At 42.1% G+C, this 143314-nt stretch overlaps 5 protein-coding genes and 1 non-coding gene across 13 annotated transcripts; 3 read left to right on the forward strand and 3 right to left on the reverse strand.

Annotated features, from left to right (window-relative positions):
- Positions 1–16650: 16650 nt before the first annotated feature.
- LRRC31 (leucine rich repeat containing 31) lies at positions 16651–43197 on the forward strand. The gene is made up of 9 exons (XM_036347560.1): positions 16651–16905; positions 25134–25268; positions 27773–27940; positions 30459–30626; positions 30872–31039; positions 31814–31981; positions 34958–35125; positions 39844–40011; positions 42446–43197. The coding sequence occupies exons 1-9, from the start codon at positions 16716–16718 to the stop codon at positions 42775–42777; spliced, it is 1665 nt and encodes a 554-aa protein (XP_036203453.1). The 5' UTR covers positions 16651–16715; the 3' UTR covers positions 42778–43197.
- Positions 43198–43912: 715 nt separating this feature from the next.
- On the reverse strand, positions 43913–88479 carry LRRIQ4 (leucine rich repeats and IQ motif containing 4). 3 transcript variants are annotated; one of them, XM_036350683.1, is made up of 6 exons: positions 87468–88014; positions 53602–54652; positions 50932–51105; positions 49543–49681; positions 47840–48036; positions 43913–44073 (listed from the first exon to the last, which is right to left on the reverse strand). In XM_036350683.1, the coding sequence occupies exons 2-6, from the start codon at positions 54565–54567 to the stop codon at positions 43921–43923; spliced, it is 1629 nt and encodes a 542-aa protein (XP_036206576.1). In that variant the 5' UTR covers positions 54568–54652; positions 87468–88014; the 3' UTR covers positions 43913–43920. The 3 variants fall into 3 exon arrangements, 1 of the variants encoding a protein (XP_036206576.1); XR_004974152.1 differs by lacking the exons at positions 43913–44073; positions 47840–48036; positions 49543–49681; positions 50932–51105; positions 53602–54652 and adding exons at positions 81808–81937; positions 88427–88479 and having other exon boundaries at positions 87468–87544; XR_004974153.1 differs by lacking the exons at positions 43913–44073; positions 47840–48036; positions 49543–49681; positions 50932–51105; positions 53602–54652 and adding an exon at positions 61319–62266.
- On the forward strand, positions 61213–82054 carry LRRC34 (leucine rich repeat containing 34). Its single transcript, XM_036350682.1, has 10 exons — positions 61213–61325; positions 62475–62593; positions 63447–63511; positions 64500–64583; positions 68536–68664; positions 71941–72036; positions 76574–76728; positions 78885–79040; positions 79837–79963; positions 81740–82054. The coding sequence occupies exons 1-10, from the start codon at positions 61252–61254 to the stop codon at positions 81941–81943; spliced, it is 1209 nt and encodes a 402-aa protein (XP_036206575.1). The 5' UTR covers positions 61213–61251; the 3' UTR covers positions 81944–82054.
- A 108-nt stretch (positions 88480–88587) lies between the features above and the next one.
- Positions 88588–109071, reverse strand: MYNN (myoneurin). 6 transcript variants are annotated; one of them, XR_004974078.1, is made up of 10 exons: positions 108446–109070; positions 107030–107330; positions 100860–101653; positions 99958–100117; positions 97991–98169; positions 96800–96883; positions 95704–95790; positions 93108–93433; positions 91433–91508; positions 88588–88606 (listed from the first exon to the last, which is right to left on the reverse strand). XR_004974078.1 is itself a non-coding variant. In XM_036350053.1 (8 exons), exons 2-8 carry the CDS (start codon positions 107293–107295, stop codon positions 93171–93173), a joined length of 1833 nt encoding a protein of 610 aa, XP_036205946.1. In that variant the 5' UTR covers positions 107296–107319; positions 108446–109071; the 3' UTR covers positions 91830–93170. The 6 variants fall into 6 exon arrangements, 4 of the variants coding, with proteins under 4 accessions (XP_036205946.1, XP_036205945.1, XP_036205944.1 ...); XR_004974077.1 differs by lacking the exon at positions 88588–88606 and having other exon boundaries at positions 90215–91508; XM_036350053.1 differs by lacking the exons at positions 88588–88606; positions 91433–91508 and having other exon boundaries at positions 91830–93433; positions 107030–107319; positions 108446–109071.
- Positions 109072–110428: 1357 nt separating this feature from the next.
- Positions 110429–110501, reverse strand: TRNAV-AAC. The gene has a single exon. It is a non-coding gene; the product is annotated as a tRNA-Val (tRNA).
- Positions 110502–112389: 1888 nt separating this feature from the next.
- Positions 112390–114365, forward strand: ACTRT3 (actin related protein T3). The gene is made up of 2 exons (XM_036348296.1): positions 112390–112586; positions 113344–114365. Exons 1-2 carry the CDS (start codon positions 112390–112392, stop codon positions 114260–114262), a joined length of 1116 nt encoding a protein of 371 aa, XP_036204189.1. The 3' UTR covers positions 114263–114365.
- Positions 114366–143314: the final 28949 nt, after the last annotated feature.

The following is a 143314-nucleotide window of genomic DNA, read 5'->3' on the forward strand; positions in this document are numbered from 1 at the left end:
AACGGCTGGTGCCAGCCCCAATTGCTTTGCACCATCAGCAGGTGCGAGTGGGGCTGGCGCCATCAGTGTGTGGGAGTGGCAGCGGCGGGAGCGGGAATGCCAGCAGACAGGGGACCAGGGGCCACAGCAGGAGGGGCCGAGTAGGGGCATGGAGGATGGGTCGAGACCCGCCCCTGTGCCCACCACAGCTTCGCGGCCCACAGTTCCTTTCAAGGTGCACGAATTCATGCACTGGGCCCCTAGTATGTACATAAAGGAGGAAATCAGAGTGATGCTCCTATAAGCCAAAGTATGGTACAGATTGTCAGCAAACACCCACAAGCTAGGAGAGAGCCAAGGAACTGACCCTTCCTTACAGCCCTCAGAAGAAACCAACCCTGCTGACACCTTGTTCTCCACTGCCAGCCTCCGGAACTGTGGATGAATTTCTGTTGTTTAAACCATTTGGTTTGTGATACTTCGTTATGGCAAAGCCCTCAGAGCACCAGGTATTGGAACATTTTAATGATAATATTCGGGATTGAAGGGATGGTAGCTCCCATGATTGCAATGAGGTTATGCCCCATAAATTGTATTCTCTGTCCAGGCCATGTGCTGGTGAATGCTAGAAAGAATGTCCTTTCCCCTAAAGTGCAAGTGTTAACCCTATAAAACACTATATGCACAAACATTCATTCAACAAACACTTACAGGCAACTACTCTATGCCAGCAACCTTTAAGGTTTAAAACATATGACAAGTGAAGTTGGGTTAAACAGTCATCTTTTAAAAATATTTTAGTGAACAGATCTACTGAAACTCATCCCCAGCATTGCTGTCAGACCAGTCCTCCAGAAGTAGGGTTGGGTGGAGAGGGGGACTTAGCACATCTGAGCATAAAGCAAGATTTCATTTGTTTCAACAACACTTTATGGTTCCTAAAATTTAATCGAAAGCACTCACCCCTACAAGATTTCTCTTTCTAGAGTGGAAGTCCTATATGGCCTCTCTTTTTTGGGGCGTTTGCTTAGAGGTGAGATTGGAACAGAAATTCATCGGTTCATTCAACCTAATTTTGTTGGATTCCACTAGAGCATTTGAAATTCTTGTTTTTGAGAAACGTTTTCTCTAACGTGTGCTTTAGGAATACAAAGGAGGATTGTGGTTGGACATTAGCCTTTTTAAAAAAAACAAAACCAAAAAACCTTTTTATTATAGATAATTTCAAACATATGCTAAAGGAGACAGACTAGAACAGTGAACCTGAATGTACTGATTATGTAGCTATTATAATTACAAACTCAAGCCTACTCTTGTTTCATTTTTTCCTTCTTTGTCTCCTTCCCCACACTGGAATACATAAAGCCAATGCCAGCTTGATACCATCTCATCCACAGATATTTCAGTATGTACCTTTAAAATAAAAAGAGCTTTTGAAGAATTACCATGAAACTATGACCACACCACCGAAAACATTGACCATTCTAAATGTCATCTATTGTCTGGTTAGTGTCCAAGTTTTCCTGATTGTCTCATAGTTTGTTTTTCTTAAATTTGCTTGAATAAGAATCCAAAAAACATTCACACGTTACATTTGGTTTATGTGCCTCAAGTTTCTGTAAAGCAAGCATGTCAAACTCAAAAGCTAACACAGGCCAAATAAACAAGGCATGCAGCCCATGGGCCGCGAGTTTGACATGCTTGCTATAAAGCTATAGCAATAACCCTTCTCTTTCTTGTTCCTTGAAATATATTTGTTTAAGAAAACAGGTTATCTTTCCCAACACATAACCCACAGTCTGGTTTTGCTTATTGCATTCCCCTGGTGCCTCCGTATTTCCTAAATATTAGATTTAGTTGCTCAATCTGACTCAGGTTTAATATTTTGGCAGGACCCCTTAGGTATTTTTTAAATCCTCACCTGATGATATATTTTTGTGCTTTGTGTTTTTTAGTTTTTTTATTTTAGAAAGAGAGAGAGAAAAACATTAATGCACTCACACTTGTAGCCTGGGTATGTGCCCTGACCAGAAATCAAACTGGCCACCTTTTGGTATATGGGAACGCGCTCCAACGGAGTCATGCTGGCCAGGGCTTGCCAGGGTCCTTTTATATAAAGATGGTGTTGGATTTTCCACCAAGAGACTTACTATGTTCATTTCTCTCTCTTCCTCTGATATTAGTTATTGATGGTCACAGCCTAGATACTATTTCACTTGAGATTTGCCAAATAATGATATTCAAATTCCATTATTCCTTAAGCGTGAGGGTACAGCTCACATCGGAAAGGCAGGTCCAATGCATGACTCATTTAAGAATAATTGGCTTGCTGACATCCTCCAACCGTGGCCAAGGAGTTGATTTTTAAAAGATTGTTATGAAGTCATGACATTTTAATTTATTTCACATGTTTTGATCCATGGCTTGTATTAATGCTCCAATTGTCCCATTGTCCAATTGTCCAAAATGGCCATTTTGGAGCTGTTGCAAGTTGGTTCTTGAGTCTTGGATATAAACTCTGAAACTGCCTTTGGGCAAAGGTCATAGAGACCCTTTCCAGAACTTTTACTCATAGAACAGTGGTGTCCAAACCTTTTAGTTGTGAATGCCCATAGAGAATATCTTTAAGCATGACTCCCCTCCTTAGGCTCATTTATAAATTATACACATGAACAATTATTTAATAGACTACCCTATATAATAAAAGCCTAATATGCAAATTATCCCCTCAGGCAGTCGTTCGACAGGGAGATCGACCTAGAGACCAGGAGTTCAACTGCTCGCTATGATGTGCGCTGACCACCAGGGGGTGGCAAGGAAAATGGCGGGTGTTGGCGACGAGGCGCCGGCAGTGGGCAGCAGTGGAGGTGCTGCTGGCCCTGATGGGCCCTGACAAGAGTGGAGAAGATGAGCGGGCAATGCCAGGGCAAGGCAGGTGCGAACGAGGGCCGATTGCCCAGCCGATCGCACTGCAGTGGCTGCTGGGGGTGGAGAGGTGCCCCAATCGATAGGCCCACAGGCAGGATGGTGGAGCAGGTGAGGGGGCGGCGCCAGGCCATGGCGGGGTGCCAGGCGGGGTTGCAGGGCTGCAAGTCTAGGGACAGGAGCTGGGCCTGTGATCCTGGGGGCCTGAGCTGGGGCTCGATCCCTGCAGGCCATCCCGAGGGACCCCATCCATGCATGAATTTGTGCACCGGGCCTATAGTGTACATAATAAAACACCTCCAAATAGAAACTTTAAATGATCAGATCAACCTGAATGTTTTAAAAATGATAGCCACCTAGGAAGTCACTGGATATAGCTCCCTTAGCCAGCACAACAGGGAGGGGCGGGAATTGCAGCCATAGCAGCAACTCCACCTTCGCTGGCCAGAGCCAGGCATCTTTAAAGAGACCAGGCTGCTGGCCTCCAGCTCTGGGGCCTGGAGAGCTCAGCCCTGTTTCCTGCCAAGAGTTTGTCCACGAGCTCAGCCGAGATTCCTCAAATGTCCTGGCGCCCCACCAGTCTTTTTCCACGTCCAACAATCTGGCCAGCGGGCCCGAGTCGGGTCAATGTGCAAGAGAGGAGACATGCAGGCTGGTTTCATAGATGTGGAAACAGAATCACATAGCTGTCTTCTCTTGAGAAGGAAAACTCTGAAGTTAGTAAAGTGGGACTTCCTTTAAAAAAGCAATCGACTTTAATGAAAAAGAATTGATCAAGCAAGTTACTGTAAAATTACTTCGTCATTGCCTCTCTATGATGCTAAACGAAGGTAAAGGATAAACATACCATTAGTGGCTCGGCTGCTCCACCGAGGACTTCAGTAACCTGGTTGAGACAAACTCTCCAGGGAAGAGTAGGCTCAGCTGCCTTTTCATGATATTCAGTTGAAAACGTGAGGGCTCTCTTACTGCCACATCGTTTAGCTATCCACCTAAATTGCAAACCTTTGTGTTTCTCAATAACTCTGAAACATCTTTTGAAAACTATGAAACATCAGACAGAAAGGCTGGTGTTGGAAGTAACGGTGCTCTATGCAAGAAACCTGTTGTTAATTCTTCAGTGTATCTGAACACAAAATCAACTCTGCCGTTCCCAACAAAAAGCCAAGCCTTTGTTCTCCAAAACAATAAAAAAAAAAAGTCAGAAGGGCATCTGGCTTTGAAATGGTGGCCCCAATTCCCTGCCCCTCTTTTGTAAAAAGTTTCAAAGAAAATTTGAAAAAATGAAATTTCTCTCTTGACAATTTCTAAATTTAAACATGAAACTTTGCTCATCGTGTGCAGTTGTAACAAAGAAAGTTAAGAGCTGCAAGGACCCGAGAGAGTGAGATCATCTTTAAAGGGAAATAGAAACTTCCAAATAGCTTATCATCTGAAATTATACTCTGAGGTGGCCATTCCCGGGAGTCCAAGGATGGCTGGCCCTACAGAACGCAGGACGCCTGGGACCAGGGCACCGTTGTGTTGCTAACAGTCTGTGTGAGTGAGTTGTGTTTCCTATTGATCAGAGGGACCCAGGCAGAGCCACTTGGTGACTTGTGGGGGAAAGCCTCCTCCAATGAGGGGACTTTTCTGATTTATTTTTTCTAGGTGAGCCTTTAAGCCCCGTGTTAATAATGCCACCCATAATTACTGAAAAATAAAGTTTCACCCATTGTAGGATCTATTTTAAAGATGTATCGCCCACGTTCAATTCTCAAAACTGAAACAAAAGGCCAGCGCTGAAACTGGAAGAGCCCCTGTTTTATCACAATGACCTTCACCTGCAAGGAGGGCTGTCTGGCTCTTCCATTATGTGGCATTAACCTCCCACCCTTACAGCTTCGCTGATAAAACACCTTGGGAGGCTAACTAATGTTCCTGCAAATGCTCAGCATCACCAACCTATCCAAAAAAGGGGCACAAATAGATCATTACATCATCATGGAGCGTCTTCCCATTCCCTTTCATTTCCCAGCTGGATTAGGTTGTTAGAGGCCTGGTGGGGCCTTGAAAAGGTGACAGAGCTCTGGCCATTATGTTAACAAGTAAAAACTTTCAAATGATAAAACTCTTGCTGAGAATCCAGCAAATGATTTCTATTTCCTATGATGTCTACTTCAATTTTTTTCAAATTCAAATTTTTTTCAAGAAAGGGTTTTTGGGCCCTGGCCAGTGTGGCTTAGCTGGTTGAGTGTTGTCCCAGGCATCAAAAGGTTACCAGTTCAGTTTCCGTTCAGGGCACATGCCCAGGTTTAGGGCTCTCTCTCTCTCTCTCTCTCTCTCTCTCTCTCTCTCTCTCTCTCTCAAAAATCAATTTAAAAAGGTTTTTGGTTCTTCTTTTTATGCTGATCAGCTTGTGCCTGGTGTTTCCCCAGGGCCCAGTGGTCAGCAAACTCATTAGTCAACAGAGCCAAATATCAACAGTACAATGATTGAAATTTCTTTTGAGAGCCAAATTTTTTAAACTTAAACTATATAGGTAGGTACATTGTTATTAACTTAATTAGGGTACTCCTAAGGCTTAGGAAGAGCCACACTCAAGGGGCCAAAGAGCCGCATGTGGCTCGAGAGCCGCAGTTTGCCAACCACGGCCTTAGGCTGACCCAGTCCCACATATTTTCATCACAAAAGACAGCTTGCTACAGAAAGTGGGCTCAGGGCCAGGATTTCAGTCTTTTGGGAACAGGCTTATCAGTTAATAAACAGATTGTTGTTAAGCATTTATTAATGTCCAGTACTCTGCTAAGCACTGCAGGGAACTCCAAGAGTTTTAAGTATGAAGGGGGTATTTCATTCAAGGAGTTTATAATCTGGTAGAGAAAGATGACTTACATAAAAAATGAGGCAACAACCAAATATCAGTTGTTGGATAACGTGGATCTGGAATTGAATATCTGGGAAGGAAGCACTTTGGAAGAAAGTTGGACTAAGGAGTTGGACTCATGGGTTGCATTTTTATTACTTATATTTTATTTGCTATTTTTAGTAAATAATATATTCCCAAGGTTCAACATTCTAAAGATTTTCTTTTCTCCCCTTTCCTTCAACTCCAACTTCCCTCCACAATGGCCATCAATGTTACTGTGCTTTGGTGTATTTTTTCAAAGATCTTTTATAGACATTTAAATACTTGTGAATAGATATTTCCTCCCCCTTTGGTAGCTGTTCTGTGCCTTGACACATGGAGCTGGAGTATTGTAGAGCTCTTAACAGCTGAGGCTCTGGAGCCTGTGTTCCAGTCTTGACTCTGTCATTTATTACAGGTATGACCATGGACACACATCACTGAGGCTGGTTCCTGACCCCTGAAATGGAGGAAAATATGAGTACCTGCCTCTAAGGTTGGTAGAAGGATTAAATCAGCTAATCTCTATTAAATGCTTAGGACAGTGCTTGGCCTGTAGAAAGCACTGTAATATATAGACATTACTATTTTCACTTAATATATCTTAGAGACTTTCCTTATCAGCACAAATAGAGGGCTCATTTAGTTATTTAAAATGCTTAATACTTCACTGAAGGACCATATATGCGCTTGGTCTCGAATGATGAATAATATTCAGAAAATTAGGAAAACAGTGATATTATACGGCTGTCAGGAGGTAGAGAAAAAGTAACAGGTTATCACTACATACTTTTCATTGGCTAAAAGTTAAATGACGGACCATACTGAGTGTTAGCAATGATGTGGAACAATTGGGACTCTCTCACACACGGCTGGTAGGAACGTGAAATGGTGTGATCATGTTGGAGAACAGGTTGGAAGTTTGACAATTTCTTATGAAGTTAAACACACATGTGATTGAATTGAAATAAAAACATGTATTCACCCCGACTTGTACACAAATATAGACAGGTTTATTTGCAACTAGAGGCCCAAAATTTGTGCATGGGGGGAGGGAGGGGCGGGGAGGGGGGTCCCTCAGCCCAACCTACACCTTCTCCAATCAGGGAGCCCTCAGGGGATGTCCTACTGACAGCTTAGGCCCACTCTCCATGGTTCTCTGCTGTCTGTGGGGCCTGCTTGGCCACTCCCAGGTCGCTGTGGTGACGGCAAGCAGGCCTTGCTCTCAGCAGCCGCCCCCGGAACTGGAGGACTCCAGAAGGGCTGAGAGGACTGGGCGCCACCATCTTTGTGTCGGAGTGATGGTTAATTTGCATATTACTAATTTATTAGATAGGATAGTCAAAACCTGAAAACAATCCAGTGTCCATCAACAAGTGAATAAATAAACAAGTTTTGGTAAATCTATACAATAGACTTCTACTCAGCAATAAACTAAAAACAAATGCAAATTAAATAAATTTCAAAATAATTTTGCAAGAGTACATACTTTTATATAAAACTCTAGAAAATGCAAACTATTACAAACAGAAAGCAGATTAATGGAAGTGGAGGGCATGAGGAAACCTTTGGGGGAATGATAAATATATCTGTTATGTTTTGATGGTTTCACAAGTATATATCTTTTGATGGTTTTGAAACTCATCAAACAATGCATTCTAAATACGTGCAGTTTTTTATAATAAAATATACCTTAATAAAATTGGAGAAGAAAAAGAAAATAATTATATATATTCAAAACTAAGCTAATAGAAAACTGAAATTTTTGAATGTCCAAATACAGCTAATTTGAGTATGCTTGCAAACATAACATAATACCAAAATGATCTGAAAGTCGTTTGCATTTAGTTGTTATTTTGAGTATTTCCTTCCTTGCTCCCATATTGAAACTACATATGTTTACAGGAGAGGAAAATATCTTTCTTTCTACCCTTCTATATTCTCAGTTGGGATCCCTGTAACAAAGACATATTAATAAAAGAAAAATGCACAGAAGTTTGTTAACCTGTAGATCTCATCCAAGCATGGGAGAGGCTCAGGGAAAGAGAAAGAGTAACTAGAAAAGGTGGTTTAGAACTCCTGCGTATATAGAGCATTTTCAGCAAAGAACAATCTACCTGTAGAGAAGTGGCAGGTGAAGGAAGGCAGTTTTAGGTTTCCAGGGCAGCAAACTATGGGAAGGTAAATATGCAGGAGGGAACTAATAAAGTGAGGTTTGTTTGCAGATTCCTCTGGTGCCATCTCTTGGCTGATAAGAGCCTAGAATCATCTCCAGTAAAGGAGAATTTATGTCCTGCTTTTTTGCAGAAAAAGCAAAGTGTAAAGGGAGATTTTCCTGTGTTTATTGTGTCTTAATTGCCTTCAGCTCAAAATAATTTTATCTCAAAGAGGCATATTTTGGAGTGACATATTCTATTTTCTTCCACCTTCATTTTTCAGTTGGAGAATTTTTTCCTTTTAGTTGCTTTGTTAAGCCACTTAACATTTACTTATTGAATTACACTTTTTCCCCCTTAAGTAGGAGATAAAAGGGAGTTTGATTGATGTGTGTGTGTGTGTGTGTGTGTGTGTGTGTGTGTGCTTTGAAGGGAGGCGTGTGGAGAGGCTAGTAGTGGTAGGGATGTCTCCATTCAAAGTAATGGCTGTTCCCCCTCACACCAGCAATTCTCAAATTCTTTTGGTCTCAGGATCCATGTTGCTCTAAAAATGTATTGAGTGCCTCAAAAAACTTGTATATCAACATTTAATATATTAGAAATTAAAATCCAGAATTCAAAAACATATTTATCAATTAGTTTTTAAAGGAACGAACTCATTGCATGTTAATATAAACAACACATTTTTAGGAAGAATATATTTTTTAAAAATTTTAATGAGAAGAATAGCATTGTTTTCCATTTTTGCCAATCTCTGAAATGCCTTAAAACAGTTGGATTATCCTACCTGCTTCTTCATTAATCTGTTGTGACACCAGATGTCACGTAGCCTCTGGAGAACTCCACTGTACAGTCATGAGGATGTGAGAATGAGTAAAATGAATAAAATCTTAGTATTGCTATGAAATTGTTTTCACGTCAAGGACCTCGGGGAAAGGGGTTTTGTTGGCCCAAAGTCTCTTCTCTGGGGGAGACCTTGAGCCACCTGAGCAAGATCCCGATGGCAAAATCCCTCCTTTCTCGCAGTCCGGAGTTCTTTCAGATTGTCTGTTTCCATTCAACCCTGTGTGGTTTGGTCCTGTCAGTGTAGTGCAGAAGCAGGCGGTTCATATCCTGAGGGCTTTCCTGGGACTAGAGGGACAGAATTTTGGATCTAAAGAAGTCAGCCCATTGCGGTCAAGGACTTGTTTTGCTATTGAGCACATTGATGGTTGTTCCCATGGTGTGTGATTAAAATAACTTTCGCAGGAAAGAAATTGCACATTAATAATTATATGTGTCCCTGGAAAAATCTCATGAAATTGATTACATGTTTGGAATTGTGTAGTAAAGAATCTAACCTTTACCACCAAAAGAGTTCTGGCCGTTGTCCTCGGCTTCCTGAAAGGAGGGCTTCCGTTTGCCTGGGGTCTTGGGCCAGTCAGATAGTGACATTGTGACATAGGCTCTGGGTTTTTAGTTACATGGTATCAGTTGATCTCCTGAGGGCTGGAACCTGAGATGACCTCTTAGATGAGGCCCCAATAAAGCTCTGGACCCCAAGGCGTGGGTAAACTTCCTTAGTTGGTGACACTCAATGCGTATTGTCACACTTCAGTGCCAAAACAGTGACAGTGTATGACTCCAGTAGGGATGTCAGATGGGACATGAAGATGGCTAACGTGGAGAATGGAATTCTGATTTTAATCCAAATGCTAGATTTCCTAGAACAGGGGTGGGCAACCTTTTTGTGAGTGCGTGGCAAAACCAGCAAAATCTCTGACTCAAAATTCTTCTGCGTGCCAACCCTAATTTTTTGAGAACATGTTACGCCTACTTGATAGCTCTTAATATGTACGTATGTGAAGAACCTTGAAGAAATAATGGAATTCATTCGAGCGACAAAAACACAGTATATGATGATGAAAAATACATTTATTTTTTAATGCATACATGTTATGTAAAATTATTTATTTATCTAAGATGCACCTACACTGAATTTATCTGAAAAATAAAGAAGTCGATATTAAGAAAAAAATTGTAAATGGAAGATTATAAGAGAGGGTTTCGTGTGCCAGCAAAAGTTACTGGCGTGCCATGTTTGGCACGCGTGCCAGGTGTTGCCCACCCCTGTCCTAGCAGATGCAAAATTTCTGGAATCCCAGGTACAATTGTGACCTCGGCGGAGACTTGGAAGTCAGACTGAGGTGACTGGACCCAGGGCATGCATGCTCTGCTTTCCACAGCTCTCCCACCACGTTGACAGTATACTTTCCAAATCTATCAATGCTCTCTCTCCTCCATCACTGTTGCTGATCTTGTTCCTCTCTCCTCCTCCTCTGTCAGGCTCTCCCTAGAAATGTGCAGGCCTGGAAGGGAGATCCATACTCCCCTCCCCGACACCCACCACCATCCATGCCCAGCTCACCCTCCACATTCTTCAAAGACCCTGGCTACATGACCCCTTATGTTGAGCTTTCTTGAAATTATTTGATTGCCTGACCACCAATATTGTATGGAAACATACATGGTAATATTTGGTAGGTTTACGTCTTGTTTCCTCAGCTAGAAGGTTATTTTCTTGAGGACAAGAGTCCTGAGTTGTATTTCTTTGCACTTCTCAATACCTGGTAAAGGAATGATAGGTAACCAATGTTGAGTGAGTGTGTGGTTGATGATTGATGCAGGCCCCGCTCTGCAGAGCTCCAAGAGCAGCTAATTTCAAGGCAAATAAATGAGAGCAACAGCAAACCCACAGTTCATGTGTAATAAAGGGACTCAACCTGCTTGTCCTCATTAAGGCACTGAATAGATGATGAGCCAGCTTGAGTAAGCAAATTCTGCTATTGACCTCAAGTTCCTTTTCACAGGGACATTTCTGGTAAAGCCCTGAGCTTAGGACTGCCAAGATAAGAATGCACATTAGCCAGTAGAGAACATCACAATAAAAATGAAAAGGGAAAAATACGCCTCAGAGCAAAGAATACAATGCATTGCTTTTGCAAGTAAAACTAACATCACTGGTTATGGAATCATCAATGCGTCCCCTTAACCCAACATTAATGTTTAGGCCAGCTTCTTGTGGTAGAGGGCTGCAGCAGATCAGTGTTTGAAGTTCTCTTCCCCTTCCTGGATCTCCCTTTGAGTGTAGGTGGCTTCATGACTTGCTTTGGTCAACAAAATGTTAGTGGAAATGATGCATGTTACTCCCAAGCAGAAGCATTTAAGAACCGGTGGCCAGTTCTCCAAACTATCTTGCCTTGCAGAAACAATCATGGAAACAGGTATTCAGATAGAGATGCAACAAATTTGGAGCAGGAAGATGGAGTGTATGCACTCAAACTATACTTACTGGCCATCAACCATGCCTCATTAAGTTCCTCTATACAGTGGTTCTCAACCTTCTGGCCCTTTGTGTGAGTGTTTGTGTGAACTAATATAAGTTCAAAGTAAACATCATTACATAAAAGGGTACGGTCTTTTTTTTTTTTTAGTTTTATTCATTTCAAGCGGGCCGGATCCGGCCCGCGGGCCGTAGTTTGCCCACGGCTGGTCTAGATGGACCTTTGATTCTCAGGATTTTTGTGTGAGATTTGATGTTCTGCGAATGTTAAGCATGGGGGGGGGGGGGGGAGCGGTGGCGCGGTGACATTCAGGGTAGGAAAACGTTGAGAGCATCTAACTCATTTGCTGACTTTTTGAGCTCAAATGGATATGTTCCTCATGTTACAACTTCTCGATAAGGAGAAAGTTCACTGCAGGAACCAACTGAGGCCCAGCATACGAAAACAGGATTGAGGATCCCATGGCAGGTTTGTCATTATGTCCTCCCTGGTAACTCACTGCATGATAAGGGATGCATGGCTGTATGAAGAGGCGGGGACTAAGTGGTAGGGGTTGTGGGGAAGCCAGGAGGGCATTGCCTGCCCCTACGATCCTGCACTGAACACTGGTCTCTGTCCTCTTCCTGTTACCTTGGGATCCCAGACAGACCTTCACGCATATATAGAATTTGGCATGATTTTGGGAGCTCTGTGGGTATATATGCAGGACTTCATTTAGTTGAGGGACTCTCAACAGTTATTATCTGTCGGTCTTTTCTCTTAGGACACACTCTAGTCGTGTCCTCCCACAAACCTTTATTGGGTGGTGGAAGCGGGTGGCTAAGCTTAGTGGCCATTGTGTTCTGAGAGGAATCAAAAGGGGAATGAGAAAGGGTCTCATGGTTTAATACGTAGACTTTACCTAACCTCCCTTCCCAATAAGGTACTCAAAACATGACCAGATCCTCTATATTTCAACCTGCCCTGAAAAGAAACTTTCTGTCTTTTGCCAGGATGGGGAAAAGGCAGTCTCCTCTGGCTGCCCTGGCTTGAGAAACGGAATTTAATAGTTTAACTTCTTACAAGTTTTTAACTAATTGTCCTGTTTTCAGCTCCACCCATACTCACCTTCTCCTTCAGAGTTGCCTGGTATAATCATTGGTTCAATTACTGAGCCTTTTAGGGTTCTGAAGTTTGAAAAATTTGTTCCCCCAACCTTTGCAGGCATTTTAGCGTAGAGTCCGTTTAACTCACCCTCATGCTGTAGATTGCAAAATTATGCTGGCACCTATCTAGTTGTTTTTATCCTTACAAATTAACAAAGTGATTTTTAATCCCTTAATCATTGTTTAAATAGATTCAAAGGGAGTGGGCATATTCAGCTGTGTTGTCCCTTTAATGGAAGTTCTGTTATCCTTTCAATAAATTCCCTTTTCTGCTTAACTTAACTGAGAATAATAGTATTAATAGAAATAGGAATAGATCTACAATATGCATTTCAAGACAACCATTCTGGATAGGGCTGAACCAAGCCCATCAGACATATAACTTGAGATACTGAATGCCCAGGGACTCAGACAATAGTGCGGTGAAGGTTGGGGGGAAGGTAGAGGGGGTCAGTGGGGGAAATGGGGCATCTGTAATACTTTCAACAATAAAGATACATTTTTTAAAAAGACACTGAATGACTTAGAACAAAGTGACTGGATTAAGTCGTTTTTATTGCCTAGGAGTTTTATACTTATTAAAACCTACTTAGACATAATTAAGCATGGATTTTTAAAAAATCACACTTGTGTATACATAAAAAGGAAAATAAAAGCAGAAACTGATTAAGGTATTCCTAAAACTTCTTTTCATTTAGAGCCCTGGTCCTCTGAATCACTTTATATACTTTTACATATGTATTTTTATGTGGTGGTTTTTTAAAAAAGGCATAAAAAAATGTACCGCCTTAACCACTTTTAAATGCACAGTTCTTAACCATCTTTAAGTGTACATTCACATTATTTTGCAACAAATCTCCAGAACGTTTTCATCTAGTGAAACCGAAACTGTGTACCCATGAAATAACTCCTTGTTTACCCTGTCTCCTCCCTCCCCCACCCTCCGGCCCCTCTACCCTCCGCCCCCCCCCCCCCCCCCCCCAGCCCCTGGCAACCACCATTCTACTTTCTGTTTCTATGAATTTGACTACTTTAGAAACCTCCTAGAAATGGTACCGTACAGTATTTGTCCTTTTGTGACTGGCTTATTTCACTTAGTATAATGTCCTCAAGGTTCATTCGTGTAGTCACTGTAGTGTGTGCAGGACTTTCTTCCTTTTCAATGACGTTTTGCGGGGAAAGCAAAGTACATTTCCCTTTCCCAAGCAACACTGAAAATATGACTCACTCTGAAAGAGGATCAAAAATTTTAAAAAATATATATATTTCTTTATTGATTTCAGAGAGGAAGGAAGAGGGAGTGAGAGATAGAAGCATCAATGATGAGAGAGAATCATTGATCTGCTGCCTCCTGCACTCCCCACACTGGGGATCGAGCCCGCAACCCAGGCATGTGCCCTTGGCCAGAATTGAACCTGGAACCCTTCAGTCCACAGGCTGATGCTCTATCCACTGAGCCAAATTGGCAAGGGCAGGATCAAAAATTTTAAGTGTATCTTAAGCCCAAACCTAAGGATGGAAAAGAAAGGAAAGGTATTCTCACTTTTGCAAAAATAAACAAACAAAAACCACTTAAGTGCAAGAAATATTTTATTGTCCTTGGCGTTCCATGACAAATAACCTTACCTACTGATAATACTGTAAATATTGAAAGCAATTGCTCAACTAACACTGTGAAGTTGAGTTGAAATGCCAGCCATTTGTTTTCCCAGAGGGCTCTCGAGTAAATGCTTCTGATCCTGGGGGAAGAGAAACCCCCAGTACTCAGCCGCTGTGGCCTGGTGGTTATGTTGGGTTTACCTTCACAGAGGGGAAGAGAAGAGGTTCGTGTGTGAACTGATCTTAAAGCTTGAATTAGTATGGGAAGCCTGAGTACTTGTTGAAGTTTGTAGACAAAGAGCAATCTCCTAAACATATTTTGGAAACAATTTTTTTCCCCTAAGTGTGAGCATAGTGCCCTCCTATACTGAATACTAAGAAATTTGCTGCCCTAACCGGTTTGGCTCAGTGGATAGAGCGTGGGCCTGTGGACTCAAGGGTCCCAGGTTCGATTCCAGTCAAGGGCATGTACCTTGGTTGTGGGCACATACCCAGTGGGGAGTGTGCAGGAGGCAGCTGATCGATGTTTCTCTCTCATCGATGTTTCTAACTCTCGATCCCTCTCCCTTCCTCTCTGTAAAAAATCAATAATATATATATTTTTTAAAAAGAAATTTGCTGATGCTGTTACCCCTGTGCTCACACATCTGCCTTCCTCATCCTTGCTCCTTTTCCTACTCCCTCTTAGCCTCTCTTGCGTTTCTCTCCTTTCTGCCTCCCCAGTTTGCCCACCGTTCTTTGGTTTCCTCTTCTGATCCCTGGAGTCCTGTGCAGTTTCTCGCCTTCCCTGGTTGCCCGGCCCTTCCCATTCTGCCCCGCAGTGGACTCTGGGCCTCCCAGCCGGGTGGGGTTTCACTTGGGTAAATTACCACATCCTGGAGCACCGTCCAGCAGTGTTTCCTTAAGACACAGGAGTTAGAGTCAGTGCCTTCAGGGGGTGAGGGTGGGCGGGGTGAAACCATTTCCTGGGATGGCTCTCCAGAGAATGGCGTGTATGCCTCCACAAGGTGAAATTGAGTGAAGATGACTCTGGAGGTAAGTCTTGGGTTGGGGCAAAAGGAGAAGGGCCTGTAGGGTGATGGTGAAATTTCAGTGGGGCAGCTGGGGCGCAGGTTGTGACTGGATTCATGAGCTGAAGGTCTTCCTTCCTTCCTTCCTTCCTTCCTTCCTTCCTTCCTTCCTTCCTTCCTTCCTTCCTCCCTCCCTCCCGTTCTCTCTCTCTCTCTCTCTCTCTCTCTCTCTCTCTCTCTCTCTCCATCCCCCTACCCCCACCCCCCGGCTCTGGTCAGCTGTGGGGCAACTTTCCAACCTATTGCTGTGTCCTCCTGGGTAAACCTGGGCTGAGTGGACCCTGATCTAATTTGGAAAGAAAATGTAAAAAGAAATGGATGCCCATCTGTGACTTCTAAAGGAGTACTCCAGGTGTATGGAACATCCATCCCCCAGATGTGAAGGTGGGTTCTGCAAGGTCTTTTTTAGGAGTCCCTGTGTAAAACGTTTCTTGAACCATTCTGAAACATAATCTTACAGAAATACCTCCTGTGTAGTAAGAAAGTCATGAACATTTGATGAATATAAGACTATTAGGCCCTGGTCCAAGAACAGGATCGAAATTCTAATAACTGAATTTGAAATTCCATTTACAGGCTTATCCCTTTAGTTTAAGTCTTTAACCTTTAAAATGCAAGCAAATCCCAGGAAATAGCAGAGTGACCCTCATGAATCTTCAGCCTGGCATTACACCAGACCCTCTGCTTACCTCCAGCCCCCTTACATATCCTGCTCCCTAAAAACCAGGATTCACTCCTGGAGCCAACCACTAGACCCTGCACGCCTATAAGCAGTGAGCCTGTTTTGTTGTTGTTGTTTCTGCCTGGGACACTTTGCCTTCTCTTTTCTTTTTAGCTAATTCCTAGTTCTTAAAACCCAGGCAATGTCACTCACCGCTCCAAGTCTGTCCTCCAAAGCAGGCTTCGTCCAACTGTGGGGTCTCTGACTCTTTGGGTCTCTGGTCGCTGATGGCCCTTCTCCCAGTGTCCTCATTGGCACACAGGTCTATCTTCCCACCAGGTTAAGACGTGAGCTGCGTCTTGTTCTTTGTTGAATCTCTTGAATCTCAAATAATATCTGGCCCATAGTAGGTCCTGTTTAGGGAATGGGTGAATTCTTTACAGCCGAGGTGTTTTTAATGGGTGGTGGTACAGGGCTGGAGTAGAGAAAGTAAAAATGCCACGTGAAAGAGAAGCGGTGTGCAGAGAGAGGAGGCCGGGTGACAGTTTTGTGATGGTCCAGGCAGCTTAATGGCATGCGACATCGTCTTTCACTGACTTTCTCAGAAGGTAATGCTAATTGACTGCTGAACTTTAAAATCTATTGACACATTTGATGCCCTTGCCAAAGTGGTGTTTAATGGCCCGTATTTCTCACAATAAAACAGGGCAACATTAAAAACTCAAATTTGCTTTGGGTTGACATCTGCTATCATCTGTTGGCTCCCGGATCCTGGGTTACATCATTCTTATTTTTATGTTAAACATTACCAGTAATAAAAACAGAAGGAAAGGGAGAAAGAAGTCAAAGCCCGTATAGGGAAGTTCTGATTCCACCCAGACTTGACAGTCCTATTTTCTTCTCAGAAATCCTAGAAAACAGAAAACAACAAGAAGATGTCTTGTTGAGAAAGACCTCCTTCAACTTGACCATGAGTCAAACGAGGAAGAAAAGTTCCTCAGAAGGAGAAACCAAACCCCAGACTTCATTTGTCAACAAATTTCTCAGCGGCTCAACACTCAGGTCCTCCGAAGCGGAAAGCAGAAATGAGAGCAATGACCTTAAAACAGCTGATTCCCAGCCCAGCGATGAGACACAGAAGGCTGCCACCTTAGACACCGGTAAGGTGTTCTGACTGCTGTCAGTTCTTTGTTTCTTAGATTAATGCATTCCCCTGGAGATCATTGGGTTAAACTAAACCTAATATGAGTCTCTGTCTAAACATTTATTACTAGAGGCCCAGTGCATGAAACTCATGCATGGGTAGGGTCCCTAGGCCTGGCCAGCGATCAGGGCCAATCAGGGCCTTCTGGCTGCTGGCTGGGGCCTCCCTTTGTTCCACACCGCCCCCTGGTGGTCAGCGCACAACATAGTAAGCGATCGGTCTTCCAGTTGAACACCCGTGGTGACAATTTGCATATTAGGCATATATATATATATATATATATATATATATATGTTACTTAAATACTTTGTTAATTTTACTTTTAAATTATCAAAAGTATTATAATACTACAGAAAGGTGTAGAGAAAATACCTAATTTCCTTTCATTTTCACACAAATGATCATTTTTTCAAGATTATTTTCAGTCTTTTGTTCGTGTGCATGCACTTATGGTCAGTCAGAAACCATTCATTGAGTTCCTACTATGTGCCTGCCACTGTATTTTGTAACTGCTCAAAATACAGCCATGAAAAGCAGGGCCTTATGTAAACAAGGAACCAAATGCAGATACAATTTCAGTGCTGATAAGTGATGTGAAGAAAAGCAAAGCAGGCTAAGTAGAGAATGATGGGATGGAAGTGCTCGTTTAGACAGGATTGGCGGAGTCTCTCACTTGGTGGCACTGGAGCAGAGATCTAAATAAAGTCAGCTACGTAGAATGAATGAGTAAAACCAGCCACATAGATAAATGTGCAAATAGCTTTCCAGGCAAAGGGAACTGTAAATGCAAAGGCCCAAGGTGGGACTGAGCCCCCAGTGTTTGAGAGGGAGCCAGGAAGTCCGGGATGCTGCCTCAGGGTGAGAGGTGGGGAGAGGGAGAGGAATAGAGACAAGTCAGTGAGGCAGCTGGGGGCTAGAACAGGTATCTCTTGCAGTTATAATAGCCTACAAATCCCTCTTGAGTTGAATGAAGCAGTGATCCTACTTCTGAAACATATTATTATACTGCTAATTCCTACATTGCTTCATGATGTTCCTATACATAATTTTAACAGCTACATAATATTCTATTACATTCATATGCCATAATTACTTAATAAATTCCTTTTTTTTTTTACCCTTCAGTGATTATCTTTGGCTTTCCCTCTCCCATATTCCCTGCTTCATGAAATTTCAGCTTTTTTAAAAAGTATAAATTTCAAGAACCAAAATTGCTGGGGTCCAGCCCCAGCGGGTCCAGGGGTCCCCAAAGGTGTGGACGGAGTCGGCGAAGGAGGAATGACACGGAGACAGTGTTCAGTTGATCAGCAGCCTAGCCAGGATCTCCAGCCAGGATCTCCAGCCAAGTTCTGGTCTGGATCTCCAGCGAAGTTCTGGTTAGGATCTCCAGCCAGGTTCTGTGTCCATGTTCTCTTGCTAGATTCTCCAGGTTCTCCAGCCAGGTTCTGTAGCCATGTTCTCTTGCTAGGTTCTCCAGCCAGGTTCTAGTCAGGTTCTCTTGCCAATTTCTGTAGTCAGGTTCAGTCCAGGATCTTTTGCCATGTTCTCTCGCTAGGTTCTGTCTCTAGGTTCTGAGGCCAGTTTCTGTCCAGGATCTTTTGCCATGTTCTCTCCAGCGAAGTTCTTCTATCTCTAGAGAACGTTCTGTGTAGGTTCTGTGCCTCCTGGTTCTGTCTTCTTCTTAGTTCTGTGTTGTAAGCTCTGTATTCTAAGTTCTGTGTCTTGCTGTCTTGTTGCATCTGTATTTATACCAGTTGATTCAATCCTATCAATTTCTATTACAAAGGTTAGGGCGTTTCTTATCTTCATTCCAGGGAGTAAAGATTATGTAGCTTAAGCACGATTGTTCGTAGTTAAAGTGATTAATTACCTGCCTGGCACTTAGTTAAGAGGTTTTATTCCCTCCCTAACTTCAGGGGAAAATCCCTACCTGGGGAAACAACCTTTCTCAGAGAGGAGACCTTGGTTAAAACACATAGTGCCAAGGTGAGCAAACATATTAAGAACAGTATGCCATATATGCCAGGTCCTTTGAAACAGCAAGGATGGACCGGCTCCCGGCAAATTCCCCCTTTTTTATTTTTTAAAAGCAGGCATTAAAAAGAAAAACCCCAAATGCTCTCTTGTATCCATTTTTAAGAGTAGGATTGGCACTTTCCGCTATTACCTGAGTCCTGATCTATCATCCCAGGGAGAGCTTGCCAATCCTGCACTTTCCCAGGGTGGAAAGGCTGCAGTGGGGTTAAGGATAAGGCTCCTTGGGCCTACCTCCTCCCATGCCATTACATTTACCTTTCCTTCCTCAGAAAAGCATGGACATACTTCTTGTATAAAACGTTCTGTCTGACTGGGAGCAACCCCAATTCCTCTGCTAGCAAGCATATATGTTAAAAGATCAATACAGAGTCTTTTTTCTTTGGACTCAGCATGGCACATCTTCTCAATCTAAGTTCTGTACTATCCACCTTCTTACCCTACTTATCCTCTATAGGGGGGTCTGTAGCACCCTGGTGGAGTCCTATCCGTCCCGAGTGTGGGGGTTCTCAATTGAGGGGGCTTACCTAGGGGAATCCTGTTCCAGGGGTTCCCAAAGGTGTGGATGGAGTCGGCGAAGACTATCCACCCTCTTCCTACGGTGGAGTCTGATCCGTCCCGAGTGCGGGGCGCTTACCTAGGGGTCCCTGTTCGGGCGCCAGATGCCGGGGTCCAACCCCAGCAGGGCCAGGGGTCCCCAAAGGTGTAGACGGAGGCAGCGAAGAAGGAAGGACACGGAGACAGTGTTCAGTTGATCAGCAGCCCAGCCAGGATCTCCAGCCAGGATCTCCAGCCAAGTTTTGGTCTGGATCTCCAGCGAAGTTCTGCTGTTTATTGTCTTGTTACATCCGTATTTATCCCAGTTGATTTTAATCCTGTCAATTTCTATTACAAAGGTTAGGGCGTTTCTTATCTCCATTCCAGGGAGTAAAGATTATGTAGCTTAAGCATGATTGTTTGTAGTGATTAACTACCCGCCTGGCACTTAGTTAAGGAGTTTCATCCCCTCCCTGACTTCAGGGAAAAATTCCTACCTGGGGAAACAACCTTTCTAGGAGAGGTATCCCCTCCCTGACTTCAGGGAAAAATCCCTACCTGGGGAAACAACCTTTCTCAGAGAGGAGACCTTGGTTAAAACACATAGTGCCAAGGTGAGCAAACATATTAAGAACAGTATGCCATATATGCCAGGTCCTTTGAAACAGCAAGGATGGACCGGCTCCCGGCACAAAATTATATATTTGAGGGTTATGAAAATAAATATTGCCAACTCTCTCTCCAAAGTCGGAATCATATTATTTGTCAATATGATGGCATATACATACCACCAATTTATTATCCATTAGGTTAAATGAATTTTTAAAACATTTTAAAGTTTATATGCAAACATATACAAAAGTAGAGAGAACAGTATGAGTCCCCATGATCACCTCTCTAACAATTACCAGCCAATCTTGTTTCATTTATTCCTATCCTCACTTCCATCAAATTATTAGTATGAAATACCTAAAATAATACCATCTTACCTATACGTAGGTTAAATATATTTTAAATATATTTTGGTAAGTAGGAAGTGAAAGTCTACTTCTAAAGGAAGACAATCTCTACCAGAAAATTGTTGGCATTTGTTTTAAATTATTGTTCGGAGCTTCAGGAACATGGTTAATGAGTACCTGAAACCACCATCAAATCAACAGTGCAAGACCAGGCAGCTGGTCAACACCGGCTGCTCAAGCCATTCATGGCTTCTCTACTTCCATTATCTCAAAATTCAGTGGCTCCTGGAGTCACGTTAATTCTGCCTCCCAAATGGCTCTTGGATTGGATCCTCCTCTCCACGGCTATTCTGGTTCTCATCTCTTGCCCGGACCACTGTGGCAGCGTCGTAACTGGTTTCTCTGTCTCTAGTCTTGCTCTCTTGCTAACCTGTCCTCCATACTGCCACAGGATGCCCTCTTAAACCACAGATATGATGGTGTTTCTCAGCTGCTTACAACCCTTTACTCACTGGATCCCTCTCACTTTGAAGAGAAAGTCAATCCTCCCAAGAAAGGTCTTCAAGGTATTGGCGATCAGTTGGCTATCTCTTCATGACTCTGCCTTCCCCCAGCCTCACATTCCTTCTCTACTCCTGACATTCTGATTTACCTGCAGTTTCCTAAACTGGCCCTATTCCCCCAAGTTGGATGCCTAGAAAGACCTTCCCTTGCATCACCATCTTCCCTCTGCACCCCACCCCTTTTTAACCTCTTCCTCACTTCCACCCACCTGGCTGGCTCACATTGGTCCTTTAAGGTGCCAATCATGCATCACTTTCTCTTTGAAGCTTGCCAAGACCCACCCACCAGACAGAGCTTCTTACTGTCACCCTCTGCACGCCTCCACCATTGCACGTCTCCTCTGTGTTGTGACCGTGGCTTTCTTGCGTGTCTCCTCCATTAGACAGGTAGCTCCTTGAAAATAGGAATTTGTTTTGTTACAAATGTAATCATGTTTTTATGAAAACATTGGGGTTCTTTGTCATAAACAACAGAAACCAACCCTTACAGATTTAAGTTGGAAAAGGACTCAATGGGTGTGGCAGGCTGGCACGGCCATGGCATTCTCAGACCAATGTGGGGCGCCATATGTGCCGCACCAGCTCAGCCAGGTTCGGTGAGCCCAAGGGGGGGGGCAGTGAAGGATGGAGAAAAGACAGGCAAGAGAATGAAAGCTGGGTCTCGGTGGGACGCTGCCCTCTCTGATGGAGAGAGACAGTGCCACGGACTACAGCCGTGTCTTTATTTTATAGCCAGATTCCACAAGGCAAAGTCAGGGCGTGGTCAAGATGTTTACAACATTCTCGTGGGTTTCGATTCTACTCAATTACATGCACCTGAATTCTATCAAGCCCACATCACTCAGGCACGTGGGACCACGTGTTCAGACCATAGGTTCAAGCTTACAACTATAGCTGTTGGCTATAACTGTGCTGGGAGGGCTCTGGCCTCCAAGCTGGGACTTGCACGTGGCGATGAGAGGGCTGTGCTCTCTCATTAGTCTGAGGCTTGAACCTGTCCAAACACTGTAGCCGCTCTCCACAAATGGGAAGATACTGTTTAGCTCACAGAATCACCTGGATGGAGACGCCAGAGTTCAGTTCAGCGGGAAAGCAGCCGGAAAAGGCCTCAGTCACTCCACAGACTGCTCATGTGTGATCACTTTGTCCCCTCCATGGAGTGCCAGCCCTCCCACCTCAGCCGACCTGCAGCAGCTCTGACTCATCAGTTTTGTATGCTGAGCTGTGACACCGATAGTCTTCAAAGAAAGGGTTTCATAGTTAAAAAGAAATACACGGTCCATGGGGAGATGTCTAGGGGTGTCATAAGTTGATATTCATATTTCTATGTAGGTGTTTTGAGAAAGATTTATCATGTTGATTTATTTTGGTAATTAAGAAACTGCAAAGCTAATATTCATTCACTCATTCATTCATTCATTCATTCAATTATTTGTTCATTCAACAAATACTCACCAAGTATCTCTCATGTGAGACTGCAGAGTCCCATCTCCCTGGGAGACCCTCGTAAATTTAAGTCACTGTACTCCTGAGAAAGGAACCAGGCAGGATTTCTAGTCTTCCTTTTTTAGATGCGTAAACCAAGGCTCAGAGAAGTTGTGACTTGTTCACCCATTGGATCCGTGATTTCATCAAGATCGTCCAACTGTGCTGTCTTAGACTTGCCAGTCATATCAACCATTACAGAGTACCCAGGTTCGATGTGGTCTGAGAAGAGATTTCTGAATCTATCCATTGGTAGGTCATTGCTAGTGACTTTTGAGAAACAATTTATTTGAATAGGTGAGTGTGGCAACCAGATGTAGTTGGTTAATTGGTAAATGTGCTGAAGACGTGGGGGGGAGCAAGTACAAACCACTCTTTCCAAACTTTTGATATTAAAAAAAATGATTGACATGGCAGTGGCTTGCGGAGAAAACAAAGAAAAAGAATTGGGGGGCGGGGGGGCTGGTTGTAGGTTGAGCCTATGGAGATTAAAAAAAAAAAAGCAATAGGATACCATGTGCAGAAATTTTTTAAACACAAAAAATTTAAAACATACAGAATGGGCTTTGGAGCAGACTGTTCTGAGTTCAAATTCTGACTCTGCTACTTAGTAATTAACAGTCTCAGTTTCCAAATCTATGAAATGGTATAACCGTGACTATTTCCTTTAAGTTTAAACAAAATGTTTTGTACTCACTGGCATGTAAGAGGCAGTTCCTCCCCATCTCTCATCCACAGCTCTCCTCTCTGCCACCCAAAATTAGGGTTACCATGTAAAATAAGTGCAATATTTGGGACATACTTTTACTAAACAGTTCCTGTTTCCCTGAAGTCTAAATTTAATTGGACATGCTGCTTTTGTTTTCCTAAATCTGGCAACCCTACCCCAAATACCTTGTCTCCAAGAGCCATGATAAAAATTGAAGGCCTGAGTGAAGAGGTAAAATGGTGGGAGGTGCTGCCTCCTACTGGTGGAATGTGGCAACACCGACCAGGCCAGCAATGCTGTGTACCCCACAGGTGGCTTTCTTAAAAGTCAGTTTATTTTGGTCATTAGATTCCACATATAAGTGAGGTCATGTGATACTTGTCTTTCTCTGGCTGGCTTGCTATGGACACAGACAATAATGCAGTGAAGGCCTGGGGGAGCGGGAGCAGAGTAGAGGGCGTCAATGGGGATATCTGTAATACTTTCAACAATAAAGAATCATATTTTAAAAAGCAAAAACAAAACAAACAAACAACAAAAAAACACACCGGCAACTAGCATTGGACAGGAAAACAGAGCCACAGGAACATAGAAATCTTTTAAATAAAAATAGCAAGTCACAAGACACCCTGTGGAAGAGAGATGAAGTTTTCATTATCCTTGCTAATGTTTTAGTCTAAATTTATTATTACTGTAATCCTACTATCTTTTAATTTTCACTGGTACCAACATATATGTATATATATTTAGCTATGTTGTTTTTTAATTTTTTTTTTCAGGGTTAGTAGAATATTCCTGCACATTCATAATTTATGTCTTTTTATTGGATTCCAGTCTAGTGTGTGTGTGTGTGTGTGTGTGTGTGTGTGTGTGTGTGTGTGTGTTTTAAATACATTTTTATTGATTTCAGAGAGGAAGGGAAAGGGAGAGATAGAAACCTCAATGATGAGAGAGAATCATTGATCAGCTGCCTCCTACACACCCCACACTGGGAATCGAGCCCGCAATCCGGACATGTGCCCTGACCAGAAATTGAACTGTGTGACCTCCAGGTTCATAGGTTGACACTCAACCACTGAGCCACAGTGGCCAGGCTCTTTGTGTATGTTTCAAATTGTACGTTGCCACTGACAAACCTCTTTAAAGTCACTGTCAGTACATGCATATTTATTTTTCCTTACAAAAGTATAATGTTTTTACATATATTTTAAACACTGGCACATGCGATAAGTGAAACACTGGTACATAATAGGTCCTCAATAAAACTATAGTATTTTTTATTACTTTAGTGAGATCACATTAGCATAGTGTTATAACAGAGGAATTTGGTGAGGCGCCTCATAAGTAGTTCCTAATAACAAGAAGACAAATGAGGCTTTCTGAACTTCTCCAGCAGGAGCCCAGAATATACAAAAGCTTCCCCCAGGCACTAGCTGTCAGGCTTCCTCAGTTGAATGGGGGAGGAAATGAGCAGCAGCTGTTTCTTTCACTCCCACGCTGCAGCCATCTGAAACTCACCAGTGGTGACTGCAAGGCCTCGCCTTCTTCACCTGCGTGGTTACAGGCAAACACCTGTGCTTGGCCCAGCAGTTGCATTCGCCAAAGCTATCTGTCTTCGTTCCAGCTCTGCTCACTCGCCTAAAGCTGTGCTAACAAGCTCACCTCTTCTTCAGGAACACAGCTCTGTCTCTACGCCGAGAAGCCCGGGTCAGGCCATGAAAGAAAAGCCATCAAGGCAGGAACAGAGGTTTTCTTCCTGGTAAATGCTTCAGGTTTCACCAGGGACCAGTTCAGGATTATTGTCCTCCTTTTCACTTACTTGTTGTATTGTGATCATTATGCATCTTTAATACTATCTGTTGTTAACAGCAAATTCTTCTTTATTCTTATAATGTAGCCACGCCTCTCACTTCAGAAACGGAACTGGGATGCCAGGTGGAGCAGTTCCTGCAGAAGCTGGGCAGAAAGGCTGTGGACACGTGTCTAGATCTGAGTAACTGCGGGCTAACAACAGCGGACGTGAGGGAGATGGGTCTGTATGCAGTTGACTTTGCACTGACGGGAACACGGGGCCTGTAGGTTGAAATGAGCAGGCAAAACATACTCATTATTCACTTGGTAACCCAAGGTCTGAGGGTGGCCCCAGACTACTCAGAAACAGCTGCTGCACTGCTAATTAAACAAAAAAGATTTGAGTGGAGGAAGTTCATTTGTTTGTTTTTCCTGAGCATTTTTACCTCCCTACTGATTGCCTCTGGCTCCCTGCAAAACATCTGTTCTTACATAGGATATAAACCCATGAAACTCAGCCTAAAACTGAGCCTTCTTGGAAATTTAAAGGGGTATTGTGCTCTTTGGTTATCTGTGGAATGAAAAGTACAACTTCCAGCAATTATTGCATATATATATATATATATATATATATATATATATATATATATATATAAATTGTTTAAAGTTTTACATAGGTCTCCTTTGCTTATATCTTTTTGTACACAAAAGTATCACTACCCTTTGTTACACCTAAGCAGGAGTGTAATTGTGAAGAACCCTGTGCCCACACCACCATCAACACCTTTCCCCCCTCTTTTTCTCAGGTACCTTAAATTAAGCCTTTAATCAAATTAGATGTGTCTACCAATAGAGATGCGTCAAAGAACTGCGTTTTGAACCAGGACTCCTCGACTATTTCAGTTAAAATCCATGCCATTGTAATTTGGACAGGACTCTGAAAGGGAACTCTAACCATGCCCACGGGTATCCAATGCCTGCCTGTCAAGATCAGTTGTGGAGCCTGTAGAAATGCAGGCACTCGAGTCCAACCCAAACCCACTGAATGGCAATCTCTGGTTTTATTTCTTTTCCTTCTTAATATGTTCAGTAGATTTATGCTTTATAAAATTAGGACCATCGTGAACATGCTTTTTGGGAAAAATATATTTTTGTTGATTTCAGAGAGGAAGGGAGAGGGAGAAAGAAATAGAAACATCAATGGTGATTGTAAATCATTGATCGGCTGCCTCCTGCATGCCCCACACCAGGGATCGAACCCACTACCCGGGCATGTGCCCTGACCGGGAATCAAACCGCGGCCTCCTGGTTCATAGGTCAACGCTCAACCACTGAGCCACGCCGGCCAGCTGAACATGCTTTAAATCAGTGGTTCTCAACCTTCCTAATGCTGCGACCCTTTAAATACAGTTCCTCATGTTGTGGTGACCCCCAACCATAAAATTATTTTTGTTGCTATTTCATAACTGTAATTTTGCTACTGTTATGAATCGTAATGTAAATATCTGATATGCAGGATGTATTTTCATTGTTACAAATTGAACATAATTAAAGCATAGTAATTAATCACAAAAACAATATGTAATTTTATATGTGTTTTCCGATGGTCTTAGGTGACCCCTGTGAAAGGGTCGTTCGACCCCCAAAGGGGTCGCGACCCACAGGTTGAGAACCGCTGCTTTAAATGCTGGTGAAAGGAAAACAATTTTCCCTCTAAGCGTGGCCTGGCATTTCGGAAGGCTGGGGTTGCTGTGCCTGTAACGCAGACGCTCAGCCTGCTGCTTCCGACTGCTGCCACCACTTTCACACTCAAGACAGACGTTTAAAAGCAAAGATGCTTTACTGCCTCTGGGTTGGCATTTCCACTCAAAAGTCTTATTGCTTCAGGGGATACGATGGCCCTGGAGGGTCCTTTTCCCAGAGAGCAACTTCACTTCTAATGAGCAGTAGCAGAGACCCGAGGCGGTCCCATCAGGCTGTGTGCCAGTCTACGCCTCCATATGTTAGTCCGTTTAAGTATTACGGCAGCTTTTTAAGGCGGTGATGCCCAGGTAATCAAGATAAAAATGAAAAGGTAAGAGGCACCTGCAGCTCAGCAACCCTGGCCCAGAGAGCAGTCCCCAGCCACCAGCCTGAGGAACCGATAGGAAGACTGGCTGATGGATGTCAGAGAGTTTTGCAAAATACAAGGACCAGTGCACACTTTTCAGTGACAGTGGTGGCAACAGTAGATTTACCTTCTCCTCTGCAGTAAAGAGATCCTATGAAATCTTATAGAGACACCACTGTACTTTCTTTTAAAAAATATTTTTATTGATTTCAGGGAGGAAGGGAGAGAGAGAGAGATAGAAACATCGATGATGAGAGAGAATCATTGATCGGCTGCCTCATGCATGCCCCTACTGGGGATTGAGCCCACAATCCAGGCATGTGCCCCGATCAGGAATCGAACTATGATCTCCTGGTTCATAGATGGATGCTCAACCACTGAGCCACGCTGGCTGGGCACCACTGCATTTTCAAAGTGAAATTATTTGGCAAAAATAGAAAACATCCCAAGAAATAGAAAATGTAAACGTCACAATCTCTCCAATTGCATGGCTGAGAAATCCCTGAGAGAGCCACATGCCCTCGTCCCCTTATTCTCTTACCAAACTATGTTCTGTGCGTATAGGCAATGGATCCTACTTACCACACCTCACAGATTACTTATGCAAATCTGTATGTTCTTTTGTTCACGTCTAGTTGCTTTGCTGCCTTTTCTCCCGGACCTAGAAACACTGGACATTTCCTGGAATGATTTTGTGGGTGGAACCCTCCATTCAGTCACTGAGCAAATGCATCTTGTCAGCAAGTTAAAAAGCCTGAGGCTGGGTAGCTGCAGACTTACCACCGATGATGTGCGAGCACTGGGTATGATGAATTCTTCTCATAAAAGACCTCACTGACACACCTTGGCAGCCTGACCCTCAAGGGCAAATTATCTGGGTCCCCACACCCTCTGAGCTCATGGACGAATGTACTGTGCCTGAGGCGGTGGACATGAGCACTAGTGTAACTTCTAAAGGGCCATGTAACCTTACCTGGCATTGTGCTAATTTCCAGGATAGAGAAGGGAACAAGGCTGACCAGGTGCCCACTCTCCTGGAGTTTAAATGGCGATCGTTGTAAAACTGGCTCACTCTGGGTCTTTTACCTCATCTGTCAAATAGAGTTGAGTAGATACCGATTAGATTCTTCTCCAACTCCAAAATAATCTCTTCTATTTTTCCACCTCCATTTTAAAAAATTGATCAAAACAAGATTTTTCAACTAAAAGGAATGGTTTAAATCGATGGTCGCCAACTGGTGATCTGCGGACCACTGGTGGTCCGTGAGGCCCAAAAGGTTGGTGACCACTGGTTTGAATAGCAGTAGCACCTCCATGAAGCTAGTTTATATGCTGAACAGAGAATAAAGAACATAGAATAACATTTGTCACGCTACTGACCCAACTGCCTTACTAAAATGCTTGCTGGTTTTAGATGGCATTAATTTTTCTAAATTTTCTTTTGGTCTGAAGTTTATTTCGGTTATGTATTTTGATCATTTACATCTCTGCAAAGATTTCTGTAAAAAGAATGCAATTCATGCCACGGAATTCGCTCCAATCTCTCTCAAGAAAATGGGGGCCAGCTGACGACTCCTGGCCCCACCCTGCCTGTAGCCGAGGAAAAACATCATACATCTCAGAGCTGGCCAGATCCCAGTTCAAATCCTAGTCCCACTTCTGACCAGCTTGTGACCATGTGCAAACTACTTAACCTTTCTGAGCCTCAGAGTCTCATCTCTGAAAAGGGGGTGATATCCACCTCAAAAAATGACTGTGAGGATTGGATAAGTACATTTCTGTGAAGTGCCTACTGCATACCCGGCACATAACAGGTGCTCAGTCATCGGTAGTTCCTCTTTCCCCTATTCCCTCATCCAAACTTTCCCTTCTGTGGTTTTACATGAGGAATTTAGCAGCTGGCTATCGTGTAGAAGGATCACAAATTTAACACATTGCTACTCAGACATGAAAAGAAAATGTAGTTTCTTTCTTTTCTTTGATTAAACTAATCTTTTTCATGATCCTCCATTTCCTTAAGAGACCAGAACGTGGAATTTTGGCCCTGGGACCCACTCCAAACTCACTGGGCGCAGGAGGGAGTGCACAGCTTTGTCTCTCTAATGTCTTGAGCCCTTGTCTCTTCCCGGTGTCTCTCTCCTTTCTAGAAGGATTTCTGCATCCTCTCCCATTAGAAAGGGCTTTCTGTAGTCTTAATGCAGATGGGGTATGGGGAGAATAAATGGTGGGCTGGTAAGCTAACATACTAGTAAGTCAGGAGCCATTTCCACATTGTTACACCTGTTACAACTGCTTAATGCAAGATGGCCAATGCTGGCCATCCAGTCCCATGAGGACTGCAGATAGCTAATCAACCGTATACTCTTTCTCCCTGAGCCTGAGCTTCAGGGCTATAGAAAGCCACCTCAATTGACTGGCAATGACACACGAGGTGACAGTTGTGCAGGAAGAATATGCATGTTAACATGGGGCTCCGGACTCCTGGATCCTTCATCCATACAGTGAATAACCAATGCGAGGTCCATGCTCAGCTGCTGGGGTGGAAGAGGCTCCGGACATGGGGCTTTCCAGCTCTTGATTGTTTAGGATTGAGATCGTCGCTGCCTGCTGAGAAGTGCTTTTTCCATGTGTGGCTCCCCACCCTTATCCCCAGGGCAGTGAAAATCATCCTAAGGATCCCTCCGGTCACTTCCCCTGGTCTCTCCCAGCCTCCAGGCTGTAGCCCCACGGAGCTTTCCTGTGTGAAGTGGTTTCAGAAATGTCATTGCACCCCTTTCTCACAGCACCCTCCTCTGCCCCAAAGGCTGAGTAATCTTGGGAGCTGTTAGTGCCTGATGCGTTGTGATTGGTTCTTCTCTGCCGCAGTCGGTTCCGTTGTATGTGACACTGTTGATGTCAATGTGAGCTTTACCCCCCTGGGGGCCAGTGCCTGGCTTGGTCTCACTTCTACCTCCCGCCAAGCGCCTCAGCATTGCTGCTCCCAGAGAGGGTGGGTGAGAGAAAGTAATGGACTAGTACACGTTTGCCGCCACAAAAAATCTCAGTAAGAAATACCTTATGAAGAGGTGAGTTTTAAAAAAGCAATCTGTGCTCATAAGCATGGCTTCAGAACTTTGGAGGGAGTAGTAGACTGTGCCCGTAAAAATAGGAGCTCCCCCTGCTGGGAGTGGGAGGAACTGCGTCCTCTTCTCTGTTGCCGGGCACCTAACCGGTCTGACCTGGCTTGGCTTCCCTACTCCATAAATAACGGTTGGGCCGATTTTGAAAGTGCATTCTCTGCTTTGCGGACTAGTGACCAATCTTCGGGCCCCTCTGTGACAGGAGCAGCGCTTGAAGCGATGCCTGACCTTGAGGAGCTGACTTTGTCCTGGAACAGTAAAGTGGGAGGACACTTGCCCCTGATCCTCCCTAAGTTCCAAGCCGGGAGCAAGATCCGAACGCTGGAGCTGGTGGATTGCGCCCTCACGTCAGAAGATGGGGCATTTGTGGGTAAGTGGAGCTTGGAAGAGTTCTTTCCAAAAATAAAAATTAAAATGTGAAGACGCCCGTGATTGGATAGCTTGGGAGTCAACGTTGGCTGTTTTCTCTTGACCCTGGATTGAAAGAGTGGCCCACTCCATCCCTGGGTTCCCTGAGGCTGCATTCCCCTCCTGCCCCGCCCCCAACCCCCTCCCAACTCCCACACCTGCATTTTCACTGAGTTGCTCTTTTTGTTCGGATTGCCTTCCTTCCAGGTCAGTTGCTACCTATGCTGCCAAGTCTTGAAGTACTTGATCTTTCCATTAACAGAAACATCGGTGGCAGTCTAAACAGTATCGCTCAGGGGTTAAAAAGTGCCTCAAATCTGAAAGTACTGAAGTTACAGTCATGTGGGTTATCACAAAAGAGTGTCAAACTATTGGGTAAGTAAGCAATGGCTGAAGTTTATATACATAACTTTATGTTTTTATGTACGTATATCATTTTATATTTAATTTTTTAAACTATTAGGAAAAATAAAATATAAACAGTGGTTATGTTGAGAAATAAGGTTGTGGGTCATTTAAATCTTAATGTTTTATGTTCTTTCTTTTATAGCAAGAATATACTTCCATGATTACTAAAATAACCTTTTCAAATGGCTGAATCTGAAAAAGCCAGGCTATTTTAGGTTTGAGATAGATACTGGGCAAAACAAAAGTTTCTGTACTCTTAAAGCACTTCAGTTTCTCTTACTTTTAAAACTGTCAGCATTATTTTGTGCTTAGTAGTAAGAAGAAATTGGTACTGATAAAAAAAAAAATGGCTTCAGTAGTATCCATAGTTAAAAGTCATTTCCCTGTATAAAGCATCCACAATAAAGGAGAATGTGAAATGAAATTGTGTTTTCCCTTTGACTTACAACGCTTGTAATAGCCTTCTCACTGGCAGTTTGATCAAATCTAGAACTCTATGAAAACGCCAAAGCTCAGTTGTAATAGGAAAACCATTAGTGGCAGAACCATTGTGTTTGAGGTCATTGTCAAATCCAAAGAGGGGTAGATGGTAGGGAGTCTGCAGTCTACAGTTATTCCTCTGCTTTGGCATTTTTCTGGGTGTATTTCTCAGTCTCCCTTCTGCACACCTGTGCCCTCCCCTGCTCCATGCCTGCCTACCACCTTGTCATATGTCAGAATGCGATTTGACTTTCTCTGTAGATGCTGCTTTTAGACACTTGAGTGAGCTGAGGACACTCGACCTTTCCTGCAACAAGGAGCTGGGTGGCGGTTTTGAAGACTCGCCAGCTCAGGTGGCCACGCTGGAGCGTCTGGAAGTCCTGGACCTGCACCAGTGCTCACTAACAGCCGGCGACGTGGTGTCGCTGAGTAAGTGTGTGGGATGGAGCCAAGGGCATTGGAGCCTTGGCATGTGTTTAGAAATGTGACAAATTTGAGATATACCCTTAAACTTACTACTGATGAAGCTACTGGGAGGCTCAAATCATACAAGTTCTGTGAATGCCCCACTATAGTATTTATAAAAGTGCCCAGAAAGTGTTAGTGAGGCTAAAATCCTCCTATACACGCCAGTAAATGATAGCTATGGCAATGGAAGGAGAACACTTGGGGTTTATGTTGCTGTGTAGAAACAGACCTATTCATTAGATTCCGCATATGAGTGAGATCATGTGATACTTATCTTTCTCTGATGGGCTTATCACATGATCTCACTCATATGTGGAATCTAATGAACAAAATAAACTAATGAACAAAATAGATCCAGAGACACAGAAGCATGGAACAGATTGTTCAATCTTAGGGAGAAGGCAAGGGAGGGTGGGTGGGTAGGAAGAGATCAACCAAAGAACTTGTTTGATATACGCATAACCCATGGACACAGACAATAGGGTAGTGAAGGCCTGGAGCAGGAGATGGGGGGGGGGGGGGGGCAGGACTGGGCCAGAAGGGATCAATGGGGGATAAAAAGGGACATCTGTAATACTTTCAACAATAAGGATTTTTTTAAAAATAAAATAAGTAAGTGGAACAACAAAAAGAAACAAATCTGTTGGTGTCACCTAGCTTATTACAGAGAGGGCTATAGCGGGAAAGCCAAAACGAAGGGTGTTGAGGCTTTCAGACTAACAAGTTAAGTCACTTAGATACAAACGAAGGTAGAGAAAAAGTCAGTGGGGTGGTGCATAACAGGTTACATTACACACTTACTTTCTACCCCGGACACAGTCCTGTTATTACTACAACGTATAATGTATCAATGCAGTTTCCCATAACGAACAGCAAGCGCAGCCTTGAGAGTAAGTATTCTATTCCATCTGTAACCACAATAAACCTTCAAAATACATCCAGAACCTGATCGTGGTTCACCATCTAGACCTCTACCACCCTGCTTTAGGTCATCCCACGAATCCAAATGGTCACCCTCTTCCTCTGTCACTGCCTTCTTTCTCTCCCCCTCCCCCTCACTGCCCCTGTTCCAGCCACACCTTCATGCTGATCCTCCCCGGATACGCCTTTGCCCTTGAGCTCTCTTCAGATCATGGGCTCCTCCGGGGCAGGGCTGCACTCCTTCCGTGTCTCTCCTTCGCTCACACCCGGGGGCTGGCACATAGTTGGACCAGTAAATGTTTGTGGAATATGTGATTGAATAAATGAATGACTCAATGAACACGAAATAAAAGAACTTTTGAGTTGTTTTGTAGTACAATTTAGAGAGGAAAACGGTAAAATAGGTTTTGAGGTCTAACATCTGCCTTTTAGAACTGCTTGGTTATTTCTTGGGCTCTTATCCCTCAATTTTGGAAAATGAGAAGAGGTCAAGGCTTGAAGATTTTAAAGTAACAAAACACCCCCTTTTTGGGCTCCAGGTAGAGCTGCATGGAGTATAGCACCCCTCTCTTTATGAGTGTCAGACCTGGGAGAGAGACTCCTGAGTTACAGTCCATCAGATTCTAAATAATAAATCCCCCTTAGTATACTGAATAACAGGAATATCACATCTCAGCTTGTTGCTCAGAGGAAGATTAAACTACTAGATGACCTGAATTGTTACCACTAACATAACAGAGGGATTAGCCTCTCTTACCTAGATTCACAGCCACCAGCAGGCCTTGGAAAGCTAATGATTATTTAAAAGCTGTTGCGAATTGCACTGTTCTCCTTCTGCTTAATTTTGAAAAGTTGGAAATGAAATACATCCTGTTGATGTATTATGTACTAAAAACATAATACCTTATGATGTTAAAGAATTATTTTTTGATATTAAGCATTCTTTTATCTGCTCATTCTAGACAGCTCCAACGAAATGGAATTATAGATCATTTAGCCAACAACTATTGGTTAACCATCTAATTGTACCTGGCACTGTGTGGTGGGCTTCGGACAATTCACAGTCCAGGAGCTTCAGTGTGGTAAGGGCAGTGATAAACCCATAAATATCTAAATTGCACAGTGAACTACAACGTGCTGTGGGGATTCAAAGAGGGAGTGATTGTTACGTCTGTTGGGATCACAAGTGCTTGCCTTCCGTTCACCTTTCCTTCTCTTATTCTCCTCCCCTCCTTACACAGTTTAGAATTCTGTACTTATGTGTAGGTTCGTGCCTCCATGTTGTTCCAGATTCTGATACTGTTCCTACACACAGAACTCACCTTCAGTGAGGGAGGACAGAAGGCAAACACATTCACAAATAAACAATTACATGTGGGGGTGCTGTGAGGAAAATGAAACAGGGCGATGTGATACTGACCGAGAGGTTGCTGTGACCAGGCTCCGGTGGCTGGGAGCCTCTGAGGTGAGCCAGCCCACGGAGACCCCATGCCTCACAGGGGCCCTCAGGACCCAATCCAGCGCCGTTTGCTTGGTCCCACTGCCTTCCTAGTACTTATATTCTGAGAAAAGAATGATAATATCAAACATCAACTGAGCAGTTGATGTGTGCCTGGCACTGTTCCGAGCACTTTACATACACCAAGTCGTTTTATCTTCCCACTGGCCCTGTGAGGTAGAATTGCTACGACTGTTATTGGGAAAACTGAAGTTCAGAGATGTTAGGCAACTTGCCTAAAATCACACAGTTCTTTAGTAGCAGAGCTGGGATTCGAGCCCCGTTCTCTGTCTCTAAAATCTTTGGAGAGAGGCTCGGAAGTGGCAGAGCCCAGGCTGCATCCTGGGAAGAGCGGCTGGTTCCTGTGGTGTGTAAGTGTGTAAGTGAATAAGTGTATAAGTGAGTAAGTGTGTAAGGGAAGGCAGGGCTTGCCAATCGAGAAGATTGTGGGAACCAAACACCCAGAAGACTCTTTGTGGGACGGTGCCTAAGTCGTGTCACTATGGCTATTTGAACAGCTCAGGTTATCCCGTTGCTCTCGAGTCTTCACGAATTGGATTTATCTGCCAACAAGGAGATGGGCAGCTCTTCTGAAAACCTACTCAGCAGGCTCCGATTTTTACCAGCACTGAAGTCACTGCTCATCAACAACTGCGCTTTGGAAAGGGAGACTTTTACCGCCCTTGGTAAGAAAATTCCCCAGGAAGCAGGGTATTAATAACACCTGTTTTTGGGGGGGAGGTGGCGCAGAAGAGGGGATCCCTTTCCCTATGCATGAATTTCATTATTCCAAGACTCAGCCATAAGCAAAGGTGAGACATCTTAATGCATCTTTTCAGGAACTATGCTTTCTTAAAAGTGACCTTTAAGAAAGAAGTGACCTTTCTTAAAAGCACATGAATGGCTCTGGCATTTGCACATTTAACCGTTAACATTTAAAGTCTATAGAACCAACTCTGGAGGTCCATGTCCACAGTAACTTGCCATTTCAATGAGGCACCAATATAAACTGGGAGTGCTGTCTGATGGGGAAAGGAAAGCAGTGACTAGCCTCTGAGCCTTGCTGACTGTCCAGGCCTCCCTGTTCCCTGGAATTGCCTACCTCCGCCCCGCCCCGCCCCCATTCTTGTCAGGGGAGCTCTGATTTCAGATCTCAGTGGAAGCATCCCCTTCTAAGACAGCCCCACCCTCTCTACATTAGAAGCCCCTGAATCTTCTTTGTGGACTTTATCAGAATTAATCATTATGTATTTATTTGTTTTGGTTTTTTAATGTCCACATTTCTCCCAGATTTTAACTTTGAGGGCAAGATTTGTGTTTGTTCTTCACTGCATACCCAAAGCACATTTTAGATGTTTCTACATATTAAGTAAGTAGACAGACAGACAGACAAATTTAAGGGCTCCATAATCGCCCCAATGGTTAGGTAAGATGCATGTGCATGCACACACACCACATTTCACTGTTCAGACCAATGTTCACTTAGAGAAGTTCTACAAAAAATAAATTTTGGTACAACATGGTGTTTCAAAAATATACTTTCTAAATATACTTCAGATTCAAAATTTGTTGAATTTTTTATATATTTTTTAAAATTTTGTGTCTTCAATAGAAGACACAGCTCTTTCCAATTATAGCTACAAAATCAATGAATCATAATCAAGTAGATACTACACTAAACTATCGCATCTAACATAAGTCTATCATTCAACCTGAATTAAGAAGTAAACCAAGTAATATATATTTCTCTGCATCACTTTTAGAAGAAAAAAGTTCCATTTCTTATTGAGAGGTCTCTGTACCATATGACTGGGAGGGGTTTTCTTTTTTTTTTTTTTACTTATTCATTTATTTATTTTCATTTACAGTTTACTTTCAGTATTATTTTGTATTGGTTTCGGGTGCACAGCAGAGTGGTTGGACAGTCATATACAAAGCGTTCCCCCCAATATTTCCTGTACCCACCTGGCACCATACATAGTTATTATAATACGATAGGCCCGGTGCCCTCTCCCAATCCAGGACCCCTCGGGGGATGTCGGATAGCCGGTTTCTGCCTGATCCCGGCAGGCCTGATCCAGACTGGAGGGAGCCCGATCCCAGGCGTTGAGCATCTGTCCCCTGGTAGTCACTGCACATCATAGCAACCTGTCAACTGGTCATCTGGTTGTTCGGTCGCTTAGGCCAGTGGTTGGCAAACTGCGGCTCTCGAGCCACATGTGGCTCTTTGGCCCCCCCTTTTTTTTTTTTTAATTAAATCTTTATTGTTCAGATTATTACATTTGTTCCTCTTTTTTCCCCCCCATAACTCCCCTCCTCCCAGTTCCCGCCCCACCCTCCGCCCTCACTCCCCACCCACTGTCCTCATCCATAGGTGCACGATTTTTGTCTAGTCTCTTCCCACATCTCCCACACCCCTTTCCCCCCCAGGAATAGTCAGTCCATTCCCTTTCTATGTCCCTGATTCTATTATGATCACCAGATTATTTATTCACTTGATTCTTAGATTCACTTGTTGATAGATGCATATTTGTTGTTCATAATTTGTATCTTTACCTTTTTCTTCCTCTTCCTCTTCTTTTTTTTTTTTAATTAAATCTTTATTGTTCAGATTATTACATTTGTTCCTCTTTTTTCCCCCCCCATAACTCCCCTCCTCCCAGTTCCCGCCCCACCCTCCGCCCTCACTCCCCACCCACTGTCCTCATCTATAGGTGCACGATTTTTGTCCAATCTCTTCCCGCATCTCCCACACCCCTTTCCCCCCCCAGGAATAGTCAGTCCATTCCCTTTCTATGTCCCTGATTCTATTATAATCAAGAGTTCATTCTGTTCATCAGATTATTTATTCACTTGATTCTTAGATTCACTTGTTGATAGATGCATATTTGTTGTTCATAATTTGTATCTTTACCTTTTTCTTCCTCTTCCTCTTCTTAAAGGATACCTTTCAGCATTTCATATAATACTGGTTTGGTGGTGATGAACTCCTTTAGCTTTTCCTTATCTGTGAAGCTCTTTATCTGACCTTCAATTCTGAATGATAGCTTTGCTGGATAAAGTAATCTTGGTTGTAGGTTCTTGGTATTCATCACTTTGAATATTTCTTGCCACTCCCTTCTGGCCTGCAAAGTTTCTGTTGAGAAATCAGCTGACAGTCGTATGGGTATTCCCCTTGTAGGTAACTGAGTTTCTTTCTCTTGCTATTTTTAAGATTCTCTCTTTATCTTTTGCTCTTGGCATCTTAATTATGATGTGTCTTGGTGTGGTCCTCTTTGGATTCCTTTTGTTTGGGGTTCTCCGCGCTTCTTGGACCTGTAAGTCCATTTCTTTCACCAGGTGGGGGAAGTTTTCTGTCATTATTTCTTCAAATAGGTTTTCAATATCTTGCTCTCTCTCATCTTCTGGCACCCCTATAATTCTGATGTTGGTACGCTTGAAGCTGTCCCAGAGGCTCCTTACACTATCCTCGCATTTTTGGATTCTTTTTTCATTTTGCTTTTCCGGTTGGGTGTTTTTTGCTTCCTCGCATTTCAAATCATTGACTTGATTCTTGCGCTCCTCTGGTCTGCTGTCGGAGTCTGTATAATATTCGTTATTTCAGTCTGTGTATGCTTAATTTCTAGTTGGTTCCCCAATATAACATCGAGGGTCTCATTAGTTTTCTTGTAGATCTCATTAAGTTTATCGGCAGCTTCTAAACAGTTCTTGAGAGACCTTAAAAGTGTGGTTCTGAACTCTATATCTTCCATTGACAATTTTGTCCTGTTTCTTTGTCTCCGCATTTTGTTATGCTTCCTTGGTGCACCCCCTAGTGGTCTTTGTGCGTAGTCTTATAGTTAAACCTTAATTGTTGTAGCTAATACCAGGGAGAGTTTGACCTCCAGGCCAAGTGGCTATGAGAATCAGCTGTGTCTGCAGTGAGAGAACTTCTGTCCTCTAGGGAGGTGCTAATCTAGCCTTTGCCTGAGGCTATCCGGCAAATGCCTCTGTGCAGGGCTTGGGCGGGGCGGGTCGCACAGGATCCACAGGGTGGGCCGGAGAGAGCAGTTATGGCGGCTCTCAGTCCTGTCCCCAGGGGCTCTGCCTCTCTGAGTCCCAGCACCCGCTGCAAAGCTTGGAGAGAAAGCTGCACTCGCTCTGACTGAAGCCAGACAGTCCCGCTTCTCCCGTTTGAGTCTGGGTCCCTAAAGACTCGCCTGTATCTGGAGCTCAGAGTCTGCGACTCCCTCCCGATTGAAAACGCCAACCGCGCCCTCTGCTGCCAGCCCGCTCCGCGCACTCCGCACCTCAGAATTTGACTTCAGCACTGCGCCTCCTCTGAGTGTCCGTATGCATTTCTCTTTCCTCCTAGTTGTAGGACTTCCACTCAGCCAGCGTTCCTGTGGTCTGGGTGATGTCCGTTCCGTTTTTTAGTTTCACTTTTGAAGTAGTTGTTCAAGGCGGCAAACTCCGGCGTTAACCTATGCCACCATCTTTGTTCTCCTTCTTTTTTTGATATTATAGAAGAATGTATATTTTCCCCTTGAATATATTTCACTTTTTAGAAAGAAGGTGGAAGGAAAGAAGTTTAAAGTATAATTAACGTCTCACCTTAAAAATTAGTTGTTCTGGCTGATTTTAATGTTAGGGCAAAATTGAGAATTAAGCAGAAAATTCTTTTAATTTCCTTTAAAAATCTTTCCTAATGCATCACTTCCCTTCTTTGTCTCTGTAACTACAGTTAAGCAAGTACAAATTCATTTTGGAGTTGCAGAGTCCTAGGAAGGTTTGGCCCTGTCTCAGGATTTCAGCAGTGACTGCACTGTCGGTGGGATATGTAAGCCCAGCACACACTTTGGAAATCTTGACCAGCCTGTGAGCCTCTTTCTTCATCTTTTTTGTTGTTGTTAATCCTCACACAAGGATATTTTTTCCATTAATTTTTAGAGAGAGTGAAAGGGAGAAAGGAGGAGAGAGAGAGAGAGAGAGAGAGAGAGAGAGAGAGAGAGAGAGAGAGAGAAACACCAATGTGAGAGAGAGACATCGATTACTGCCTCCCGCACTCAGCCATCTGGGGCCTGTGAACAAACCTGCACCCCTGGCATGCCCTTGACTGGAGTCGGTTCATGGACCGATGCTCTACCACTGAACCACACCAGCCAGGGCCACTTCTTCTTAAATGTGAAGGACAAGGAGGAAATTCCAGGTCATAGTGAATTCCATTTAAATAAGTTTTACTTTACGACAGTTTCCAACATTTCTCCCCAATAGAAACAGACAACATTGAAGCAAGGCCATGAATTTCAGGCAGGAGTGAGCAATCTCTACAACTTTCTGAACTTCAGTGATATTCATATGTTGCCCTGGCCTCGGTTCCTCAAAGTGAAGGCTTATGACCTAAATCATTGCTCTTCTTATTTAGCTGAAGCCTCAGTCCACCTCCCTGCCCTGGAAGTACTCAGTCTTTCTTGGAACAAGTGTGTTGGTGGCAACCTGAAGCTGCTTCTGGAAACACTAAAGCTTTCCACGTCCCTCCACGTGCTGAGGTTGAGCAGCTGTTCCCTGGTGACAGAGGACGTGGCTCTCCTGGGTTTGTATCTCTGGGTTCCGAAGCTGTCCTGGCGGGCAGAGCCCAACGTGCCTGCCCAGCAAGTGCAGGGAGAGGGAGGCGTCGAAGGCAGCGAGGCCTGGGGCCCTCTTTGCAGCTTCCCTTCTCCTGACACCTGCTCGGGAGTGATCTGTTTGAAACAAATAAGGGAGATTCGAAACCCAAAAGGACAGTGGAGGGACATTTATTATTTGGCATCTGATGAACTGGGAACTCAGGAGGGTGTTTCCTAAAAGAAGATAGACACAGAGGTGGTGGTGGGAGGTTCCTGCCAGGGGACCAGCTCCACATCTCGCCACACATGAGGGCCTTGGTGTTCTTAACCAACTCCGTGTTGACCGAACTTGAGTCATCCACGTTCCACCTTTACAAATTTTGCCCTAGCCACATGGTACCTGCGCTATTACTTAATTTTTTTCTTTATGTTGACTCTTTAACTTAAATTTAAACAGGAAATTGATCATCATCACTGAAATACAGGTATCATTTCTCATGGATAGACATCACTAGACTGTTCCCAGCTGAAGTAAGGGACTAGATGGGGCAAGTTAGGTGTAATGAACATAACTGTTCAGGCTGAATGATGGGGGCAGGGGTTCACTCTCCTGTCAACTTTTTGTACGTTTCAAAAAATTTTCCATAAGAGAAAATATTCTGGAGAGAAAAAGCATGCACATTGTCTTTAACACTTACTTGGGCCTTGAGAATATGCTGAGTGACAGGCTGAAAGGCAGAAAGAAAGGACACACATGGACATCTAGGGAGTGAGGGCACTGGTGAGTGTACAGACTGCTAAACTCTCAAGGGCACTCTGGAATCAAACTTGTCCCAAATGAAAGGAATGGGTGTGGAGCATCCGGCTGGGTCTGGAAGCCATAATGTATAAGAAATGATGGAGCCCTAACCGGTTTGGCTCAGTGGATAGAGCGTTGGCCTGCAGACTGAAGGGTCCCAGGTTCGATTCCAGTCAAGGGCATGTACCTTGGTTGCGGGCACATCCCCAGGAGGGGGTTTGCAGGAGGCAGCTGATCAATGTTTCTCTCTCATTGATGTTTCTCTCTCTCTGTCCCTCTCCCTTCCTCTCTGTAAAAAATCAATAAAATATATTTTTTTAAAAAAAGAAATGATGGAAAAACCAAGGCACATTTAGTCCTAAAGGAAGAAAATTTGAGGGGACCTGACTGTTGTCCAACACTGCAGGGCTAACACAAGGAAGGAGCTGGGGTTTCAGGCTGGCCAAGACGGGCAATGGAGGAATCCCCAGGAGGTAGATCAGGGTCCCAAAGGAAGGGCATCCTTCTGCTGAGAGCTGCTTCACCCTCTTGGGGCGACCTGTAAGGGTGCTGCAGGCAGACCTGGGCTGGTCACCATGGAGAGCTGTGAAAGGGATCCTTCACTGATCATTGATCTGGAGGTTGAATCCTCAAGGAGACCTCCAGGTCCCTTGTAACTCCGAGATTTTACACCACTCATCTCATCTCTATAATCCATTTCAACTTTGGACTAAAAAGAAAAGCATGTACTATTAGCCTTGGGTGTCTCCCCTACCTTTTCTTTCTTCTATTTTTTTATAAAATATATTTTATTGATTGTTTTACAGACAGGAAGGGAGAGGGATAGAGAGTTAGAAACATTGATAAGAGAGAAACATTGATCAGCTGCCTCCTGCACACCCCCTCCTGGGGATGTGCCCGCAACCAAGGTACATGCCATTGACCGGAATCGAACCTGGGACCCTTGAGTCCATAGGCCGATGCTCTATCCACTGAGCCAAACCGGTTAGGGCTCCCCTACCTTTTCTTACAGAAGTCGTTATCTTCTCTTAGCTTCATCATAATTATGTATTAAGTGCCCTTGTAGGTAGTACTGTGACATGTGCTATTCAAAGACAAAATTGTTCTGTGATTAAACATCTCTCAGTTGGATTAGAAATTATCCAGGTATATTTTGCACATGGAAAGTGCTCAGTTAAATCATTGTTGACTGCAGAATGAATGAGAAATGAACAACTAAATCGTATTAAACAGCAAGATGATTATTCACTAATAGTCTTCTGTTCAAGCCAATGATCCATCGTTCCTCACATTTAATTAGAGAAAGTCTGCAGGAAGAGCTGGGACCCCCGTGAAGTAAAGAGCAGGAATTTGACCAAAAAATATATGTTTTTGGGTAGGGATATGGAAAGAGAAAAGAAAATCCATTTTCAAGTTGTACTTGGGATGCATAGAGAGGAAATTTGTTACTAAAGTAATTTCAGATGCCCTAAATAAAATAGCTAGCTAGCAACAAAGCATTACTAATGATCAATCTTGTCATTACCGGTCTGGAACTACTGCGTTGTGTTATTGGAAGTGGGAAACAGCCATGACAGAAAGTATTCTTGTATTTTGGCAATTAGAGTGATTTTGTTTTTCAGCATCGGTAATACACACAGGTCATCTGGCCAGGCTGCGGAAGCTCGACCTGAGCTATAATGACAGCATCTGCGATGCAGGATGGGCCATCTTCTGCCAAAACGTGTGGCTCCTCAGAGAGTTAACGGAGCTGGATATTAGCCTTCGGCCATCAACTTTTCGGGATTGTGGACAATGGTTTAGACACTTGTTATGTGCTGTGACCAGACTTCCAGCAATCACTGAAATAGGAATGAAAAGATGGATCCTCCCACCTTCACTGGAGGAAGAGCTAAAACGCTTGGACCAAGATCGCAGCAGCAGCATTCACTTTGACCATGGTGGGTGTCAGTAAGCTGGTTTCCCAAGGTCATGTATATGATTCCATGTATATAACATTCTTGAAATAACAAAATTATAGAGACAGAGAACAGCTCAGGGATTGAGAAAGGGGTAGGTGGTAGATGTGACTAAAAGGAATAACGCAGTAAAGACCTGTGGTGATGGAACAATTTTGTATCTTGATTGTGGTGGTGGCTACATGAAGCTACATGAGACAAAACTGCATTGAAAAAAAAACCTGCATTGACCCCCCCCACACACACACACACACACACACACAAATGAGTGTATGTGTAACTGATGGAATCTGAATAAGTTCTCTTGATGGTACCAATGTAGATTTTCTGGTTTTGTTATTGTATTCTAGTTTTGCAAGATGTCAACACTAAGGGAGGGTAAAGGGCACATGGGCCTCTCTGTACATTTCTCTGGAACTTCCTATCCTATATAATAAAAGCCTAATATGCTAAGTGTCCAGTCGTCTGGTCATCCATTCAACCAATCAAAGTGTAATATGCTAATGATATGCTAAGGCCGCTCAACTGCTCGCTATGACGTGCACTGACCACCAGGGGGTAGGCATTCCAACCGGTAAGTTAGCTTGCTGCTGGGGTCCAGCCGATCGGAACTGAGTGAGATAGGCCAGACACACCCTGGAGCCCTCCTGTGGTCCCTCCCTGGCTGGCCAACCTCCCATGCCTCTCCCCGGCCCCAATCGGGCACCAGTGGGGTCCCTTGGCCTGTCCTGTGCCCTCTCACAATCCGGACTGAGGGACTTCTCCATGCCCCACCCCCCCCGCAGTGCATGAATTTCGTGCACTGGGCCTCTAGTGAATATATAATTATTTCAAAACTAAAAGTTTGTTACAGAATACTATAACGAACCTCCATGTAACTAACAGATATCTCTGCAATTATCAGCTTATGTCCAGTCTTGTTTCATTTGGATCCCCCACACTTACCTGACATTATTCTGAAGTAATTCCTGGGCTTCATATCATTTTCTCATAAATATTTCAGTAAAAGTAAGAATATTTACTTTAACACATAACCATAATTTAATGAATAATTTTAGTGTGGTGGGCATCTAATTCCTATATATTTTTGCCTTCTTAATCCATCAGGGTTCATTACCTCAAGTCATTAATATACAAAATTATTTCTTCTTTTCCTTTGCAGGTTTTTCTTTTCCACCCTTCTTTCCTGACTTAGATTTTAGAGAATTCTTTCCTTTCTTTCGCACTTTTAACATTTCACTAAATTTCCCAAGTCCTTTCCGGACCATCATTCCACGCCACCAGGACTGAACCTGAAAACAGATAAACCCAAACAGTATTAGCTGGTATCACTGGGAATGGTTACAACTCTTCGTTCTGACATGTGGTTTTAAAAATGTGGAGAATGCAATGTGATGAGAACTCTAAACCTTATTTTCTCTCTTTCTCAATTGGCCAGTAGTCATCCAGGTATTTTTTTAAAGTATTGAGTGCTTTTATGCACCAGGCGCTGTTCCAAACCTTTGGGAAACAGCAGTTAACAATGCCTGGCACATAGTAGAAGCTCAATAAATACTATTATCACTGACTTTGTGGAGCTCACATTCCAGTGAAGGGAAGAGACAATAAACAATAAACACATAAATGTATAATTAGATGGTGTTCAGTGCCCTGGAGATGGCAGTGCACAGTAAGGGGAAGAGGGCGTGCCTCTACCCTGCCTTCCTTCTTGTTACTAGTCTTCCTATGCCCCTGCCCACCTACAGCCAGCCCACCCTTGTTGCCTCACTCAATCCTATTCCCTCGCACCTACTCAGAAACATCCCACCTCTAGAAGTAAGTAGACTCTTTGAACCTTTAGCAGCCAGAGCCAGAACTGTGAGAAAACACATTTCTATTGTCTAAGCGTCCTAGTCTATGGTCTGTTGTTATGGTAACCTGAGGCAGTCATTTTTCCAATGAAGCCTACCTGTTGACTTCAAGTTCTGACCATCTCATTTAAATTGAAATTCCACAACACACACACACACACACACACACACACACACACACACACACACAACTTCTGGTCATCTAGGTTCCCCTTAACTTAAACTTTTTTTCCAATACCACTTATCACTTTCTAACACAGTATATAATTTTACGTTACCTATTCATGTTTTTATTCCCATCACACTAGACTTTAAGCAATATGAGGACATATTGTGTTTTGTTCAAACTGGTGCCTAGAACAATGCCTGGCACATAGTAGAAGCTCAATAAATATTTGTTGGAGGAATGAAGAAGTTAGGTGGGGGTATGCTGCTTTATATAAGGTGGACTAAGGGCAGGTATGACGAAATTTGAGCAGCGACTCAACTAAGTGGAGGCAGAGTTATGCCCAAACCAGGGGAATGATCTCTGGGCAGAAAGAGCCAGTGTGAAGATCCTGAGGCAGGAGCATGCTTGGGCCTTAGAAACCTACTGAGGATCCCGTTTGTGACTCAAGTGAAGCAGAAAAGGGAAAGATGAGATGGGGAGGGAAAGCAGCAGATCGGTTAGGGTGGTGATTTTCCAGGGGACAGTACTGCCCTCTAGAGGCATTCTGAAAATGTGCAGGGCTTTTTGTTGTCAAGGTCTTCAATTGTGTGACATGTCACCCTGGTCCACAAAGGCTTTCCAGGGGTGAGCAAGCTTGGACAGTGTGGAAGCAATCCATCTCCAAAATTTCAACTTCCACGCGTACCCTTTTCTAAAATGTGTCTGCCTAGGGACACAGCTGCCCCTCTGGCACACCTCTCACCCACCTGAGTCTGACTAGGGTGTGTTGCCCTGGACTTCAGCAACCTCTGGGACACCAAAAAAAAAGGGGGGGTGGGGGGGAGGACAATTCAAAGTAATATCACTGATGTTGGCTCTAAGGACAGGTAGCCAATCCTTTTGCCTTCCAACTCTTCGCCTTCAAGAAAATTGAAAGTAGAACAGTTGATTTGTCTGATAAGAGCCTGCTATCTGATTTGGGGTATAAACCTGGGAAAAGTTCCAGAGATGTTTAAGGCATTTCCATTTAAAACAAAATGTGGCAAAGAAAAAAACTTCTTATCACCTAATTTATGGGGACAGTGTTTCTCAGCACTTCATTTGTAAAATGAAAAATAGGCATAGAACTGATGCCAAGCCCCATCTCATTCTAGCCATAAGTACTATTGATGCAAGGATACATAAACCATGTGGAAAAGTTTCTCTCATTTGTGTATGTATTTACCCAAAATCTTATAGGTCAAATAATTAAACACCAAAATTCATAATAGATGTTATGTTGTTATGGTCAATTTTATACTACCAGTAATAATAATATGACTAATAAAATGTAATAATCTAGAACATTATAAAACCCTATAGTTACAGAAAAAAATAATTTTAATTTGCATAAATATTTTTGTTACCCATAAGTACGAAAGGTGATCTATAAATTACTTTAAATTATATATATATAATAAAATATATAACTAAATAAAACTAATAAAATGATATGTACAGGGTGTTCCCCCAAAATGTATACACACTTTAATAGCTGAAAATGCAATTTTGAAAATGAAATGTATTTTAATAAACACTGCCTTTATAATTATTCAAAGTATGTGGATACATTTTTTTGGGACACACTATATATATCACATAAAATATTAAGATCAATTCTATGGGGAAAATGGAATGAAAATAGATGTTCAAGAAGAAAAGGATATAACAAAATGTCTGCCTGTAAAATAAGAACTTGTTCAAGTATCTTGTAAATTGATGTTGACTGACATATCAAATCAAAATAATATTTAGATTCCATTGGGTACATTTAAAATATTGATCTAAGAGCTCTATTTTAAAATGTTGATATTTAAAATTCACTGTAAAGTAAAAGCTTTGCAATGATTTAAACCTAGTGACAAAAAAGTTTAAATACCAATTTTGAAAATGTGCAAGAGGGTATATGGTTTTTCAAAATGCTCTTAGGAAGACTCCAAAAAGTATTTTTATTCTTCCAAAGTAGTCATTTCTGAATACATACATATTAAAACAAATATTTTAACATAAATAACTGTCCTTATCTTTCCTTTTATGTTGTAGCTCAGGCATTACTTCGATTTATTAAAAGTATGTAGTTTTGGTAGGTAATATTATCTATGAGTTTAATTTCAGGGAAATGAAAATGGTCGATTTCAGCAGAGGAGAGCTGATCAACCTATATTTTGACAGCATCAGTGTGACTGCTGAATGAAAGGTATATTTTGGGGGAGCAGGTATGGAACTAGGAGTGTGAGAAGATGGGGGCTTGGAACAGTTGAATGGAGAACACTGAATACTGACTGAAATGAACACATTCCTGGTCTGTCTGGGGTATCCTTATGTCTCCATGAGCTTCATGGGCAAGACAGGGCTCTTAGTTCTTTGATCTTAGTTCAGTGATGGCAAACCTATGACACACGTGTCAGAGGTGGCACACGAACTCATTTTTTTGGTTGATTTTTCTTTGTTAAATGGCATTTAAATATATAAAATAAATATAAAAAATATAAGTCTTTGTTTTACTATGGTTGCAAATATAAAAAAATTTCTATACGTGACACGGCACCAGAGTTAAGTTAGGGTTTTTCAAAATGCTGACATGCCGAGCTCAAAAGGTTCGCCATCACTGTCTAGTTCTAGTTAGTGGCAGAGAAGAACTCTGGTCGCTAGACCTCTGCACCATAAATGCTTTCATTTCTAATTTTTCAGCCTTATCTTACTGACTTTGTTACTATCAGCTTTCCATCCCAATGAATGCTCTAAGAATTTTAGATTGTTTTAAGAGTTGAAATTTTGGTTTCTTTTGCCTGATTGTTGGCTTCTTACCTGACAAGGAGACGAGGAACAAAAATGCTAGGATGATGTTCAAAATTCTCTCGATTGGCCCTGGGTAAGTAAATAAGACTCTCTACTCTCAAGCTCTCAAGGACAAGGTACAGATGTGTAAAGAGCAGCCCCATTGGATAATCTAATGTGTTTAACACTAACCCTTCTCCAAAGCAACTAGGAGTCTATTATGCAGAAACTTTGCTGATTTACCTTTGTTGCTACTATTTTCATATGTCTTTTATTCATAAGGTATGTGAAGATAGCCTCTTTGCCTTCAGTGTACACTTCTTCTGGGGGATCTTCCATAGGATTGTCCATCAGCGTCAGAACATCGAGATTCACTAGACTATCTAAATTTTCTGGAAGTTGGGTGAGCAAGTTTTTCTCAAGCAGTAATTCTCTCAAAGCTGAAACAATATTTTAAAATGATGAATTTATCTTAAAAACAGGCAAGAATTAAAACGTGAATTCTTTAGTCCAGTCATTTTGAAAGGTTTGTTTTCTACTGTGCCATGTCACAAAAAACATCAGATTTGATGAGGGAACCCGCAGTTCTCTTCTTTAAAACAACTCAGAGTTGTTGGAGTTCGTGTAAATAAGTATTAGAGGCAAGAAACATTAATAAACACTAAAAGATTTTGAGACTGTTTCGTTCCTCCAGAGACCAAGGGCAGGATAAAAATGTACCGTCGGGAGCATTACTAAAGAGTACTGGATCCAGGGGTGGGCACACTTTTTGACTCGAGGGCCACAATGGGTTCTTAAACTGGACCGGAGGGCCGGAACAGAAGCATGGATGGAGTGTTTGTGTGAACTAATATAAATTCAAAGTAAACATCATTACATAAAAGGGTACGGTCTTTTTTTTTTTTTAGTTTTATTCATTTCAAACGGGCCGGATTCGGCCCGCGGACCGTAGTTTGCCCACAGCTGGGATAGCCTCTAACCTTTGAATGTCTTGTGGTTAGGTAACAGCTTGCACTCATATTTCTTCATCCTCCTTTCACTAAAGAATAGGCATGGTTTGAAAACATACCTATAAACCTGAAGATTCAGTACACTATGGGGAAATTTTTTTTTTTAATCTGGCCCCAGTAGGACCTCAGCAAAAAGCTTAAGTAAATGGATATGTTTGAGTGTTTAAATATGCATCATATATGACTTTTCATGTCAATCATGTAGCTTCAAAAGCCTCCCTCCCCCCGCCCCTTGCTGATTTCACCACTGTGAGTCAGTATTTTCTTTTTCTTCAAGTGACTTAGTGACCTAATATGAATTTACTACAGGGCCCCCAACTCCCAATTCCAACATGTAGTAGGGATTCAGTACATTTTTGTTGATGGTGTAATGACTAATTATCTTAGTAGTTGCTACTTGCTTTTCAAATTCCCAATAAATAATCTGCCTGTGGGAGGCTCTGAGCTGTACTAGTCAGAGACCTGACCTTCCCAGGGAACCCTGCAAGGAGGTAATGAGGTAGGGCCAAGCTCTCTAAACACGGAGATTGGTCTTTAGAAAAGCAAAGAAGCTTTTATCAAGGGAAATGCTGGTCTCAAATTCTACTAGGCCAGCGGTTCTCAACCTGTGGGTCGCGACCCCTTTAAAGGGGTCAAACGACCCTTTCACAGGGGTTGCCTAAGACCATCGGAAAACACATATATAATTACATATTGTTTTTGTGATTAATCACTATGCTTTAATTATGTTCAATTTGTAACAATGAAAATACATCCTGCATATCAGATTCATACATTATGATTCATAACAGTAGCAAAATTACAGTTATGAAGTAGCAACGAAAATAATTTTATGGTTGGGGGTCACCACAACATGAGGAACTGCATTAAAGGGTCGCGGCATTAGGAAGGTTGAGAACCACTGTACTAGGCTATAGGCCTACTAAGATTCCCCACCTTGTGCTTGGCAGATGGCATCTGGAAGCTGCTTAAGCAGATTGTGGCGGCAATCAAGAACTTCCAGGTTAGGCATTGATCCCAAGGCCACTGGCAAGTACTCCAGATGGTTGTTTTCTATATGCAGCTCCTTAAGACTCTGAAATAAGATCATAGTATACCACAATGATCCTTACACTGAAAAACGAGTTGCAGCAACTAGAATCATTTGCGAGTTCCCATGCCACTTCAGTGAGGGTTATTATGCGTTGGCATAAAGGGGGAAACATTTAAAGGGCCATCATCAAGAAGTTATTTTTCAGTTAAACTATTAGAAATGGTTCACATTTATGTAGGGAAAATAGAACATGGGAACCTAGTATTTCTGTTTCACAAGAACTTTATGAAAAAGTAATTTGGATCATTTAACTACACAGATCATTTGCTCCCTTTCAATAGCTAATTGTCGGTGGCAGTTGCCTCAGAAGTATAATTTCCCCAAATATCAATCCAACATTGCCCAAGTGGAAGTAGCCAAGTATACAGATAATAAGTTAACTACGTTCAAATTCGCTGGGCAAAAACTTGTTTGTATCTCACCCTAAGATTTTGAAGAGTGTGACATGATGTACAAGGAGCAAAATGATAGACAGAGTTCTATGAACACAGCATAAAAGAATGGAGAATTCGGAATAGAAACCCTGTGTCATAGGTGAGTTTCTGCTATACATACCATTGACCGTTGCTCAGTGCCATGGCCAGGGATAATGTAGTGGCCCACACCTACTTTATCAGTATTAAAAAAGTGCAGGACCAGGAACATGAAAATGTAACAGTTCCTTAAAGTCTGCATATAGATAAAGACACACTGGTAGGGCTACCAGTTAGTGAAGTAAACGTGTTGCTCTGCTAGGATTTATCACAGTGCCGTGGACCCATCCTCAGTGAACCTGGTGCAACAGTAAAATAGACCACGATTTACATTCCACCATGGAGAGTGGGAGGTCTATTGCCCCACCCAAACGGCAGCTCCCAGCATTCACCTGTATGATACTTTAACTTCAAAATAGTACAGCTTTCAAGGGTAACTTATGAAAAGTAGAAACGAAATGTAGAGCAGCATGGCTCAATTTTTGCAAATAAAACTTTGCAAAACACATAGTGGAAAGGAGTATGGCATGACATACCCACTAGCAATCACAATAACTTGTTTTGGGTATAAATCTGTGGGTTGATCAGGAAGACAGTGGAAGGCTCAAAGCATAATGATGACTGCTGTTAGGCGCTGGAAATCTGGTATGGTTGATTCCACATGCAGCCTGTGGGAACAGGGCATGTTTCCCCAATATCAGCCAACTTAAGGAATCCGTAAGTGTGTACCTCTTTGCCTGCTCATTTGGGGAGGCTTACCTGTAGCTTCCCAATGTCCTCTGGCACAAAGGTGAGCTTGGCTCCCTGATCTTGCCCAATGTATAATTTCTCTAAGGACTCTAAAGAAAAGATTTCTTCTGGAAATGAAATGAACTGATTCCCACTTAGTCCAAGTATCTTCAGTTTTGAAAGTGCACCGAAGTCTGAAGGTAACTAGAAGTATTCCAAAAAGATGTTTCAAGTCAATATTTTCTTTTAAATCCTCACATGAGGATATGTTTATTGATTTTAGAGGGGGGGGGGGGGGGAGAGAGAGAGAGAGAGAGAGAGAGAGAGAGAGAGAGAGAGAGAGAGAAATTGATGTGAGAAACAACATCGGTCAGGTGCCTCCCCCCATGCCCCAATCAGGATGGAACCCACAACCTAGGTATGTACCCTGACCAGGAATCAAACCTGCAAACTTAATTGAGATTAAGTCCTAGATTCTCTTCCTAAATCTTAAAGTTACTATCAAAACACTTACTTGCTGACAGGCAGTTTTAAAAGTCTATGGCAATTAAGAAAACAAAAGACCTACCCAAGGTTTTGAAAATTGAATAAAATATATATTTTTTAATAAACTCACACCTTGCCTGGCCCATGTACCACAATGGTTGAGCCTCGACCTATGAACCAGGAAGTCTATGATAGATCCCCTGTCAGGGCAGATGCCCTGATTATAGGCTCAATCTCCAATAGGGGGCATGTAGGAGGCAGCCAATCAATGATTCTCTCTCATCATTGCTGTATCTATGACTCTCTCTCCCTCTCCCTTCCTTTCTGAAATCAATAAAAATATATATATATTTTCAAAACCCACAGCTTTTTGGCCTAGGATTTTTATAATGTCTGGGGAACATATGAGACTGGTGTCGATGGCCAGGAAAGACAGACCTATTATTTGGTTAGGTGTTGAATTCCAAGTATCCCTTTTTATCCCTCTATAGTTGTCTTTTGCTTTTCAAATAAATCTTTTTTTATTTTAAATATTAAACAAAAGAAACAAATACAAGTATACACAAATCTTTTGTTAATAAACACAATAAAATACTGCAATTAAAGTTGACTTTCTCTACAATACCTTCATTTGCTTGACTACCTCCCTCTTCCCAGAAACAACCATTGTTAGGAATGTAGTTTTTTCCAGTCCATATTTTTTATACTCTTATGACATATATAAATATCCATAAAATTTGTTGTGTGTATATGTATTTTTGTGTGATTAAAAAATTTTATAAGTGGCATCATTGGGTTCTGCAATTCGGTGCTTTACTTTTTAACAAATATTAACATTTTGGGATTTCTCCACATTGGTACCTATGGCTCCCATTCACTTAAATTATTGCATAGCATTCCATTTTACAAATACACCACAATTTACTTGCTCATTCCTCTATTAGCTGACATTTAGATTGTCTTCCATTACTTCATGATTACCAACAATGCTATGATGAACATTTCTGAACAGGCCACCCTGTACACATGGGAAAGTTTCTCTAAAGCTGTTTTTGCAGTTTCCCATGAATGGAACATTAAGATTAAAGGTTGTATGTGTCAGAAAAATCTGTTTAAGGAAATCCTGTTAGGAGGTGGTCTTTATTAAGAATACTAGAGGCCCGGTGCATGAAATTTGTGCAGGGGGGGGGAGGGGGTCCCTTAGCCCAGCCTACGCCCTCTCACAGTCCAGGAGCCCTTGGGGGATGTCCGCCTGCCGGCTTAGGCCTGGCCTAAGCCGGCAGGCGGACATCCCTCTCGCAATCTGGGACCCCCTTTCTCCTTACTGCCCACCTGATTGCTGCTCCTTACTGCTCAGCTTGCTGCTCCTTAGCACTGCTGCAGAGGTGGGAGAGGCTCCTGCTACCACCACTGCATTCACCAGCCGTGAGCCTGGCTTCTGGCTCCCCACAGGGGGAGCACACTGACCACCAGGGGGCAGCTCCTGCATCGAGCGACTGGTTGTTCTGCCGTAATGGTGGCGTAGGCTTTTATTATATAGATAGACCCCGGAGTCCAGCAGCTCTGGGTGGGGATCCTGCCTTCATCACTTACAGGCATGTGGCCTTGACAAGTTAGTTACGCGCCCTGCGCCTCATTTTCCTCATATGCCACTGAGGATAATATTACCGACATCAAAAGTACTTGTCAGTCCCTAGCCGGTTTGGCTCAGTGGATAGAGCATGGGCCTGTGGACTGAAGGATCCCGGGTTTTATTCTGGTCAAGGGCACATGCCCTGGTTTCGGGCTCTATCCCCAGTTGGGGACGTGCAGGAGGCAGCCAATCGATTATCCTCTCTTATCATTGGTGTTTCTGTCTCTTTCTCCCTCTCTTTTCCTCTCTGAAATCAATAAAAATGTATTTTTAAAAAGATACTTGAGAGGATTAAATGAGATAATCCTTGTAAGAAACAAACAAACACTTTGCCCAGTGCCTAACATACATATTGTAAATAAACGGTAGCTACTAATTGTGATCAATGTTGTTCTTGGAGGGGAGAGGAGGGGAGGGGAGTCATAAAAATGATCGCCGTGTTGGCTATATTTGTTAACCCTGGATGTTTGCCCATAAAAGTCAGTTAGAATGTGCTGATGTTTAGACACAGAACCGCACCACCTTCAGGCAGGGAGGGCCCGGGGTGAGGGCCTAGTGCCAGCCGGGAAGGGGATCAGTACCTTCCCTATCTTATTATCATCCAGCGCCAGGATCTCCAGGTTCTTCAGCGTACAGATCTGCACGGGGAAGCCTTGCATGTGGTTCTGACTGAGGTCCAGGAAGCGCAGGTTGACCAGGCGCCGGAAGGAGCGGCGCAGCGAGCGCAGGCCGGTGTTGCACAGGTAGAGCAGCTGCAGCGAGGTCCACTTGCAGAGCAGGCGCGGCACCTTCTCCAGCGGGTTCCCGCTCAGCCCCACCTCCTCCATCTCCGAGAGGCTCCCCAGGCTGCGCGGGAGGGAGTGGAGGCTGTTGTAGGAAAGATCCAGCACCGACAGCTGGTCGCACTGGCACAGGGACTCGGGCAGCCCCTGCAGTCTGTTGCGAGCCACGTAGAACTTCTGCAGCCTGATCAGCTTCCCGATCTCCTCCGGGAGCGCCGTCAGCCTGTTCTCATCCAGGTCAATGATCACCAGGTTGCGGAGGACGCAGAGCTCTGGCGGGAAAACCTCAAATTGGTTTTGCTTCAGGTAGAGTTCCCTCAGTTTGGTCTGGTTCACAATTTCCTTGGGCAGAGACTTCAGGCGGTTTCCCGACAGGCCGAGCAGCTCGAGGTGGTGGAGGTGTTTGCAGATTTCGGTGGGGATCTCCCCGATCTGGGTGCGGTAGAGGCGGAGCTGGCGCAGGGAGCGGATGCTGCTGAGGACCGGGATCCAGGAGGGGAGGATGGGGTTGTCGCTCAGGTCCAGGCCCTCCAGGCGGCTCAGCCTTCCCAGCTGCAGGCACAGCTTGCTCAGCCTGTTATTGTTCAGGTAGAGGACTTTGATGTTCGTTAGGTACTGAATATCCTGGGGGATCTCCTCGATGTGGTTATTTTCCAGGTGCACCTCTTCTAATTCTCTTAGTTCTAAGATCCCCGGTGGGATCGTAGCCAAGTTCTGATTAGCGGCATCGAGGAAAAATGTTCTCCCAGATGTGCCGTGGGTCATGTTTTGATGTGCGTTAGAGGAGCGTTCTACTGCTGGGGTGATGCCATTTGGTATTATTTCGACGGGCCATTCAAATATTCAAAATCTGAAATATTGTGAAAAGGAGAAAAAATAATCAGAGTTTACCTGCCACCAGGGTTGGTATCCTGAAAGAGAGATAAAATTAAAATTTTGGTTGATTGAATTTAGTGCTTGACACTGCGCCACAACATAAAATAAAGGTTTTTGTGATTTGTGTTGGGAGAAGAATTAAAGTGTAGACTCCTCTTACTCCTAACAGATTAACTAATATTTTTAAAAATAGTCTAAATTCAGTTTTTTGAAAAAAATGCTCATCTTGATTCTATTTCCAGGTAGGCTGAAGAAAGTTGCAAAAGATCATTGGTCCTACAATAAACACTGAGAGAACACTAGAAAAAATTTAATATTTTAAAATATTTTATTTTTTCTTAAAACTACTAGAGAGTTGTGGGTGCACAGGTCAAGAGAATTAAATTTGAGAGATGGACTAGTTCTCCCTGAATAAGTAGAGCCAGTGGGCACTTTTATGCCTGTGGCATTTTCAAGTTTGGAGACTGACAGGGGGAGAACAAGCCACCCACTAGGCCAGCCGTAGACAAACTACGGCCAGCGGGCCAGATCTGGCCCGTTTGAAATGAATAAAACTATTGAAAAAAAAGACTGTACCCTTTTATGTAATGATGTTTACTTTGAATTTATATTAGTTCACACAAACACTCCATCCATGCTTTTGTTCCGGCCCTCTGGTCCAGTTTAAGAACCCACTGTGGCCCTCGAGTCAAAAAGTTTGCCCACCCCTGCATTAGGCAAAGGGCCTCCTGGGGTAAAGAGAAACCAGCCAAACTTTTTGTTGTTGTTAATCTTCACCCAAGGACATTTTCCCATTGATTTTTAAAGAGTGGAATGGAGAGGGAGAGACAGAGAAAGAGAAACATCGATGTGAGAAAGACACATCTATTTTTCTTTTTAAATATTTTTTATTGATTTCAGAGAGGAAGAGATAGAAGCATCAATGATGAGAAAGAATTACTGATTGGCTGCCTCCTGCACGCCCCCTACTGAGGATCAAGCCCATAACCTGGGCATGTGCCCTTGATGAGAATCGAACCCAGGACCTTTCAGTTCACAGGCTGACACTTTATCCACTGAGCCAAACCAGTTAGGGCGACATCTGTTGGTTGCCTCCTGCACACACCCCCACCAGGGTCAGGGATGGAGCCTGCAACCGAGGTACGTGCTCTTGACTAGAATCGAAACTGGGACCCTTCAGTCTAAGGACCGATGCTCTTATCCAGTGAGCCAAACCAGCTAGGGCTTGACTGAAAACTCTTATCTGCATTTTAATGGGCTTTAATGTGCACAGGCAAATGGACCCCATAGTCCAGTAATACCAGAACACTTATGTGCTCTAGGATTTACTTAAATTAACCTATTTAATCCTCACTAGAACCCTAACAAGGAGGCACCATTATAATTCCTGTTTTACAGATAAACTAAGTAACTAAAAGAGCTCTTCTCAGGTTAGAATAGGAAGTGGGAGCAGAACCAGAGAAGTTGACTCAACCTCACATAGGTTTTTAGCATCATTTATTCACAGGTTGCCTGGTTTTTATAAGAATAATTCTTGGGCGTGAGGTTTCAGGCTTGATTTTTCTTTCTCAGCCTTCCAAGTCCTCTGGGGGAAATGTGTGTGGACTAGCCATCCTGATTAGAGTGAACACAGTGTGTCTGGGCTTCCAGACACATAAAAGAACTTATTTCTCCTAACCTTCATCTTGCTCCATGATGAATCCTGACTAGAATGTCTGAATGTGTGTGTATAAATATTATCTCACCTTAATCAGATATCACATATGTGTCTGGAACCAATTTGATGGCCCTCTGAAAGCTATATATATTATCATTAGTGGATTTAATAAAAGAAGTTTGTGGGGAACACTTTGTAAAGTATTGTCTAACCATTATGCTATACCCTAAAACTAATACAAAATAATATTTAAAATAAATAAGTAAATAAATAAATACTGGTTGTAAAGCCTGCGTTTGCAACAGCTTTGTTAGCAATTCAGCCACAGTAAATGAGAATGGGGGAAGATTGATTCCTTATTGGCTATTTTTCCCCCTAGAAATTGCTACCTGAACATGGTCAAATTAACTTATTACAATCCAATGTTACTGTGGTGTTTCTAAGTGGAATAACTTGTTGCATCATCATTTTAAAGAGCCAAGGTTGGACAATTTAATAATTAGCCCTTCTTGATGTAACTTTAATGTCCAAGAAAACCATTCAGGGAAATGACCAGCCCTCTCAAATTTACATCAAGTGTTGATACTTATGTTTCATGTGTAATTACACACAAACTGGATGGATAAAATAAGGGCCCTGAGGTTAATATGGTCAGTGACTGACTGTCTCTGATTACATTTCTAGTTAAAATCATTTCAAGATTTTGCTTATAACTTCACCTGGGAGCTCTTTTTCCTTTAATACAGACAAGCTAAAAGTAGCCTTAATTACCTAGGACTAGAAAATCATGTAACAGTAACACTACCCTTTGCTTTGAGGAAAATTTCTTGGAAGCTATAAAATCCCTTGAAAAAATTTTGTCTCCTTTCAGCTAATACTGAACTGAAAGTTCCATATAGATTTCAGACGTCAGTGGAAAACTTTTTACAAGCAAGCAACTTGAAGGTGTGCTTCCATCCCCACTGTCACCAAATTATTTATCTGACATAGCTTCTCACACTTGCTTTCTTTAAAGACTCAAAAGTTGCATCTTACCCATTTTACAAAAGTGTTTCACCCTCAGTCCCTTCCCCCTACCATCAAACTATCGATCTAGTAACTCATTGAGCAAGCCTTTCTTTTTCTTTTTCTTCTGGTTTTAAATTTGGGTTTTTCAAAATGTTATTTGTATCATGAGCAGGAAAGTTTGGGGCACTACTTCACTATGAAGCACTGACATATTTTCTCATCTCATCAAAAAATAAGAATGTCAACTTTTCATGCAACATACTCCTTTATCCATGGGCCAAAATCATTTTAAAATAACAAAACACTCATTTTCCATCTGCATATTCAGTACCTAAACATTCATGCACGAACAACACCAGGAGTGAGTATTTTAGATACTTGTCAGAAAATCAAACCAGGCATTTATTCTGTTCCAGCGCTTGCTGGCACCTCGGTTAGGCCACCTGATAGCTGTGAAAATAGCTAATGAATACGTTAAAGATTCCCCCAGATCCTTTGAGTTCAATCTCCATATTATCAGGAAACACCGTGCCTAGACCCTATTACCATAATTAAATACCATGCTGTTGGCTTTCTAAGTAGAATTACAATAAAATGAATAATCATTTGAAAAAATATTTCTGAATCGTCTACACAATTATAGTCCAAGACATGTGCATTAAATTACTTATATAAAGATATACCTACTAAATTTTCCTACTATAGGGTACCAGAGACACGTAAATGCTGCCTTTTACTGAAGCCAGGGGACTCCATACCCTCATATATTCTCTTTGGTTCTGCCTTCTAGAAATCTCAGATTCGAGTTAGACCTATACTCTGGGTTCTTAACGCAGAAGTACCCAATGAATCCACTTAGGTTTCCTTCCAACTAGCTCAGCAACATCTCCCCCACCTGCCTACCCCTCAGTGCTTCTCAAGGGGAGGTCTTCATCTCTCCCTCCCACCCAACTACATCCCTCCTTTATCTGGAAATCATTTCATGAGGAGTCATGAGAAATATACTGATGGAACTAGGTTGTATATGTGATCAGTGTCTTTTCGACCATCTGTTTAGCATGCATTTTGACACTGCAAGCTATATTTTTGTGTAAATACTGTTTTTGTTTTGCCGAGGCAGCTAGCTAAGGAGAATAGTGCTGTAAGTTGTTTGGTTAAAGCAGCCCTTTTCTGTTTATTCTGTCCTGACCCTGTTTATTAGTTACTCTCTAAAACAAGAATCTGATTCTGCATTTCTTGCTTCCGTGGAAGACCATCCCTCTCTCCCCAATGGAGCAGCAATTAATTAATCCTCCACCTCTCTTTCTGTTCCTGTATCTTCTTAGCTCAAAACACTTTAAGGGAGGCATAGGGGAAGGCAGGTGCTGTACTTGCACTCACACTTTGGTATTTCAAGCCACCTGCCAACTTTGTTGGTAGCACATAGGGTAAGCGAACACATAATTGTTTTCTATCATCATCATGGTTAACCTGAAGAAATGATATTTCAGGTGATGTTTCAATTCTGTGGGCACAGGGTTTCAAGAGACCCCTGCCTTGTCTGGCACAACAATTTCTTGGCAGCAGAGCACTGTTTGGACTTGCCTGGTGGGACAGCATGGGGGAGAGAGGATTCAGGCATTTTGCTTTTCACCTTTGAACTGTGCTTATAAACAGCCTGGTTTCACTTGGAGGGTCTCTGTCTGGCTCCAGGGTCTTGGTCAGGGCCTTGGACTTCCTTCTGAGTCCATAGCAACCCCAAACAGAAGGCCACCCCTTCCCTCCTTCCTCTTCTCCCTCGATATTCAAGTACTAAATTCTGATTATGTCACCCTGTAACTATTTCTGGGTTTTGTCCCTTTCTCCTCATCCCCCCAAGTCCAGTCTTAGCTGAGTCCTTATTATTTCTCCTGGGTCACTGCAGCTGCTTCAGACCTCATTTTTCCTGCCATGTGTCAAATCCATTCGCCAACAGCTGTGCTTCTGAGGGTGCACAGGACTCCACCTGGATCCGTTCTGCCTGCCCCCTTACTCTCGGTGCTCTTCTAGGCAACCCCAAGTACCTGCGCTCTTCCAGCACACACCAAGCAGTTCCGCCCTCTAGCAGGTTCACTCCACCAGGCAGGACATCACCTCCTCCAGGAAGCCTTCCCTGATTCTCCCCAACTCTCAAAGATGGATCTGCAATGCCCCTTTATGCTCGCTTAGCTTCGCGCCCTCTCCGTGCTGCTGCTACCAGCTCCTTCTGCACGTGGCCTCCGCAGGTGTGTGCACACTTCAGGGAGGCGACTGTGTCATAATCATCTTTGTAGTCCCGGCCCAGCCCAGCAGCAGTGCCTCCTAAACCTGGAAAACTGGTCCCTGCAAAGTTGCCGGGAGCCCAGCCTCGGTGTGACATTAACCCCTGGGAGGAGAAGGGCGTGATCTGGACCCAGATATGGTGACCATGGAGCCTGCAAAGCATGGGCAGCCACTGCCTGTGCAGCCAGGCCTCCCGGCCCACGTGAGTAATGGCGGGGGATCCCAGGCGCGGGGCGCTCGGGGTCCTGCGGCTTCTCCCTGCACGCGCTCCCGATCCCGGCACCACGCAGCACGCCGTGACCAGGGCGCATGCGTGCGGTCGCCATGACAACGTCGCCGCTACAGCCCGCCGAGAGAGAGGAGCATGGAGCCGGGCTCCGCGAAGGGCCCCTGGCCCAGGAACCCCTACCCAGCTCCGCCCCCCACTCAGATCGCTATTCCTACTTGGGACCGGGCCCAGGCCTTCGGTAGCAATAAGAAATAGGGTGTCCTTTGTCGCCCGAAACCCGCAAAGAGCGTGGGAGCCCGGGCTGCGGGGTGGCATCCCTGATTACTCCGAGCAGGCTCCGCGGTGGGGGTGGGGAAGGGGGGTGAGGGGGTATGGAAGGGGAGTGTGGAAGGGGGTTGAGGGGTGGAAGGGGGACGGGGGGAAGGGGGTGTGGGGGTGTGGAAGGGGTTTGGGGGGGTGTGGAAGGGCGCGGGGTGTGGGGGGGGGGGCGGCGTAGCGGGAGCGTGCCTTGGGAGCCCCAGCGGTGGCGGGAGCTTTGGGGCACCACCAAACGCGGGCGGGAGGGGACCCCAAGTCTTGCGGCCGGTCTGCCCTTTGCACGATAGGTTATCCTGAAGGCAGGTGTTTCTGTCGGTCTGTGGCTTTGCTTTTACGGTCTCTGGGAGAGTGACTGGGTGCTCTTCTTGGGCCCCTTTTTGTGGGAGCTCCAAGGCAGGGGACGTGAAGAGCTTGTTTCTATGATTGTGGCCTCAACTCAGTGTTAGGAAGAAGCAATAGAGCTGTGTTCCAAGATGCCATCAACTCGCACGGAGTATGGAGAGGGTATCGAAGCAGCTTAAGGGACTTGGTGATAAATCAGATCCCTTTTGAATGTAGATTCTCGGTTAAAACTGTCTTTATATGAAGCCATTATAAGAAACCTAGGGTTGCCTTAACCCACTGTCGCAGGGTGAAAAAGAAACTTTGGAATCAGTTTGATTCTGTACTCTGCCCTTATTAACTGCATGAGTTTGGACAAAATATTTAATTTCTCTGGCATTATTTCCTCAGCTACCAGGCCGGTTACATATAGAGGTAAATTCTCCTTTTATGTCACTTCCAAGTTAGTGTCTGCCCACCCTCAGTGGGTGCTTCTGTGGACCTTGTTCTCCAAACAGCATTTTTATTCTCTCTGGTTCCTAACTTCGGTTTCTCTCCTCTTTTTCTGTTAATTCTGTCTCCTTTTCTTCCCCACCTGACTCTGTACATACACATTCATATCTTTGGAAGAAGTGCAATTTGCGGAGAAGGAGGGACTTGGGGGTAATTAACATGTGATGAAGGGTAATGATAATGCATTTATTTCTCAAAAGCTCCAGGACCTATTGACAGCCTCTGGCAACTTTATACTTATCTATGTATGGAAAATTCACAGAAAGTTAATGATTTTATATTGCAAAAACTCAAAGGAGCGGATGAAGAAATCAAAAAGGGGTAAGGAAGAAAAATACTTGATTATATCAATAATATTCTGTGATGTTCATCTGTGTGAAAATCCTGGAATACTGAGTGATTTCAAAGCCATTTGCAAGTGCTTGGTAAAATGGACATGTCTTTTGATTCAGAGTAGCTGATTATCACTGTGAGTAGGTCTTGAGGTAGAGAAGTAGTTGATTGTCACTGTTAGTAGGTCTTGAGGTAGAGAAGTAGTTGATTGTCACTGTGAGTAGGTCTTGAGGTAGAGAAGTAGTTGATTGTCACTGTTAGTAGGTCTTGAGGTAGAGAAGTAGTTGATGGCCACTGTTAGTAGGTCTTGAGGTAGAGAAGTAGTTGATTGTCACTGTGAGTAGGTCTTGAGGTAGAGAAGTAGTTGATGGCCACTGTTAGTAGGGCTTGAGGTAGAGAAGTAGTTGATGGCCACTGTTAGTAGGTCTTGAGGTAGAGAAGTAGTTGATTGTCACTGTTAGTAGGTCTTGAGGTAGAGAAGTAGTTGATTGTCACTGTTAGTGGTCTTGAGGTAGAGAAGTAGTTGATGGCCACTGTTAGTAGGTCTTGAGGTAGAGAAGTAGTTGATGGACACTGTTAGTAGGTCTTGAGGTAGAGAAGTAGTTGATTGTCACTGTTAGTAGGTCTTGAGGTAGAGAAGTAGTTGATTGTCACTGTTAGTGGTCTTGAGGTAGAGAAGTAGTTGATGGCCACTGTTAGTAGGTCTTGAGGTAGAGAAGTAGTTGATTGTCACTGTGAGTAGGTCTTGAGGTAGAGAAGTAGTTGATTGTCCCTGTTAGTGGTCTTGGAGGTAGTGGAGTATACTGGGAAGAGCACTAGACCAGCAATCTCCAGCTCTGGGTTTCCAGGTTTGTCCTTAACTCCTATTTGCTGGTCGTTATACAAATCATTGAGTCTTCAATGTCATTACATACCAAGTGGGGATACTTCTGTGTGAGAGAGAGAAATTAGGTTATATAGTATTTGTTAATGTGCTTAGCAAAATCTGTGGAATATTTAGTAGTTTTAAGTGACTTGATGTAAATCTATATTGCTGTACATATTTGGTTCTGATAAATGCTATCCATGAAGTTACTATTTACACATGAAGACTAAAATCGTTTTATTTCATTACTGACTTTATTTGTATTTTAACAGATCGAGAGGAATCACATTAAACCTCGCTGGTAACAATCACTCAATGCCAGTGGAAAGACTAACAAATGAAGATTTTTTAATTCTTTCTAAAACTTTAGAGAAGAATCCATATATTAATGGTATGGTCCATACCTATACTAATAAAAGGGTAATATGCTAATTAGACCGGGTGGACCGGCCATCTTCCGGACATCTGACTTTCTTCTGGACAAAGCCATGGTGGTAGGGGCCAAGGCAGAGGCAGTTAGGGGCAATCAGGCCAGCAGGGGAGAGCAGTTAAGGGTGAGATCAGGCTGGCAGGGGGGTAGGGGTGATCAGGCCGGCAGGGGAGGGCAGTTGGGGGCAATCAGGTCAGCAGGGGAGGGCAGTTGGGGGCATTAGGCAGGCAGGCAGGTGAGTGATGAGGAGCCAGTGGTCCTGGATTGCAAGGGGGATGTCTGACTGCCAGTTTAGGCCCAATTCCTCAGGGCCTAAACCAGCAGTTGGACATCCCCCAAGGGGTCCCAGATTGGAGAGGGTGCAGGCTGGGCTGAGGGACACCCCCGCCCCATGCACAAATTTTGTGCACTGGACCTCTGGTATTAATATAATTATGGCCTCCTTAAGAATCTTTGCCCCTGCTTTTTAAAAATTTTTAAACAAAAACAAAAATTTTTAAACAAATTTTCAAGACAGAGCTTTATTTTTTAAAATATATTTTTATTGATTTAAGAGAGAAAGGGATAAGGAAACAGAGAAACATCAGTGATAAGGGAGAATCATTGATTGGCTGCCTCCTGTACTCCCCCTACTGGGGATCAAGCCGGCAACCGAGGACATGTGCTTGACCAGAATTGAACCTGGGACCCTTCTGTCCACAAGCCAACTCTCTATCCACTGAGCCAAACCAGTTAGGTTGCCGGTGCTTTTATTTTCCTGCTTTTAAGAATCCATTATAAGGAACATCAGCTTCTATTCCTCTGTGTTCTTCAGGTTTGGATGTTAGATATAACCTCATAAGTGATGCTGGTTTATACTATGCTGCAAAACTGCTTCAGGTATTATTCTACTACAAAATGTTTTGTCTTTTTTTTTTCTTTCAGGGGTCAGTTAAGAACCACTCCTTTCTTTGGAATGTGCAGGGTTTGAGCATGCTAAGTTAACCCTTTATTGCAGATTCACTTTGGAGACACCCAAACTGAAATTCTGCATTATGGTTGCATTTTATGTAAGAAAGACAGTGTGGTCCACTAATCAGAGAGGTTGTACTTAAAGAAAAGGCCTTGTTTTAGCCTCAGAAGACCAGCAAAGAGACGTTTGTCTGTATTGTCAGTGAAAATAAACTGTTTAAAGCTGTATATATCTTTTTTTAATTTCTTCCTTATATTGGCTTTTTAATTTTGTAACTACTTATCCCAACCTCATCTTCTAAAAGCACTTTTAATGAGTTTAAAATGATCTTAAAATTCTCATACCTATGAAATGGTGCACAATGTAAGTGTAGAGGTGAAGATTAAAAAAATGAAGAAACCATGTTATTCTCAGCAATCACAAATAAAAATGCAACAAAATCTTCAAGACATTCTTAGTTCTACTTTAGCGAAACCTCTAAGTCTAATGGCACACCCACAAAATGCTAGTTCTGCAAAATGTCAAGTCCTGACGGTGATATATTTACAACACTTAAAATATATTGAAAATCCATTTGTGCATTTGGTTTCAGTAGAGCTGGTAACTAGAGCTGCTGAGTCATCTTTTACAAACTTGTACACTACGGTTAAATATACAAAGCACATTCATACTTTGAATCATTGGTCAAAACTGAAGATAGTCCTTTTCTTTCATCTATGTTGCAATTATATTTATGTTTAAATAAGAATAGTGATTTTTTCCCCCTTAATCGTAGTTTCTTTTGCTAGACTTTCAGATTTTCTGGTTTATAAAGATTTTCTGTTTCATAAACACTGTTACTTAAATAAAGCTGCTCACACATTATTGATTTTTAGTAATACATGTTTAACCGTTTCTTTTCTCTCCTTATTATAGAAACAACACAGTCTCATTTACTTAAATCTTATGTTTAATGATATTGGGCCCAAAGGTGGAGAGCTGATTGCTAAAGCACTACTTGTAAGTATTTATGTACCTAACATTGTATTTAGGAATTTTAATTTCTGATATCTTAGAACTAACAGAATCAAATGTGAATGTGAATTTATATTATTTTAATATTGTGGGAATGTATATTTTTATTACACTTCAATTTATTAAAATATGAACATTATCTGAGCACTTTTGAACTCATTTTTAAAAGTAGCTTAAAATATAGTTCACATACATAAAATTTACCCTTTTAAAGTGTTCAGTTTAGTGTTTTTTTATATATATAGTCACAGAGTTGGGCAACCATCACCATAATTAGTGCTTGCCGAGCATTGTCATCCCCCAAAAGAAGGCCGGTACCCATTAGTAACCCCTCTCCGTGCTTCTCTCCCCACTCACCGGCCACTACCCCTCTTTCCATCTATACCAATAGATTGCCTGTTCTGGACATTTCATGTATACGAATCATTCAATTTGTGGCCTTTTGTGATTGGCGTAATGTTTTCAAGGTTCATCCTTTTTATTGCCAAAGAATATTTCATTGTATCGGCATATCACATTTTGTTCATCCAGCTGTTAATGAACATTTGGGTATCCACTTTTTGTCTCTAATGAATAATGTTACTATGACTATTTACACGTTTTTGTGAGCACATAAGTTTTTATTTTTCATGGCTATATACCTAGGAGTGGAATTTGTGGGTCATTTGGTAACTGTTTAATATTTTGAGGAACTGCTAAACCATTTTCCAAAATGGTTTGTCCCTTTTTACAGTTTCACTAACAATAAATGAGTTTTCCAGTTTTTCATGGCCTCACCAGCATTTGGTACTATTTTTTTGTTTGTTTGTTTAGCCATCCTAGTGAATATGAAGAAGTTTTGTGGTTGTTTTGATTTACATTTCTCTAGTAAGTAGTAATGTGGAACATCTTTACATGTGCTTTTTAGCCATTTACATATATTCTTTGGAGAAATATCTTCAAATTCTTTGCTCATTTTAAAACTGAATTATTTGTCCTTTTGAATTATAAGAGTTTTTTTATATTCTGGATAAAGTCCTTTATCAAATGTGTATTTTGCAACTATTTTCTCATTCTGCAGGCTTCCTTAATTTCACTTCCTTAATGACGTCCTTTGAAACACAACATTTTTAAATTTTAATAAAGTTTATCTATTTTTTCTCTTGTTGTTTGTGCTTTTGGTATTATAGTCACGAAGATTTACAATTATTTTCTTCTAACAGTTTTATGATTTAGCTCTTTGATCCATTTTGAGTTAATTTTTGTATATGATTTGAGCTAGAAGCCTAACTTCATTCTTTTACCTGTGGGTGTATCCAGTTGTCCCAATGCTATTTGTTAAGACTATTCTTCCTCCTTTTAATTGTCTTGACACCCTTGTTGATAATCAGTTGACTATAAATGTGAGGGTTTATTTCTGTGCTCTTCGTTTATTCTTTTAATCTATATATGCCTGTCTTTGTGCCAGTACCACACTATCACAGCTACTGTAGTGTTGTAGTAAGTTTTGAAGTCAAGAAGTGTGAGTCCTTTGTTCTTTTTTCAAGATCATGCGGCTCTTCTGGGTTCCTTGTATTTCCATATGAATTTTAAGATCAGTTCATCAATTTCTGCAAGAAAAGCACCTGGGATTTTGGGAGGAATTGTTTTAAATCTTACAATCAGTTTGGGGAGTATTGCCATCGTAATATTAAGTCTTCTGGTCCCTGAATATGGGGATGTTTCTGTTTATTTGGGTCTTTAATTTCTTTCAGTGATGCTTTATAGTTTCCAATGTGCAAGTCTTGACCTTCTTTTGTTAAATGTACTCCTAATGTTTTATACTTTTTGATATTATTGTAACTGGAATTTTCTTAATTTAATTTTTTGATTTGTCATTGCTCATGTATAAAAATACAATCGATTTTTTACACTGAGTGGCCAGATTATTGTGACCACCTGACGTTTGTAGGCAAATTAGCCATACAATGCTTTGTATGGGATATGGAAGCCGAAGGCCTACTCTAACACCTTTGCTGTCTGCAGTTACCAAGATAAAACGTCTCCAATTCGCACAGGAACACAAGGATTGGACAGTCGAACATTGGAAAAAGTCATGCGGTCCGATGAATCATGTTTCCAATTGCATCATGCAGATGGCAGAATGAGAAATTGGCAGAAACAGCATGAAAGCATGCACCCCACATGCATAAGTACAACCCTTCAAGCTGATGGGAGCAGTGTTATGGTTTGGGGCATGTTTTCCTGGCATGATTTGGGCCCTTTAATTTGTGTGGAACAACGTCTGAATAGCACACATACCTAAGTATCGTTGCTGATCAAGTTCATCCTATCATGTTGATGGCGTATCCCAATGGAGATGGCTTCTTCCAACAAGACAATGGCCATGCCACGGTGCTCGTATTGTGCAGGAGTGGTTTCAAGAACATGAGGGAGACTTTACCTTGCTTAGGTGGCCCCCACAATCGCCAGATCTCAATCTAATGGAGCATTTGTGGGACGAAGTTAAAAGAGCCATCAGGCAGCTGGTTCCACAACCATCAAATCTCACAGAACTGGACAGTGCTATTCATCAGGCATGGTGTCAGATTCCTCGCATCACCTTTCAACATCTTGTGGAGTCAATGCCAAGAAGAATCGCCGCAGTACTGAAGGCAAAAGGTGGCCCAACGAAGTACTGATGGAGTGGTCATAATAATCTGGCCACTCTGTATATATTGACCTTGTGTCCTGCAGTCTTGCTGAAGTTTATTAGTTCTAACAGATTTTTCCTTTTTGTGTGGCTTCCTTAAGATTTTCTACATATAAGATCATTTCATATGCAAACAGAGATAGTTTTACTTACTTCTTTTCCAATTTGGATGCCTTTTTAGTTTCTTCTTGCCTGATGGCCCTGTGTAGAACCTTCAGTACAATCTATATATATAAAACCCTAAGCGACTGGTCAACCGTTTGACTGGTCACTATGATGAACACTGACCACCAGGGGGCAGATGCTCAACACAGGAGCTGCCCCCGATGGTCAGTGAGCTCCCACAGCAGGAGCTCCGCTCAACTGACCACCTCTCTCACCTCTGTGGCAGCGCTACTGTAGCGGGGCAGGATGAGCGGATGGCACAGTAACCGCCCAAACTTGGGCTCCTCCCCACCGCCTGCTGCTTCGCACAATGCTACATACCTCAGGGGATGTCGGACTGCAGGTGTCTGCCTGATCCCAGCAGTCCCACATCCCCCGAGGGGTCCCGGATTGCGAGAGGGCACAGGCCAGGCTGAGGGACCCCCCTGGTGCATGAATCCATGCACTGGGCCTCGAGTGTTAAATAAAGGTGGTGAGTTTGAATTAGTTTTAAAGACAATTATTTGCACTTACATGTCCTAATATTTATTCATTAGGACAATGACATGTCTGTAACTTTCTTTGTGAAAGTTATCCAGAAAGTAGAATGAGAGAAGGAATTAAACTTTGAGAATGTCTGAGAACTAGATCTTTAAAAGTGAACTGATTGCTTAATGGGCACCGGGTTTCCTTTGGGGGTGACTGACGAAAATGTTTTGCAACCAGCTAGCGGTGATGACTGTGAATATACTAAAAATCAGTGAATTGTACACTTTTAAATGGTTAATTTTGTGTTATGCAAATTTCACCTCAATAAAAAATGGTATAATGTTCTTAGAAGATAAATTTATAGATTTTCCAAGGAAAAGAAAGTTTATTAAAAGTCTGCTTTATTTAGTGGTTATTGTTTAGCATCTGTTTCCTGGGTATTCTTTCTACTGAGCTACTATTAAACTACATTTTATCTATTATGGGAAATTGAATGTCACCCTTAAAGACTATCCAATTCTATCCCATGAATAATTGATGAGCCTGCAAATAGTAAAATAGTCACCTAACTCATATACTCTGAATTTCTGTGGATTAAAAACTTAACCAAGTTTTGACTGTTTCCCTTTTCAGAAGAATACAACTCTGAAATACCTAAGAATGACTGGAAACAAAGTTGAAAATAAAGGTGGAATGTGTTTTGCTGCAATGCTACAAATTAATTCATCCTTAGAGAAGTTAGATCTGGGTGACACTGACCTGGTGAGTAAATTGGTTATGAGAAAATCACCCAGATAATGGATCCTTTTCCCTGGAAACCAGCATAGAGAGCAGCTAAATGACAGCATTATGAATGGTTAGACTTGCCCCTAATGTCAATATCGGAGAAAAGGCTGCTTTAAGAAAAAAAAAAAACAAAACAGAAAACCTAGGCATAATAGTGCTTACTTAATAAATCAGATTGTTGTAAATGACATTACAGAAAAATTTCCAGTATAATAAAAATCTTCTTAAATTTCCATCCACAAACCTTAACCTGTGTGGGATTTTAAAAGAAAAAGACTGTATTCATTTTAATTAAACAAATACTACTTTATTATTATCATACAAATTTTTTTACTTTGAAAACATTTTGAAGTGAGTAGTTGTAGCCTAAAAACCTAAAATGAACCCTAGCCGGTTTGGCTCGATGGATAGAGCGTTGGCCTGCAGACTGAAGGGTCCCAGGTTTGATTCCGGTCAAGGGCACATGCCGGGGTTGCGGGCACGATCCCCAGTTGGGGGGTGTGCAGGAGGCAGCCAATCAGTGATTCATTCTCATCATTGATGTTTCTAACTCTCTCTCCCTCTTCCTTCCTCTCTAAAATCAATAAAAATATATATATTTTTAAAAAGACCTAAAATGATGCCAAAAACTGCTCTGGGCCTTCCACTGGCCTGATGATGAGGTGTGTGGATTTTGCATGTCTTCAAATTCCAGACTTCATTTTCTCAACATGCTTTCAGACCTGGAGGCCTAATGTTGGGAACCTGTTGCACAGATTAACGAAAATTACTGGGACACAAAAACAATAAGATGGCCCAGGAGGCTCCTAGGAATAATAGGTTCTGGAGCTTTAAAAAGTAGTTGATGCCACTCTGGCTCTGGGAGAAGCATTAATTCAATTTATACCCTCTACATGTAACAGTCACAATCCTAGCTTCCAAGGATACAAGTGCGCATCGAATGTGGTCTCTGCCTTCTTTCATAAAGCCTATATTTAGTTGGGAAAATATCAATAAATAGAGAAAGGTGCTATGAAGATGGCCAGGTACTGTTTATAATGGGGAGGAGGTAATTCGCATGATAGACGGTTGCCTAAGACCTGAGGAAGTAATATTTAGGAGTCATGAAAGACGAGGAAAAACTGCCCCGGAGAGGTCTATGGCAGAACATTCCAGGCGAGGGGTCCAATATAGAGACTCTGCTAGTACTTCTCCATGTGTGGTGGAGGCAGTATTACTGCTACAGGTTGAGGTAATTTTAATCCTTATGTACATGTTTTGCAGATGCTTTCTATTTATTTCAAGGGATTATGGTTTTCATTTACAGTAGTGATACAAAGGTGTGTTTTTTGAGTATATTTTTATTGATATCATTGAGGAAGGGAGAGGGAGAGAGTTAGAAACATCAATGATGAGAGAAAATCATTAATTGGCTCACGCCCCCTACTGGGGATTGAGCCCACAACCTAGGCATGTGCTCTGACCAGGAATTGAACTGTGAACTCCTGGTTTATAGGTGGACACTCAACCACTGAGCCAGCTCAGCTGGGAGTGATTCAGAGTTTTAAAATAAAGTGAAAGAGTTGATTTCATGGAAAAATGTTAGGTAAATAGTAAAACTGCCCAGCCAGAATGGCTCAGTTGGTTGAGCGTCATTCTATGCACCAAAAGGTTGCAGTTTGATTCCAGGTCAGGGCACATACCTGAGTTTTGGGTTTGGTCCTCAGTTGGGGGAGTATGGAAGACAACTAATTGATGTTTCTTTCTCTCCCTTCCTCTCTCTAAGCATGTCCTTGGGTGAGGATAAGAAATAATACTAAAACTGATGTTCAGATTGATGGTAAAATCATGAGGGAGGAACATGAATAATGAAATATGAAGTCTGGCAGGTTTTAAGAACTGAAAAGACAGTGGCTAGACAGGAGTTTAAAGAGTGCCTCATAGTGAAGGTGGAGAGGTTTATAGGGGCCAGTTTCAGCAAAGGTTGTGTGGGTTGTAAATGTGGGTCATGGGAAGCAGGGGGGATTTTATTATAAACTAGAGGCCGGTGCACAAAAATTTGTGCACTTGGGGGGTCCCTCAGCCTGGCCTGTGCCCTCTCGCAGTCTGGAACCCCTCGGGGGATGTCCACCTGCTGGCTTAGGCCTGCTCCCCAGGGGATCAGGCCTAAACTGGCAGTCAGCCCAGGAGCCCTCCGGGGATGTCCACTTGCCAGCGGGGAGCAGACCTAAGCTGCAGTCGGACATCCTTAGCGCTGCTGAGGAGGCGGGAGAGGCTCCCACCACCACCGCTGTACTGGCAGCCGTCAGCCTGGCTTGTGGCTGAGCAGAGCTCCCGCTGTGGGAGCGCAATGACCACCAGGGGGCAGCTCCTGCATTGAGCATCTGCCCCCTGGTAGTCAGTGTGTGTCATAGTGACCAGTCATTCCCAGTCGTTCTGCTGTTAGGGTCAATTTGCATATTACCCTTTTATTATATAGGATGCCAGTCATGGAAAGGCCTTAAGTTGAGGGGTGACATGATCTGATTGGTGCTTTCAAAAGATCATTCTGGTTTCTCTGTGAAGAATGAGAGGGTGGCAAGAGGAAACCCAGTGACCACATAGGAAGTTATTGCAGTTGTCCATGTGGGCGATTGATGAGGACAAAGATGGGGGTAGGGTGGTGGCCACAGAGGTTCCCTAATCTGAGACATTTTTTAGAGGTAGAATCTGTAAGACTTACTGATTGACTGGATGGGAGGGTAAGAGGACTGGTGGAGTGAAAGGAAGCACAGGTTTTATGGCAAAATAGCTGGGTGTGTGTGGCGGTACCATCACTGAGATGCGGAGGATTAGACCGACCCAATAAGGTAGAGAGGGAGACTGTGGGAGCGGTGGAAATGTGATGAGTAACCCTTTCCTGCCATGTACACTTAAAGTATGACTATAAAAGAATGCTGGCACAGGATAGGTGTTCTCAGTCATACAGAGCCCTAGCTGGGATTCACATGTGTATCTGAGGGCTTAGGAGCAAACCTAGAGGCAAACACCCTAGCAGATTCTCGGAGACTGAAACTCCCCATGCATGTTATCAATAGGTGTCAGGGCAAGGAGAAAAGAGCGTAACAGTTCATTTCTGAATTTGGTCAATCTATAATTCAAGGAGCAGGAAATACTTAAACATTTTTAAGCCACAATTTTCATTTATCAGATTACCAATATTGAAATATTTATTTATAAGGAGGTTAATTTATATATTTTGTCAGTTTCCTTAAAGAATTTATCTGTTTTTAGGGAATGCAAAGTGTGATAGCATTTGCTACAGTCCTAACTCAGAACCAGACAATTAAAGCAATAAACCTAAACCGACCTATACTGTATGGTGAGCAGGTATGTATCCCAAGTAACAGTAATTAATATTACCACATGTGAATAAAATGAAGGTACTGCTTACTGAATGTTATGTCAAGGTTCACAAATGCATTGTATTTCTAGAATGTAAACTACTATTTATATAAAAAAAAATCTTTTGCCTGACTGGTTTGGCTCAGTGGATAGAGCATTGGCCTGCAGACTGAAGGGTCCCGGGTTCGATTCCAGTCAAGGGCATGTACCTTGGTTGCGGGCACATCCCCAGTGGGGCGTGTGCAGGAGGCAGCTGATCAATGTTTCTCTCTCATTGATGTTTCTCTCTATACCTCTCCCTTCCTCTCTGTAAAAATATCAATAAAAATATATTTTTAAAAAAATCTTTTAAAGGAAAATTATTACTTCTTGATACGAGTCTTAAAGCTAAATATGTTTTAAATGTTGCTTATTTAGGCAGCAAACATATAATTTTTTTTTTCTTCTCATAAACTCAAATTCTCAGTGAGTAAACCTGTGAGGGGCAAAGTAGTTACAATGAAAGAATAAAAGATGAAAGTTTTAAAGGCTGGACTATAAGGCGGGTATGAACTGTTTTACTGTTTGTTTTTGTTATATTGTGGTGACTGAACCATTACATCTTTGAAGTCATGAGTAATCATGGCAGAATGCGTGTGCATAGCAGTCTGGGAAGTCTGGACTTGCTCCTGTAGGTAAGCCGCATGCTGGAGACACACAGATAAAAATGTGGTTCCTACTTTCAAGGCTTCTTGCCCCTTAACATTCTTTTCCTTTCTTGTCAGTTATAAAAAAGTAGTGAACAAGAACTCATTTTATTATTGGTCTAAACCAGCCGTGGGCAAACTACGGCCCGCGGGCCGGATCTGGCCCGTTTGAAATGAATAAAACTAAAAAAAAAAGACCGTACCCTTTTATGTAATGATGTTTACTTTGAATTTATATTAGTTCACACAAACACTCCATCCATGCTTTTGTTCCGGCCCTCCGGTCCAGTTTAAGAACCCATTGTGGCCCTCGAGTCAAAAAGTTTGCCCACCCCTGGTCTAAACAAAAACAGAATATCTACTAAAAAAATTTTCAAAGTACTTTGTCTAGTCTTTAAATTATCTATGTCATTGTTCCCCATTAGTATGAGTCATTGAGAATTAACTATATTTTAAATATATATTTTTTTATTGATTTCAAAGAGGAAGGGAGAGGGAGGGATAGAAACATCAATGATTAGAGAAAATCATTGATCAGCTGCCTCCAGCATGCCCTACACTGGGGCTCAAGCCCTCAACCTGGGCATGTGCCTTGACTGGGAACTGAACTGTGACCTCCTGGTTCATAGGTTGACACTCAACCACTGAGCCACGCCGGCCGGGTGAGAATTAACTATATTCTTAAAATATTTTTAATATTCGTGTTTTTGCATTCTTTGTCTGCATAGATCTTTCCCTTTCAATCATTTCTGCACTTTCCTGTATCAAAATTTTTGGAATTTTACATGTTAATTGCTTCACGTACATAAATCTAATCTGTTCAACAAACACAGAATCCTCAAATACAAGCACCCTTCTTTAAAAGACCAGCAAAGTATCTGACTCAAAGTAAGCATTCAGTGAGTTGCTTCACTGGCGATTCATTCATTCATTATAAACATTTGCCAGGCTGGTGTCCTCAGTGGTTGAGCATCGACCTGTGAACCAGATGGAGGTCACAGTTCGATTCCCAGTTGGATCACATGCCTGGGTTACGGGATCCATCCCCAGTAGGGGGCATGCAGGAGGCAGCTCATCAATTATTCTCTCATCATTGATGTTTCTATTTCCCTCTCCCTCTCTGAAATCAATACAAATATATTTTAAAGTCACCTTTAAAAATAAACATTTGAATGTAACCCTAAACCAGACACAACGCTGGATGCTAGAATAAGAAGTCAGACATACACTCAGCCCTTGTCTTCAAGGAACTTTCGTCTACATGGGATGAGATCAACAAGTTTGGAGGGTGTTATGGTTAGGGGACCTTGGGAGCATGTGGAAGGGCAGAAAACCAATACAGAGGGACGAGAGGTAGCTGGGAAGGTTCTCTGATTGAGGGCATGACAGATCTGAAGGCTAAACATTTTCTGGATTAAAGGTCCCAAGGAAATAAACGTTAAACTCTATGAAATCATATTATGTTGAGTGGCCTCATTACTCCCCAATCCACCCCAAGAGTAATTAAAAGCCCAAGCCCTTACTCTCAGTCTGGAGCTTCTGGGCAGTCAGCTAAACTCTGCTTTCTCTTCCTCTCCAAGTCAGTCCCCGCCCTCTCTCACTGAGCACTGCTCTCCTCTTAAATGGCTTGTGGGCCTCACACGTTGCAGTTCCAAAATGTGAACCTGCAAACTGATTTCATTTAAGGATTTTCCTGTTCACTATCTGGGGAGCTTAGACAAATACCTATGCCAGGTGCCACCCTAGGCAAATTAAGTCACAAACTTAGTGAATGGGGCTAAAAAAAACAACAACCTTTACTATTTCTGACATTAGTCCTCTCTTTGAAACTTCTTGACCTAAAAATGCAATCAAGATGTACAACACAAATGTGTTTTTATATGTCCTCCATTCCAGGCAGCACACACAGCAACACTGGACTCCCTAGGGCAGCAGTCGCCAACCTGTGGTCCAAAAGGTTGGCAACTGCTGCCCTAGGGGGTCAGTTTGCATTTCTTAGGATGGTCACTACAGCTTCCCCTTGGGTATATCTTTTCATTGTCAAAACAATAATATAAGCATACCAGACACAGGATTATAGAATATTGAAGGAATAAATGCTTTGCAGTTTTCTCTAGAACTTATTTTGTGCAGGTACTTTATTTAATTTTGGTGGGAAGTATAATATCACCTATTTAACAGAAAAGGAAACAGACTCAGATGAAATAATTTGCCCAGTCATATAGCTAGTAAAAGGTAAAGCTAGCATTTGGAAATTTTATTATAAAGCTCATGTGCTATTGCTGTGTGGTTCCATTTAACTTTTAAAGTTTTTCTTAATGCACATTTACATAATTAAAGCATAGTTATCATATTTGTGGTCAGCATTTTTAGTGACTATAAAACTTACTAAAATACAATCATTCAAGAGGACCAGAAAATACTTGGGTCCATTCATTTTAAGATACATTTTGATTCTGTTAAAAATTTGAAATGCTTGGTATTCAAATCCTCATTGAAGTTATATACCTTTTGCCTGGGAGCAGCTATATTTTGGAATTAAAAAAAAGTCTTCCAGCCGAAACCGGTTTGACTCAGTGGATAGAGCGCCAGCCTGTGGACTGAGAGGTCCCGGGTTTGATTCCGGTCAAGGGCATGTACCTGGGTTGCGGGCACATCCCCGGTGGGGGATGTGCAAGAGGCAGCTGATCGATGTTTCTCTCTCATCGATGTTTCAAACTCTATCTCTCTCCCTTCCTCTCTGTGAAAAATCAATAAAATATATTAAAAAAAAAAAAAAGTCTTCCAGCTCTAACCAGTTTGGCTCAGTGGATAGAGTGTCGGCCTGCGGACTGAAGGGTCTCAGGTTCGATTCCGGTCAAGGGCTGTACTGTGGTTGCGGGCACATCTCCAGTGGGGGGTGTGCAGGAGGCAGCTGATCGATGTTTCTCTCTCATCGATGTTTCAAACTCTCTGTCCCTCTCCCTTCCTCTCTGTAAAAAATAAATTAAATATATTAAAAAAAAAAAAAAAGTCTTCCAGCCTGGCCAATGTGGTTGAACCTTGACCTATGAACCAAGAGGTCACGGTTTGATTCCCAGTCAGGGCACATGCCCAGGTTGCAGGCTCTGTCCCCAGTGGGGGATGTGCAGGAGGTAGCTGATCAATAATTCTCTCCCATCGTTGATGTTTCTCTCTCTCTCTCTCTCTCTCTCTCTCTCTCTCTCTCTCTCTCTCTCTCTGTCACCCCCTCCCTCCCTCCTTCCCTCCCTCCCCCTTTCCCTTCCTCTCTGAAATCAATAAAAATACATTTTTAAAAAACTCTTCCAGTGACAAGAAAACAAGATTAAGATATATGGTATTTAGACATTTGGGATGATTATAAAAGGGAGGAAACGGATATGTCAGTAGGTTTAAATGGGTGTATTTTTAAAATAGAGTGGAGACTAAGAAATGTCTTTATATCTTGTCTACTATTAAGAGGCGATCAAGAACAAAGTTTAGGAATATATGGAGGGTCAGGAACAGTTTAGAGACTTGAGTGGACGGCAGTAAGGGAGTTAATATGCTCACTACATCGTAAGACCAGTTGGTTTGATTTTTTTCCTTCTGGAATGATTCTTTTTCTTAGTGATTATTATGTTTTTTTTAACTAGCCTCTTTTACATCATTTAGTTACTGCATTTTACAAGTGCCTGCTACCTGTTTCTAAAACAGTAAAGATATCATTTGTGGCAAAGAAGGATAAAGAGGATCATTTATGGCAAAAAAAAAAAAAGATCATTTTTAGTATATGTTCGGAACAAACATCCACTGCTTCAAATATACTTTAGAAAAACGATTTATCTATTTTTTAGGAAGAGTCCACAGTTCATCTAGGCCACATGTTAAAGGAAAACCACAGTCTTATTACACTACACATGAGTAAGCATAATGTGAAAAATTCTGGCCTAAAACAGTTATGTGATGCACTATATCTGAACAGAAGCCTGCGCTACCTTGATGTCAGCTGGTAGGTGATAATTTATACAGTAAGTAATTCAAGTCATGGGCATAATCTATGTCAACATTCATAGTATATAGTATATTTTGTTAGATACTAATTCCAAAGATTAGAAAACATAACCACTGTTGTCAACTTTTTATTCTAAGCCTTAGAATTTATTTAGTTTATGCTGATATTAATCACCTAATAATTTAAGTGAGCAACTTAATTATGAAAACCAGAATGGAAGCAACATTTTATGGCAAATTTTCATTAACTTTTTTGGAAATTGAGTAAAATAAATATTTAGAGAAATAGAAAGTAGTGTTTATCACTCTGTAAGTTTTTAAGTATGTTCTATGAATAAAATAATATTTCAGCCCTAGCCGGTTTGGCTCAGTGGATAGAGCATCAGCCTGCGGACTGAAGGGACATGGGTTTGATTCAGTTAAGGGCACATGCCTGGGTTATGGGCTCAACTCCCAGTAGGGGGCATGGAGGGGGCAACCGATCAATAATTCTCTCTCATCATTGATGTATCTATCTTTCCCTCTCCCTTCCTCTCTGAAATCAATAGAAATATATTTTAAAAAATAATACTTCATATTTTCAAATATCTCTATATATAAAAGGCTAATATGCTAAGTGTCTGACTGTCCAACCGGTCGCTACGATGTGCACTGACCACCAGGGGCCAGACACTCAACGCAAGACATTTACAGAGAAATGGCACTGTGGACCCCAGAGCAATAGCCCACCAAATCGCAGCCAACACTGCCGAGACCCCATGGCACAAAATGCGGCCCACAGCCCAGCCCAGCCCAGCTTGAAAATGGCTATGGGCGCCGGGTAATGATGTCACATAACAACGCCTGGCTTCCTCTCCCTAGCAACAGGCCATTTAACAATAAACAGCACTATGGATCTGGTGCCCACAAACCAACACTCGGCTTCCCCCAAGTAGGACACAGGCCCCACAACCACCCTGGAGTGACACCCCACCAAATCGTAGCAAACGCTGCTGAGACCCCATGGCACAAATGCAGCCCACAGCCCAGCCCAGCCCAGAAATGGTTGCTGTGGGCACCAGGTAATGACATCATGTAGCATCGCCCGGCTTCCTCTTCCTAGCGACTAGCCTCCTTGGAGTTTCTTCACCCCAGGAACACAATTTGCTTTATAGCCAGGTGCAGACATCTTACACTTTAACCAAATGTCTGTGAAGGGTTTTCCCATGCCTCATCTCATTTGCTCCTCACAGAAGTCCTGGAGCAGGCAGATAGGAGACTCGGTAGAATCCTATTTTCTTTTCATTAGCCAGAAAACGGAGATTTAGAAAGTTTAGAAACTTGACTGAAAAGAAGAAATGATGGACCTTGAAAATGACTTCAGGTTTTCTCACTGCGCAGAATATAGTCAAACACTGCTGCAGTTAAATATTTTACCTTTGTTCTCCCTGCATGATCTACAATAATAATGTGTTTCGTGTTGATATTTACTGCTGTGTTGCTGACAATTACCTGAAAGAGAAGTTGGGGTGCTTCACTGGGTTGGGAAAAGTTTAGCTCCATTCAAAAGCAGGTCTAATTAAGCAAGTTTATTCTATACTTGAGGCCCAGTGCATGAAATGCGTGCACTTGTGGGGAGGGGGTCCCTCAGCCTGGATTGCAAGAGGGCACAGGCCAGGCCAAGGGACCCCACCAGTGCATGATCGGGGCCGGGGAGGGATGCGGGAGGGCTCCAGGGTGTGTCTGGTCCATCTTGCTCAGTCCTGATCAGCCGGACCCCAGTAGCAAGCTAATCTACCAGTCAGAGCATCTGCCCCCTGGTGGTCAGTGCACATCATAGTGAGCGGTTGAGTGGCCTTAGCATATCATTAGCATATTATGCTTTGATTGGTTGAACGGACGACCGATGACTGGACACTTAGCATATTAGGCTTTTATTATATAGGATATATAAAAGGCTAAGTTGACTCATGCATGTGTGATATATATAAAGCTCTTGCTAGGGCCAATTGCACACATGTGTTTTTATCTGTCATTGTATATCGTGAATTTGGTTTACACTTCTATTATAAAGAGTGAATAGTGATATTAAAATATTTCTTCTAATTAATTTCAATGTGCACAAATTCGTGCACCAGGCCACTCACTAGTAACTACATATTTTTCCTTTCCCAGCAATAAAATAACTCATGATGGAATGGTGTTTTTGGCTGATGTACTGAAAAGCAACACTACCCTGGAAGTAATAGATCTTTCTTTTAACAGAATAGAAAATGCAGGAGCAAATAGTCTCAGTGAAACTCTTGCTTCACACAACAGGAGCCTTAAAGCGTTAGTATGGTTTGTATTTTTATAACAGAAAACTTAAATGTAACATCAAACCACTTAACTCTTAAGATTCATGATATTAATTTCCTAAACTGTCATAATATTAAGTGTGCAGTAAACATTTCAATTTCTAATTTTCAAAAGTACTTTTAAAAATTAGATTGTTTTATTCTAGTTATGATTGCTTAAAATGAATAAGAATATTCTTATTGCTTACATTATTTAACCTGAATTCTAAAATGAAGAATGAGTCAAAGAAAATATTACTGCCCTTGCTGGTGTTGCTTAGTGGTTAGTGTGTCAGACTGGTCACCAAAGGATTTCGGATTCAATTCCTGCCCCGGTGAGGGCGAGTGCAGTGTGGGAGACAACCAATCAGTGTGTTTTTCTTACATCAGTGTCTCTCTCCCTCCCTCCCTCCCTCCCTCCATTTGCACTCTCTCTAAAAGGGGGAAAAAATGGAAAAAATATTCTCAGGTGAGAATAGAAAAAAAAGTATTACTTGGATGACTTTTATCTTCAAAGATATATCTGTAATCCACCCCCAAACATTTACTGAATAATATAAAACGATTTCCACAATGTAGGCAACTCTACTAGGTGCATGAAGCATACAAGCAGAAAGCTAAGTTTCTTGGATCTGAGGAAATACATAGTATTTTGACTACTACAGTAAACATATTTAAGAATAATGCTGAGACTACAAAATAACCTGTTTGTAATAAATGTTGCTAACTTAGGCATTCTCTTTTTTGTGGAAATACCAGTTTCCAGGTTATTACTTTTTGTTTTTTCACAGGTTGTCAATAGTCAGCAACAACATACAGGGAGAAGGACTGGTTGCACTTTCAGAGTCAATGAAAACAAATCCCACGCTCTCTAATATCTACATTTGGGGAAACAACTTTGATGAGGCTACATGTGTGGTAAGTTTTTTCTTACTCAAGGTATTTTCTAGGGTCTTCTCTATGACATCAGATATTATTTACTTACTAGTAGCCCATCGTGCGATATCACATGCAGTAGGCCGCCTGCCACTTCCCCATGAGCCAGTGGGAACCGCAGCGCGCTGCAGCGGTGCTGCTTCCACGGGAGCCGTGCAGCATCTGCGGGAGGTGGAAGCAAACCACCAGTGCCCACGGGAGCAGGAGGGAGCCGTGCTGCTTCTGCAGAAGGTGGGCCCGCCATCTCCTCTCCAGGCCTGCGCTTGGCCACGGAGGCTGCGGGCCAGCCCTCCTGTCCCTGTCCGCTCCAGCACTGGGGGGCCGCCCGAGCTGGGTCGCAGCAGCTTGCCAGCCCCGTCTATCTCCATCTCTCTCTTTGCTCTGGGCCTCACCTGCGTGCGCAACCTTCTCCTGTCTGGTCGTGACCCATTAAGGTGTCCTGGCCTAATTTGCATATTTCCTTTTATATATATATATATATATATATATATATATATATATATATATATATATATATGGAGAGAGAGAGAATTATTTACATTGTTTACAAGTACATTAGGAATGATTAAAAAGTAGAGTGAGGCGCTACAAGTTTTGATAAATTTTAACATTAAGTCCTAAAAATTAGCTACTGGAAAGTTTGATTGAAATAGCAAGATATCAAGTGCTACATCCTATATAATAAAAGCCTAGGTGACATCGTGCAACATCATCACAAGATGGTCACCACAAGATGGCCAGCAGGGGACGGCAGATGTGGACGATCAGGCCGGCAGAGTAGCTGTTAGGTGTCAATCAGGCTGGCAGGGGTGTGGTTAGGGGTGGATCAGGCTGGCAGGCAAGCCATGAGTAGCCAGCAGTCCCTGATTGTGAGAGGGATATCTGACTAGGATCGGGCCTAAACCAGCGTCGGACATCCTCCAAGGGGTCCCAAATTGGAGAGGGTGCAGGCTGGGCTGAGGGATACTACCAACCCCCCTCTTGTGCATGAATTTTATGTACCAGGCCTCTAGTATGAATATAAAGATCACATACTAGAAGCTAAGTTGAGTTTACAACTAATAATGACAAGCTAAAGCAGAATGAAGCTAGACTTTAAAATCTTTTACTGTCTAAATTTTGCCTTTCTCTATAATTGCAACCTTACTGATAAACCAGTTTAACACGCTTGTATAACACCCTTACACAGATACCAATGATCCATAAGCAATATGCAAAGTAATTTCTACAATGAAGATAGAATTAGGCAGCCAGCCAGGCCAGCATCTAATACTATGGGGATTATCTCTTTTAGTCTAAATCTGTAGATTAGTTTCAGCAAGTTCATGAACTCTGTATAGTTGTAAGATAAAATCTGTGCTTAATTTTTCTGAGAAATGGATCCCTGGTTATCATCAGATCTTCAAGGACATATACAATAGCCTTCCTCCTTCATTTAAGAACCTCTGTGGGACTTGACATTTTTGACCATGGGACTTTTCAGTCCACAAAAGTGGTGTACAGAGAATTGGTAACTCTAGGAGTTATTTTTTTTAAAAAAAGCTCAATATATTAGAAATGTTTTACAAAATTTTAATTTCATTGTGTGAAATTAAATGAATAAAAACCTCATTACAATACCTAGAAAGTATAAAAATTCAGCAATGTTATTCAGAATATTTTATTATAAACTGCAAATTAGCACAGCCAATTTAAGTACTATAAAATGAATAAACTATTTTCTTAATGATATAGTTTTTCTTTTCTTAAAAATATTAGGCATATTCAAACTTAATTGAAATGGGCCGTCTAAAACCAGACGATACCGATGTGCAGCCATATGAGGTGGATGGACGTGTGTATCTTTCAGAAGTCTCCAATGGCCTTAAAAGGCACTACTACTGGACACCAACTTATGGAGAAGCTTTCAGCCACTCATCTAATGCCGGTTTCAGTCTCGTACCAGTAGGCCAACAGCTATGACAAACAGTCATAAAATAATTTTCATACATTTGACTTATATTCACAGAGATGAACATTTTATTGCCTATTTCATAAATTAGGACAAATTACTTTTATCAAATATGTAAAAGATATGGCTATATTAAACTATCCATATGAAAAAACTGAGTAGTGCAATTTTTAAAAGGAAATTTTACAAAATAGACTATAATTTTTATACCCTAGAGAAAGAAATCAAGGAACTTTTTGTAAAGAAAATATAACCAAGTAGTAAAATAGCATACAAGAAAAGGTCATTATAGGTATGCTAACTCTGGGTTGTCATGAAGTGGTAAAAAGGTTTCAGGTGGCAGATTCTCAGGGGATTCCAAGGGGTTTAGGGGTGGAAAAGCATTTTATATGTCTTATTTGGGTATTACAGATGAGTATTGATACAATCTCACAGATACAGGCAAATAGGTATAAATATACACATATACAAATACATATAAAAGTATACTTTCCAAACACGCCAGTGCTACCAGTGAGCTTTTTAAGACAGCTCTCTTTTGGAGTTCTATCTTTCTCTCTTTAAGTTAATTCTCTTTTAACATAGTTCTCTCTTTTGCCAGTAACATTTTAATGATTTGATGGCAAATAATGACTGTTGACTGTAGTGGATCTTGTTTTTAAATTAAGATTACTATGAAGAGGCAATTGACACTAGGATCCTTCAATTAGAGACCTATATTCACAAACTTTTGAATCCGTACAAACCAAAAAGAGGCTGCTTCATTTGAATGATTTATCACTGCTCAAGCCAGGCAAAGTGAGAAAAAAGTATGTGAACAGATTTTAAAAGGTACTTTAAATTAAGCTGATGTTCTGCAGTCTAAAAGAAAGTCAGTCTATCTCTAAATGTTGAGAATGGGTTAGAATAAAAGGTAGTGGTCAACTTTACAATTGTCCCAAGTATTGACGTTCCCTTAAAGTATTGTGAATTCCTCAAATCACAGCTGTACTCTAAATAAATATTTAACATTAGAAAAACACAGAGCCCTTGCAGTTTGGCTCAGTGAATAGAGCGTCGGCCTGCAAACTGAAGGGTCCTGGGTTCAATTCTGGTCAAGGGCATGTATCTTGGTTGCAGGCTCCATCACCGGCCCAGGTCAGGGCCTGTGTGGGAGGCAACTGATCGGATGTATCTCTCTCTCTCTCAAAATCAATGGAAAAATATCCTCAGATGAGGATTAACAAAAACAAAACAAAAAACCCCAGACATATCACCCACTGCCCATTCCTTCATTAAATTAAACAATTAAGATAAATATCCCCTACTATTTCATTACTTTTAAAGTTTAACAGGTCCTTCCTTATATACAGCACCTAATACCATCTTTCCATACTCCCTGGGAAGGGGTGGGGGGCAACAGAAGGGGTGAAAATGGTGGTGGTGGTGGTTATAAAATGGGAAGAACATTTGAACAAATTGTATCAGGCATTATTTTCAGGTAATGTTATAGGGTCATTGAGCAGAAAAGACCTAAATGCCTTAAGAAATGCATTTTCCTGCTTTCAGAGAGATGAATTTGAATCATCTAGGACAGATGGTTGCTATTGGGTTGCTGAGAAACAAAATCTTAAAACATCTGGAATTGGTTGATAAATACACACCTAATAGTTTTTGTTAGTAACAAAATGTATAAAATGGATTTCTAGGTTTTTATTTTATTTTTTGGTCAATCCTCACCTGAGGATATTTTTTCCACTGATTTTTTTTTTTTCTTAAGCGACTGGAAAAGAGGGGAGAGGGAGAAACACCGATGTAAGAGACATATTAATTGGTTGCCTCCTGCACTCATCCCAACCAGAGCAAGAGATCAAACCTGCAACCTAGGTATGTGCCCTTGACTGGGAATCTAACCTGCAACCACTGAGCCACGCCTGCCAGGGGCAAGGTGTGTGTGTGTTTTTTTTAAAGGTAAATATTGTTTATAGGTTATATTTAAGGAAACTACCACATCTGGTAATGGAATGTTAGATATGACCTTCCATTGGTGCTGTTAACAAATGTTTAAAATGGAATAAGTAAAACTGTACAGACCACAGAATATACCTGGACACTTATACTGACTGATTTTACTAGTTACTGATTTTACTCTTTGTTATTAAATTTTATCAAACCTTATGTGGCAAAGTTCTCTACATGTTTGAAAACTTTTCTTTCCATTTAAATATTTCTCTTGTGCAGATATAAAAACTAATTGGTTTTACAAAGTGCTTTTACATTATTACATGCTGATCAGATCCAGAACTAAATATCTGTATCTAAAAAGCTGTATGTCCCAGTAAAGCCAAAGTGGTTCTGTAATAGTTTAATAATGCAATAGGAAGTTGAATAAAATTTTTGTTTTTTAATCAAATTTGAAAAACTACAGAATTCAGGAAGTGCAATAAAATCATGCTATAGGGCCCTAACCGGTTTAGCTCAGTGGATAGAGCGTTGGCCTGTAGACTGAAGGGTCCCAGGTTCGATTCTGGTCAAGGGCATGTACCTTGGTTGCAGGCACATCCCCAGTAGGGGGTGTGCAGGAGGCGGCTGATCAATGTTTCTTTCTCATCAATGTTTCTAACTCTCTATCCCTCTCCCTTCCTCTCTCTAAAAAATCAATAAAATATATATTTTTTAAAAATCATGCTATAGGAAAAAAAATACATTTAAAACTGTTATTACATTTGGAAAACATTAAGTTCGTGAGGAAATACTACTCCTATAAAGATCCAATAAACTCAAGCTTGAATGACAATATGACAAATTTCTGCCCTACCCGGTTTGGCTCAGTGGATAGAGTGTTGTTCTGCAGAAATAAAGGTCCTGGGTTGTGGGCTAGATCCTGAGCAGGGGGCCTGCAGGAGGCAGCCAATCAATGATTCTCTCTCATCACTGATGTTTCTATCTCTCCCTCTCCCTTCCTCTCTGGAAATCAATAAAAATATATTTAAAAATATATATGACGCCCTCACCGGTTTGGCTCAGTGGATAAAGCGTCAGCCTGAGGACTGAGTGGTCCTAGGTTCGATTCCGGTCAAAGGCATGTACCTTGGTTGCGGGCACATCCCCAGTAGGGAGTGTGCAGGAGGCAGCTGATCGATGTTTCTCTCTCATCGATGTTTCTAGCTCTCTATCCCTCTCCCTTCCTCTCTGTAAAATATCAATAAAATATATATATATATATATATATATATATGACAAACTTCTTACAATTGAACATCTGTCCAGAGAGTGATCACAGTTTGTCAAACTATAGACACTAAATCAGCATTTTTAAAAAGTGTGGAGCATCAGAATCACCTGGGACAAATGTTTAAAATACAGATTCTCAGAGTCAGACCTACTGAATCAAAAGTTTCTAAGCAGCCTGTAGAGTCTGCATTTTTACAATCCAGGTCACCTTTCACCTCTTTACAGTTTAAAAACCAATGCTCTGGTTTTCGCATTCTTCAACTTAAAATAACAAATTATGTATTTCTTTTAAATGGACGTATAGCCATCATACAGAAAAGTACAAAAATCTTGAGTGAATAGCTAGATGATCACAAAGTTACCCACCTATGTTAACTATGACACAGATAAAGACAGTAAATCACAAGCTTCCCCCAAGTGCCTCCAAACCTCTTCCAATAGACAACCACTATACTGACTTCTAACACCAGAGTAATCTTGCCTGCTTAATAATTTTAAATAAATGGCATCAAACAGTGTATATGTTTTGTATCTGACTTCTTTTGCTCAACATTATATTAGTGTGATTCATTTATGTTGTTTAATGTAGCAGTAGCCCATCTTTTATTGCATTGAAATATTCTAGAATATGCTGGGCAGTAGACGAGTCTACAGCATCCTGAAAAGACAGCCTCTAAGGCTAGGACACAGTCAAGTAACCCTTAGCAATAATGCTTTTCCAGGCCTCTTTCTGTTCTTGTGTGCTATGGAGATGTCCCACTAAGTTCCTAAATTCTCCCAAGAGGAGACTCAGAAGGTAGCTGATGGGGAAGCAAGTAGGTTTACCTGGAGCCCGCAGTGAGGTAACCTGCAACCGGACTGCTTGAGAGTTGCAGAAGTCTCAGAGTTCTCCATACCTAAGAAAACCTAGGTGAGGTCAGTGCAGCCAAGAACTACTGAGGGCTCTGACCAGGCTCGTCGGAAAAACCTGATCACACAATTTACCAGCTGTTGCTCAGGGCACCAGAGGCCAGCAAGATGCCCAGAGAATGGAAGAGCTGAAGACACTGACTTCCTTGATGCCACTGTGTCATATAAAGCTCCCTCCTCCATATATGTGGATCCCATTTAAGAGAAAGAGCAGAAATAAGACCGCAATATTCCAAGAGTTTAAGCATTAACTCAAGATATTATAAACTATATAGCCCCTTTATATAAGGCTAGATTTTAAAGTGGCTAGGACTAAAAATTATTTTTTTTCTAGACTTCCCACTGGTAGGAGCTCAAGAGGAAGGATATGAGAGTTCTATAGGAAAACTCCACTTCCTCTGCACATGTGAACTGTCATGAGTAAATCTGCAACCATATACGTGTCTGAAGTTTCCTTCCATTTTCCTCCTAGCAATCTTTGAAGATCCAGCTCAGAAACAGCCTTGTATTACAGTGCTGTGAATTATATTATGCTCATTTTACAATGTTTAAAATTTGGGGAAAAAAATGAACAAAGTGATTTATACTTTTTTAGATATTTGGTAAAATAATGATCTTGCTTGTGCCACACACTCTGCTTTTCAAACTAAATAGTATTCATTATGTCTTCTCTACTACTCAAACTACATTCACCTGGCTTCTACTCCAATTACCCAACCCAATGTTGTTTTTGACTGGCATCCTATTTAATTTCTCTTTACCATGTGACCAGCTTGAACCATCACTTTTTTCTTGTTACTACTTTCCATCTCCTTTTGTCTTTGGCAAATTCTTGAAATGCATTTTCCCAATATTTTGTCCTCATCTTTTGTTCTTCTGTACCAACTCCCAGGGCTGCCTTAATCACTTCTATCACAATAATTAGTCGTATGCTGCAAGATCTGTCTCTCTAGTTTCATCTCTATTGGGTTTCAGGCCCCATTTCTAACTACTGCTGGTTTCCCGTGGATATCTCACCTCCAGTCAAATTCAGTAAATCCACAATAAGAGTTTTCTCTTTCATGTATGTTCTTGGCATCACCACCCCAGTCACTAAGGATCAAAACTTAGGTGTCTTAAGCTGTCTATCTGCAAGGAACAGAAACTGACTCAAGCGTATTTAAGAAAAAGCGGTATTATGCCCGACTGGGGCAGCTCACTGGTTCCACATCAACCTATGAACCATGAGGTCACACGGTTCCATTCCCTGTCACGGCACATGCCCAGGTTGTAGACTCGATCACCAGTGGGAAGCATGCAGGAGGCAGCCGATCAATGCTTCTCTATCATTGATGTTTCTCTCTCTCCCTCTCTCTGAAATCAATAAAAATGTACTTAAAACTTTAAAATAAAAGAACAAGGGGATTTACTTACTATAAGTATGTATCAGGCAAAACTCACTGGAATCCAAAGACAAGGAAATGAAGCATGGTTGTATCCCAGGAATGGACCTGAAAAGTCAGAAACCCGGGCAACTCCTCAGTTGGTTCTGCAAACCTATTTCATCCCCTTGCTTTTGCTCTACAAATCAGCTTTTTCTGCTTCTTCAGTTTCTTTTGGCTTGCTTCACCATGGGCCAGTTATAAATGATATTTTATTTACATGTATACGTAATGGTCTCAGAATTTCATAGTTCAAATTTATGAGAAAGAACCTAACTAGCCTGCCCAGCCAATGGTTGAGCACTGGCCTATGAACCAGGAGGCCACAGTTCAATTGCCGGTCAGCACATTATGCTTGGGTTTAGGGCTTAATCCCCAGTAGGGGACGTGCAGGAGGCAGCCAATCAATGATACTGTCTCATTATTGACATTTCTACCTCTTTCCCTTGCCCTTCCTGTCTGAAATCAATAAAAATATATTGAACCTAAGTAGCCCGGCTGGTGTGACTCAGTGGTTGAGCACTGACCCATGAACTAAGAGGTCCTCCAGTTTGATTCCCAGTCAGGGAACATGCCTGGGTTGTGGGCTTGATCCTCGCTGTGTGTGGGGAGGGGGCGGAAGAACACACAGGAGGCAGCCAACCGATGTGTCTTTCTCATCAATATTTGTCTATCCCTCTCCCTTCTCCCTCTAAAATAAATAAAAACATGTATTTTTTAAAAGAACCTAACTAGCTCAGTCTGGCCTAAGAATTGTTTCTCACTGGTAAGGTATTCAGGCAGCTGTGGTCTTGGTATGGAATCATGTGTTACAAATGTGGCTTCAGCAGTCAACTGCGGTTTTCGTGAGAAGGTGGGTTATGAACCAGGCTACCCAATCCCATTCCTTCTGCATAGGCTAAGGGTAGGGGACTACTGCAAGTAAAATGGTATAGGTGCAGCTAAGCCTACCTGGTTTCGCTCAGTGGTCAGAGGACTGGTCCGCAGACTGAAGGGTCTTGGGTTTGATTCCAGTTAAGGGCATGGACTTTGGTTGCAGGCTGGATTCCGGGCCTCGGTTGGGGTGCATGCAGGAGGCAACCAATCAATGTTTCTCTCTCTGTCTCTCCCCCCAACCCCCTTCCATTGTCTCTAAATATCAATGGAAAAAATATCCTAGGATGAGGATTAACAACAAAAAAGATGGTATAACCAGAAAAGATGGTATAGGTACAGAGCTAGACATGTGGAACTTCTCATTCCCATTTCCTACTTTCTCTCCATTCTGCCTATCTCAGTCAGCTGTGTGCAAAGGGCTCCCATCAGCCATCTCTTGTTTTCAGAACTAGGGGGGCAACAGCCCTTTCTTTGTCCATTCAACTCCCTCTGACTGCTCAACATTTCCTTTCTTGCCTTCCTCCCCTGCAATACCCGACATTCTAACTTATTTTATTGCTAGTTACATTCAGGCTTGTCTTTCCCATTTGACTGAAAACTTAAAGGTGGAATTTATCTTATTTATCTTTGTAGCTTTATGATTTTGATATCATTGTAATTAGCTAGTTATTAGTAAAAAAAGAACAAAAGGGAGGCCAGACATTATAGGCATGTCACCTGGGTAGCTTCACCAGGAAACTACAATTTCACACTCCACAGGGAACCACGGGCCCATCCCCTGCATGTTACTGGGGGAAGGGAATAGACAAAAGGGAGGATGGACACATATGCAGTGAAGTTGGGGTGACCAAGGGAAGATACTTGTCAATCAAATCTGGGAACAGAAATCATTGGCTATAAGTGGTGGAGCCAACTGCACCCATGAAAATTTGGGGGGTACATAAACCTCCAAAGGAGTTCACTCCTGTGACTCTCTTGACTTGTGGCTCTTGGCTCGCTGGTTCCTTTGGTTTTGCACCTGCTTGTATTCCCTCCATAGACACATGGCCCATGGCCATGCTGACCCCACATAAAATAGACTGATAGACTGCACCTGGGAATACAAACTAAACTAGCCTGATGCAAGATTGGATGATGCCCTAATACGGAACAGAGACTCTGGATACTGATTTTTATGTTAGCCCTACTGAAGCCACAGCTATACTTCTTCCTTGAAGGGACATAGGGAAATGGGACCTTAGAAACTCAGGGGTGTAATTCCACAGAAATAAAGCTTTCTACAATATTTCATCCTCCCATGTGAGTGAGTCTCAGGATATCACAAGAATTCCATTCCCATGAGCAACAGATGGGGATGAGGAACTCTCCCCACTGGTAACAATTTCATTCATTTTCCAGCATTTGAAATACTAGCCAAATATTTTAATCCAAACATCTGTTCACAACCATGGTGTTTTAGTCCATTCTTCTTGAAATTGAATATCCCATTTCTGTATGATAATTATTTAATTCCTTAAACAAATATACCAAATCTCTCTTGAATGAAAGGGGGGAGGGACTGCAGAGACCAAAGAGTAAACCATATTATTGTCTCAAGAAATTAATGTTCCACCCAGTCAGTGTGGCTCAATGGTTGAGCATCAACCTATGAACCAGGTCACAGTTTGATTCCCAGTCGGGGCACATGCCCGGGCTTTGGGTTCAATCCCCGGTTGGGGGGATGGGGGGAGTGTGCAGGGGGCAATTGATTGATGATTCTCATCACTGATGTTTCTCTCTCTCCCTCTTCCTTCCTCTCTGAAATATATAAAAATATTTTTTAAAAAGAAATTAATACTACAATAAGTAAATGTCAATATAGTTCATAAATGAGTAAAAATGTAGAATTTACAGGTTATTGCATTAAAATATAATTTCTTTTTACTTGGTGATATTTCTAGCTAAGTTCTACAGACTCAAAATCTCTGAGTAAAAGATGGAAAGTTATATGAAGAGCTTCATTTATAAATGCTTCCAAAAGGATGGACATTAAAAATATTTAGGATAATAGTTCTCAATGTGTAGTATACATTAAGATAAACTGTGAGGCTTTGCCAGCACAGATATGTTCCAAAGATTGTTTGATTCAGTAGGAGTAAGGTGGGGTGGGATGGGACTTGACTATCATTATTCTATAAATGTTTATGATATGCATCAAATATTAGAGCTATTATTTTTGGATATTTAAAAACATGAATACATGTATACTGCCATTATATGAGCACATTTCAACTACTCATTTGCACAATTTCTGTAGAATTAAAGCATACAGAAAAGTGGTAAACTATCATTGCATTAGAACTGATAGAACCCTTTTTGAAAAAAATAAAACAATTTTCTTTAATTTGTCTATCAAAATCCTCCTATGAAATTAAACATAAAACAAGTATCATTTAAAAACAGCAGAAAGTCCTTTACATATAATCTATGGTTTCTTTTTAAAAAGTCTAACCTCTAACAATACAGTAGGAAAAGTCTCATATAAACAAAACAAAACTTAAAAAATAATGTTTCCCAGTAAGATCTTCAGCATCCTAAACACTTTTTAAAAAACTTAGTAATAATTAAATAATTAAGAACAGATTTTTCTCAAAACAATGCATTATGATAGACATATTTAAAGATGAACTTAATTAAAATGACACATTTGATTATCAGAATGATAACAAATACAACTAAAATATATGTATATTATGATAAAGAATAGGATGGCATTATGAGAAGAATGACAAGACAGGATATTCAGTTTTCAATCTTTCTTTACCTGTCATTCTGGAAGAGCACCAAGCCAATCCAATTTTAAAAAGCAGATAATGTGATTTAAAAAAAGCACAGTAAATCAACTATAACCATTCCAATCCAGTAATACTAAAAATAATAAATCTGAAGGCTAATCTATGCAAAGGCAAAGTGCTAATGATCATATTAGAGGAAATTTGGTAACTACTGCCCTCCTAGAATTATGACATCATTGTAGTGTTTTTAAAAAGAAACTTTGTTCATTAGATGCTTGAATTAATGAAGAGATGAATTAAATATAACCTCTCCATTTCAGCAGACTTCTTAAAGAGGCTGAGTCTTTTAATTTTCTTTAAAATCTTCACATTCCAATAAATTCCTATTGAATTTAAGCCAGAATAGATTAGTTGAACATTTTATAACTCTATAAATTGTATTTAAGCCCAGTATATTAAGTCAATACACATGCATAGCTAGATTTCTTAAATAATTAAATACTATGTTTGATGGAAATATAAGGCATATTTCAAACTCAATTCAATTAAGTCAATCTTATTGGTGGTAATTTACTGTAAAAATGCTGAGTGTGCTGTGAAATGGTGACGATTTTTACAGTTCACAAGAATTAAGTAGTTTTATTATGTACTCTAGTTGGTTCCTATGACCAAGACCCCAAAGAAAATACAATCAAAGAAATCAATACCAATAGAAAACACATTAACTTTATTATAGATGTAGTTTAAAACCAAAACAAGCCACAACTAATGTATGGCAGAAATAAAATATAATGTCACCAAGGTGTTCGATGAGCGGTATAGGAATTGACTCTGAAAATGATAATGTTCAAAGATCAGGCAGTAAAATAAATCAATACTAGTGTGTGGGAAAAGTAGAATGGGGAAGAGTGGTAGCAAATATCAGAATAATACTGATTTTCTATATTCATTAGGAAGGAAAAGGGTGACTGTGAAGCTACAAACCACCACCAAATGTTGTGGTTTATTATAAAATTTTCAAACTCAAAACTTATAGAACACTCAAATATAAAATGTTTAATAAACTGGCTTTCTGATAATTCAAGTGTTTACTAGTACTTATAACTGAAGTTAAATTTCTTAAATCTATGTAATATAATGTATCAAATTCAGAAACCAAGTGATTTACAGTATGCATTAAGTTTATATTTAGAAAATTCTTTTTAGAATTTTCTATTTTAAAAGTGCACAACAGGTATAAGAGAAACTTATTCAAAATTTTAAAAACTCAGTATATTTTCCTCATCTTCAATAATCTAGAAACCTATTAAAACATAACCTGAATCAAATTTTGAAACTGTCTTGTAACAAAGTAAAAATACCAAATAGCTATTTAAATTTATTTTGAAAATATAATGTCAGATAACTCAAATCAAAGGTACTGACCATTGGTTTTCTCCAGAATACTGAGTTCTAAAATAAACAAGAATTTATATACAGTTTTCCAGCTTTTACGAGAAATACTTTTTGTTTCATTAAAAAAGTTATCTCCAATGGAATATATTAATAGAGATATAGCACAATTCTTATTCAGTATCTAAATTTTCTTAGGCAGAAATATGGAATTTTATTTTTTCCCTCATAGTTTATGTAGTGGTCTATGGAGCTTAGTAACAGCAATCTCTTGTGCTGATACCATTATGGATTTTACTTTAATTTTGAGGGGAAGAAAAATTTTAAGTCCCACAGGTCAAAACTGAATCATATAAACTGACAGATTCCACTTCAATAAATGAAAGGCAAGTCTAAAATGCAAAATAAAAATGGAATTTAGGCAGCTCTAAAAGATAAGGAAACTCAACCACCCAAAATAGTGCTACTGATATAAAAGCCAAAACTCAAAACAAGCATTGCAGTTATGAGATATAGCATCAGGTGCCTTTACTTCAGTGAATGAATAATGGCCACAACTCAAATGAATAATTTAAGATGAATATACGCACCTTACCAGAGATGTTTATGTTTACTACCAGAGATGTTTTAGCAATTCCATAATCCTCACAAAGTCAGTATAACTGTTGTAAAAAAATCAATTGTGGTTCTGAATACCCATTCACAGTTGACCTCAACAATGTGTCTGATGTCAGAGACTGATTATCTGTGACAGGCAGAAGCATGTGGTGGTCCTCAGTCCCAAGTGGAAGGGCTAGTGGCAAAGTCATATCAGAAGGTTTCACATCCAAAGTTTCTGATAAAGGGCTTTTTTGTATGGAATCTTGTTCACTTAAGGGATGATCCTCTATAGTAGTATCTAGAATTTTATCTGCCCCTAAAATGGAAGAGGAAAAAAATTATACTATCTTTAAAGACAAAACAAAACCCTTACCATTCCCAGAACTTCCAACCACCACACCTTTACTCAGGCTACTTCTCTTCTGTTGAATAGCCCTCGTTATCTATACAAGTTCAACATGGGCTTTGAGACTAGGTTCAAACAACTCCACGATAAAAATGAACTGAATTGCCCTAGCCGGTTTGGCTCAGTGGATAGAGCATAGGCCTGCGGAGTGAAAGGTCCGGGTTCTATTCCGGCAAGGGCACATGCCGGGGTTGTGGGCTCGATCCCCGGGGCGGGGCATGCAGGAGGCAGCCGATCAATGATTCTCTCTCATTGTTGATGTTTCTATCCCTTCCTCTCTAAAATCAATAAATACATTTTTTTAAAAAAATTAATAAAAATGGACTTAATTATTCTAGCCCTGGATGAGTTGCTTCTTATCTATTTTACCACTCATTTGTGTTTCATATTAATGCCTTGTGACATGTTATCCTTTATAATAAAAGGGTAATATGCAAATTGACTGAACAGCAGAACAAGGGGGCGGGGCAGACGCTCAACGCAGGAGCTGCCCCCTGGTGGTCAGTGCGATCCCACAGGGGGAGTGCTGCTCAGCCACAAGCTGAACATCCCCCAGATGAACATCCCCCAAGGGCTCTGGACTGCTAAAGGGCAGGGCGCAGGCCAGGCTGAGGGCCCAGGCCTCTAGTTCCTCTTATCACTATGTAACATTCAACTTAGGTATGCTTTGAATCCTCAATTAGACTAACGTACCTAATAGAGCTATACACATAATAAATACTCTATTTGTTCACTGACTGTATTAACAAGCTGTTCATACTAGTCTGTAAATTCAAGTTCAGAGATAAGGCACTTTCATATATTTTCAGAGGTGAGAAATTCTGCTCTACTCAAGTAAATTGTTATCATACGGACTGAAGATACAATTTGCCTTCAAATTTTCCACCAGCTTTACCATGCTCCTGACAATCCAAAGTATTGACATGATTACAATCTCACTATTATCAGACAAAACTGTGCATTTGCTTGTATAAAAATGTAACTCAATAACTCAGTTCTTACAGACTACTCTTCAGTTCAACCAAGAATATAGCTTCCACTTTCCTGTCCCAGTGTTTCTCTCCACAATGTTGTCTGGAATGAATGCTTCCTTTCCCATTTCCATCCTCTTAACTCTTCTCTGTCCTGCAAGTTCCCCAGGATTAGGTCTTTCCAATACCTCAGAAGTAATTAATCTCTTCTTCAGCACTTAGTGTCTCTATTATAGCCTACATTTTGTCTTGTAATCATATTTATTTAGATTTCTGGTCTCCCATACCAGGTTGCAAGTTCTTTGAAGATTAGACTACGCTTTGTTCAACTTCATAAATCCTGAAGTTATGTGTACGTTAAAAGTACTTAATAAATTTTTGTGGAATTAATGGCTCAATGCAGTCTTCAGATGTTACTAATTAAATCCTTATGTTTATGTTTCCTATCAAAGACTCACTAGCATTTCTATACACCAAAGAAGCCTGGTGTTTTGTTTTGTTTCTAATCACAACAGAAGAAAATGGTAAGCACAGTGAAACTTTTTCAAGGAATTCATTTTAAACAATACATTTAAAATGTTGCCCTAACCGGTTTGGCTCAGTGGATAGAGCGTCGGCCTGCGGACAGAAAGGTCCCAGGTTCAATTCCCGTCAAGGGCATGTACCTTGGCTGCGGGCACATCCCCAGTAGGGGTTGTGCAGGAAGCAGCTGATTGATGTTTCTCTCTCATCGATGTTTCTCTCTATCCCACTCCCTCCCTCTCTGTAAAAAATCAATAAAATATATTAAAAAAAATAATATAAAAATAAAATGTTGTACCCTGGCTTTCTTATTTTTATATATTATAGTAGACTGGGGCTTTCCATTTCCTTATTTCCATATACATATATATATCTGGATTTGTGTTCATGATGGCCCTCTCTTCATATAACTACAGTAAACTCTAGCCAACCCAGACTCTAGTAAACGGAATAGTGATACATCATTTACTTATATGTGCCTTCTTTTTGAAACTGTTCATAATTCAAGATTTTTGAATGGAGAAAACAGTTAAATATTATTTATTAGAAGATCAATATGAAAAGAACTTCAGAGTGAACTTATGTACAAATTATAAAGCTACTTTCCTCATATGTATCTAGTTTAAAAAAATCTAAATTGTTATAATCAATATGAGAGCACCAAATTTTTAAAACATGAGCCTTTACCAGAATGAACTTTTGTTTTGTGCTTCTTTAAATTTTTAATATCCGTGTAAGAATTTCCACATAATTCGCAGATAAACGGTCTTTCTCCTGAAAAATAAGTTAAAAGCTTAAGACCTCAATATTTTAGAAGCTAAGACAAAAATATTAATGCTTATGAAAACAAGGCAAACATTACTACACTGTTTAAATTTAGTTTCAAATTACCATTTTAATCACGTGGTTCTAATATAGTGAAATAAAAACTTCTATACACATAGGCACGCCTTTACTTTATATAGTTTTCCCCATTTTAGGGAAAACTGAGCATTTTCATTAACAGAAATTTTAAACTAAAACAAAAACAAAAAACTTACACTTTTATTTCTATCAGACATTTAGTGAGTACAATTAAATACCAGACCTTGGCTAAGAGATAGAGTGGGGGGAAAGCATAATTATGGTTTCTGTTCTCAAATTAGAAAATCCTTTACAAATTAGAAAATCCTTTTAAAAACCTGACAGAATAAAATGCTATAAAATTGTAATTCTCTTGAAATAAGAACTGATGCTTTAAGTTGACAACAAATTTATTAAATGTTTCCTAAGAGTTCACATTATTCTAAACAGAAATTATGAGGGGTAATTTAAAAAAAAAAGTCAGAACAGCATATTTTCAAAGTGGCCTTTTCCTTTAATACTTTTTCTACATTTAATATTTTCTTCATACAACTTACAATAACAACTTACTACCTTTTTCAATAAACATGCCAATATTAAAATTTATTCCTAAAACTTACTGAACAATGTTTAATAAGAAAATGTTATCTTATTATTGATTCCTTTTCATTTATTGGTATATCTGTGCAATTAAATCCAAATCACTTAAAAAACTATTATCTGACATACCTCTTAGAAAATCTACACAATTCTCAACCAAATTATTTCACACTCCAAAAAACTAAAAAAGTAAGCAAATGAAAAGGTGATATTTATGCATTAAAATATTATTGAAAAGTACAACTATATATTATATAGTCCATAATGGCTTAAAAGTCAATGTTTACATAAAAAGAAATTAGAGAGAACAAAAAATAATACATTCTCCCTAAACACAGACCTGTATGGGATCGAAAGTGTTTGTTGAGCTCTCCTGAGGAAATAAAACTTTTCCCACAAATACCACATATGTATGGTTTTTCACCTAGATGGAAAATAAAAGATAGCGAAGTGGTGTACTATACCAATATAATATATATTAATTACAATAATCTAAAGTAAGCTGTTTTAAAATATTAAAATTAAAACCTCTTTATAATGTATTTTAGAGGTATTTTCACTGTGATCCCCAACTGAAATGAATATTAGTAATTATGTTATACTGTTCATGTAACCTGATGCTTTTGATCTAATAAAGCTTTATTTCTGCAAATGTCCTTCTAGTAGCTAGAATCAGGCAAGAAATTTGATTTTGATATGATTAAAAACATGTCAATTCATCAATCCATATTTCAATTCTTGCTATGTACTACATTATTAAAGAGGAATAGCCCTGACCGGTTTGGCTCAGTGGATAGAGTGTCAGCCTGTGAACTGGAGGGTCCCAGGTTTGATTCCGGTCAGGGGCACGTACTTTGGTTGCGGGCACATCCCCAATAGGAGGTGTGCAGGAGGCAGCTGATCGATGTTTCTCTCTCATTGATGTTTCTAATTCTCTATTCCTCTTTCTCCCTTCCTCTCTATAAAAAAATCAATAAAATATATTTTTAAAGAGGAATAAAATTTAGAAAAAAATCTGTTAAAAATATAGCCTATAAAAATGAAAACCTTTGAATAAGATGTTTTAAAACTGATACTTCACATTTAAAGTATCTGTTTAATTTGCAAATATTAGAATGTCTGTATAAGAAAAGTCCTAAGAAGTTATAAAAATCAATGTTCTACCCAAACCCACCACTACCCCCTAATTTCACTCTATTGGTTTATCCAAGGGAAATGAAACTTCAAGAGGCTAAGAAGTTTTTCTAAGGTCACAAAATATGTCTCAATTCAAGTTTATATATTGTCAAAATTATCTGATTTTAATGTATATGTTATATGATAAAAATGTCACCATTTATTATTCTAGAAAGTAAGTTTTTATATCTAATAATTATTGAAAAATCATAAGCATAAAAAGCTTCAAAAAGCACAAACACAACAGATATATAACTACAAAGTCTAATCTACTTTTTGTAAAGGCTCAGCTTTCCCTTTTCTTTTATTTACAATTTTCATTATTTTAAACAGGCTCTCCACATCAAATTCTTACCTGTATGTTTTCGAGAATGAGTGATAAGAGAACTAGAGACAGCAAATGCCTTCCCACAAGTATCACACACATAAGGCTTTTCTCCAGTATGCCTACGAACATGATAGGTCAATGTGCTCGCTTGGGCAAATCTCTGTCCACACCTATCACAGACATATGGCTTCTCTCCACTATGCTTCCTATTAGTAAATAAATATAAAGTTATATGCTAATAAGTAAAACAATGTGGAGCATTTTTCATATAGTATTTTAGTTCATTTCATCTTAACAGACCAATTACATGAACTTTAAACCAATAGGTTTAACGGTTTGGTTATTATCAAAATACCAGTTCTGAGACAGGTCAACAAGTTTTGCCATAATCTTTATATGGTTGTCAAGTGCGCCGCTAATTCCACAGGCAATTATTTTTCCTTGTCCATTCACTCACTCTTCAAAACTCTTTCCTCAAACCTTCAGCACCTCCTCACCATCCTCACCCTTAGCTGATTTCTCTGCTTCCTATTCCATTGAGAAAAATTTAAGCAATCATAAAATTTCCACTATCACATCTCTCTACCTACAGAGATCTGTGCCTATATAGTTTGCTTTCCTTCTTAACTCTGAGGGTGACGGTTCATCTGAATCCAACTACATGCATTTGTATAGTTAAGATACTATCCCCCTGCATTTTCCTTCATGTTACATCATCCATTTTTCCTACCCCATCGGACTGTAGCATATAAATATACTGATGTCTCCCATCTTAAAAAAGACCCTTGACCTTACTTGCTCCTCCACTTCTCTCCCACATATCAAAAACTTGAGTCTCCAACTGTTCTTTCATTTCTTCCCTACTGATCTCTTCTCTACTGGCCTCTACTAACACATTGCTTTCGTCAGAAACACTCACTGCTGACCTCTCACTTTCCTAAGTCCAAGCCATTTCTGTCTTCATCTCCCTATGATCACAATATGACAGCCAATCACTCCCCTCTGGAATAATTTTCTTCACCTGGATTCTGGGGCAACCCACTCTTCTGGTTTTTCTCTTATACTGGCTGGTCCCTCCTAGCCGCCTTTGCTAGTTCTTGTCCATCTCCCAGAACTCCTAGTGTGTCTCACAACGTCAGTCCTTTGATCCCTTTTCTATCCATATTCATTCTCTTGGTGACTTCATCCAGTGTTATGGCTTTAAATACTATCTATATGTTGATGACTCTCAAATTTATATCTTTAAATCAAACCCTGAATTCCAGACTTAGATAACCAACTGTATTGTATAGCTCCATTCAGATGTCTAATCGCCATCTAAAATTTAACATGTTCAGAATTCTACTCTAACAACTCCTGTACTCCTGCTTAAAATCCTCTATCCACAAATTTTCTCTATTTCAGTTAATGGGAAGGAATTCCATATTTTCAGGTGGTCAGGCTCAAAACGTCAACATCATCTATGATCTTTCTTCCTTTCTTCTCTCCCCTTCTCCCAACTTCCCTTCCTTCCTTTCATGCCCCACATCCAATCTGCAGCAAATTGTTTGTCTCACATTTATAAATATATCCAGAATCTGACCACTGCTACCTCTACCTGACCAGCATCATTCTCACTTGGGTTTTACCTAGAGCTTCCTAACTGGTAAATTTGCTTCTACTCTTGCAATCCTATAATCTTTTCCAAATATAGCAGCCAGAATGATCCTCTTAAACAGTGAGCAACATCACATCATTTACTTCTCAATCTCAAGAATAAAAGCTTTATAATGGCCTATAAAACTGTACACCATCTGGACACCTTAATGCCATTCTGATCTTATTTCCTTCCAGTCACCACAGTTTCCTTGTGATTCCTTGACTGTGCTAAGGCTACTGTACGGTGGAGCCACATTTAGAAGTAACTGTACTGAATTCTAATACAGCAGTCAATCCATAAGACTATGGTGAGTGACAGACTCAAAGATCAAACGTTTTTTGGTTTTGTTTTTTACCTTGCATGAATCTTGAGATTGCTAGAAGTTGCAAATTGTAAATTGCATACATCACATTTATAGGGTTTTTCCTCACCATGATGCATGCGACTATGGAAGACTAGCTGGCATTTCTGAGCAAATCCTTTATCACACAATTCACATTTGTATGGCTTCTCACCTAAAAGAAGAAATAAATAATATCTATATTTAGAAAAAAACACTGTTTTAGTTGCTTAAATCATAAACTTTCAAGAGTCCAACAGAACTAGTTTCAGTATTCAGAAAATGTTAAATTGCTAGGAGTAAAAAAGCAAATAGGATCTCTTCTCCCAGATTTATTGAAATCAACAGTAGAGTTAAAAGAGATTAGTGTTTCTTAATTCATAATAGTGAAAGGTGATCAATGAGAGAAATACACATTGCATCTGAAAAACTATAAATCTAAGTGTACCAATAAAGGAAAATGTAGATGCTGAGGAAGAAATATTGTGTAATGCTAATAAACGTTCAGAAGTTGACAAAGTCTAGGAAGCAGGTGGTGAGATGTGTTAGCAAAATCTGAGAATTGGCCTGAGTTGTAATTACTTTTTTCTCTTTATCAGTTTTAAAATCTTTGTGTTAATAGTAAGCTAAACCCAAATTTATGCTTATTTTAACTCTGAGGGAAAATAGTATAAAGAGCTCATGTATTAAGACTAGAGTATCAGTTACAGTAAAATAAGTAGCCATTAAATACCTGCTCACAATTACAAAGAAATTTTCAACACTTTAACATCCTAAATACCTTTATGAATTGAATACAAGTATATATCAAATTTTAATCACAAATAGTCAACACTGTATATTAATGCCTTCTCTTTTAAAAGTTTTATTTCAGTTACAGTATTCAAACAATTATATCTCCCATAAATCATTCTTACCTGTATGAGTTCTTACATGTGTTTTCAGCTGGTTACACTGGGTAAATGCCTTTCCACACAAGTGGCAAACATAAGGTTTGACTCCTTTATGTATTCTCATGTGCCTTCTCAAGCTGCTGGCTTCTGAAAACACTTTCCCACATGTGTTACACATTGGCTTGGCCTTGGAATACCTCTGATCCAGCTCTTCCCCAGAGCTCTCCAGCTCATAAGAGTTCTTGACACTGGCTATATTGGACATAGAGTGTTCTTTCAGAGCACAGTTTGGCTGTGATTTTCCACGTTTCCGTTTCACTGTAACAGTTTGCACAATATCTTGGGCTGGAAAAGTATTTTCCACAACTGATGTCAACTCAAGTTCTGAATTATCATTTCTCTGTGCAACCTGTTCAATTACAGGTGTGGACAGTTTATTTGCATCTAGGAATAATTCAACAGATGTATTCTCTAAAATGCTGCTGGGATATTGCACTGTTTTACTCGGCCCTGTTTTCTGGGAGTTGAAGGCCTTCTTCTTCTTTTTAGTTTGAGATGACTTCTTTGCTAAAGCCCCTTGTTTAGGATTTGCCTGAACTAAATCTGTAGACACTTCCGATTTCTCCCGACTGTTATAATCTCGTAGAGTAAGAAGACAAGTCTGTTGATTCAATTCAATGTTTCCAGTAATACTAGATATCTCTGTAGAAGAGGGATTAGCAATAAAAGCAAAATCTTCCATCTTTATTTTACATTTAGTGACCACCTCTTCCACTTTGAGATAGTCAGCAGCCTGATGAATTTCTTTAACATTCCAACTGTAAGGAAACAAGGCTAAATGACAACATTCTGATCAAAGAAAAACTTTTTTTAAAAGAAAAACTGTTTTTGAAACAGAGTTGTGCATATATTTCAATGTCTTTTAAAGACCTAATGAGGCAGAATATGAGAAAGGCGTAACTAAGAATAAATCTACAAAATTCATTCATTCACTCCAAGTAATGTTTAGGCAAAAATATCCAGCTTTACAGAACTGAAAAAGATGAAAAATAATGGTTATTCATAGCTATGTACGTACCACTGCAGAAAAATAAAATGTCTACCTGTTTTAGAAATGTTTTCATTGATTTTAGAAAGAGAGGAGAAGGAAGAGGGAGCTGAAGAAACATCAATTGGCTGCCTCCTGCACACCCCTTAGTGGGGACGGAGCCTGCAACCTTGGAATCAAACCATGACCTCGGTGCATAGGATGCCAATCAACCAACTGAGCCACACCGGCAAGGGCAAAATTTCTACCTATTTTAAAAAACACCTGGAACATAAAAGTAGCTGTTGGTAACTTCCTCCTCTCATTTATCCTGAGCCCTTTTCAGATAGCAACCAACTTCCCTGGCTTGAAAATAGGAAGAGTCTTTAAAAAATTGTTTTCTATTAATCTTCCTCTGCTCTCCTCCTTCTGTGAGGGACTTTAATGGTGCTTTTCAAATTTTCCTATGCATGTGAACCACCAAGGGATCATTCAGATTCAGTATGTCTGTGGTGGGGCCTGAGTGTCTGCATTTCCTTTTTTTTTTTTTTTTTTTTTTTGAGAAAGACACATTGATTGGTTGTCTCTCGAACACAGCGGAGCAGAGGATCAAACCTGCAACCAAGGTAGCACACATCCTTGACCGGAAATTGAATCCACGACCCTTTGGTAAGTGAGCTGATGCTCTAACCACTGAACTAACTGGCCAGAGCATGAGTGTCTGCATTTCCAACACACTCTCTGGTGATGCCAATGCTGCTGGTCCATCCATCACACTTGGATAAACACATTTTAGAATGTGCTCCCCTTGTAAACTGTCTACTTGTGTGTGTGTGTGTGTGTGTGTGTGTGTGTGTATGTGTGAGAGAGAGAGAGAGAGAGAGAGAGAGAGAGAGAAAGAGAGAGAAAGAGAGAGAGAGAGAGAGAGATATCAACCCAAGTTAGCTAGCAAGTTTGTCATATTAGAATTATCTAGAAAAACTTAAGTCACCTTGTTCATCATTCCAGTCAATTTTTACTCAGCACCACCATGTGTGGTACTAAGAGGGATATGAAGAAATAGTCCCTGCTCTCCAGAAGTTTACAACGTAGTGAAAGGTCTGATTACTCTAGCACTGGCTCTGAAATTACTAGCTGAATTAATTACAATAAGTTAGTATCTTTGGGTGCCTCAATTTTCTCAGCTGTAAAATCAGAGTTGAGTTGGTATTAACACTGAAAATTATTTGACGACATGGACACACACATACACACACGTCCTTCAAGTAACCTTTCTACTTGCCTTTTCCCCAAATATTATTTAATTATACAAGAAAAAATAACTTTTTCCTATTTATTATGTGTGAGCCAGAAAAGGGTTTTAGTTATAGCTAATAATATAAATATAGCACTATTAATACATCTTTCTCAGTTCACTGAAAGTATACATACTACAGTATCTACAAATCTCTATCCATTTTCTCATAGTCTAATTAAACATGCTTTGCCCTTCAAGTGCCACCTCTATGTTTCCTCTTTAAACTGAGCACTGCAATAGCTTTAAAAATTGTCTTTTATTATACACACATTCATTTTCAGCTAATTATAAACTAGATTTATAGGCTAGTTTGGAAACCTAGTCAACAGTTTAAGGAACATTTTATTCTCTAAGAAAATCCATCCCAAGTTCCTAAACATACTACAAATATACTTTTGGAACATAATCTGTTTGCATATTAAGTCTTTCCCCTAAATAAGAAAGCTTAGTCTTTTCTTATGGCCCTTGGCTATAATTTTGGAATATCTATCTATCTATCTATCTATCTATCTATCTATCTCTCACACACACACACACACACACACATATATATATATATATAATCAATAATCTTTGGAATCAAGTTAATACTCAATTTGCAATGATAAAGCACAAATGCCCCAGATATAAATATAATCATTGTCTTTTATAGAAAATGTTTTTTCCATGTATATAGTATTTTCATTTTCTAAAAACATTATGTTTCTCCTTAAGTATTTTTACTGATTTTGGTACATAATCTATTATTACAATAAATGGGAGACACCATTAGAATGAAAGCCAAATTTACTTTATCATTTTTTATACTTTGGTCTCATATTATAATTATGTTTAGTGCTCCATAAAATGAACCATCAAACAGATAACAAGGTCAGGTAATCTTTAAGACCAATATGAACTAGCATTGTGTCACTCATTAAAACTTAATTCATACAAATTATGTATCTATTTCATAGGTAGTCTATAATCTCATTACAGTTAAGAGAACCAATCAACAGTTTTTATGTCAATAATTGATATGCTTTTGTTTCCAAGCATGAAGTTACAGTGCTTGAAAATCTGCTTTCACCTTTTGAACTGTCATTGAAAGTCATTTAATTACATATAGCAGGTATCTGGCTAAATGCTTTAGATGAATAATTCATTTAATCCTCAGGACATGCCTATGAAATCCTATATAGTAAAAGGGTAATATGCAAATAGACCAAACTGCAGAAGGAAAGAACAACCAATCAAAGTGTTATATGCTAATGATATGCTAAGGTTGCTCAACCGCTCACTATGATGTGCACTGACCACCAGGGGCAGACAGTCAACTGGTAGACCAGTCATTATGATGTACACTAACCACCAGGGGGCAGATGCTCCGACTGGCAGGTTAGATTGCTGCTGGGTTAGATTGCTGATTAGGCCAGACACACCCTGGAGCCCTAACACAGACCCTCCCCGGCCCAATCATGCACCAGTGGGGTCTCTCAGCCTGTCCTGCGCCCTCTTGCAATCAAGGACCCCTCAGGGGGTGTCGGAGAGCCGGTTTCAACCCGATCCTGCAGGCCACTCCCCTTGGTAGGGCGCCAGATGCAGGGCTCATGGCTGGCGAGCGCTGAGCCTGTGGCAGGCACAGTGGGGCCGGGATAAGCGGGAGCAGCAGGTAGGAAATGCAGGTAGGAACTGCAGGCGGCGTGGGACTGCAGATTTCGGCCTGATCCCTGCAGGCCACCAAGAGGGTCCCACCCGTGCACGAATTCGTGCACTGGTCCTCTAGTCTATTATAATATCCATTTTACATACAAATGAAGGGTCAAAGGTCCAAGGAAATTAAATAATTTTTCCAAGATAAGTGTTAGAACTAAAATTTGACCAAGGTAATCTGGCTCCTGAGTTCACTTAATTCTCTGCTACTCTGTTTTCTCTTTCTTTGTGTTTAATGTTATTTTCTTTCTTAATTTATTTTTTAAATTAATAACTAGCATTCTAGATCTTAATTTAAAGGAGGAAGGGGAGAGGGAGGGGGAGAGGGAGAGGGGGAGAAGGGAAGAGAGAGAGGAAGAGAGAGAGAGAGAGACAGACAGACAGACATCAGTCAACTCCCGAAACCTGGGTATGTGCCCTGACCAGTACTTGAACCTGCCACCTCTTGGCGTATAGGTTGATGCTCCAACTAACAGATCCACACTGGTCAGTGCTATCTATTCTGTTTTTTTTAATCACTAAGTTAAACAGACTTTCTATTTTTGGTAAAGTCATCTCTTACATTATGGCTGGGCGCAAACAATTAGCTCCTCGGAAAAGATATGTACCAAAAAGATTGACTGAATATCTGGCTTTTGTTTATGAAAGCGCAAAGTCAGATGCTCTTCAGTGTGTTCAGACCAACTCGATATTTTCCTGGCAAAGTTCACTGAGAAAGGGAAAACACTAAATTGAAGAGCAACCAAAATGCACTCATTTCGTGGTTATTTTATATTAAATATTCTGAATTTTTAATCAGAGGCACTTCTATAGTCAACTACTCAATAAATTTAAATAATTTATCATCAGATTAATGTATTACACAGCTGTTCCTTTATTCAACTCATACGGAACTGACTCAATGAATACTCCATTTAAAAATAATTCCAAAACGGTATGAATGTTTCTTTTTCAAAAGTATTAACGAACACCATGGTTCTAGCTTTTTAAAGAGATGCATTTCCATGATAAGGTGCAATATAAAAGAGAGGGAAGAATTTTGTTTAATGTGCATATGCTTCTATCTACAAAGTCATCTGGAAAAGAAAAAATATTTTTCAAAATGTTAATGGTTATCAATAGGTGGCAGAATTTCAGGTATTCCATTTTTTTTTCTTGTAATTTTTCTCCAAGAAATGTAGAATTAAAGTGGGAGAGGAAGGTAGAGAAGAGAAAACCAAGGAAACTAATGTTCACTGGGAGAAAGGCCTTCAAGTAAATCCTTAATCTTCGCAGTAACATCAAGGTAATTATTACCATTCTCATTTTTAGAGATGGGAAAACTGAGGCCCAGACAGGCTGCATCTTGCTCAAAGAGACATAGTGACTGACAGGCAAGATCTAATTCTAAAGCCCATAATCTTTCTACGTAAGAGACGGAGGAAAGACAAGAGTAATCTGGATTCTCCTTCTTTTAATCGGCTCCACCTTTCCCCCCACAAACTAACTGATATTAAGCTAATTGTACAGATCATTATCTGTCGTAGACATACAGCGCCTCCGTTAAGTCCTCAGTACCGTTCTCCTGTTAGTGCAGTGACAGCATTAAGCCTGGAGAACCTTGGACCTAACTGAAACATTAGTATTGGTAACTTTACAAAGATAACAGGGGTCACTGCCATTGAAGTTATTTTCCTGAATCAAGATCAGGAAGAGATCCTGCACACTGCTATTTATAGCTGGAAATGGGAGCAACTATTAAATGAACACAGAGGTTCTTCCTTCTTCCTCCAATCTACCCTCCTTCACCTCAGACAACTTCAGAGGCAGGGGAAAGTGAGGGAGAGAGAAGACCAGAGGAACACAAAGACCGAAGAGCAGGGGGAAACCATTCACTGTGTTTAATCTTCAAATCTACATATCGGAAATCGCCAGCTTTGTTTGAGTAAGTAAATCAAATGTGTCAGAAGCAAGGCTTTTAATCACATTCACATCTGTGCTTAAAAAAATGTGGTCTGTTCATCAAAATCAGTGCTACCGACTTCTTTCAAAAACACACAGAAAACAACAACATTGTGCACATCAGTATTTGAAGACTCCAAGTTCAGGGACTGAATGCAACAAATACAAATCTACTTTTGTTCGTAAGACTACCCCTTCGCTTTTATAAGTGAAGAAAAAAAGAAAGGTGTACTTTACCTGTCAAGGTTTAAAGTTCCTGTGTATATGAACTCCAACAGTTTCTTAAATCCATCTGCCTTGACCTGACTCTGGTCAAGAAAGACATTGTTCTCGGACGTGCTTCTGTAGATGGCACCGAAATACTCACTGAACGAGGCCAGCACATTCCTGTGAGCTTTAAACTGGAACTCCCCAATCACGATGGTGCAGTCGCAGAGAAAACCTGCTTCCCGCTGTTTGTTCAGCCTCTCCAAAAGGTGCTCACAGTGGTGCGAATACTGCATCTTGAGACCGGAGTGGAACTTTATCTACCCTTGTTCTAAAAGACAAAAAGAAATGGCAAGTCAGTAATCCTAAGTTTTCCTCAAACGTGTCACCCAAGCAATTGGTAAGGGGAGAAGGGACGTAGGACCTAACATGAACGGGAATAAAGTCAGTTCTCATTTTATCCTCCACGCGCCCCCCCCCGCCCCCCCCAAACCAGAAAATTCTTATCAAGCAGGTATGGTCAAAATGCTCAGGGCTGAGTCCTTGCCATCTGTTCCACCTTGGCCAGCTAACACCGTCCTTTGAACACGTCAATAAATGACAATGGTTGGAAAAGCTACCGCGAGCTGAAAAAGCAGCACCACAAACTTCTCGCCTTCGCCCCAACAACGGGTTTGGCTCAGCGGATAGAGCGTCGGCCTGCGGACTCAAGGGTCCCGGGTTCGATTCCGGTCAGGGCCATGTACCTGGGTTGCGGGCACATCCCCAGTGGGGGGGGTGCAGGAGGCAGCTGATCGATGTTTCTGACTCTCTATCCCTCTCCCTTCCTCTCTGTAAAAAAATCAATAAAATATATTTAAAAAAAAAAACACAAAAAAACTTCTCGCCTTTGCACCAGCGGAACCTTCAAACTTTTAAGCTCGGGAGGCGGACCTAAGTTAAGAAAAAAAAAAAGAAAACTAACCAGTGAGACATGATTCCTTGGGACAGAAGCGGAAAAGACCGGTAGGAGTCCCTTGTAACTGCTCCCACACCCCAAAGCCCGTTAGCCTCCGCGGTGCACACAGCGGCTCCGAGACGCGAGCCCGGTGCCCCGGGGGCGGAGAGCGCGCGGGACCGAGAGTTGTCAAAGGTTCGGTCCCGATCCGGGGAGAGGCCACGCCCCCTCCCTTCGCCCTGCCCCGCTCCAGGTGGCTTCCAGAGCGAGCCCGTCTCTCCCGGCGTCTGCCGCCCTGCCCTCTGCCCAGCTCCCACTCCCCCAAACTCCCACAGCAGAGGTGGAAGCCAAGGCCAACGGCGGGCTGCCCCGACCAAGCTTCCCACGTTAATGACTTCGTCCCGACTTGAGCTCGAACCCCAAGGTGCCTGCTCCCCCTCCTTCCCCACCAAGTGGCCCAGGGACTGGAAAGAGCGGGCATAGTGGACTGGGGTGAAGACAGAACTCACCTAGAGCCACCCAGCCGGGGACACTGTTTCTTCACTCTCTCCCCGCCATCTTGGGAGGACGTCACCGCGCCAGCTCCGCCTTTCCCTTCTTCCTCCACGACGACGTCACATCCGGGTCCGGGAGCCCCTTGGCAACCCCGGAGGCTTTAGGACCGTGGAGGTCCCACACCAGCCGGGGCTGAACTGGCCGGTCCACCGCCCGCTTCACACCGACACCTTACATGCCAGGGCCCCCTCCCCAAAATAGCGAGCGTCAAAGACAGGAGACCCCAGGGATCACTCGGAGCGCCCCGCCTGCGTTCTTATTCTCAGCGCCTGGTCGGCCAACAGTCTGGGTCTCGCGCTCGGGCCGCGGCCGGGCAGAGCCGCTTCGCAGGCCGCTTTCCTGCAGCCAGAGTGCGCATTGCATGCTGGGGCTTGTAGTTGCTTGTCTTCTCCCATCATCCTTTCCTTCCTCGGGAAAAACTGCTTTGTGTACTGGGCTCTCGGCCGTGGGGAGTTTTTTTTTTTTGAGCTGAGACCGATGACCCCTTTGCCGTGTACATACCCGAAAGCTCTTGGGACCTCCTGGGTTTTGTTTGCATCAGCCAACTGTAGCCCACTTTCCACGACGCCCTTACCAGGCACCAAAGTCTGACGCGCGAAAGCCGAGCAAGGATGTAGGGCGCACTGAGCATGCGCAGCATTGGAGGAAGGTGGGCGTTATACCGGAAAAGGTTCCGAGCCTGGGCTAAAAATATTTTAATGCAATTATTTACGTCGCATTCAGATTTTTGTATGGTGAAGGAAAGGCATGCCAGCTTGCATAATATACAAGGAGCGCAGAAACATTAAGATAAATCGTGTTGTGTTAGGGTGGATTCTTTCCTAGTACCCGCAGACATCCTAAGTCTCAGGAAACCAAAACTTCAACATTTTTGATTGTTAAAAGTTGTGTCGGGACCATAGGAAATTTACTCGCAACTTTATTTTTAAAGGGCAGTCTCAACTGAACTAATTCGTTGCTTCTCTCTGAAGAGTTTCCCAACCAGATTCTGTTTACTGTTTTTATAACGTCTGTCTACTCAGTAAGAAGTCTGTGCATAAAACCACAGCCATTGTGTTTATAAAGAAAAATGTTGAGGCTGGTTCTTTCTTGATTTTGTTACTAAACTCAAGGGTTTCGCTGCTTGGGGTGCTGTATTAAAAAAACAAGAGGTGATTGTTGCAAGGTAGTTTTATTTACTTGCAGCAAGTAAAGGCGGTGGGGATTCATGGCCAAAGCTGTCTCCCAGAAGAGAGGCTTAGCCATTGCTATTTGGTCAGGTACACAACTGATTTCTTCCTTACAGTTGGCTACATTTATCTAATCTGGTGCCTGCCGACCTCATCCTGTTTACAGTTGGTATGTAAAATACTGTGCTACATTTTAACATTTAGCAAGAGTAACGTTTAGTAAGAATGACCCAGACCTTGAGACCCTTGTCCTAACAATTTTCTTTCTGAGTATACTTTTTTTCTTATTTCACTTTTTTGTCGGAACACTTTTTTTTTTTTCGGAACACTTTTTGATGATTTATTAATTCAGAAATATTTATGAGTCTCTCCTTGGTGCCAAGCATGACACTAGTATAAAGAATAAGAATAAAGCATGATCTCTGGGGGAAATTAATGGAAAACCCAATGACATAATAGAGCGTTCAGGAGGTCACATGGCTAAGAGTTTTCACATTGATTTCCCTGCTAGGCTGTACATTACATTATTTTCCCGGTATCAATCAGGTTGTGAGTTGAAGTAAAAAAAACACAAAAACCTTAATAAATAAAAATTTAAAAAATAAGAAAAATTAAGTCTGGAGCCCTTCTTGCACATGGCACGCCATGAATAAAAACGTTTGGTAAACAAATGAAATAATACCCAAACCGAAAGTTGAATTTCCGAAGGGTGAACAAGTTACTGTTTTTAAAGAAAAAACAGGCAGATTAATTTTAGGATAAAAGAGTTGTTTCCGCCCGGTTTCGAACCGGGGACCTTTCGCGTGTTAGGCGAACGTGATAACCACTACACTACGGAAACCGGGGTGGCGGGAGGGCTTCAGAAAATCCTAGATATAGACGTTCTAATTTGTGGGTCGCTTACCCTTAAAGTTGACTAAGTAAGATTAATGTAACTTCTAATTGAAAGAAGAAAATAAAACCAGAAAGAGGAAAATAACTATGTTGAACAATGCTATTATTTCAAAAATTAGAATTTGGTGCACTTTTTTTTAAAGCTCTCTCTCCCCCGCGGTACCTGCTAGTTGCCCTTCTCTTGGGTACACTTTCTTCTATGAGAAAGAAGTGTTTATTATGCACTTCTCCCAGCGTGGCGTTGCTGAGAGTGCCAGGCGAGTTTTGGGGGCTTAGCTGGAAGGGCGCGTCCTCGCGGATCCCAGAGTCCCGGATCCCGCAGCGGCGCCCCTCACCAAACCCCAACGCAGGGATTTAGCCGGAGAGAAAGCAACGCTTCCAAGCCCCTAGTGGAGGGACGTGCAATAGCGTTTGAATTTCCTCCCTTGCTTCGGTACACCACAGCTTTTACTAGTAGATCGCGTACTTACAGGTGTGCAAAAGTGGGGGTGGGACTCAGATACCAAAATGCACTTTTTTGGCACGCAAGGTACTTAAATGCTTCTAAGCTCGAGTGAGCTTCATATGACTGAAGGACTATCACTTTCCCTGCAAAGAGACAGACACACCCTTAGGGCTAAAAATCCAGACTTTTTCAGAATAAGAATGACTAGTAGCTTCCATATTACCCGGGGAGATAACCTGATGAGATTGTGAGATTCTACCATTTTGGTTTTGAGTGCATTGTGCTTACAAACCACGCAAAAGAAACACAACCATTGCCCAGTATATAGAAACAATAATAGAAGTTTTATTTTTTAAATTTTATTTTGTTTAAAGGATTACAAATAGTAGTACATATGTCTCCCCCCCCCCCCCCCCCATTGACCTTACCCCGGCCTCCCCTGCCCCCCGGCACATGCAATAATAAAAGTTTTTAAAACCCACTTCGTTTTTCTTTTCCTTTTCTCTTTTGCTCAATTCCTCCACCCCTTCCCCGGCTCCCTCCTGACAGCTGTCAGACTGCTCCTCTATGAGTGAGTCTGTCTCTGTTTTGCTTGTTAGTTCTTTCTGTTCATTAGATTCCACATATGAGTGAAATTGTATGTTAAAACCCACTTTAAACTTTTATTGACTTGAGAGAGGGGAAGGGGACATGGATTTGTTGTTCCATTTACTTATGCATTTATTGGTTGATTCTTGTACTCGTATGTGTCGGGACCTGGAATCGAACCCGCTACCTTGGAGTATCGGTTGGACACTATAACCAACTGAGAGCTACCCAGCCAGGGCTTGCTTTAAATCCTAGCATTTTTCCTCCTCCTCTTTTCAGGAGTTGTCTGGGTTTCAAAAGCAGGGATCCTGCCCCCCTGCTGGGACGACCTTCCCCTATCTAATCTCTCTACCTTTCCGCATAGCTTTCCCCAAGCCCCTGGACAGACACTAACTAGAATTCAATGGTCTGGGGAAAGAAAACGTTTTCTAGCTATTCGAGGTATTCGAGAAAACCACTTGTAAGGGGTCAGATTGTATTTTCGGGGAGGAAAATGGGGTTTTCCTGATCATGGTGTTCCGGGATTCCAGGGGTGAGGGAGAGAAGCCGCGGCGACAGCGGTAACTTGGAGCTCTCTGCGCGTCCGGAGAGTCTGTGGGTCCGGGACGTGCCTGCTCAGACCCTGCGGGACCTTGCGGGGCTTTTGTGACGCGGCGTTCCAGGCCCTCCGCTCGCACGCATCACTGGGAGCTGGGAGGGAGGGCAGGGGCTGCGCCCCGCACCTGGCGTCCTCCTGGCCCCGGGCCGCAGCCAGGATCGCGGCGCCGGCCAGGAGACCCGAGGCGGTGGCGGCGCGGGCAGCATGAGCAGCTACCAGCTACCGGTGGTGATCGACAACGGCTCGGGAGTGATCAAGGCGGGCCTGGCTGGGTCCCGGGAGCCGCAGTTTATGTACCCCAACATTATCGGCCGTGTCAAAGGCCAGAGCTGGGCCCAGGGCGTGCAGGAGCTGTGCGTGGGTGACCAGGCGCAGACCCAGAGACGCTCGCTGTTCATCAGGTACCGCCTTCTCCCGGAGGGCAGGACCCGCGGAGAGGGGGAGGAGGGAGAGCCCAGATGAGGTGCTCAGAGGGTGGGTGAGAGAAAAGGTGAGGAAGCCAGGAGAGCCGCAGCTCGCCGGCCTTATTGGAAATGCATGGGCCACAGCCCTCCCAGGATACGAAGCATCTAATGAGTGAATATTACTTGCTCTCTGGATCTGTACAAATGTACGCAAACATATAAATTTAAGTTGCACTCGAATCCAGACCACTCCTTCACCCTTACCTCCTCCACCCCCATGCCTCCCACCTCCCAACACTCCCCTACCCTCAACTCCCTGCCCTCCTCCCAACACACCATCTCCAAAAATACAAAACAATAAATAAATAAATAAATAAATAAATAAATAAATAAATAAATAAATTTAAGCTGCACTCATAAAATGCAAGTTCACTTAAGCATGTTACTTAATTCATGGTACCTTTGTCAGTTGGGTGGTTGTTTCAAATTAATTGGTAATAAAATTGTACTGTTATGTGAACATCCCCTTCCCCCCAACTTTTGTAACTCACAAGGGGGTTTTCCCAAGTGGATGTGGGGAATGGAAAGCAACAGAAATTGCAGAGGAAAGTAGTTGTTCTCCTTTTGCTGGTAGTTACCTTCTCTGAGAAACCCTGGCAGTCACTGGCCATAAAGGGATCCTAGTGATAAATACGGGAATTAACCCAGGTTGGAAGGGTAGACACTGCCATTGATGCTATTGTTCTTTCTACAGCTACCCAGTGGAGCGTGGTCTCATTACTTCCTGGGGGGACATGGAGATCATGTGGAAGCATATCTATGACCAGAGCCTGAAGCTAAAGCCCTGCGATCACCCGGTTTTGATTACTGAGCCAGCACTGAACCCACTCGCCAACCGGCAACAGATCACTGAAATAGTTTTTGAGCATCTGGGGGTTCCTGCCTTCTATATGTCCATCCAGGGGGTGCTGGCTCTCTTTGCTGCTGGCTTCACCACTGGCTTTGTGATGAACTCAGGGGCTGGGGTGACTCAGTGTGTGCCCATTTTTGAAGGTTACTGTCTGCCTCATGGTGTCCAGCAGCTACATCTGGCTGGCTTTGACCTCACCAACTACCTCATGAGTCTGTTGAAGGACCATGGCATCATACTGCTCAGTGCTACCGACAGAAGGATTGTCACAGAAATTAAGGAAACCTCTTGTTACGTGGCCATGAACTATGAAGAGGAAATGGCCAAGAAATGTAGTAGTATGGAGAAAGTTTACCAGCTACCTGACGGGAAGGTGATCAAGCTCTACGACCAGCTCTTTAAATGTCCAGAGGCCCTCTTTTGTCCCTCTCTCATGAACCTCGAGACGATGGGCATTGATAAGATGTGCTTCTGCAGCATAATGAAATGCGATAAAGATCTGAGGAATTCCCTTTTCTCCAATATTATCCTTGCTGGGGGATCAACCTTGTTCCCCAACTTAGACAAGCGGCTCATTAAAGATATAGCAAATATGGCGCCTCCCAATACCCCTGTGCAGGTCAGAGCTCCCCCAGAACGGAAAATATCTGTGTGGATGGGAGGCTCTATTCTTGCATCCCTGTCTGCCTTCCAAGATGTGTGGATCACTGCTGCAGAGTTTAAAGAAGTAGGTCCCAATATAGTACACCAAAGATGCTTCTGAATATGAGTAAAATGCTTACAAGAAACTGTTTCAAGTGTGTGGGACAGAAAACTTTGGAGATTATGTTTCTGGGAGAACAGAAAACATTTCAATTATCGGAATGTCCATGTCTATGTTGCATTTCTGTAATGGGGGAGAATAATGGTGAAGCAGTAAAACAACATGTTTATTGAGTAGGACGAAATTAAATGCTACAGGCAACATTATTTTTGACTTTGGAGATCTTACATTTCCCCTGGAGAGAGAACGACTTTGTGGTGCAACATGTTATGTGCCAAATGAGTGATGTAGACTTAAGTTCGATGAAGTTTAAGGAAAGAAAGGTTGCTATGAGGAAAGATTTCATAGTAAAAGATTTCATAGCAAAAGTATACCATCATAGATGGAATGGCATTAGGATGGGTAGGGGGAGAGGGACAGAGGGCAGATATCCAGAAAAGCATAATGGAAATGAACAAGGGACTAGAGATGAAAACGAACTAAGCATATTCAAGGCATGTTCAGTGAATGGTTTTGTTAAAATGAAAAAAAAAAAAAAAACTCATATGGAGCAGACTAAGAGCAACACTAGGAGGTAAATTAAGGCCAGAGGCTGGAAGGCTTTGTGTTAAATGTCATATAAGCAAAGGGGAACAATTAAAGATTTAAAAGCAGAAGACATAAGAGAATTGAGATGAATGGGCAATAATTTGGAGGATAAATTGGGGAGGCTCTGGAGATTTGATGATCAGTTAAAAACTAGACATAATATAGTTGAGTCTTGGTCCAGCTGGTGTGGCTCATTAGTTTAGCGTCGACCTATGAACCAGGAGGTCACATTTTGATTCCTGGTCAGGGCACATGCCTGGGTTGTGGGCTGTATCCTTGGTAGGGGGCATAGCCGATCAATGATTCTCTCTCAACATTGATGTTTCTATCTCTCCCTCTCCCTCACCCTCTCCCTTCTTTTATGAAATAAATAAAAAAAATTTTTTTAAATAGTTAAGTCTTGTATTCAAGATTATAGGCAATAGAACTTAAAAACAAATTATGAAAAACAGACAAGTCTTGGTGCCTAATTAGATAGGTGTGACGGGGGAAATAAAGGGTCCGAAATGACCTGTGTATCAGAAAGAATGATGGCAGTATTGACATAACTCAAAGTATGTATAGTATCCACTCTATGCAAATCGCTACACTAAATCAGGAGTCAGATCCCGTTCCAAGGAAGCCAGCAGTCTAGTATAAGGAGAATCCATACCTTAATTATCATAATGCAAGGTAGAAAGTGATTTGGTATCCAAAGTGAAGTCTAAAATGCTCTGAGGTTTAATAGGAGGGAAAATACCTTAAGGATTCAAGGAAGACTTTCTGGAAGATTTGGCTCTGGGACTGGGCTTGAGGACAGCTGGAATTTACTTCCCTTTGAATTCAGGGGCAGCATATGTGGGTTGACGCCTAAGCCCTGCCACCTACCAGCTGTGTTGTTTAAGCAAATTGTTTAAACACCTTGAAGATCAAGTTCCACATCCATAAGGTGAGGTTGCTAATCCCAATCTGTCTCACAGGGTCATTGTGAGGTTCAAATGAAATAATGTCCCCAAAGGAACTTTTTGCTCATAGAATTAGAATGTATAGGTCTAGTTCAGATGCTACTTCCTTCATGGAGTCTAAATTGACTGTGTCCTCCAGCATATCATATCACACACATGTCTATTGACCATTTTATTCATAGAGGCCCAGTGCATGGATTTATGCACCGGTAGGGTCCCTCAGCCTGGCCTGTGGGGATCAGGCTGAAACTGGCTCTCCAACATCCCCCAAGGGGTCCCAGATTTCGAGAGGGTGCAGGCCAGGCCTGAGGATTCCACTGGTGCACAATCAGGGCCAGGGAGGGACCCAGGGAGGGCTCCAGGGCGTGTCCGGTCCATCTCACCCAGTCCCAATCGGCTGGACCCCAGCAGCAAGCTAACCTACTGGTCAGAGCATCTGCCCTCTGGTGGTCAGTGCTCATCATAGCGACTGGTCAAATTGTCGAATGAACAGTCAGACACTTAGCATATTAGGCTTTTATTATATAGGATTCTTATCCTTTGGTTTGTCTTCCTTCCACACTTTAGAATTCTTAAAGTGCTTTTTTTCCCTAAAGAAAATAGGGCTAATTATACATTTACCTAATTTAAACATCAATATCCCAGAGAGACAACGATTATTCCCATTTTACAAATTAAGAAATTGAGATTTAAACAGGTTAAGAGATTTAAGTTTAAAGTGATCCTGAAATAACTTGCCAGGTTAGGTGGGCACATCGTCCTTATCCTGGTGTTAACGTAAAAACCTTCAAACCTATAAAGAATTTTTGTGAGTTTATTTGAGCCAAACTGTCAACAATTGCTGGGAAGCAGCACCTCAACAGATTGAGGTAATGCTCTGGAGAATGGCAGGTTTTTCTCTATTTTCATGCATTACAATCAAAGGAGGGATGTAGGTGGGTTACATGAAATCCATTGGTAATAGACTAGAGAGACAGGAGAAAGCAAAGCGGGGCAGGGGAACCTCTGGGATTGGATAAAAAGTAAAACGATAGGCACATACTTAGGTGGGTGCAGGAACAATCTATATACACAAAGGCTAATATGCTAAGTGTCCCTCCGACTGTTTAACTGGTTGCTATGATGAGCATGATGCTCACTGACCACCAGGGGACAGACGCTCATCGCAGGAGCTGCCGTGAGACACACTGGTCATTTACAAAGAACCAGCACCACAGACCTGGTGCTGACAAAGCAACACCTGGCTTCCCCCAAGTGGGACACAGGGCCCACTTCCACCCCAGAGCGACACCCCACCAAATCGCAGCCAGTGCTGCCAAAACCCCAAGGCACAAAATGAGGCCCACAGCCCAGCCCAGCCTGGAAATGGTGGCTATGGGTGCTTGGTAATGACGTCACGTAGCAATACCTGGCTTCCTCCTCTCCCTAGCAATGACTAGCCTCCTTGGAGTTTCTTCAGCCCAGGAACCTGACCTGCTTTATAGCCAGGTGGAAACATTTACACTTTAACCAAATGTCTGTGAAGCATTTTCCCATGCCTCATCTCATTTGGTCCTCACAGAAGTCCTGGAGTAGGTAGATAGGAGACTTGGTACAATTCTATTTTCTTTTCATTAGCCAGAAAACAGAGATTTAGAAAGTTTAGAAACTTGACCCAACTGGAAGGAAATAAAAAATGGTGGACCTTGAAAATGACTTCAGGTTTTCTCACTGGGCAGAATATAATCAAACACTGCTACCGTTAAATATTTTACCCTTTGTTCTCCCTGTGTGATCTACAATAATAATGTGTTTCATGTTGATATTTACTGCTGTGTTGCTGACAATTACCTGAAAGAGAAGTTGGGGTGCTTCACTGGGCTGGAAAAAGTTTAGCTACATCTGAAAGCAGGTCTAATTAAGCAAGTTTATTCTATATATATAAAAGGCTAAGTTGACTCGTGCATTGCATGATACATATAAAGCTCTCGCTGGTGTCAATTGCACATGCACCGGGCTGCTAGTTAACATGATAACAACAAAGGAATTTATAGTATTTGTCTTGGAGCCCAGGCACATTAGGTTGTGCCCCAAGGGGTCCGGAAAAAGGGAAGTTACAAGTTACCCTGACATTTCAAGGATATGTTACAATATATGCAAAAAGACAGATAGACTCAGTTAAGGTAAAGGTTGACCTTGTCAGTGAAGGTACTGGCCTAGGATGTAAATACCCACCATAACTGCTTTTACTTAAAGTTTAATTTCAGACCATCGTTTGTGGTTACTTCAGGTTTCTGAGTTTGCAAGTCTGCCATGCAGGCCTTCCCTGAGCTTGCCAGGTTAGCATGTGGCCCCTTTCGTCCACACTGGTCTCCTAGGTAGTTAATCCAATAGCCAGCTTGGAATATTCTGTAGAATATTCAGCCTCTAACATGATGCCATAAATGATCCTTATCAGGTATGAAAGGGCGAGGAGTACGCCCTCCACCTTGCCCCAGGGTAAGGGCTACGCCCTCCACCTTGCCCCAGGGTAAGGGCTACGCCCTCCACCTTACCCCAGGGTAAGAGCTACGCCCTCCACCTTGCCCCAGGGTAAGGGCTATGCCCTTCATCTTAACTTGGCCATGTGCTCAGCAAGCTTCTTCCCAGAAGATAGTCAAGGGAAGTGCACGCCATCACTATGACCACATCCTGTGTACTCACGCCTGGCCAATCAGCAGGGCCCACAGTCCTTTCTCCTCCCCTTACCCCAAACCCCTATAAAACCTCTCTCCACACAGAGTTCTCTCTCTCTCGGCCACTGGAGCTTACCGTTGCATCGGTGAGTGTGGCAGGGGAGCCAAACCTAGGTTTGAAATGAATGACTCTTTGCTTTTGCATCGGACTCGCTGGCTCCCTGTGGGTTCTTGGGAATCATGAAATCTGGGCACAACATTTGGGGGCTCGTCCGGGATTCCCAAGACCATCGAGGGACCCCCGATCTGAAGAGTCTGACTGACCGCAGTATGTGTGTGTCGTTGTATGTTCTGTTCAGTGTGAGCTCGTTTCTGGAATCTGTAATTGCCTGAGGGGTCTAGGCGGACGCGCCGTGAACGACCACAGGTGGGGGAGAGTTGGAAGACGTTCCGCTCCCCAGGAGGGATGGATATGCCCCTCACCCCAGGAGGGATGGATATGCCCCTCACGAGGGATGGATATACCCCTCGCGGATTTGAGACAAGGCAGGTCGCTCCTGCCGGTTTGGCGTAAGGCCAACGTCTAGTTGCTTCCATGGAGTTGGAAGCCTGTATTTTCGGGCCCTGTTTAGTGTTCTGTGTTTGTACTGGACGGATGTTATGGGATGGACTCAGACTGCTCCTTTGGGTATTGTGATTGATCATTTCAAGGAGATTGGGGGAGGCTTTAGAGCTCCCTCAGGAGTTGGGAAGTTGTTAGGAATTGAATGGATTGTTTAAAGTCTGAATGAATGTCTGGTGAAAGTGTGGGAGTGTGGAGGGAGGGGAATTGCCCTCCCCCCTCCTTTGTGTGGTGGTCGGGCGGCCGCCTGAGTGAGGGCCTGTGGAAACAGGTCACCCCCTCCCCAAGTAAACGCATCTGGGATTTCTGTGCACGTGTTAGGAGAAAAGCTGGCTTAAAACTAATGTGCGCACCGTCTGTTTTCGGATAGGGTTTTGGGCTAGTGTATTTAATTTGCTACCTAAGATTTTTAAAAGTTCTGCAATATAATGTTGGCCATCTATCTTTTAGGGGTTTTGGTTTGCTCTTCCCTTGTTTATTGTGAGAATGAGGAAATCATCCTTTCTGTCAGAGAACAGTTTAGACCGCCACAATGTTGAGCTGCCTGACTTGGCAGCCGCCATGTTGGCTGCATGGCATGCCGTGCCCCTGGGGGCCGCCATCTTGGAACAGCAGGCCCCTCCCTCTGACTTAGTCAATCACAAAAGGAATGTCTGCTCACTGAGGCAGGATGGGATTTCAGGGGTGGAGTTTTAAGGCGGAGTTTTACTAAGGAAATGCAGATGGGGCAGAAAGTGTGCCTGCCTCCCAGATTTATTTAATACTAAATTAGCAATCATGGTCTTAATATAATTTTAGTGGTATGATAGACCAATGTTTTGAGCAGTTGGCTTTATAAGGGCCGACAATAGAGCTTGTATTTCTTAAAGGGCTTGTAGATAGAGAATTGAAAAGCTTTTAAAAAGGTAGAAAAGAAGCATTCCTAAGCAGTTTTCTACTGCCTCTGTTTAGGGACTTGTTCTGTATCTCGACACAACTGAAACTGATTTGTTGGTATTTTGTGGTATAAATGTGGCATGTACCTCGAAGTTCTTAATGGGGAATGTATCTAGTTATCGTGCCTATTTAGTCTTGACCGTTTCTATCTGGATGAGACATAGGTCAAGAATCCTGTCCTGGGATGTGGGAAAGGGAGGCCTCCACATCTGTTCCTGTCAGGCCCCCATCAGGGGACTTGGGTGGTGTTCCTGTTATCTGCTCAAGATCCCAAGACTGTAAAGGTACTTGTTCACTGAAAGGGTGTATGTTTGTATGTCTACTTGGGTATAATTATTTGTTCATGTAAGTGTGGAAGTCTGTGGGGGAAAAAAGGCACACGCTTGCCCCAAGAGCGCTTGCTCTCTGTCAGAGGTGGATTAGGCCCGCCTAACTAGTAAACATCTCTGTCTGTTTGTTTGCTGGGAACTTTGATTTGCTATGTGATATTCAGTGCTGGGTTGGGATTTTGGAATTCTGGGGTAGGTTTAAAAGGTATTTGTGGCTTTTCTAGTCTGATTGGGACATTTAAGGGTGGGGCTCACAGTTCCTCAGGGCAGAGATTTCATGGGCCCTTTCCCCTGCCTGTGCTGAATTAAATAATACAGGCCAGTGTCATTTGGCTTGCTGGTTAAAGGAAGACAATGGGCCTTAGAATCTGTAAATGTGAGCGGGAATGAAGCTGGTCAAATGTACTGAAAGGGTTTGGTACCTGTTGCTGCTGTAACTGATAAACAGGGTTACCTAGAAGCCATCAGGACTTTGAAGTTCTCCAAGAGAGGAGGAATCTGTCTGACTCGGAGACTGGCGAGGACTGGGTGGCTTTTCTTTAACAATCTCTTTCCTTGAGAGGGCTCCAGAGGGTGCACGAGGACATTTGGCCTCGCCTCCGCGCCATCTACGAGACCAGCCCAACCCCAACTCCTCATCAGCACAGACCAGGAGATTGGGTCCACATCAGAAGGCACCACCAGGAGATCCTAGAGCCACGTTGGAAGGGTCCCCACACTGTGGTGCTGACGACCCCCACCGCTCTCAAGGTAGACGGCGTTGCGACCTGGGTCCATCCTGAAAGACTTCATCACCAAATGGAGCATCGATGGAGATCAACGCAACCCGCTCAAGTTCAAGCTACGGCGTGCTCGACCTGCCTGATGCCGGTAACATGACTTGGGATCACTCCTGTCACCAGGAGCCCCCACAATACTGTGTAATAATGCCTGCATCTTCATGGACATGGATCCAAAGAGACAAGGACAATTTATAGGATCACATGTTTAGTAGCAGAAGATTTGGCTGCCTGAAGCGGCCATGAGGCCAATATTATGTTTCATTATATTGATATGTTATATTAACCTTTGATTCTTTTGCAGGTTTGAATGTATGTTGGCTGTCCTGGAAGGGAGCTGTGTGGGGTGACCCCCAAAAGTAAAGGGTGCCTAGCTGCCAAGAGGGCAGGTGCCCAACTGGGCAAGGAAGGGTGCCCATCAGGTTTTGGTCTCTTTTGAGAGACAGCTAACAGTTGGCAGCCTGTAATACTGTCTAGCAGGCCTGAGTCACCATGCCCATGTCAGGGGTAGTAAAGCTGGAAAAAGCCTGTTTAGAATAGAAGGTCTGAGGCATGGTTATGCATAGAAAGAAGGTTTTATACCAACAGTTACTGTTTTGTTTTAAATCCATGAAAAGGAATTAGCAAGGAAAGTCAGAAAATCTTAGAGCAGATCAGTATGTTTTTCTCCTTATGTAATTCCTCCGAAATCTGGCAATGCTAAATAAGTCATGGCAAATATCAGGCTTTGCATAGATACAATAAGACTGATTCCTAATAGTGGTTTTATTAACGGAAAACTTTGACTGGAGTATCATGTTTTAAAGAGCCCTGTCTGAACTCTAAAGACTTGAAGCCACTAAGAATGCCACGAAGAAAGCCTGGTATCCTGCTTGGGAGCCCTGAAGATGGCTGGCGCTGGAGCGTCAGGCCCATGCCTTACCATCACTGGCGGTTGGTAAGAGTAGAAGGGGAGCAGTAAAGATGCCTCTGCATCCTTGCAGAACCCCCACACACTCTGGGCCGCAACGAGTAGGAGGGCTACTGAGATGGGCCTTAAAGCCTGGAGCGTGGGCTCAGGTGGAGTTGCTACAGGTGAGGGATTCACCTAACTCAGCAGATACTGCAGGCAGGCCTGATGGCAGCTGGATGGCTTGGCTTCCTGGCCCTACGGGGCACATTAAGGTTCAACCATGAAATTCCAGCAAAGGTAGTCAGTTACCATTCTTGTTGTGTTTATGCAAACATCAGGAATCTTGATTTGGCTTTTTGATAGTCATGGAGGAATTTTAAGAAGAAAAATCCTGTTTCAATAGAAGTTGTTCTTTCCCTTCCACCGGGCCATTTGTTAAGCTTATAGGGATAGTTCAGTTGATAGTTCTGTGTGCCCAGTATGGGCCTCTAGCAATGGTGGAATAGAAATGCAGTCCGTCTCATGATTGAGCCGGAAGTTCCAAGACAAGGGGGGGAATGAAAGGGCGAGGAGTACGCCCTCCACCTTGCCCCAGGGTAAGGGCTACGCCCTCCACCTTGCCCCAGGGTAAGGGCTATGCCCTTCATCTTAACTTGGCCATGTGCTCAGCAAGCTTCTTCCCAGAAGATAGTCAAGGGAAGTGCACGCCATCACTATGACCACATCCTGTGTACTCACGCCTGGCCAATCAGCAGGGCCCACAGTCCTTTCTCCTCCCCTTACCCCAAACCCCTATAAAACCTCTCTCCACACAGAGTTCTCTCTCTCTCGGCCACTGGAGCTTACCGTTGCATCGGTGAGTGTGGCAGGGGAGCCAAACCTAGGTTTGAAATGAATGACTCTTTGCTTTTGCATCGGACTCGCTGGCTCCCTGTGGGTTCTTGGGAATCATGAAATCTGGGCACAACAAGGTAATCTAGGAATAGGGAATAAAATGTGAAAACTCCATTTATATTTTCCCTGCCCTTACAATCATTTGGAACCGACACACCTAACATTTTACTTTTTTCTCAGATTGAGGTACTGGTAGCAACTCCATGGAGTTCATCCAGTGAACACGAGTTCAATTAAGATCAGCTAGTTACAATAAAATAAATAAATAAATAAATTTATTTTAAAAAGTCAGTTACATGTAAAACATTATTATATTGGACATTATAAAACTCTTGCTGCTATTTGTGGTGGATTTTTCTTTTCAACTTAATCACAACACAACATTAAAAAGCAAAACCAGCCCTGCTCAGTGGATAGACAGAGCATCCACTGAAGGGTCTCAGATTACATTCCAGTAAAGGGCAGGTGCCTGGAGTTGCAGGCTCCATCCCCAGTGGGGGGGCAAGCGGAGGGGGAGGGGGACCAGCCGATGGGTGGTTCTCTCTCATCATTGATATTTCTATCTCTCGCCCTTCCTCTCTGAAATCAATAAAAATACATATATATATATATATATTTATAAAAAAGCAAAACCAATGTTGAAAGCCCTTCCTAACAAATGGTAGATTCAGTAAGAATCACTGTTCTTGTCTCCTGACTTCAACTTTTTCTGTGAGTTCTGATTTTTTTTTTTAAGTCCTCACTAGAGCATGTTTTTCCATCTATTTTCAGGGCAGGGAGAAAGAAAGGGGGGAGACAGAAACTTCAAAGTGAAGTTGCCTACCATATGCTCCCCACACGGGGCGGGGGGAGGGGCGGGGAGTGGTGGGGATGGTTGGTGGGGGAGGGATCGTACCTGCAACCCAGGTCACCGGGAATCGAACCCATGACCCTCAGGACTCTAATCACTGAGCAATGCAGGCTAGGTCAGCTCTGATTTGTTTTTTTTTTAAGCTCAGTTAATGCACTGCGCCTGGTCCGCAGCGGGCTGAAAACGGCACTCTGACGCACAAACTATTTTTCACCTCTAAAGCAAATCTCCCCCTAAAAGGGTGTGGGGGCGGGGCTGCGACTGACCTCAAGGCCGGAAATACAACTTTAGGGGGAAAAAAGTTTTGCGAGGCCGGATCTCGCGACAGCTGTGGCGGCGGGCCTCGGCCAATCGGCGCGGGCGTAGGCGGCGGGCCTCGGCCAATCGGCGCGGGCGGAGGCCGCTGCTTTATAAGGCGCGGCGGCCCGGCGCGCGGCGGGTTGCGGAGGGTGGCCCGGGCCGGGTGATGGCCGCAGCTCATCTAACCCTATTTGGGTTGGGCGTAGGCGCGGGGCTTTTGTTTCTCGCGCGCTGTTTTTCTCGCTGGCTTTCAGCGGGCGGAAAAGCCTCGGCCTACTGCCGTCCACCATCCGGTTCAGAGAAAATAAAAAAATGCCAGCGGCTGGTTATCACCCCTCCCGGGAGCCTGCGCTGCTCGCCCGCTTAGCCCCCGCGCCCCGCCTGGAGGCCGCGGTCGGCCTGGGGCTTCTCCGGAGGTGCCCGCTGCCGCCGCGAAGAGTTGGGCTCTGTCAGCCGCGGTGTCCCGGGGGCCAAGGGCTAGGCTCTTCACGCAGGGAGAGTAACGGAGCGGGTCCCCGCGCGGTGCACCTCCCTGAGCTGTGGGACTTGCATCGGGGGCTGGGCTCCGACACGTGCAGCCTGCTGCGGGGTGGTGGCGCGGCTGCTCTCGCGCTGCAAGGGGGGCTTTGCTGGAGCGCGTCCGGCTCCCTCCGCCGTCCATGGCGCCTGGGGCCTGCAGACCTGCTGATGGGACCTGGATGCTGGGTGAAGGACACGTGGAGGCACCCCCCAAAGTGGCCCAAATGAATGGGCTTGAGCTGAGTAGCCAGCCAGCCTGTGTGGGGCGTTTTTTTTTTTTTTTTTCTCCTAATCCCCCTCTTGGTTTTGTTGCTCTTGATCATTGTAGCAGATTCTGTTGAGGTTTTTGCTGCTCCCAAAGGAGGTCTTGACCAGTCCCCTCCATTGGTTGTGGAAGAGCAGTGATTTTTTTGGGGTGTGTGTGTGTGTGTGAAATTATTAAACTTTCCGTAAATATTTGTTAACCAGGAGAGCTAGTTCTGTTCTCAAAACAATGAAAACGATGTTCCTAATGGTGGTTGTTTTTCATCTTTGCCTCTGCTTTTGGATGCAAAATATTAGGTGGTGTCAGAAAATAAGTTTACAAGAAAATATATAGCCCCAGTCCCCAAAGAATTGGGTTTGGTGTCCTTTCAAAAAATAAAATAAGCCGATGGCCCTCTAGGTTAAATGAAACGACCCACCGGCCATTCTGCTCACTCATTCCCCAAACCTTGCTCTAGGCCAGTGCTTCTCAACCTTGGCTGCACATTAGAATCACCTGGGAATCTTTTTAAAATCCTGATTTCTGGGCCTCATCCTCTGGAAATTGTTTCTTTGTTATGGGGTGGGGCCACAATTTTAGTAACAAAGAAATAATTTCCAGAGGATGAGGCCCAGAAATCAGGATTTTAAAAAGATTCCCAGGTGATTCTAACGTGCAGCCAAGGTTGAGAACCACTGCTCTAGGCTTTCATCCCAGGTTCCGGCCTTCACGCCCTCAAGGCAGCTATTCCGGAGGTAGTTGCTGAGAGAGAGCAGCCAGTGGCCTGTATTATAAAAGGCAAATAACCCAGCCTGAATCCTGAGCTGATGGTCCAAAGGGCTAGTCAGGAGGGCCATGTCAGTAAGTTTATCAAATGGATCCCTAAGTGTTGTCTAATACAGTTGTACGGTTAAGAAATGCTGGAATGCACTGTTGCTGGTAATGTTCTCTAAGTAAGGAGGGAAAAGAATTTTCCTCAGCAAGGTTTTGTGGAAATAACTCAGGATAAGTAACTAAATCAAGCTCTAGTTCTGATATTGTAGATTTTTAAAGTATTTTTATTGATTTCAGAGAGGAAGAGGAAGGAAGAGAGAGAGAAACATCAGTGATGAGAGTGAATCATTGATCAGCTGCCTCCTGCATGCCCCTTACTGGAGATTGAGCCCGCAGCCTGGGCTTGTGCCCTAGACCAGAATCAAACCCAGGACCCTTCAGTCACTGAGCCAAACCGTGAGGGCTGATCGATTCTTGAAAGTAACTCAGCCAGCTTCACTAAGCTTTTCCTTAGGGTGATCTTTTAAGCCTTAAAATTTAAGGTCTCTCGAAGACTGCCAGGGTTCCCTGAACTACCAATAAGCAGATGCCTTTTGTTCCTGCTCCATCTAGTGGTACTTTCCCTTCTTCGCGTTTACAGAGTTGGTGGTGATGGGCCTGAGGCAAAGGGCGGCCATCTACTGGGAATACTTTTCTCTTAATCATTTAAAAAAGGAAGACACTGATTTAAAAAAATACAATTCAAAAATGACCCCACAGCTGTTTCTAGTCCTTATATTTGAAACCCACCCTGTCTTGTATACATGACAAGGGAAAAGGCTTAGTGGTGGACACAAGCAGAGCAAGGATGACCAGGCACAGAAGGTCACCAGGGTGGAAAGCCCCAGGTGCCCAGCAAAGGACAATTGCAGGGTGGACCTCACCCCCAGAGTGACTTTTCCTCCTCTAGCTTATTGCTGGTCATGAGGGTTGGACCCCCTGACCTTTCCTTCCTAGAAATAACATCTGTGCCTCAGTTGTATTTCAGCTCCAGGTTCAGATAAACAACAAAACCAGCAGCAGCTGATGACTGACGTCAGGACCAGCTGCATTGAATAATGACCCCCTCCCTGGCGCCGGCCAACCAATCAGTGGAGAACACAACCCTGAAAGGACACACTTGGCCAACTGCTAAATATTCTGAGAGTTTTCCCTGGGACCTCCCCTAAAATCTCTAACCTGAAAACCCTTAGGACAGAGGACCCTGGGTGCTCCCCCTCCCCGGAGCACTCTGGCATCTTTCCCACCCGCTTCCCTGCCCCAGGCTCCTTCCCATTTGCTTCCTCACTCCCAAGCTCCAAGGGCCCTTCCTTTATCTCCATACCTTGTTTCATAAGCCCATTTTTTCCAGGAATTACTTCTATCTCTGTGATTTATCAAATATAAATGGTCTCTTACAATTTGGGTCTTGGCTCTGAATTGTTTCTTAGCCCAGAACCAAGGACTGAAGTTGCTGAACCCAGGTTTGGTCTGACCCCATGGGTCAGACACCTGGTGCTGTTCTTGCCACCTGCAACAGTATTATAAACATTTAGTATATTTTTTTCTGTTTTGGCAAAATGATTCCCTTAAGTTACATACTTTTGGAGTAAGAAAGGGCCATCAAGTCACCTAATGAGATCATTTACATGACAACCTTTTGCAGATAATTTTGACAAATGTGATTTTTAAAAAAATTTTTATTTCAGAGAGGAAGGGGGAAGGAGAGAAAGACAGAAGCATCAATGATGAGAGGAAATCATGGATCGGCTGCCTTCTGCAGGCCCCCACTGAGGACCGAGCCAGCAACCCGGGCATATGCCCTGGACTGGAATCGAACCTGGGACCCTTCAGTCCATAGGCCGATGCTCTATCCACTGACCCGAACCAACTAGGGCCAAATGTGACTTCTTATTGCTGCAATTTTTAAATCCTAGCAGATGAAGAGATTGCTGCTTAGAGGGGTTTAAATTACTTAATTATTTGCAGAAATGAGACCAGCAGCAAGGCCTTCCAACTTTAAGTCCAGTGTTCTGTTTACTATGTGGCACCTTAATGCTGCTTTGGTTTGCCTGGGGTAGATAACTAACATTAACTCCACCATCACTTTCTGGTTTAAAATAACATCCTTAATGGTTTCTTGCCCATGAGCCTAGTTTCAATCTTCCACCCCTCCCACCTCCCTCCACACCCTTCTTTGGTGTGATTTTGTGCTGGAAAGTCCAATGTATACACTTTATTTTATATATATATATATTTGAATCATTAAGAGTGAACTGATCTCCCAAAACACTAACTCATGCCTGTACAAAGCTTATCTAACACAAGCATTTTCTCTGTAGGATGTATCAGCCTTCAACGCTGTGTTTGGGGGCCATTTTAAACAGCAAAACCAACAAAAAGCACACACACATGAAGTGTCACTAAATACACTGAAAAAAGGGCACTTGTTTACAGTGTTGTTTTTGGAACAAGAGGGTAGAATGTCACCTCGTTTAACCTTAGCTGGGAATCTTTGTATTAGGTGACTCAAATTTTTCACTGCTCTGGACACACACAAAAAAGAATGATTGAAAACATTGCAGATACTGATTTTGGGGTTACAAATAAGTTTTAGTGAGTAGATGAATTCACAAATATGGAATCCATGAATATTAAGGATCTGTTCTTCAAGGTCTATGCGGCATCTGTGCCTGAAAGAGTCTGTAGGTGTCCACATGGTCCCTGAAGTACTTGGGCTTCATTCATGCAAAAGGATGTAATCAAAATATCCTATGCTAAAGGTGCAATGCACGAAATTCATGCAAGAGTAGGCCTTCCTTCCCCTGGCTGCTGGCACCAGCTTCCCCCCGGCTGTTGGCACCGGCTTCCCTCCGGCTGCCAGCAGGCACCCAGGACTCGAGCTTCCCTTGTAGCTCCAGCTTCACCTGGAAGGTCATCCAGAAGGACATCTGGTCTAATTAGCATATTATTATTATTATATTATTATTATAGATAATAAAAGTCTAATATGCAAATTGTCCCCTTGACCAGGAGTTTGACCGGGAGTTCGACCACTCGCTATGACGTGTGCTGACCACCAGGAGGCAGTGCTGGCAGTGGAGGCACTGCTGGCCTCGATGGGCCCTGACGAGAGCGGGACTGCGGCAGGATGGTGGAGCAGGTGAGCGGGAGGTGCCACCTGGCTCCCAGGTGCTGAGGGAGCTGGGTGGGGGACTCAGCCCCAACCAATCGCCCCACAGATGGCAACCAGTGGCCTGCAGGCTCTGATCGCCCCATTGGGGCCAGGCCCCAGGCTGGGATGGGGAACTGGGGGTGGGTGGCGGCGACCAACCTCCTGCGGCCCCCCGGGTAGGGGGCTGTGACCTCTCACCAACTACCTGGGGGTGGGGGTGACGGGGATGGTGGGCAGTGAGAATGCAGGGTGTCTGCTGAGCTCGCCCTCACTCCCCCTGCTATCCTCCCCTGGGATGCCAGGGCTTGCGCTTTGATCACTGGCCAGGTCTAGCAACCACACCCATGCACAAATTTCGTGCACTGGGCCTCTAGTATTAAAAATAAAAAATAAAGTGCTGGTTTGTCTGTAGTTCCCGACTCTCAATGTGACATGAGCTTTTTAATTCAGCTTGTCCTGCTTCTGCAGTAAAAAATTCCAGATTAGCCTGGCTTTAGACTTCAGAGACAAATACATGGCACAAGCATACCCTTATGCCCACATGCACCCCCACTCACATAGTGTAGAGGAAGAGGGGTTTTAAGCTGAAACGAGATCTAGATCATCAAAGGTAATTGTCATTCTTTCCCCATTTATTCTTTTAAGGCAGTAATGTGTGATGTAAGTAAAAGCAGCAAAATTATACAAGACTTGGGCCAGAATTTGTAAATTTAAAGGTCTGCAATAGACATGAAGGAAACAAAGGAGTGAATCATTCCAAGAATACAGAAATAGAGACTGTGGAGATGGTGGGAAGATGAGGGAAACAGCCTTGTGGGAATGGAGACCCCAAATTGCCAATACTTCAGTGGAGGACAAAAAAAAAAAAAATTTAGATTTTTATGTAAAGACTGATTTTCTAAAGTTTATTTTCTTTTTAAAAATATATATTTTTTTTATTGATTTCAGAGAGGAACAGAGAGGGTGAGAGAGATAGAAACATCAATGAGAGAGAATCATTGATCAGCTTTCTCCTGCATGCCCCCTACTGAGGATTGACCCCGCAACCTGGGCATGTGGACCTTGGCTGGAATCGAACCCAGGACCCTTTAGTCTGCAGGCTGACACTCTATCCACTGAGCCAAACCAGCTAGAGCTAAAATTTATTTTCAATTAGCAATAATCACTCCTTGGAGAAATCTCATTAGCTACAATACTGCCACTGGGAAAAGTTAAACACTGATTTTAAAATATATATTTTTTATTGATTTTAGAGAGGAAGGAGGAGGAGGAGGAGGGAGGGAAGGAGGGAAGGAGAGAGAGAGAGAGAGAGAGAGAGAGAGAGAGAGAGAGAGAGAGAGAGAGAGAGAAACAATGATGAGAGAGAATTATTGATTGGCTGCCTCCTGCACACCCCACACTGGGGATCAAGTCCTCAATCCAGGTATGTGCTCTGATTGGGAATTGAACTGTGACCTCCTGGTTCATAAGTGGATAGTCAACCACTGAGCCATGCCCACCAGGCACACTAATTTTTAAAATGTTGGTAGTTTGTATAATAAAGAATTGGACTAGCCTTTGTTCCTGAGTCCTGGGAAGTAGCCCCTAGCCTACTCCCTTGGGATTTCCCAAGTGGTAGGAGTGCCTTTCATGTTCATGGTGAGCCCCTCGGACTATACCTAATAGTTTATGAGACCACTCAATGGGGCTGGTTATGCCAGAAAGACCAAACATGGAATTGTCAGTCTGACCTCCTGGAGGGGAAGGGGCCTAAGACTGAGTGAGTGATTCAACCAATCATGCCAGTATAATGAAGCCCTAATAAGAATTCTAGACACAGTAAAGCTTGGATGAGCTTCCCTGGTTGGCAATACTCTATTGTCACATATCAATTCATTGGGGGGATAATGTGTCCCTGAGGATGCAAGAGAGGACAGTGGAAGCTTCATATTTGAGACCTTCCCAGAGCTCACCCTATGCATCTCATTATGGCTGGTTCTGATATCAATTCTTTTTCTATAATAAAACTGTAATCCTCAGTATTACACTTTCCCGAATTATTTGAGTAATTCTAGCAAATTATCAAACCTGAGAGGGCCCTGGCCGAGTAGTTCAGTTGGTTAGAGCATCAACCAGATATGTCAAGGTAGCAGGTTAGATTCCTGGTCAGGGCACATACAAAAATCATTGACCCCCGCCACATGGCTCAGTGATTGAGCATTGGCCTATGAACCAGGAGGTCACGGTTGCAGGATTGATCCCTAGTGTGGGGCATGCAAGAGGCAGCTGATCAATGATTCTCTCTCATCATTGATGTTCCTATCTCTCTCTCCCTTTCCCTTCCTTTCTGAATCAATAAAAATATGTGATTTTCTCTTAAAAAAAGAATCAACCAATGAATGCATAAATAAATGGAACAACAAATCAATGTTTCTCTCTTTCTTCCTCTCTCTCTCTAAAAAAATCAATCAAGAATAATAGTAATAATAATAATAATATAATAATAATAATAATAATAATAATAATAATAAAACACCTGAGGGGGTAGTGGAAACCTCTGAATTTGTATCCAGCTAGTCAGAAGCAAAGGTGGCCTGTGGGTCCCTGAACTTGTAACTGAACTTGTCTGAAGTAAGGGCAGTCTTGTGAAGGATTGTGCTTTTAACCTGTGAAGTTTGGCCTACCTGGGTTTGTTGGTGTCACAATCAAAAACCTTTTGAGATAAAATCTGGCCCATTATAGGCTGCTAATTTATGACTTATGGCCTAAGCAAATTCAATGATACCAGAAGCCAGGAACACCTTCCCAGAAGTGTGGGAGTTTGGGCCATCCCACCAGTTCAAGATAATTGTACTTGAGAAGAGGCTATACTGTTGGAATCTTTTGTAGGCCCCTGGGAGTATCACTAAAGGCAGACATTTCAAAATTAGACTTTAATAATATTCTGAAATAGTAGTGCTACTCCTTCCCCACACATAGGACCTAGGAAATTTGTCCCAGTGGTTCTGCCTGAGGGATAAGCCTGTCCCTCAGTGTCCATTCTATCAGATCCTGGTGGGCCTGTAAGGAGGCTCCTACCATGACTTAGTGGAACTGAGACCATGACCCCACTGGCCTTCCTCTATCCTGGTTTAGTCTTCCCTCCTAGAAAATCATCAGAGTGTGCAATGTTTTCATTTGTGTTGCCTCCATTTTCAGTTCTTCCTTGAGAGAAAAAGGGAAACAGGAAGGAATGGGAATGAGAGTATCCCTGCGGGCAAACCCTTTTAGCCTATGTTCTGACCTAGCGGGGGATCTAGTGTAAGCCACCCAGCTTCAAATTCCACATCTGTCAAATGGATATCCTAAGACTTACCTGGAAGGGTGTTATTAGAGAGAAGACAGGTAGGTCTTATTCTCTTACTTTGCAAGGAAGGCTTTTACAGCACTCTGATGGGAGTATTGTGGCTGCTCCAGAGTTTTAATGTGTGTGGGGTCTACTGTACAGGTAAGGGATATGTGGATGAGGATGGAAGTGCTAAAGGTTTGTGAGTTTTTTATATAACACTAGAGGCCTGGTGCACGAATTTTGTGCACCGGGGGTGTGTGTCCCTCAGCCCTGCCTGCACCCTCTCCAATCTGGGACCCCTTGGGGAATGTCCGACTGCCAGTTTAGGACGTCCCTCTCACAATCCAGGAATGCTGGCTCCTGCCTGCTTGCCTGCCTAATTGCCCCTAACTACTCCTCTGCCAGCCTGATCAATGCCTAACTGCTCCCCTGCTGGCCCGATTGTCCCCAACTTCCCTCACCTGCCGACCCAATCACCCACAACTGCCCTCCCCTGCTGGCCCGGTCACCCCTAACTGCCCTTCCTCCCCTGCCAGCCTGGTTGCCCCAGCTGGCCATCTTGTGGTGGCCATCTTGTGACCACATGGGGACGGCGATCTTGTGCAAGGGTGTGATGGTCAATTTGCATATTACCTCTTTATTATATAGGACTAGTTATGACCTTGATTCACATCTGCAATAAGAAATGTTGTTCTAGATCAGTGATGGCGAACCTTTTGAGCTCGGCTTGTCAGCATTTTGAAAAACCCTAACTTAACTCTGGTGCCGTGTCACATATAGAAATTTTTTGATATTTGCAACCATAGTAAAACAAAGACTTATATTTTTGATATTTATTTTATATATTTAAATGCCATTTAACAAAGAAAAATCAACCAAAAAAATGAGTTCACGTGTCACCTCTGACACGCATGTCATAGGTTTGCCATCACTGTTCTAGATGATGTTTGCTAGTTTGTATTTTGTCTTGAGAGCTGTCGATGTTTACTTTAGTGAATATATATATACCTATATATATATCTATATATATCTATATATATCTATATTTATCCTCACCCAAGGATATGCTTATTGATTTTAGAGAAAGGGGAAGGGGAAAAGCTAGTGAGAGAGAGAGAGAGAGAGGAACATTGATGTGAAAAAGAACATTGATTGGTTGCCTTCTGTTCACGCCCCAACTTGGTATCGAACCTGCAACCTAGGTATGTGTCCTGACTGGGAATTGAACCTGAAACCTTTAGGTATATGGGACAACGCTCCAGCCAACTGAGCCACCCAGCCAAAGCTACTTTGGTGATATTAATATGTGTACCATGGCTGTCTATATCAAAAATGTTAAAATGCATATTATAGCTATTAAAAACAATTTTAGGAAAACCCGTCAGAAAAAAATACCTCAATGACGAAATTAAAATATTGAATTTTTATTTATTTTTATTATTTTTATTTTATTTTTTTTTCATTTATACTTTTTTATTTTTTTTTATTGCTTAAAGTATTACAAAAAGTATTACATATGTCTCCTTTTTCCCCCCCCGCCCATGACAATCCCCTGGCCTCCCCTACCCCCCAGTGTCTTATGTCCATTGGTTATGCTTATATGCATGCACACAAGTCCTTCGGTTGATCTCTTACCCACCCCCCCTCCTGCCCTCCCACCCTCCTCGGCCTTCCTGCTGTAGTTTGACAGTCTGCTCGAGGCAGCTCTGCCTCTGTATCTAAAATATTGAATTTTTATATCAATTTTTAAATGAGGTAATTATAGTTAAAATAGAAAACATTATTTATACATATCATTTGCAGAAAATAGTTGTATTTACCTCACAACCATTTTTTTAGAATACAAGTAGCTTACTAATGTAAATCAAGTGACTTATTTTCAACCTTAGAAGAAAAACTCAATTAAAGCAGCAATTGAACTGTAATGGCACCAAGGAGTTCAACTTGACCTCATATGCCAGATGATAATCATCTTTCAAGTATACAAACAAGGAAGCATAGTTATCAAAGACTGAGAGAAATACATTTGTTCAAAGACCATTTACTGTTTTAACAAGAGGTGAAAGCTTGCCAGCAATGTATAAACACCTAACATGGTGCTACTCACAGACTTAACATGTTCAAAGGCTTGGGAGGGGGGGCAATTTAAAAATATCTTTGAAGTTGTGGGTATTCATCATCATATCTAATAATGCTTACTTTCTAGAGTCCCTCTTCAAGGAGGGCAAAGCAATTTATCTGACTTATTTTCATGACATCCTTGTGAGATAAGGCAACTACCATTATCTCCCTTTTGCAAATGGAGAAACTGAAACACTGGGAGGTAAAATCACTTGAACAAGGTCAGTAGCAGGCCCAAGAATTTAAACACACACATTAAGGCTTTTAACTTCCATTTTAGTTTAACTGCAGAAAACTAAACAAACAAAGTATTTAAAAAAATAAAGAATCTCAGACTTTTTCTTTTTCCTTTTAAGTTAAAGAATAATTAATGGGCAATCAGGTTTTCCTTGTCTGCCTTGGTAACTGCCTAAAATCAGGCTTTTCACAATAACTAAAATCTTATTACACTGAAATGAAAGAAATGTTTGCAAAGCTGTGATATTCACTTAACAAACACTAAATGTCTAGTCTGTAATGTGCATTGCTTAGGATGTTAAGACTTCAGAGGTGAAAAACATACTTCCGATGGATTCCTTAAAGGTCTTCCTGGAGAGAAGGATTATATAAATAACGATATATTGCAGTTCAGTGCGATTTAAGTTTAACTGAATTCTTTATTTTATCCTCCAAATCTATTTCTTCCTTACTTTTCCCATCTCTAGAAATGTCACTGCCATACGCCCAATTGCTCAAACCAGTAATCTGGGCATCGTTCTTGACTCACTCTCCCCTCCCCCCTCCCTATCGTCTGGTCTATCCTGAAAAATACGCTGAAACCTTTTAGTCTAATTCATCTCCATTGCCAACGCCCTAATCCGGCTCACTATCTCTTGCAAAGACCTTCTGACTAGTCTCTCTTCTTATTTTGTCCCCTACTCACCACCAAATCATTCTCACAGCGCAGCCTGAGTGATCCCATTAAAATGCAAACTGACCAGTGTCTCTTCTCTGTATAACCCTTCCACGGTTTCACCTTGCACTTCGAATAAAATATCAAGGTTTTGTCAAAGTTTTGTCGCCCTGACCGGTTTGGCTCGGTGGATAGAGTGTCGGCCTGCGGACTGAGAGGTCCCAGGTTCGATTCGGGTCAAGGGCATGTACCTTGGTTGCGGGCACATCCCCAGTAGGAGGTGTGCAGGAGGCAGCTGATCGATGTTTCGCTCTCATCGATGTTTCTAACTATCCCTCTCCCTTCCTCTCTGTAAAAAAATCAATAAAATATATTTAAAAAAATAAAAAAGTTTTGTCTGAGCCGGTCCCTGCCTACCTCTCCAACCTCATGTTAACCCCCTTCCCTGGCATCGTGTTCCAGCCACATGGCCTCCTTTCACTTCCCAGGACTTGCCAGCTCTTTCCCACCATAGGATCCTCTGCTTAAATTGCTCTGTCCTGGCACTTGAGGTCATGGCACCTTCTCATTCTCATCTCAACTTAAATACCGCCTGCTCAAAAGCTTCTCTGACCCCCTTTGGAAATAGGTTCCCCTCCTATTACACTATTGTGTTGGTTACCTTTATACTGTGTTTTCCTGATTTGTAATCAGTTATTTCTCATATTGCCTGCCTTCTTCACTGGGCTGTAAGGATAGGGCAGGGGCCAAATCACGTACCTTGCTGATATATCTCTGGTGCCTAGTACATAATAGGTGCTCAATAATTGTTTGTTGAATAAATGAATGAGTGCTGCTGGGGCAGAGAACAAACTACCTAATTGTAACTGCTGTTTCACCAGCACAGAGGCAAACTGCCAAGTAGACATCTGCCAAGTAACAGTCCTTTCTCATTTTTTCAGTTATAAAATTAGTGTAACCGTATCACAGAATAAGTGGAGAAGTTGAAAACAAACACATTTCAGTAAAACTCAAATATCGTTTGGTATATTTCTTTTTACATGTATATTTTACATAATTATGTCTGATATGTACATTTTTCATTACTATTTTTTCAAGTTGTTTTTTCCACTTAGTAGTAAATAATAAGCATTATTTTGTGATATTACAGAACCTTCAGACCATTATTTAATATTATTGCCTAATGTTCCATTGAATCAACATAACACTTTGCCTACTGATGGATACTTAGGTTGTTTTCAATTTTTACCTGGTGATTATGAATAATTATTATGCACAACATTTACCATAATTTAATTACTTGACTTAATTAGTAAGAGTTCATGACTAGCACAAGGGGTAGTACAGTCATTCATCAATGTCTTTGAGGGATTGGTTCCTTGAGGATATGGTAACCTTCAGATACCAAAACCCTGAGATGCTCAAGTCCCTTATATAAAACTAGAGGCCCGGTGCACAAATTCGTGCATGGGTGGGGCTGATTGGGCCACTGGCGGGGGTGAGGGGCTGTGGGCAGTTGGCTGCTGGCCCTGTCTCTGATGTGGGGGGGGCAATCAGGGGCGGGGCCAGCCAGGGGGAGGGGCCATGGGAGGTTGGGGGGCCCGATCGGGCTGGTTGGCCTCCCCAGTGTGTGTCATAGCCACCAGTCATTCTGTCTGTTCTGTCCATTCTGTCATTCTGGTCACTTGGCTTTTATATATGTAGATGGTGTAGTATTTACATATAACCTGTATTTGCATATGAGCTACAGCAGGGTATGCCTATACATCACTTCATTCCTGTGGATTCAGCGTAGTGGTTGGCATGTGGCAAATTCAAGTTTTGTATTTTGAAACTTTCTGGAATTTGTTTTGAATATCTATTTTAAATTTTATCTTTATTGTTGAATATTTTTAAAAAGTGCACCAGAGGATATTTTCCCCCCCATTGATTTTTAGAGAGAATGGGAGGGAGAGAGGAGGGGGAGAGAGAGAGAAAGATAAAGAGAAAGAGAAAAACATCGACGTGAGAGAGACACATGGATTAGCTGCCTCCCACCCTTGCTCCACCAGGGCTGGGGATTGAATTTGCAACCAAGGTAGTGCCCTTGACCAGTAATCGAACTCGAGACCCTTCAGTCTGCAGATGACGCTCTAAGAAAAACTGTCCAGGGCTTGAATATATATATATTTTATCTGGGGGTCAGTTGAATCTACGCATGTGAAACCCATAGATATAGAGGGCCAACTGTAGTTGGTTTGAATAATTGTCTAGACTTGTATCAACCTATTTTGGGTCATCAACCTATTTTGCATTTTCTTCTAAAATTTCCCCAAATAAAATTTTTTATTTTGATCACCACATACATCTACGTATCTAAAGCTCTAGGTCTGGCTACAGCTGCAGACCTTGTAGATTGAATCACTGAATCTTTCCCAGAGTCTTCCTAAAATGAACGACATTGTATCTTTTCTGCCTTATCTTTCCTCATTCTCTCTCCTACCTTGCTTTCACTGCCAATCAGTTTTAACAAAGCAGGAGGTAAAGATGGCAGGGAGGGAGGGAGGGAAGGAGGGAGGGAGGGAGGGAGGGAGGGTGGGTGAGTGAGTTCAGGAGAAGAAGGGAGGAGGAGGAGGAGGGGAAAGGGAGAGAGAAATAATGGCTAAAAACACTGAGTCTATTTCTCATCTTTGTGGTTCTATATTACAGGGACCAAGGAAATCAATACAGAGGCTGGATATGGACATGTTGGTGCCTCTGCTACATCACACCCTTCTACATTCAGTTGCAGCTGTTCACTGTAGGTGGGATGGATTGACCTTTGCCAATATCCAGGATGGTTTATCTCCCTTGCCATCGTGACCTGTTCTGCGGTCATTCAATTGAAACAAGTCTAGCACTTCAGGTTCATGGTTGAGTGAAGGTAAGGGTCTCTCTCCTTGAATAGGACTGAAGAAGCCAATGTTGCTACTATAATAAACTAAAAAGGAAGCCAGTCTGAGGACAGTGTCAACACATAAAGAAAGGCAGAATCCAGAGAAACAAAGAGGGGTGTAGCCCTCAAAAGACCATACTCAAAAGCTTTCTCTACTCTGAACTTTTTAGTACATGAACTGATAAAGTACCTTGATTGTTTAAGCCAATTGGAGATGGGGTTTTTGTTGCCTCCACTCAAAAGTACCTTAACTGATGCAGGAGGTTTGGCATGATGGCAATATGTTTGCTATCTTGCCAAGTAATCGCACTGTGACTCTGTCCCAGAAGAGGGGTGAAGGTGGCTTCTGTCCTAGAAGGAAATGTTCTCTACAACACGGGAGGCCTGCCTCAGAGACTTCTGGGATCTACTCTCCTCCCACTTTGTATTCCCAGGCCCTGGGCACAAGGATAGGTGGCATTGCCATTTCTAAAATCAGGACTTGCACCTTTCAGATTGTCACAAGTCAGTTTTCTCCTATTAGAGATGTTTGGTAACTGCAAACACCATGGATATAGTTAGTGGTTATTTATAATATCAAATAGGAGAGGTACAGAAGCTGAGACTCTGAGGCAGAACCAATCTTGACAACAGCATTGCGCTTTTCCAGGATATAAGCCCAAAGGCTAGGAAGTTGGAACCATTTCCTTGGAATGTTTATCTTTAGAGGTGAAAGACTTCTCTTCTGTGTGTTTGTGTCCATGTATAGCTTTTCAACAATGAGGCATACAATAATGCAACTGCAGTTCTCCTACCTTCTCTGTCTCCCACTCCCAGTTTTTCCCCTTTTCCTGGCACTAGCTCTTACCTTACTTGTTTGGTTGTTTATTTCAGAGAGATTTTTTTTTTCTTCTTTAAATATTATTTTATTATTTCAAAGAGAAGGGAGAGAGAGATAAAAGTATCAATGATAGAGGGAATCATTGATTGGCTGCCTCTTGCATGCCCCCTACTGGGGATCAAGTCCTCAACCCTAGCATGTGCCCTTGACCGGAATCGAACCCCAGACCCTTCAGTCTGCAGGCTGACGCCCTATCCATTGAGCCAAACTGGCTAGGGCTATTTCAGAGAGATTTCTACGAATGATGTTATACTGAAGTGAGAAATCTCTCTAGTTTAATTTTTGTCCTAAAGTTAATGTTTAAAAAAGTTAATACTTTTGGATGTTGGATGACTGTCCAACATGTATTCCTGTTATGGAATAAGTCCTCCTTTGGTATTCATTGCAACTACTCGGTTCTGGCAAAAAATAGCACTGTTGATGGTAATGCTGCTGAATCCTTCCTTCCATATTAACAGGCCCCCCTTCCTATCAGTAAGAAGGTGTTCTGATGGAGGCTAAAAAAAATTAATGCTTTTTTTTTTTTTTTTTTAAATATATTTTATTGATTTTTTACAGAGAGGAAGGGAGAGAGATAGAGAGTTAGAAACATCGATGGGAGAGAAACATCGATCAGCCGCCTCCTGCACATCTCCTACTGGGGATGTGCCCGCAATCCAGGTACATGCCCTTGACCGGAATCGAACCTGGGACCCTTCAGTCCGCAGGCCGACGCTCTATCCACTGAGCCAAACCGGCTTCGGCAAAAAATTAATGCTTTTACTGCTACCTCTTAAGCTCTTGCTGGGTTTATAATTAAGTTAACAGAGACAGATTAACAGGAGAAAATCAATTTAAAAAAAAAATTTATATATTTATTTATTTATTTTTAAATTAAATCTTTATTGTTTAGATTATTACAGTTGTTCCTCTTTTTTCCCCCCATAACTCCCCTCCTCCCAGTTCCCCCCCCCCACCCTCCGCCCTCACTCCTCACCCACTGTCCTCATCCATAGGTGCACAATTTTTGTCCAGTCTCTTCCCGCATCCCCCACACCCGTTTCCCCCCAAGAATAGTCAGTCCATTCCCTTTCTATGTCCCTGATTCTATTATAATCACCAGTTCATTCTGTTCATCAGATTATTTATTCACTTGATTTTTAGATTCACTTGTTGATAGATGTGTATTTGTTGTTCATAATTTGTATCTTTACCTTTTTCTTCTTCTTCCTCTTCTTAAAGGATATCTTTCAGCATTTCATATAATACTGGTTTGGTGGTGATGAACTCCTTTAGCTTTTCCTTATCTGTGAAGCTCTTTATCTGACCTTCAATTCTGAATGATAGCTTTGCTGGATAAAGTAATCTTGGTTGTAGGTTCTTGGTATTCATCACTTTGAATATTTCTTGCCACTCCCTTCTGGCTTGCAAAATTTCTGTTGAGAAATCAGCTGACAGTCGTATGGGTATTCCCTTGTAGGTAACTGAGTTTCTTTCTCTTGCTGCTTTTAAGATTCTCTCTTTGTCTTTTGCTCTTGGCATTTTAATTATGATGTGTCTTGGTGTGGTCCTCTTTGGATTCCTTTTGTTTGGGGTTCTCTGCGCTTCCTGGACTTGTAAGTCTATTTCTTTCACCAGGTAGGGGAAGTTTTCTGTCATTATTTCTTCAAATAGGTTTTCAATATCTTGCTCTCTCTCATCTTCTGGTACCCCTATAATTCGGATGTTGGTACACTTGAAGCTGTCCCAAAGGCTCCTTACACTATCTTCCTATTTTTGAATTCTTTTTTCATTTTGCTTTTCTGGTTGGGTGTTTTTTGCTTCTTCGCATTTCAAATCTTTGACTTGATTCTTGTGCTCCTCTGGTCTGCTGTTGGGAGTCTGTATAATATCCTTTATTTCAGTCAGTGTATGCTTAATTTCTAGTTGGTTCTTTATCACAACATCGAGGGTCTCATTAGATTTCTTGAGGATCTCACTATATTTATCGGCGGTCTCACCAGTCTTTTCGAGGGCCTTACTAAGTTTATCGGCGGCTTCTAGATAGTTCTTGAGAGATCTTAAAAGTGTGGTTTTGAACTCTGTATCCTCCATTCTGTCCTTTGTGTCCTGTTTCTTTGTCTCTGCATTTTTTTATGCTTTCTTGGTGCACCCCCTTGTGGTCTTTGTGCACAGTCTTGTTGTAGTTAACCCTTGATTGTTGTAGATAATACTGGGGGGGATTTGACCTCCAGGCCAACTGGCTGTGAGAATCAGCTGTGTCTGCAGTGGGAGGGAAAATCAAATTTTGATACATTTTCATATGCATGAAAATTCCCAAAGACAATGAGGCAATTTTGGGTGTATATGATAATTTGGACAAAGGGGGAAAAGTGGGTATTGTGAGTCTTAGATTTCAGAAGTGAGAATGGGGTATTTATAGGTAGTTGAGGGAGAGTGGAACACACATGACAGGCAAATTCTTTCTAGGCAACCCAGCAACAATGAAACAGGGATTTTTGTGCTAACAGGCCCCTGCCTAAAGCCTCTCTTTTACCATAGTTGATTTAAATTAAGCTAAGGCAACATCCTAAAATTCTCTTCCTGGAGTAGACCTTTCCATCTGAACCTCTTAGGTAGGAATGGCGAGGGTTGAAGGTTCTTTCTGAGTCTTACTAAAACAGCTGAAATTCAATATTCCAACGGCAGCTTCAGGGTGGCAAAACTTTGGTCCCCTTAACTCCTTCACCAGGAAGATGGTTTTTACCAGTTTGTTAATTTTCTCTACTAGTGCAAGATTGGAATGAAAATAGTTACACAGAGAGCAAATGAGAGGAATACAGGAAATGCTTTGAATTCACCAGTTTTCTACTTTGCTCCATGTCTTTCTTCATTCTTGCCTTTTCCCAGCATTACCTCTGACCTTACTTGGTTGTTAGATCGTTGTTGCAGAGATTCAGATGCTGGTATTTAATAGGGCCACAAAGGCCCAATTTTTTTATTATCAATTTCACACTATTTATACTGTGTATCCCAAAGCTGTTCTGCAGGATGTTTGTTTATTTTTTCATCTGTTTACTCATGTATTCATTCATCCAATAAATATTCATTGAGTATAACAGTTTGTGGCAATTGAGTATAACATAATGGCAATTATGCTGGGTGCTAGGAATGCCAGACACTGGATGCCCAAACCTCAGGGTCTCTGTCAGTAAACAAGAAAGTGACATGCAAACTAGCAAATATATAATTATATATATAATTACAGTCAACTAGCAAATATATAATTACCAGCCCAGCTGGTGTGGCTCAGTGGTTGAGTGTCAACCTATGAACAGGAGGTTACGGTTCTATTCCTGGTCAGGGCACATCCCCGGGTCGCAGGCTCGATCCCCAGTGTGGGGTGTGCAGGAGGCAGCCAATCAATGATTCTCTCTCATCATTGATATTTCTATCGCTCCCTCCCTCTCCCTCCCTCTTTGAAATCAATAAAAAAAATATTTTTTAAAAAGTAAGAAATGTCCAAACCTATAGAGAATTTTATGAGTTTATTTGAGCCAAACTGACAACACGTGCCAGGGAACAAGATCTCAAATGCTCCTCAGAGTAACAGTTCTGTAGTTTCTTTTAAGCATTTGAAATTAAGGAGGGAACATAAAGAAGATGACAGGAAGGTGGGAGAAAGCAAGGCGGGGATTGGATTACAGAACAGTTCTCAAGATTATGTGTTCTCTTGAAGGTGGTTGGAAGTTGGGGTAGGCATTTTGAAGGTGTGTTAACCTAGATGCACAGGAACAATGGACAGGGATTGCTTAAGACAAAGATAAACTTCTCACTAAAAAGTTATATGGCTGGGGTGTGACTGGCCACCATGACCTGCCCAGTTAGAAATTTGTGATTTGTTACAGCACCCCATTTTTGTCCACATTAGAGTGTAAAGGAAGTGAAGAGAGTATTAGCTACAGTGTAATGAGTGGGGGAGAAGGACTTAGGTAGTAGATAGAGGAGAGAAGTATATATATATATTTGGATTCAACTTTTTAAATAGTTCTATGATAGAGATTTTATGAAATGGATGTGAGAGAGGGGGAAGGTGGAATTGAGCATGATTCCTAAGTTTCTGATTTGAGCAAATGGGATGAATGTAGATGGGATTTAATAATGTGAGGAAGAACAGATTTTATAGAAAAATCAATGATTTGGTGTTTTTATGTTGAGTGAAATTCAAAACATCCAAGTGGAAATATTGATGGAGTTGCCATAAGTCTCAGTTTATATATAGGATGGGCCCTGTTTGTATCTATCACTTCAGTATAATCGTTAATTATGTTCTCTTTCATTCTCAAAAATCCTAGTTTCACAATACATTGCATGGTCATCCTGTGTATTGGTTAGAGTAGTTTTGGTGGATTGGGGAAGTGTGATATTATTTATAACAAGAATAGCTATTTGGTGTTCCTCC

This window comes from Myotis myotis, unplaced genomic scaffold (assembly GCF_014108235.1).
Source record: "Myotis myotis isolate mMyoMyo1 unplaced genomic scaffold, mMyoMyo1.p scaffold_m19_p_2, whole genome shotgun sequence".
In the NCBI taxonomy this organism is placed as follows: Eukaryota; Metazoa; Chordata; class Mammalia; order Chiroptera; family Vespertilionidae; genus Myotis; species Myotis myotis.

Excerpts from the sequence above, each read along its gene's own strand:
- LRRC31 (XM_036347560.1), top strand. The coding sequence starts at position 16,716 with ATGAGTCAAACGAGGAAGAAAAGTTCCTCAGAAGGAGAAACCAAACCC. Across the intron at positions 31,040-31,813 it reads AAAGAGTGTCAAACTATTGG|ATGCTGCTTTTAGACACTTG; the intron begins GTAAGTAAGCAA and ends CTTTCTCTGTAG. Across the intron at positions 40,012-42,445 it reads AGAGGACGTGGCTCTCCTGG|CATCGGTAATACACACAGGT; the intron begins GTTTGTATCTCT and ends TTTGTTTTTCAG.
- LRRIQ4 (XM_036350683.1), bottom strand. The coding sequence starts at position 54,567 with ATGACCCACGGCACATCTGGGAGAACATTTTTCCTCGATGCCGCTAAT. Across the intron at positions 49,682-50,931 it reads AGGACATTGGGAAGCTACAG|AGTCTTAAGGAGCTGCATAT; the intron begins GTAAGCCTCCCC and ends ATCTTATTTCAG. Across the intron at positions 48,037-49,542 it reads TGCCATCTGCCAAGCACAAG|CTTTGAGAGAATTACTGCTT; the intron begins GTGGGGAATCTT and ends ATATTGTTTCAG.
- LRRC34 (XM_036350682.1), top strand. The coding sequence starts at position 61,252 with ATGGAAAATTCACAGAAAGTTAATGATTTTATATTGCAAAAACTCAAA. Across the intron at positions 62,594-63,446 it reads GAAGAATCCATATATTAATG|GTTTGGATGTTAGATATAAC; the intron begins GTATGGTCCATA and ends TGTGTTCTTCAG. Across the intron at positions 79,041-79,836 it reads CACAACAGGAGCCTTAAAGC|GTTGTCAATAGTCAGCAACA; the intron begins GTTAGTATGGTT and ends GTTTTTTCACAG.
- MYNN (XM_036350053.1), bottom strand. The coding sequence starts at position 107,295 with ATGCAGTATTCGCACCACTGTGAGCACCTTTTGGAGAGGCTGAACAAA. Across the intron at positions 100,118-100,859 it reads ACATGTAAGAACTCATACAG|GTGAGAAGCCATACAAATGT; the intron begins GTAAGAATGATT and ends TTCTTCTTTTAG. Across the intron at positions 93,434-95,703 it reads CAAAACAAAAGTTCATTCTG|GGGCAGATAAAATTCTAGAT; the intron begins GTAAAGGCTCAT and ends CTTCCATTTTAG.
- ACTRT3 (XM_036348296.1), top strand. The coding sequence starts at position 112,390 with ATGAGCAGCTACCAGCTACCGGTGGTGATCGACAACGGCTCGGGAGTG. Across the intron at positions 112,587-113,343 it reads AGACGCTCGCTGTTCATCAG|CTACCCAGTGGAGCGTGGTC; the intron begins GTACCGCCTTCT and ends TTCTTTCTACAG.